General features: G+C 40.5%; 5 protein-coding genes across 8 annotated transcripts; 2 read left to right on the forward strand and 3 right to left on the reverse strand.

Moving 5' to 3' along the window:
* The first annotated feature begins 22,577 nt into the window (after nucleotides 1-22,577).
* On the forward strand, nucleotides 22,578-27,826 carry LOC131257941 (polyphenol oxidase, chloroplastic-like). The gene is made up of 2 exons (XM_058258914.1): nucleotides 22,578-23,978; nucleotides 27,121-27,826. The coding sequence occupies exons 1-2, from the start codon at nucleotides 22,734-22,736 to the stop codon at nucleotides 27,646-27,648; spliced, it is 1,773 nt and encodes a 590-aa protein (XP_058114897.1). The 5' UTR covers nucleotides 22,578-22,733; the 3' UTR covers nucleotides 27,649-27,826.
* Nucleotides 27,827-48,668: 20,842 nt separating this feature from the next.
* LOC131257942 (protein NUCLEAR FUSION DEFECTIVE 2) lies at nucleotides 48,669-51,208 on the reverse strand. Its single transcript, XM_058258915.1, has 3 exons — nucleotides 51,052-51,208; nucleotides 50,870-50,964; nucleotides 48,669-49,274 (listed from the first exon to the last, which is right to left on the reverse strand). The coding sequence occupies exons 1-3, from the start codon at nucleotides 51,130-51,132 to the stop codon at nucleotides 48,866-48,868; spliced, it is 585 nt and encodes a 194-aa protein (XP_058114898.1). The 5' UTR covers nucleotides 51,133-51,208; the 3' UTR covers nucleotides 48,669-48,865.
* A 2,803-nt stretch (nucleotides 51,209-54,011) lies between these two features.
* On the forward strand, nucleotides 54,012-75,922 carry LOC131257943 (uncharacterized). Of its 4 annotated transcripts, none has more exons than XM_058258916.1 (6): nucleotides 54,012-54,102; nucleotides 54,200-54,364; nucleotides 66,369-66,536; nucleotides 69,261-69,458; nucleotides 75,122-75,216; nucleotides 75,311-75,922. In XM_058258916.1, the coding sequence occupies exons 1-6, from the start codon at nucleotides 54,036-54,038 to the stop codon at nucleotides 75,827-75,829; spliced, it is 1,212 nt and encodes a 403-aa protein (XP_058114899.1). In that variant the 5' UTR covers nucleotides 54,012-54,035; the 3' UTR covers nucleotides 75,830-75,922. The 4 variants fall into 4 exon arrangements, with proteins under 4 accessions (XP_058114899.1, XP_058114902.1, XP_058114901.1 ...); XM_058258919.1 differs by having other exon boundaries at nucleotides 75,307-75,561; XM_058258918.1 differs by lacking the exon at nucleotides 69,261-69,458.
* A 4,102-nt stretch (nucleotides 75,923-80,024) lies between these two features.
* LOC131257945 (uncharacterized) lies at nucleotides 80,025-87,922 on the reverse strand. The gene is made up of 7 exons (XM_058258920.1): nucleotides 87,623-87,922; nucleotides 87,332-87,412; nucleotides 86,572-86,754; nucleotides 85,224-85,394; nucleotides 83,193-83,405; nucleotides 82,058-82,146; nucleotides 80,025-80,978 (listed from the first exon to the last, which is right to left on the reverse strand). The coding sequence occupies exons 1-7, from the start codon at nucleotides 87,714-87,716 to the stop codon at nucleotides 80,301-80,303; spliced, it is 1,509 nt and encodes a 502-aa protein (XP_058114903.1). The 5' UTR covers nucleotides 87,717-87,922; the 3' UTR covers nucleotides 80,025-80,300.
* Nucleotides 87,923-137,338: 49,416 nt separating this feature from the next.
* On the reverse strand, nucleotides 137,339-137,914 carry LOC131217333 (uncharacterized). The gene has a single exon (XM_058212246.1). The coding sequence runs from the start codon at nucleotides 137,912-137,914 to the stop codon at nucleotides 137,339-137,341; it is 576 nt and encodes a 191-aa protein (XP_058068229.1).
* Between the last annotated feature and the right edge of the window lie 6,265 nt (nucleotides 137,915-144,179).

Raw genomic sequence — 144,179 nt, forward strand, 5'->3', positions numbered from 1 at the left:
GTCTTTTACTTGAATCTGAGACTGTTAATGACCGTCTGTATTAGAGACGGTCATTGGCCGTCTTAATTTGAGACTATCAAAGACCGTCTTAATTAGAGACAGTCTTCGACCGTCTTATAACAGCTGTCTTTTTGAGAAAGACCGGAGAGAACCTTTATGACATTCTTGTGGATAAAGCAGTCGGTGAAGCTTTTTCTTATGTTGTTTAACAGGGAAACTCTGGCAAGGTCTATTATTCCTTTTTCCCAGTGGGTGCAGGCTTCATCGAAAGGCTCTCCGCCTCGTGGCATTCTTGGATTCGCTTGCAAACAACACTCCATCTGCATTAGAGATGGTCCTAAACCGTCTCTAATGCTCAGGTCAAAACTTGACAACAAAAAAATTATGAATTTCGAAAAAAAAATAATTGAGAAGCTTAGAAAAAATAATTAACAATGTTTAAGAAAAATGCAGATATAGAAAAAAAAAAAAAAAAAAATGTGATTTTATAAAAATCTAGACTTTGAAAAAAGAAATTAAGAACTTTGAATAATGTTAATAATTTTGAAAAAAAAATTGATAAAAAAATGATATTTTGAAAAAGAAAATATAAAAAATTAAACAAAATTGTGAAAAAATTGACAAATTGTAAAAAAATATATTTTTTAAAAAAGAAAACTAGATTTTGTATTTTGACAAGAAAAATTAAAAAGTTATATAACAAGATTTTGATAAAAAATGATATTTTGAAAAAGAAATTTTAAAAAATTAAACAAAATTGTGAAAAAATTGAAAAATTGTAAAAAAAATATATATATTTTAAAAAAGAAAACTAGATTTTGTATTTTGACAACAAAAATTGAAAAGTTATATAACAAAAGTGAGATTAAAAAAATAATATTTTCAAAAAGAAAATTTAAGAAATTAAACAAAATTGTGAAAAAATTGACAAATTGTAAAAAATATATATTTTTTAAAAAAGAAAACTAGATTTTGTATTTTGACAAGAAAAATTGAAAAGTTAGATAACAAAAGTGAGATTTTGATGATGTGTTGTATATCCTTGTCGCCCCTATGTTTCTCCAACCCATTTTTGGGCCGGGTATAAAAAATTGTGTAGATTTAAATCTTAAGTGGACCACACCACTGGAAAGAATGATAATATAGTACCTCGCCATTAAAAATTATAAAGAGCCCATATCGTAAGGTTTTAGTAATGTTTATTTGCAATCCAACTTGTTGATAATGTAAAGAAGATCTAGATGAAGGTAAACTACAAAGATCAAATTGATCCAAAACTTTTGTGGCCTTCAAAAGGTTTTTAATAGTTATTCATCATTATTTTGATTGGTATGGCCCACCTGAGATTATTGAGTTCTTATGATTAGAAATCACATCCTGAAATATGTTGAAAAAATATATGGACGGTGTCGATATACATAAAATATATCAAGGTGGGCCCTACATAGTTAGAGTAACACCCATGAAGGAGTTACCTAAATAGTGAAATGGTACTATAAGGCCACCTCATGGGAACTTTCCATGAGGTTAATCTGTGTGCGCCCCACCATGATGTATGTAGAACATCAACACCATGCATTTGATGTGTCCCCTTTAAGTCCAAAAATCAGTCGTATACGAAACTCAGGTGGGCCATAGCATCTAAAACTATGTGAAGACATCCCTAAAACATATAAAAGCATTTAATTGGTGGGGCCCACATGAGTTTTGGATGTGTATGAAACTTGGGCTGACTCCTCATCCAAGTGGGACACACATAATGAATGGGCTGGATCTATGAACCACATCTAGGTGGGCCCAATAAATGATTATGAATGTTTTAATGGGAGGGTAACCCTCTCAACTATAGTATGTGGTGTGGCCCACCCAGTCATGGATTGACTTTATTTTTAAGCTCGTGGCCCAAAGTCATGGTTTATCCACACCGTCAATCCATTTTTCCAGATCATTTTAGTGGTTGAGTCCACAATTAAAGCATATCCAAAGCTCAAGTGGACCATACCACAAGAAACGGTGGGAATAATGATTTCCACCGTTGAAATCTTCATATGGCCTACAGTGATTTTTCTTTGTCATCCAACTTGTTCAATAGATCACAAATACATGGATGAAGGGAAAACTAGAATATCAACTTGATCCAAAACTTCAGTGGCCTCCCAAAATTTTTCAATGGTAGACGTTCAATTTATACTGTTTCTTATGATGTGGTCCACTTCAAATTTTTATAGGCTTCAATTTTGAGCTTATGTAATAAAATTATATGTTAAAATGGATGGATGGAGTGGATAAAATGAATAAATCATGGAGGGCCCCACAGGATTTACTCAGTACGCTTAGGGCATAAGGGGCCCTATAGGGCCTAAAAAAATATGTCTTATCTAAGCCGTCTATATATTTTAAAATATTATTATAGGGCATGAAACCAAAAATCATCTAGATCAAAGGCTAAAGTAGACCATATGATAGGAAAATTGGAGATTAAATCACATATGTTTGCTATGATGGGGAACAGATTGGCTACTCCTCCTGACACCAACCATTAGCTAGTGGTCAGTGCTCTGTGGGGCCCACCATGATGTATGTGTATCATCCATGTCGTCCATCTATTTTTATATATCATTTAATGATATGATAAAAAAATGAATTATATCTCAATCTCAAGTGGACCACATTACAAGAAATAGTGTTGAATGAATTTTGACCATTAAAAACATTTTGGGGGCATAAAAGTTTTGAATCAAGCTGATATTTATTTTTTCCCTTCATCTGGGTCTTTATGACCAAATCAACAGATTGGATGTCAAATAAATAGTACAGTGGGCCTTAGGAGGATTTTAATTGTGAATATCCATTCATTATTTTTGTCCTGTGGTGTGGCCCACCTAGGATTTATATCCCTATCATTTTTTGTATCAAGCACTAAAATGATCTGTAAAATGGATGAACGGAATAGATGAAACATGTACATCATGGTGGGGCCCATGGAGCACCGACCACCAGCCACGGTCCCACCCAAAATTGGGCGCGTGCTCAAAACAGAGCCGCGCCCAATGTCTCCCCCCATTTCAACACGCTCTCTCGCTACCCTCTCTCTCTCTCTCTTTCTCTCTCTCTCCATCCTGGTCCCAGACACCCGCGCAACTCTCAGCTTCTTCCTACCCCCGACTCTCTCTCTCTCTCCATCCCGGTCCCAGACACCCGCGCAACTCTCAGCTTCTTCCTACCCCTGACTCTCTCTCTCTCTCTCTCTCTCTCTCTCTCTCTCTCTCTCTCTATCTCTCTTCCTCACTTGCATCATCTCCAGATCTGGTGCGGCCAGTAGCCCCTGCCCTTCATCTCTTCCCCGGCCAGGTACTCATTTCTCTATTTAGGTTTTTAATTTTTAGATTTGTAAATCCGCAGTGGGGGTTCATTGGCCATGTCCGGTAAACAATGGGACCAATGATCTAGATGGCCTGGGTTACTATAGATGTATACCATGTATACAATGGATGCAAATATAAAATAGTCCTATCATTCATCATTTGTTGTGAATGTTTAAGGTGTGCACAACATGTGTTTGATGAAATGTATCTGCTGGAGAAGGTGGATTACATACTTTGTAACTCAGCATGCGAGTAAACTCTATGGGGCCACTGTGATGTGTGTGTCTTATCCATGCAGGCCATCTATTTTTCAACTCATTTTATGGCATGAGCCCAAATGGAAGCATATCCAATGCTCAAGTGGGCTCACCACAGGAAACTATGGGAATCGAAGACCCACTGTTGAAAACTTCTTAGGGCAGCAGAAGTTTCGAATCAAGCTGATATTTGTGTTTTCCCTATGTCTGTGTGAGCTTATGAACAAGTTGGGTGACAAATAAACATCGTTGTGGGCCCTATGAAAGTCTCAACGGTGGATGTCATAATCCCCACTCTTTCCTGTGTGTGGTCCAGCTGAGCTTTGGATAAAATGAGGATTGCTAGTTTGTAATGTCCACTATAAAGCAGTCACAACCATATCCAACTTAAGACTCTTCTCACCTATGAACTGAAACAGGTAAGCACTATATATAAGTTCTAGCTAGAACTCCTAGCCAATCTTGTCTTCTTTAGGCAGAACCACAATGGCTAGTGGAAACTATAACCTCTCGGAAAAATCCGTACAAAGACCCGAGTTCCACCTCAGGCAGAAATCGCTCAAGGCCAAATCCTTTAGAAATTAGATGAAAATTAATCAAGTACTAAACTAAATTATCTATGAAATTAGCTTGGACCACTTTAAATACGAACTGCAAGACCCAAAACGTGTAGAATAATTGACGCTACATTACCTGAAGCTTAGAATTAATGTCAAAACTCGGTTGCTCTCAGGAGCACACCGAAACTCCGTATCGGACCTGTACCACACGTCGAAAGTCCGATTACCACGACACTATATGAATATGACCGCCTTACTGGGATTGACGACTATCTCAGAAATCAAGTCCATATAGTATCCAGAAACGCACAACTTTAGACCGGAGCGAAGTGTGTGAGAAACGCGAATATCTTTAGAAAATGAACTAAAACTTAAGTGAATTGAGTCATTCACTTGCAAGCTGAATCTAAGGATTTAGACCATCAGATTTTGACCCAATTACACCCTCAGATCAGGGAAAATTTCCAATATCAGTGTACTTGTGGCCCTGATCGAGTATCGGTGACTGTTGAACTGAAATTGGTCCCACGCGGCCGATCCACTAATCTGATCAGACCAAGATCTTAACCTGACCTAGATCCAATGTTAGGAAGCTTAAGTCCGACCGCATGCAGAAAAGGGGCCTCCAGATCAGCTCCGTTGGATCGAAACAGCCACTATTTGGCTATAACCTAAGTATACCATGGCCCTGGGGCCATTCCCATCAGTTCTGGGCCTATATAAGCCCCTTAAACCCTCTCTCTCCCATGTCATACGAATTTTGCAAACCCTAAGAGAGAGAAGAGAGAAAAGAGAAGAAGAAAGTGGGGAGAAGAGAGAGAGAGTGAGAGGTAGTTGTTGGGATCCTTCCCTGACGCTCCACGTGCTTAACCACCATTCCTGTATCGCTATACGGGCGATTCCGATTCCGTTCTTAGGTAAGAAAACCTAACCCTAATCTATTTTAGGGTTTCAAATAATATAAGTGATGAAATAGCTAACCTATTTCATGCTATAGGTGGTCATCGTGTCGTACACAAAGACTTGACATACAAACTGAGTTCGATACTTGTTTATTGGTGAAAGGTGCAGACTATAAACGTTTAAGTTATGGTTTTTTAATGTTGGTTAATGATTTATAACTGATTTGGGTGTCATTTCACATGCTAAATGCGAAGATTCCTTCGCTTTACAGATATATATGAACTATGTTGAGTATAGTGTACTCCATGTGTTAGTTGAAATGATTAAATGCGTATAGAATTTGGATTTGTGTTTGACATGATTATCCGTCATGGATATAGGGTTGTTGTATGTGCGACAACCCCTTGGCGAAAGGATTTGTCCTAATACATGTTATGGCCAACATACGTCATGTATGTTATAGTGTGTAGTCTAAGTGCTTGTTGAAATGACTGAATGAATATGGGATTATGATTTGTGCCTGCCATGTTTATGGAATACAAATACATGATTGCTGTGTATGTAACAACTCCTTATTGGAAAGATCTGTCCAATTATATGTTATAATCAACATATGTTATGTATGTTGATATGTGTAGTCTAAGTGTTTGTAAAAATGTCTGTATGAGTAAGTATTTAGTGCATTGTACTTTATATGGGTGTCGAGATAAGATTCTTAACTACCTTAACTATGGGTATAAATCTCTTCATGCAACCTGCACTATATTGTCTGTTTTACTTATAGAATACGTATGTGTGAATCCATGTTTATGTTATATTTCATAAAATGCTTAAATGGTTGTAGGATCTGAATTATTTGTTCAATACTGCTTTTACTACTTCATGTAATTACTTGTTGAAATTGAGTGTGGTTGGGATTATGAAATAGTCCAGGCAATCGATAATAGGTTCTGATTTGGTGGCTGAGATCGTTTCACCACATAGGATATGTCTCGAGGAATCCGGCCGTACGCTGGTTGTAGATAGTGGCTAGGCCACGTGGAGTGCTTATGCACTTCATGTCGATCAATTCGATGTGTGCTTGTACCAGTCGAGCTCGTCAAGTAACCCAATTGACCCGATGTATGTTCACCATGTATGGACGTAACTGCTTGAACCTAAGGTACCAAACTCACCAGTGGAAATCCCGTTAACCTTGGTACCTCGATCCGCTAAGACTCATGAGCCGGATATGGTGGTATAGGACACCGTCGTCAAGTTGTCGGCCCACGCTCCGGCGATGAGCCTCCCCGTAGTGACCAGTGAGCAACACCGCCTCGTGAGCTGAATACGGTGGTATGAGACACTGTATTCGAGCTGTCGGCCTACACTGATCAGGTGATGAGCCCTTTTAGTGACCTCGAGCATACTCTGAGACTGCGATGAAGCAACGAGCCTTTCTGTAGCAACTAGAGTATAAACTAGGCCTACACTGATTAGGTGACAAGCCCTTTGTAGTAACCTAGAACTGCAACATCGTATAAGATTTACTAGGACTTACGACCCTAGAATGGATCATTGTTTGAGAATTGATATAAGGGAGGTACCTTAGCTTCCCAATCCTACTGTATGAATATGTTTAATAAAGAACTTGCCTAATCATGCACATGTACCATATTGCATGTGCCTTTGGTGTTGAAGTTGAGCACAGCGGGAGTGTTGCATGCCGCGATCGTGAGATGTTGTCGCAAGAGGAAGTGCGGGCGAGGGCATACATCATTATCGCATATCATCCTTGCATTAATCAGAGTACTTAGGAATGAGTGTTGTACTGCTTTATCATTACTGCTTAACTGAATTGATAACATGTTAACCTTTACTTTATAGCTCCACTGAGTTGATCACTCACTCTCATGTTCTGCGATGGTGCTTTAAACACCAACCAGACTCTGTTGTAGTTGCAGATGGTGGCAATGCTTACAAAGTGGAGCCGAACTTTACTGATGATGAGGAGGTGTTTTTCTACTTGCACTTATCAGGCGGGTCTACGTAGACCATGTTCTCATCAACGGGGTTATAGGGATACTGATTAAACACCATTACACTTGTCATTTTGCACTTTTGGAACACCCATGTATATTCATTTTATTCAGTTTTTGAGTATACATGTATATTTGACTTGGTGACATGTTCACACTCTGAAGACTTACAACAGTTTATATATCTTATATATCTATCATAGCCTTCCGCTCGCGTAATTTAATTGTCTCTAGAGTATGATGTGCTGATTTGGTACAATCACATTCATGTTTAAGGAACTAGTACAGACAACATTTAATCATCATTATCTATGTTACATAAGTGATGTGTTAGAACTCGGGAGTTGGGCTTCTGCTCGACCCCCGATTTTCAGGGCATTACAAAAACTGATTGCAATTTAAAGAACTCTTATACCAACCGATATTTGAATTGTTGAAAACCTAATCAGTTCTTGCATTATCGTTGAACTTGCGAAAATAAAATATGATTATGGAAGGTGTTGATTGCAGTTTGATGATTAAACTGATGTAGCAATCCAGCCTACCATTTTCATATCTTTTTTATTTTGTTATTATTATCTTCACTTCCTTTTTCGGTTTTCAATGGAAGCATAGGAAGAAAATCATATGAGTGGACTTTTTCTATGGTTGTTGGTTTAAAACATGACTTTTGCAAGCCAAAAGTCAATTGCGGCACCCTTTCCAACATGAGTACATGAGAAGAACATCCACATGCTTTTGACACCTTCTTTTCCAACTGGAAAGAGGGCTGCTCTAAAATGAGAAAATGGGCCCTTTGTATTTTTCAAATGACAAGAAAGAGGACCCAATTTTCCCTTTAACGCTTTTTGACTTTTCTTCTTGTGAATGGTGGCGTAGCACTTCAACTGTTGTGGCCTTTATTTGCATGAATACAGGGGAAATGAAAAAGAAAAAGAAAATGCATTAAAAAGAATTTCCAATGCAACGTCTGTGGCCATTCAATTAAGAAAAGAATCATATTCCAATTTAAGAAAAAAAAAATAGAGAAATAGCTGATTTTATTCCAAAAGATCCTGACAATAAACTCATTTAAAATATAAAAAGGAACATATTTTATTCCTACAGATCCTAAAAAGAAAAAAAAAAATCAAAATATAAAAAGGAACTAATTTTATTCCAACAGATCCTAAAAAAATACCCATTTAAAATATAAAAAAGTATCCAATTACTTTTTCCTTCTCCATGCATGATCGAAAGCTTCTCAATGAAAGCAGATGCCATTTGTGAGTTGAACCATAGATTATTTTATTTTATTTTTTAATAATAGCTTCCATTCAAATTGGCCCATTATTCCTAACAGCCTTCCAATTATCTTCCATGAAAAAATTACAAAAAAAAAATGATTTGATAATTACCCACAAATTAAAATCAAAATCAAATTGGAATCCTTTACCAAAAAATGAAATCCAAATCCAATTTAATATTTAAAAAGCCAACAAACCCAATTCTCACTTTAACTGATAAGACCAAAAAATATTATTTTTTTTCTTTTGAAAAAATAGACACATGATTTCTCCACACTTGAACAATCACCCATCACAACCAACAGATAACTTCTATTAATAACCTGAATCAATAAAATAATCCAAACTCAATTAAGGAGTCTTTTGGATGCATGTTAATAGTTTAAGTTATAAATGATTTACATCTTTACAACCTGTCTTGCTTGGCTTTAAGTTGTAAATGATTCACAGGTAAACGATTGTCTATGTTTGTATAGCCCGCAAATTGTTTAAGCCTTGTAAACGGAAAACTAATCTTTTCATTTATAATCAGTAGGCTTACAAGTGAAATTCGAACTCTTTGCTGGGGTTAACTGTAAATCATTTATAGTTGTTTATAATAATATTTTAAAAAAATCTGTGTTCAATTCCCCTATATGTATGCATGCACGCATGGATTTTTTTTATTTGATTTTTTGTATGGATGCATCATGCATGGTTTTATGATAAAACACATGTATGTATGTGTGTATATGTATGCATGCAGGCATGGATGGATGAAACGTATGCATGCATGCATGGATGGACAGATTATGCATGTGTGTGTATGCATGCATACATGCATGGATGGATTTGTGTGTATGTATATGTATGTATGTATGCATGCATGGATGGAAGATTGGATGGATGGATCATCACGCATGTGTGTGTATGTGTGTATGCATGCATGGATAGATGGATGGATTGTTAGATCATGGATGGATGGATCATCATGCATGTGTTTATGTATGTATGCATGCATGGAAGGATGGATATATCATTATGCATGTTTGTATGCATGTATGTATGTATGCGTGATCCCAAACCTAAACCCGATTTGCTAAACCTAAACCTTAACCTATTCTCAATTCCCTAAAGCTATAACCTATAACCCATAAACTAAAACCTAAAACCTACACTTAATCATGTGCATATATTTGCGGATATATATAGATCTTTATTTTTTTGTGATTGGTGACCACATGTGTGGCATGCTTTGACAGTTTATGAAAAGCCTCTTTTTTATTGTATCTCACTTTTTATCTGCTGCATGCACGTGATATTAGAAATGGATTTGCCCTCGAGCAAGAATTGGATGACGAAAGATATATTGAATGATGAATACATTAAAGGTGTTGAATCATTTATTATTTTTGCAAAAAGGAATTCCAGAGGTGTTAATTGGTATAGTTGTCCTTGTGCTAGATGTCATAATGTGCGTGGGAAGAAAATACTAAGTACAGTTTTTGAGCATTTGATTATGAATGGTATAGATTAGACATACACAACTTGATTTTTTCATGGAAAACAACTTCCCAATATGGGTGTCAATGCCAAGGCTCCTAGTACATCTGCCACTAATTTAATAAAGAGTTGTTGCCCAGAATGGTTGATTTGGTTAATGATACTTTTGGTCATGTTCAACCCGATGACTTAGATGCATGTATGAATGAGGTCAATGAGGAACATGGTAGTCAGCCTCAAGATAACATAGATAATGATACTCAGTACAGTAAATTAATGGAGGATGCGGTACAACCCCTATATCCATCTTGTAAACATGAGTATACAAAGTTGTCAGTGACAATTGAGTTGATGAGCATGAACACTAGATATCAGTGGTCAGATAATAGCTTTACAAGTTTGTTGCAACTGCTCAAGAAGATTTTGCCAAGCGAGAACTCTTTGCCAGATAATACCTATAATGCAAAGAGATTGATCAGTTCGTTGGGTATGAACTATGAGGTGATACATGCATGTTGTAATGATTGTATTCTGTACTGGAAGGAGCATGCTAATAAGGAAAGTTGTCCTACATGTAAAGCAAGCAGATGGAAAGTGAATAGTGTTGTAAGATCAAGAGTCTCACATGTACCATGGAAGGTGCTAAGATACTTCCCATTAACACTAAGGTTACAAAGACTTTATAGCGTATCATGTATTGCAGAGAATATGTTGTGGCATTTAAAAGGAACTAAGAATGACTCGCACCATCCTATAGATTCTTCTATGTGGAAGTTTGTAGATAGAAAATTTAGTGATTTTGTTACGGATCCATGTAACGTTCGGTTGGGACTTGCAATAGATTGATTCAACCCCTTTGGGCATATGAGCATTTCATATAGTTGCTGGCCTGTTATGATTGTTCCATACAATCTTCCAACTCATTTATGCATGCGGAAGAAATTTATTACGTTAACACTTTTAATTCCCAGAAAAAATGGTCTAGGGCATGACATCGACGTATATTTACAACCATTAATTGAAGAATTAAATGAATTGTGGAAAGGGTCGATAACATATGACTCATTCGGGAAGAACAGGTTTACAATGAAGGTGATTTTATTATGGCTAATACATGATTTTCCAGCCTATAGACATCTTTCTAGGTATAGGACAGGAGGAAAGTATGCATGTCATGTTTGTAGTGAGGAGACTGACTCTATTTAGCTAAAACATGGAAAGAAGTTTGCTTATGTGGGGCACAGAAGATTCCTCCCAAGAGCTCATATCTTTAGGAGCCAAAGATCTCGATTCAATGAGAATGATGAAAATCGGCAGGCTCCAAAGCGTTTGTCTGGAGAACAGGTATTGGTTAAAATGAATAATATACAAACCAAGTTCGGAAAGCATATAGGAAATAAGAGGAAGAAGACCACGGATGAGAAGTCTAACCTTACTGCTTGGTCGAAGAGATCAATCTTCTTTACATTGCCATATTGGGATCATATGCCCATTCGTCATAATTTGGATGTGATGCATGTTGAGAAAAATGTTACTGAGAACCTTGTTGCGACAATCATGGACATGAAGGACAAGTCTAAGGATGGTTTAGAAGCCTATCAGGATCTTATGGCTATAAAGATAAGATCAAAATATTGGCCAGAGAAAAAAAATGGTAAGTTGTTATTGCTTAAAGCTCCTTTCACATTATCCAGATCTGAAAGAGAACTCATTTTGTCGAACCTTGAGTGATTTGAAAGTTTCGAGAGGGTACAATGCAAACTGGAAACATCATATCAGTATGGATGACTATCAACTTAAGGGCCTTAAGTCACATGATTATCATATTCTAATGCAGCAGTTACTACCCATATTATTGATGCATTCATTCAAGAAAGAAAAGTCAATGCGCGCCGCCATTATACAATTGTCAAGATTCTTCAACGTCATATGTTCTAAAGAAATTCATCGCATAGAACTTCAAGAAATGAAAAATAAAATAGTGGAAACATTATGTTTTTTCGAAAAGTATTTTCCACCATCATTTTTCGTTTCTATGACACACCTTGTTGTGCACTTGGCGGAGGAGGCACAAGTTTGCGGACTTGTTAGATATCGATGGATGTATCCTTTTGAGAGGTAACTTTAACTGTTTTAATTTATTAACTTTTTCAAAATAGCTTATATTTTTCATCAATACCTAATTTTAATATTTAACAGGATGATGAGAACATACAAGAAGTATGCGATGAATTAAGCTTACCAGAGGGCCGTATTGCGGAACACTACATTATAGAGGAATATATGATGTACTGCATGGAATACTATCCTAATAATACAATAAGAGGTCATAAGCAATGACTAAAAATATTCAATGATGATGAAAATGCTAGTGATTTGCAGAATGATAAGAAAGGAAAAGTTTATGATCTTACAACAATGCAATACCAACAAGCACGTAGATGGGTTTTACAACATCACGTTGAAAATCATCAATGAGAGGAGTAAGTTAATGAAGTATATTATTCTTTTTTATATTTTTAAATGGCTTATGGTAATAAAAATTGTTATATATATAAAATTAATTGGTATGATTTGGAATTTGTAAGAAGTACCAAACATACATCCAGGGCCAAACACGTACGGGACAAAATCGAAAGGGTAATCTGTCAGCAGGAAAACCAATGAAATACATTCCTTGGTTAAGACATCAACTAAATAATCAAGAAATGTCTCAATTTAAGAGAATTGTTGATGGTCCTGACTTCAAATGCATATCATATAATACTTACTTAGTAAATGGATGTGTTTTTAACATTGCGAATTCTAAAATGACCAGAACAACATAGAATAGTGGAGTCTCAATGAAAGCGCTAACTAGCTTCAGGACAAGTGCCAGAGATAGGAATCCTATAGAAGTCACTTATTATGGCATCATCAGATAAATTCTCGAATTGAACTATTTCGACTTCAGAGTAGCACTCTTCTACTATGATTAAGTGCATATTGAAGATAAATTGAATGGATGTTTCATAGATCCCGAAACAAATTTGATATTTGTCAATCTAGGAAGGTTTAGACGAAACTTAAAGGAAGACGATGAGCCATTTATTCTTGCATCTTAGGCAGCTCAGGTCTTCTACTATAAGGATCCAACTAAAGATGACTGGCATGTTGTACTGGATGCTCCTTAGAGATTAACGAAAGATGCATATGCATTTGAAGATCCACTTGAGTTTGAGGCCAAAAGGAATGTAGGTTCTTCAGCACTTTCATTAATCGATGATTTAAATGAAGAAGATGAAGATGTACAGGAAAAATCATGGGTAGAGAGTGAGCCGAGTACCTAATGTCATAAGAAACGGAAAAGAAACTAATAAGATTCAAATCAGTTTGAAAGTGAGTTGAATTCTATTTAATAATGATTGTTACTATTTTTTAGCTATCAAAATATTAAAAGAATGCTAATTACATAATAATGAGATATTGTTTTGTTTTATAAAATTGCAGGAATTATGTTGAATTTTGGTGGTTCATCAGCTTCAGCCCAAGGAAGCAATACAAGGAAGAGACTTGAATCAAATGAATATAAAAAATCAGTCGGAGAAACATCAGCGTCTTTCAACACATTTTTAGGGCAACTTGGCAGGACACACTGTCTAATTTCATTTGTTGATTGGCGCAAAGTGCCTGGCGCAATTAAAGATAATATCTGGTCTGTGCTTTTGGTGAGCATGTTTGATTTTATTTCCAATTCTTACATAATAAGATTGTTTGATTATTAATTTAATGAAATAGGCCACGTACGACATCGATGATGAGTTAAAAGAATATGCATTTTTAAAAGTAAGCAAAGCTTGGAAGGTATGGAAATACAATCTGTGAAAGAAATATGATAAATTTGATAATGATGTAGAAAGAAGAAGAAATTGTCCCATTCGTGTCAAGCAAGAGGATTGGGATATTTTCATTAATTTACAATCCACAGAATTATTAATTAATCTTCGTAAGAAGGGAAAGACTTCCAGAGCACAGGTGAAATGCCCTCACATGACTGGAAGACGAGGTGTTGCTAGGACATTAGAGAAAATGGTAATTTGTACTACATTTTTTGACAATTTAATTGATGAATATAAATTCTTGTTAACTAATTTGCTTATATAATTACAGCGAAAAGAAAATCCAAATACTATCATCACTAGGACCGACTTGTTTGTTGCCACTCATAGTAGACCTGATGGGTCTTACCCAACACAAACACATCTTGAAACAGCGGTGAGAATAATTTTTCAGTTTTTAATTATTTTTTTATTTAAGTACAATGAAGGATTTATTGTAACAACTATCTTCTAACAGGAAAGAATATTATCGATAGCTGGCAGTGATCCTTCCAGTAAGCACAAGGATTTAAACCACGACCCAGTTTCACAGGTTTTCCATCAACTCTACTCACTTTACATACATTGTTGTTGATTTTTTTTAATAATAATATACACACATCACTAATCTTAAAATTATTGTTTACGTTTGTGGTTGTGATAGCAGAGACCGGGTTAGGGGCATGGGTTTGGGTATTTCTAAGACTACTATGAAGGTTGCCACCCCCTACATCATAAAAGCTCGGTTGGAGAGGATGCACGTATGTCCATTGAGGCTAAATTTAAAGTACCAATGACTCAAATGCAAGAATTTTGTACGATTGTTGAGCAACAATTTACTGAACTTAGGCAACAAATTACCCATCAAAGCCAACTACTTCACCGCTCCCCTGATACAGCTACATCTCAGGTACTGCATTTGCCACGATTAAATGATATAATTTTTATTTTTAAAGATAAAAGTAATATTATTATTTACATGAAACCATTATTTTATTTATAAGCCCACCGTCGATTTGGTGAGCCCTCAAGTATTCGAGAAAACTCTGTAATAACTCCATCGATGGAACAAATTTATCAATTGAGAGATATCCGTGATCGGACGGTTGCTAGTGGGTGGGCAGTGTCAGATAATACAAGCATCCCTCTAGAATGCATTAGAGTTGTAATAGATGATATCAATGTTCGTACAACAGAGTTGTTTAATGATGACAGGACATTTGAAAATATTCAATTGGGTGAAATTGTTGTCTGGCCCAAATTCCTGATGAGAATTTGAATATTCAGTAGTTTTGTTAAACTTTTTGAACTTTAGGACATGCTTTGGTAATTTGTATGATGAAAACTTGATTATTCACTGAAATCCTTTTTTGATCAAGTTGCCTTTTTTATTTATTTAATCTTTAGCATCCTTTTTATTAATTATGGCTTTTGTCATTTGTTTTTTATTAACCAAGTCACTAAAGGATTTCAATTTCAAATGTAACTGAAGTATTGACAGAATGTTGTCTCTTGTTGTAGTACGAGATGTAACAAGAATATACATTGATTGTGTATTTAAATTTTTTTAAATGCACCAACCGGAAACGATTTGAGACGACGTTCCATGATACTTTGTTAAATATGAAATTTATGACCTTTAGTAACTTGGTTAATTAAAAAGAACTACGTAGTGGCTTGATCCCAATCTGACTTTTTGGTTACGTAGACAGCTGTTCGTAATGAACTAGAATATCGGTGTAGTCATAAATCTTTTTTCTCCTTTGAATTGTAACAAACTGTATTAGTTGCATTTTTCTCTGTCATATAGGTTGTGGCTATCAAAGATATAATATCACATCCTTATAGGAAAACATTTAATGATATGTACATGTAAATTCATTTTTTCTTATTCTTTACATTGTTTCCCAGTTATATTTGTGTTGGTTTCAGAGTACAGGTATCGATAGAAAGTGTTGGTCGATTGTGGCTTGTAAATAAAGGAATAAGTAACCAACAATATGAATATGGGAGGCCTTCTCCAGGTATCCAGAAGCTTTTAGATATATTTATGTTATTTTCAAATGTATTAGCTCGAAATTGATGGAGCAGACCCAGATGTGCGTCGGAGCTATCCAGATGAGCGGGGGTCCTTGGAAGGTGGGAACCGCTGTTATGACCATAATGAAGCTGTCCATTTCCTATGGACAACATTGTAGGGGTCTGGCCATTTGGAAAGGTCGTGTTTATGTATTTACTCGAAATTAATGGAGCAGACCCGGATGGGCGTCGGAGCTATCCGGATAAGCGGGGGTCCCTGGAAGGTGGGAACCGCTGCTATAACCATGATGAAGCTGCCCATTTTCTATGGATAGCATTGGAAGGGACTGGCCAATTGGAGCAGGCCGTGTTTATATCTGTATTTGCGGGGACACACCCTTAACCTATAACCTAAACCTATTCTCAAATCCCAAAACCTATAACTACAACTTAAACCTTAACCTAAACCTATAACCTATAACCTAAACTCAATTCCCTAAACTTTAACCTACAACCTAACCTAAACCTATACTTATAACCTAAACCTATTCTCAAATCCCAAAACCTATAACCTAAACCTTAACCTAAACCTATAACGTATAACCTGTACCTATAACCAAAACTCAATTCCCTAAACATTAACCTATAACCTAATGTAAACTTATACTTATAACTTAAACCTATTCTCAAATCCCAAAACCTATAACTATAACCTAAACCTATAACCTAATACCTAAACCTAAACCTAAAACATAAATGTATTCTCAAATCCCTAAACCTAAACCTACACCTAATCCTAATCTCAACTCCCTAACCTAAACCTAAACTTAAACTTGAAAACTCAAACCTAAACCCAATCATGAACCTGAACTTGATTTCCTAAACCTAAACCTTAACCTATTCTCAATTCCCTAAACCTATAGCTTATCACCTAAACCTAAACCTAAACCAAAACCTATGACCTAAAACCTTAACCTATAACCTATAACCTAAACTTATAACTTATAACCTAACCGTAACATAAACCCAAAACCTAAACCTTAACCTATAATCTAAAACCTAAACCTAAACCTAAAACCTAAATGTATTCTCAAATCCCTAAACCTAAACCTACACCTAATCCTAATCTCAACTCCCTAACCTAAACCTAAACTTAAACTTGAAAATCCAAACCTAAACCCGATCCCGAACCCGAACTGGATTTCCTAAACCTAAACCTTAACCTAAACCTATAACCTATAACCTAAACCTAAACCTAAACCTAAAACCTAAATGTATTCTCAAATCCCTAAACCTAAACATACACGTAATCCTAATCTTAACTCCCTATCCTAAACTTAAACCTAAATTTGAAAACCCAAAACTAAACCCAATCCCGAACCAGAACCCGATTTCCTAAACCTAAACCTTAACCTATTCTCAATTCCTTAAACCTATAGCTTATAACCTAAACCTAAACCTTAACCTAAACATAAAACCTTAACCTAAAACAAAACCTATGACCTAAAACCTTAACCTATAACATATAACCTAACCTTAACCTAAACTTAAAACCTAAACCTTAACCTATAACCTAAAACTTAAACCTAAGCCTAAAACCTAAATATATTCTCAAATCCCTAAACCTAAACCTACACCTAATCCTAATCTCAACTCCCTATCCTAAACCTAAACTTAAACCTGAAAACCTAAACCTAAACCCGATCCCGAACCTGAACCCGATTTCCTAAACCTAAACCTAAACCTATTCTCAATTCCCTAAACCGATAGCTTATAACCTAAACCTAAACCTAAACCTTAACCTAAACCTAAACCTAAACCTAAACATTAATCTAAACCTAAACCTATAACCTATAACCTAAACCTAAACCTAAAACCTAAATGTATTCTCAAATCGCTAAACCTAAACCTACACCTAATCCTAATCTCAACTCCCTAACCTAAACCTAAACCTAAACTTGAAAAACCAAACCTAAACCCGATCCCGAACTCGAACCCGATTTCCTAAACCTAAACCTTAACCTATTCTCAATTCCTTAAACCTATAGCTTATAACCTAAACCTTAACCTAAACCTAAACCTAAACCTATAACCTTAACCTAAACCAAAACCTATGACCTAAAACCTTAACCTATAACCTATAACCTAAACTTATAACCTATAACCTAAAACCTAAAACCTAAACCTTAACCTATAACCTAAAACCTAAACCTAAACCTAAAACTTAAATATATTCTCAAATCCCTAACCTAAACCTACACCTAATCCCAATCTCAACTCCCTAACCTAAACCTAATCCTAAACTTGAAAACCCAAGCTTAAACCCGATCCCGAACCCAAACCCGATTTCCTAAACCTAAACCTTAACCTATTCTCAATTCCCTAAACCTATATAGCTTATAACCTTAACCTAAACCTTATAACATAAACCTATAACCTTAACCTAAACTAAAACCTATAACCTATAACCTATAACCTAAACTTATAGCATATAACCTAACCTTAACCTAAACCTAAACCTAATACCTAAACCTTAACCTATAACCTAAAACCTAAACCTAAACCTAAAACCTAAATGTATTCTCAAATCCCTAAACCTAAACCTACACATAATCATAATCTCCACTCCCTAACCTAAACCTAAACCTAAGCTTAAAAACCCAAACCTAAACCCGATCCCGAACCCGAACCCGATTTCCTAAACCTAAACCTTAACCTATTCTCAATTCCCTAGACTTATAGCTTATAACCTAAACTTAAACCTAAACCTAAACCTAAACCTTAACCTAAACCTAAACCTATAACCTATAACCTAAAGCTAAACCTAAAACCTAAATATATTTTCAAATCCCTAAACCTAAACCTACACCTAATCCTAATCTTAACTCCCTAACCTAGACCTAAACCTAAACTTGAAAACCCAAACCTAAACCCGATCCTGAACCCGAACTCGATTTCCTAAACCTAAACCTTAACCTATTCTCAATTTCCTAAACCTATAGCTTATAACATAAACCTTAACCTAAATCTAAACCTAAGCCTAAACATAAATCTAAACCTAAACCTATAACCTTTAACCTAAACCAAAACCTATGACCTAAAACCTTAACCTATAACCTATAACCTAAACTTATAACCTATAACCTAACCTAAACCTTAACCTATAACCTAAAACCTAAACCCAAACCTAAAACCTAAATGTATTCTCAAATTCCTAAACCTAAACCTACACCTAATCTTAATCTCAACTCCATAACCTAAACCTAAACCTAAACTTGAAAACCCAAACATAAACTCGATCCCGAACTCGAACTCGATTTCCTAAACCTAAACCTTAACCTATTCTCAATTCCCTAAACCTTAACCTATAACCTAACCTAAACTTAAACCTATAACCTGTACTTTTAACTTAAATCTAAGCCTAAAACCTAAACCTAAACCTAAAACCTAAATGTATTCTCAAATCCTTAAACATAAACCTACACCCAATCATAATCTTAACTCCCTAACCTAAACTTAAACCTAAACTTGAAAACCCAAACCTAAACCCGATCTCGAACCCGAACCCGATTTTCTAAACCTAAACCTTAACCTATTCTCAATTCCCTAAACCTATAACCTATATACTATAACTTATAACCTAAACCTAAACCTTAACCTAAACCTAAACTTGAAAACCCAAACCTAAACCCGATCCCGAACCCGAACCCGATTGCTGTAATAATGTAGCTCAATCACATGGCAACAAAAAAGAATGTATCCCTTTTAACACATGCCCCTTTTTACAAAACTTTAATTTTTGTTGTTGTTTCTATTAACTTGAATTGAAACAATTTTTTGCATTATTTGCTTGCATTAGTTTTATTTTAATTATCAATTTTATTTTAAAAAAGTATGCCCACTTTTTTGGAAGAAGTTTCTGCAATTCTTCATGATTTTGAATTATAATGTTTTGTTAGTTGAATATTTTTTTATTAGATGAAAGACACAAAAAGAAAATTATTGCTAATTTTTTTCCTTTTTTTATTTATGATGTTAAACTTATATGTATTTATGCGTGGATGAATGTAATGTGGATAAGATTATGTTTGGATGGATGTAGTTTATGTTTGGATGAATATAGTATATGTTTGGATGGATTTACATAGTATGGGTTTAGATGGATGTGAATGTGAATATGATGAAGTATATTATATAACAGGTGTATGTCAAGAAGAATATGATGAAATATATTGTAACAGGGGTATATCGACCGTCTCATATTTGAAAAATTTTCTAAATATTCAAATATGAAACGGTCGAAGACCGTCCTTTTAAGGGTCAGAAAAGACGGTTCATAGCAGTCCTTTTTAAGGACGGTCCATAACCGTTCTTTTAAGGCCCATAAGAGACGGATCATAGCAGTCCTTTTGAAGGACGGTCCATGACTGTCCTTTTAACGGTCATATGAGACAATTCATGACAGTCTTTTTTTAAGGACGGTCTATGACCGTCCTTTTAAGGGTCATAAGAGACGGTTAATGACAGTCCTTTTTAAGGACGGTCCATGACCGTCCTTTTTACAGATGGTCCATGACTATCCTTTAAATGTCAATAAGAATGACGGTTCATGACCGTCCTTTAAGTAATACGATGCCTCAAAATATGACGGCCCATGCGATGGTCCATGACCGTCCTTTTTGGTCATTTGAGACGGTTTTCAACCGTCCTTTTTTTGTTGTTTTGCCGTAGTGCCATCTAATCTGCCCAGCCAAATAGGCCCTTAGTGGTATTACTCACCATGTGAGGCCCACCTTGGCGAATTTTTTATTTCTATTTTAAAATCCAGACCGTCTATACAATTTTTCCAGGTCATTTTAGGACAAGGTCCAAATCTCAAGTAGACCACACCAGTTAAAACAATGGTGAATGACTATTAAAATGTTTTTATGAGCCACAAAAGTTTTGCATCAAGCTTATCTTTGTTCCCTTTGTCTAGATCTACTTAAATTTATCAACGGGTAGGATGTCTAATAAACATTAAGTTGGGCCCTAGGAAGTTTTTAACGGTGGGAGTTCAATCAACACTGGTGTCTTAGATTTAGATTTGCTAAACCATTTCTTAAAATGGGCTGTAAAAGCGGATGGACAGTGTGGATATACAACACATCGTCAAGGTGGGTCCCACAGGAAGGGAGTGAGTGTTACACGGGTGACTCTCAATCCGCTCCTTAGGGCATGTTTGATTTTCCGTGGTGGTGTAAATACCCATGAAATTGGTAATTATTACTATTTCACTAGTTTGAATTTCTTTTGAAAACTCACCGCACTTTTCACCTCGAAAATCGGTTTAAAAGAATTATTTTAAATTTATAGACCCCAATGTGATGTATATGATAAATCCATTCCGATAAGTTCTTTTAACACAATATTCTAAGATATGACCCGAAAAAAAAAGCAGATTAAATACTCAGATGACCCACACCATAAGAAACAGTGGGCCCAAGAGGTTTTTAATGGTAAGTATTTGATTTCCTTTTTCTCTTGGCACGGTCCACTTAAGCTTTTGATATACCTTGTATTTTTAGCTCATGCCATGGGGCCTGAGAAACGGTGTAGATAAGGGATACTTATCACGGTGGGACCACAAATATATGTTATTGGTTTTTGTGTCCGAAAAGATCTCGTCACATCAGACATCGGAAAATGAGAGGTAAATAGGGTGGAAGTAATTATTACCTATTTTCACGGGCATAATTATTACCTATTTTTACGGGCGGGCATAATTATTTCCTATTTTCACGGACAAATGCCCGTGAAAATTGGTAATAATTACTTCCTCGCATGCTGAATTTTTCCGCCGGCTCTCTAATGATTCTCTACTCGCCGGCGTGCATAATTTATGTTTGATGTAATGTGATTGGGAAACATTATTAGTAACTGACATCATCACGGTATGTGGAAACGGATTGCTACTCCCCTGACACCTTCCAATGGCTAGTTGTCGGTGCTGTGGGCCCAACATGATGTATGTGTTTCATCCATGCCGTCCATCAATTTTTACAGATCATTTTACAGTAAAAGACCAAAAATAAAATATTTCCCGATCTCAATTGGACCACATTACAGGAAACAGTGTTGAATGAGCGTCGACCATTAAAAACATTTTCGGGCCATAAAAGTTTTGGATCAAGCTCATTTTTCTTTTTCCCCTTCATCTGGGTCTGTATGACCTTATGACCTAATCAACAGATTCATCTGGGTCTGTATGACCTAATCAACAGATTGGATGCCAAATAAACAGTAAAGTGGGCCTTAGGAAGATTTTAATGGTGGATATCCAATCACTATTGTTTTCATGTGGTGTGGTCCACCTGAGATTTATATACCTCTCATTTTTGGGATCAAGCCATACAATGATCTTTAAAAATGGATGAACGGAATGGATGAAACACATACATCATTGTGAGGCCACAGAGCATCGACCACCACCCACGGGGCTGGTGTCATGAGGAGTAGCCAATCCGTTTCCGGTCGTTGAAGAGGATCCGGACACAATCGGGTCTATTTCGAAGAGAAAATCCGTAAATTAAAGTTTTATACAGACTGGGGTCTCGGGCGATTACGTCTTAATCAATTTGAGGCATATTGTGATTCGTTTTCGCCTCCTTTCTTCTCGACCCCCGCCGCCCTCTTTTTTTTTTTGTTTCTATTTTCATTGTTTTTCAGGCGTTACTCTGTCCCTTTTTTTATATATATAAGGAAGCCCGAATGTACAGGGTCATGATATCACCTTTTTGTTGAATGAAATCACACAGTTTCATTTAAATAAAAAAATAAAAAATAAAAATCCATCCATGCAAAGTTGCGACGGACGTGCACAGTGTAATGGTACAACACCATACCAACCCTGCGAGTTCTTGAGAAATCTCTATAAATAGCTCCTCCCTTCTAGTTCCTACAACACCCACACCCCAAAACCCTAACCCTAATCTACACCCATCTCCATGGCCTCGGCGATAATGTCTTCTTTACTTGCAACCGCTTCTTCTCCACCCTCTCTCAGCTCCAAAACTTCCTACTCTCCTCAAAATGCTCGACGCCGCCCCACCACTTTCCATAGACAATGGAAGCTCTGCAACCTCAGTATCAGGAGTAGCGGTGATAACAGCACTGACGAATCGCCTCTAATCAAGCTAGACAGACGGAACATGCTCATAGGCGGGGGGCTGTACGGAACGACTCTTGGCCTCATTCATGATCAAAAGGCCGTCGCAAAACCAATAGCCCCCCCAAACCTATCAAAGTGCAACTCTTCCAGCGATGGTGACGTCCTTTATCCCTGCTGCCCGCCTTACGCTTTCGGTGTACTGAAACCAGAAGAGATTCCAGACTACCAAATCCCCTCATTTACCACCCTCCGCAAGAGAAAGCCAGCTCGTGACTTGTCCGACGGTGAGTTGTCCAACTTGAAATCGGCCATCTCCAAGATGAAGAGTCTTGGAGGAACCGACCCATGGAGCTTCGTGCAGCAAGCGAATATACACTGCGCCTTCTGCAATGGGGCCTACAACCAGGTGGGGTTCGACAAGGTTCCCTTCGAGTGCAATAACGTGCCATTGCAAGTCCACAACAGTTCTATCTTTTTGCCATGGCACCGATGGTATATCTACTTCTACGAGAGGATCTTAGGGAAACTGATGGGCGATGAAAGCTTTGCACTTCCTTACTGGGACTACGATCATCCAGATGGTATGGAGTTTCCTAAAATCTATGACGAGACTCCTCTCTTAGACAAAACACGTGCCGAGCATGCACGTGCAGGAAACTATGTGGATCTACATTATAGCTTCGAGTACTGTAATACCCCACGTCCAAAAGACAAAGTAATAGAGGAGAACCTTTGTTATTTTCGCAGAATCTTCAACGAGGGAGCGAAGGATCGAACGCTGTTTATTGGAAAAACGCCCGAAGCAGGGCAGGAGAGCGCTGTTGCCGGTTCGCTGGAGATCTTGCACAACGTTGTACATCAGTGGGTGGGGAAGTGCGAATCACCCAATTTTGATATGGGTAACTTCATCACAGCAGCGCGGGACCCTATCTTTTTTGGGCATCACATGAATGTGGATCGGCTGTGGGAGATCTACAGGACCCAGTTTATGAGTACGACGGGTTTTGAAACCGATAACCCTGACTGGCTGGATGCTAGCTTCATCTTCTACGACGAGAATAACAAGGTGGTGAAAGTGCAGGTAAGTAGTGCTCCCTCCCTGCTGTTCGTCTCCACACATTCAAATGGTTGCACTGAAAGATTGGTTCCTGATATTATATCCTTGCTTTCTTGAATCGAATGTGAAACTCGCCCCTTTAGGGTGAGGTTGGATATGTACTGATACATCCAAGTTAAGCCCTTGAACATGGATGGTTCTTGAGGCAGGGATGGATGTGATGAGGCAGATCATTGTCTTCCTCGGGGGATAATTACTCCGAATCCATGTAGCTTCTATAGACTCCCCATGGAGATTCCTCGAATCCACGAGGAAAAATAGGAAAATAGAAATAAATTCTAAAAATTTTGAAAATAAATTTATTAATGATAAAAACAAATTTAATCAAAACTCAGAAGAAGTTTCAATATCAAATTCCAACTCACGCTCCTAAAAACCTGGCTTACTATGAATAGTAAACTTATTGTTCATAAACCGTTATGATTTCTACTGGACTTTATGGTTTTCTCTCAAAACTAGTGAGTGTCCAATTAGCCTAACCATGCTATTCTCTTAATTTTTCTAAGCCCTTTTCATGTTGGGCACGACTGCTAAAACTCACACGATCAAGAGTTATGACTGAACCAAAACTTAATATAAGTAGTAAAAATGAAATTAAAATGGACTTTTGACCGTTGATACGATGGAATCTCACAAATCTTGTGTGGTCAACCCGATATAGCAGGTTAGTTGGCTAAAGTAGCTTCTCCTACCCAAAATCATATGTGATACATCAAATAACTCATTCCGATTTGTGAGATATGCTTGTTTTAGGATTCTGACAGTCCTAATCACTTCCGCCTCCAATCCAGCCTTCTCTGGTCTATCTTTGCCAAGAAAGTGTGTGTGATCCACTCTACATTAGTTCTGGCCGTTGGACAATGTCGTATGCGGCCAATTGTGCATTTTGCGCCTAGCTTTTTTATTATCAGAGAGGCCGGACTTACAGTGAAGGGTTTTTTTTTTTTTTTTTGTTATTTGGGTGGGTGAGTGTAAAACTTATAGTATAAATACAGTTATGCAACTATATTATTTATAGTATAAATACAGTTATACACCTATCCATATCATTCAATTATATTTATTTCCGAAAAATATTGTAATACATTCTTCGAGAGATTTTCCCATATAATCACTTATGATTTTGTACATGTGCAAAAACTTGCTAGGGTTTTGGAAGTGGAGTATGATCCTCGCTTGGTGTAAAGTGACAAAAACCGTTTCGGTGTATTGTGCATTGTGATTGGAACACATCAGGGCTAACATTGTTAGCACTAATGTATTAAAAACAAAACAGGCTGCCTTGATATGCCCCCATCACATGGGGACAAACAGGTTTTTTCTATTTGAGAAGCTAGATTTATGTAGTAAAAGCAATAAGTTTGACTTTCACTGACAACCGTTTTAAAAAAATAGTCATGGAATTTTCTCATTTCTAACTTCTGTAATAATGTCCATGTCACATTTACTATGTCCATCAATTTTCCCACTTCATGGTATGAGGTGAGCTTAAAAATATGGTAAATCCAAAATTCACGTAGGCCACACCGCATAGAACAATGGGATTCAACCATTGAAACTTTACCAAGGCCCACAAAAGTTTCAGATATAGCTGATATTTGTGTTTTTCTTTCATCCCTGTAGGCATATCCATATAAATGAGTTATACGGAACATAAATATGATGATGGGCCTCGTGAAGGTTTAAATGGTGTGGGTGTTTCCGTCCCACGCTATTTACTGTGGTGTGGCCCGCCCGAGTTTGTGATAAAATCACATCTCTTTTTATAAAAGCCGGACGCAGATTAGCTATTGACTGGTTCAGTAGCCAATCTTGCTACTGATGTGATGTCACTAGGTTTTGTTGGCCCCACCATGATCTATGTCCTGTGTCCACGCTGTCCATCCATTTTGAGAGACTATTTTAGGGCAAGAACCAAAAAATGAGGCAGATCCAAGGTTCAAGTGGACCCCACCACAGAAAACAGTGGGGATTAAACACCTGCCATTAAAAACTTCCTGGCGGCCACAAAAAATTTCGATCAAGCTAATATTTGTATTTTCCCTTCATCCATGTCTTTGTTAACTTATAGATAGGTTGGATCTCAAATAAACATCATGGTGGGGCCATAAGAAGATTTCAACCGTGGATGTCACTATCCCCACTGTCCACTTGAGCTTCGAATCCACCTCATTCTTTAGTTCATGCCCTAAAATGGTCTCTCAAAATGAATGGACGGTGTGGATACGGCAGATAGATCATGATGGGCCCACAAAACCTGGTGAAACAGTAAGCAGCTAATCTCGCATGCGTCCATTGATAATGCAAACGTTACAGTGACCGTTCATGTTTAAAGCTTTTGTTTGTCCCGTTTCCACAATACAAAGTGAGACTCATCGTATAAACAGTTGGATGATTGGAAGATGACCCAGCTTTGGAAAGGAAGCGGATTGGCCGGTGTATCGACACCACCAACCTGGCTGGTGTGTTGACGTCACCAAGTTCTATCGGTCCCATCTTGAGGTATGAGTTATATCCAAACCGTTTGTCCACTTGGCGAGCTCATAGTAAGGCTTGACCCGAAAAATAAGACAGATACAAAAATCAAGTGGACCACACTGTAAAAAGCAGTGGGAGATTGAACGTCTACCATTGAAACTCTTTTGGAGGTCACAGAAATTTTGGATCAATATGATAATTGTTTTTACTCTTCATCCAGTTTTGTGTGACCTTATGAATGGATTGGATTTAAAATAAACATTATGGTGGGCCCTATAAATGTTTTAATAATGAGAATCATTGTCCCACTACTATTTGTGATGTGGTCCACTTGTGATTTCGATATGGCTCATTTTTTGGATCAAGATCTAAAATGATCTTTCCAAATGAATGAAAGGTGTGGATATGATAAATACATCATTGTGGGGCCCACATAACTTTAATTTCTAGTAGAGCACTACACGTACCCACACACATCAGCTAGGTTGGTGATGTGTGATACACCAGCCAATCCGCTTCCCTTTGTAAAGGCTAAAGTCTCAACCAATCCAATTGCAATACCAAACCTCTTTTTTAAAATTCTAGCAGCACTTAACTCTCAGATATTTGCTCACTTGTCTACCAACAGGTAAAGGACGCACTTGATATTACTAAACTCGGATACTCATTCGCTGACCTGTCTGTCGAGTGGAAGAACGTTTTATGCCCACGTCAGCCCAAAACCAAGGAGGCTCCAGTGGCAGAATTCGGGTCCACGACTAGGGTCCTTGCAGAATACCCCATCCGCATCTTGGCTAAACGGCCCAAGTCATCCCGTCGTGAGTCGGACATAGAGAAGACGGTCGAGGTTGTTGTCGTCGATGGCATCGAGGTGGTACACACAAGCTCCACCCGGTTCGATGTCTACATCAGCACGCCTGACAATTCTACTGACTTTGGAGACTTTGCTGGGAGCTTTGTAACTGTGGCTCATGGGCACGAACATGGGAAGACAGCTGACAGTAAGGCGAAGAAGCAGAGCTTGAAGCTTGGAATAACGAACTTGGTCGCAGAGCTTAATGCTGAGACTGCGGAGAGTCTTGTCGTGACGTTAGTGCCACGAACGGGGGTTTTTCTCATTGATGGGGTTTATATTGAGCAGAACAATATTAAGTAATTTCTGAGGCGTTTGTATTAAGCTAAATAAAGAGTTAATCTACTCAGATTGGGCATTGCTGAATGATTGTTAAAAAAAAAAAAAAATCAAAAATCTACTGAGATTGGGCATTGCTAGCCTTGTTGTGTTATTTTACCAGCTTCTTATCGTGACATGTTCTGGCCATCATGAGCTTAGTGTCATTAGTAAAATAAATAAATAAATGAATGTTTTCTTAATGGCTGAGACATCACTTCTACTTATTGGTCCATTTGTTGGACACCGTTAGAATTAGCACCCAAATGAAGTACTTTCTCTTAGCAGGAAAGAAAATAACATTGATACTCTGGCAAAGTGCAATGAATGATGTCATTGCAAGATTTTGAGCTAATATATGCAATTAATTATTATGAAGGTATGCCCTCTGATGAACCTAAAAGGACAAGGGAAATGTGGACAGGGGTGTCGGTAACTGACCATAAACACTCTAATGCCTATGGTAGGTTGATAGACTTGGATCAATGACTAAAATATGAGTTTTGAGCTTACCTTACACCCAGATCCATAGCTCAAGTGGTAGACTGAGTGAAAGATACCTCGATTCAAGGTGGGGGTGGCTAACAGTGGGTGTACTAACATGCTAACAAAAAAAAAAAAGAGTTTTGAGCTTACCTCCTCTCATTTAGGGTAGTTGTGCTTATAGGGTCATTGGGCGGTTCTGAAATCATCGTGTTTTAATGGGACACACTAGGAGTCCTTATTTAGATAGGAAACTACTCCCAAAAATGTCACCAAGCTTGTCTCAATCGGCGTGATTTTCGGCCGAGATCAGGTCATACCCTCCTTTTCCATATATGGGGCATAATCCCCTCTGAGTTGCTTTGTAGTGTCTTTGTGGTGGCCAGTCAAGGTCAGTGTGGAATGTGCGAGAGCTCGATCTCGAGCTCCTTGCCTTATTATCCTAAGCCAATGTTGTACATATTCTTAATGAGACGAATCTTCTCCCACCGAGCTCGGGGGCTAATCTTTGTGTCGGGAGGATTGCTCATTTTGTCTATAAGCCCTATGCTCTAACAACCCAGCTTAGAAACCCGTCATTGGCCTTCATTGGACAGCATATATAAGACACATACATCCTCGTGAGGTCCATGGAGCACCAACCACTAGCTACCTGGCTGGTAGCAGCATCACTCACCAAACCGCGTCTTGAGAGGAAGTCCCGATGGAGGGGCACGGATACCCGAGAAACAGCTTATTGGGTGTTACCCCTACCGTGGGGGCCACTCTAATGATATGGTGTTTATCCACTCCATCCACCCGTTTTTCCAGCCCGTTCTAGGGCATAACATTAGCATATCCAAATCTCATGTGGACCACATTGCAAGAAACAGTGATAACTGAATATTGTCCATTAAAAACTTCCCAAGGCCCACTGTAAGAAGATCCGTAATGTTTATTTTCCATCTAATCGGTTGATAAGTTCAAGAAGAACTGGATGAAGGGACAATATAGATATTATATCGGTCCAAAACTCTTTTGGCCTACAAAAGCTTTTAATGGTTATTCACCACTTTTTTCCAATGGTGTGTTCCATAGGAGATTTGGATATTCTTAAATTTTAGTATAATTTCCTTAAATGATCTGAAAAAACAGATAGATGGCGTGGATATGGAACATATTCATCAGGGTGGGCCTCACAGGGTAATGGTAACGCCCACTAAGACGTTCCTCGCATAGCAGCTAATTCGCATCCCCGGAGGGTCTCGCCACTGGCGTGGATATGGAACATATTCTAATGTTTATTTTCCATCCACACAAAGGGAAAATGCAAATATCAGCTTCATCCAAAACTTTCATGACCTCAATAAGTATTTAGAGTGAGCGTCTCACCCAAGATTTGGACGTTTTATTTTTGGACTCATGTGCTAAGACGTATTGGCATAATGGATCACAGCATGTATAAAAGGCATACATCATGGTCCCTACTAGAAAAGATCTGTGGGCCCACCCTGATGTATGAGTTTTATCCACACGTCCATTCATATATATATATATATATATATATATATATATATGAAAAAGGTACTATATGCTCTACCGTATTATACCTTCCATGTCGAATGGTAAAAATTTTAAACAACCGGGAGATTTTATGGGAAACCGAAGAAATACGGTGTGGATTAGATACTAAAATAGCTAGAAATGTTATTGAAGTGATGTCGCCAAGTTCCATGGGCCCCACCATGATGTATATTTTCTATACATACCGTCCATCCATTTTGAAATATAATTTAAGGGATTTACACCAAAAATAAGTTATATCTGAATCTCAGATGGACCACACCATGGGAAAACATTTGTTATTGAATTTCTACCGTTACAAACTCCTAGGGCGCACTTTAATGGTTATGTAGGGAAAAATAAGTTGTTATTAAATTTTTACCATCCAACCTATTCATAAGGTCATGTAGACATGGATGAAATGAAAACACAAATATCAGCTTGATTCGGAATTTCTCCCGCCCGTAAGAAGTTTTTAATGGTGGACGTTCAATCCCCACCTTGTGGTCCACTTAAGCCTTGGACCTGCCTCATTTTTTGATTCATATATTAAAATGATCTGAGAAAATCATTGAACGGCGTGGATATAAAACAGTTACATCACGTTGGGCCCCACAAAGCCCTTACCGGACGGATTACCGTCCGGGAGGTGGTAGGACGCAATCCGCGATCTAATGGAAGCGGATTGGGATTGGCTAGTGTACCTCACACCAGCCATATAGCTACTATAAGTACGTGTCATGCGAGACGAGCACTGACGCTCCTCCATCTCCGAGTTGTACGAATGGTTTAAAGGAGATCAAAGTTACATGGGCTCATACTGATGTATTTATTATATCTACACGGTTCATCTATTTTTAGAGATCATTTTAGAGCATTATTCAAAAAATGAATCATATCCAAAGATCATCTGGACCACACCACAAATAGCAGCGGAGATAATGATTTTCACCGTTGAAAACTTTGTAGGGCTACCATAACGTTTATTTTCTATCCAATTTGTTCATAAGGTCAAAATGACCTGAATGAAGAGGGAAAAAAAAATTCATACTGATCCAAAACTTTTGTGACCCAAAAAGGGTTTCAATAGTAGAGGCTCAATCTCACACTGTTTTTTGCAGTGTGGTCCAATTGATAGTTAGATCTGTCTTAATTTTCGTCCAAAGCATTAAAACGAGCTCACCAAATGGATGGACGGTTTGGATATATATAACACATACATCATGATTAGACCAAAAAAACTTGCTAACGTAGATACAACAGCTGTACAGTTAGGTGAGGTACACCAGCCAATCCGCTTCCCCTTTTAATCTGGAAGTAGATGTACGAACAGTTGAGTAGCGAGCGGCTACTGAAGCTATGTCACCAAGTTCTATGAGCCCCACTATGATGTATGTGTTGTATCCCCACCATCCATTCATTTTGAAATATCATTTTAGGGCATGAGTCAAAGAATGAGGTAGATAAAAATCTGTAGTGGACCCACCATAGAAAATAGTGGGGAGAGTGATTCCCACCATTGAAACTATCCCAAGGCCCACCATAATGTTTATTTGAAATCCAACCTGTTCAAAAGTTAAAAAAAGACATGAAGTAAGAGAAAACACAAATATCAGCTTGATCTTAAACTTTCGTGGCCTTTAGAAGTTTTCAATGGTGGGCCTCACTATGCCCACTGTTTTCTATGTTGGGTGCACTGGAGCTTTGGATTTAACTCATTCTTTACATATTGCCCTAAAATGATCTCTCCAAATGAATGGAAGGTGTGGATATAAAACATACATCATGGTGGGGCCCACGGAACTAGGTGACGTCACTTCAATAACGTTTCTAGCTATTTTACTATCTAATCCACGCCGTGTTTCTTCAGTTTCCTATAAAATCTCCCCGTTGTTTAAAATTTTTACCATTCGATGAATAATGTGCTGTTAGTTCTCGACCTTATGAAAGGTATAAAATGGTCGAGCATATAATATCTTTTCCCTATACACACACACACACACACACACACACACACACACACACACTTGTGGCCCATAATAAGATTTCAACATTAGGGATTCAATCCTCATTGTTTTCTATGGTGTGGTTCACTTAAGAAGATGAGTAAGACTACAATGATGTTTATATGCCATCTAGACCATTCACAAGGTCACTCGTACAAAGATGATCAACTAAAAACACAATAATATTAGCCTAATCACTAGATTGTATGACCCCACAGTCCTCACTATTTCCTATCACGACAGGGTAGATTTCTCACAAACATTAAGCTGAACCCCAAGAGGTCATCCAGCCCGGGGGGAGGAACTTCCTACATTAGGAAGTTAGGCATGACCACCATCATGTTTGTGAGAAATCCACTTTATAAAGCTTTTCTTTTCTTTTTTTTCTTTTTTTCTTTTTTTACACATGACACCTGAAACACACACCCATGCATGCCGTAGTGGGATTTCACCACCTATGGATATTGAACCCAAGACCTTGTGTTGAAACTCCTCAGAGTCTACCATTGAGGTAATTAAGGACTCGAACCCAATCCACTCTATAAAGCTGTTTTGCCAAATTGGATTATGACATGGGCCGTAAAATGAGGCAGATCCAAAACTCAAATCAGGTACATGACAAGAAATAGTGAAGATTAAATGTCTATCACATTTGTGAGGTTAATAAGAATGGTCTTCTAAAGGGCATGGATGGTATATAAACATCATAATCCACCCAGAAATTATGGTAGGCATTTCTCTAGGCCACAAGCTGACCAAAGCATTCCAATTTGGAAGCTGATTAGGCAAAATGACCCAGGACGGTGCTTCCCTTAACATGGGAGCCATCTTGATATATATGTATTGTGTATCCACTTTATCCATCATCATTTTATGGCATTATCCTAAAAATGAAGTAGATCCAATTATCAGGTGGGCCATACCATAGGAAGCGGTGGTAATTGAAGGCCCTACCATTAAAATCATTTTTGGGCGCATGTTAATGTTTATGTTTATTTTCCATCCAATATATTGATAAGGTCACATAAGCTTAGATGAAAGAAAATAAATAAATAAATATCAGATTGTTCCAAAACTTTTGTGAGTTATTAATGTTCAATCACCACTATTTCCTATGGTATTGTCCACTTAATGATTAGATTTGCTTAATTTTTGGTGTAATGCCTTGTAATTATCTTGAAAAACAAATGGACGGCCTGGATGCAGAATACATACATTAAGGTGGGCCCCATAGTAATGGCGGTACCAACTTGGTGAGTCCTAGGTCTAACCTAATCCGCTCCCTTCGAACAACACCATGTGGAACATTGGGAGTGGATTAGGTGTGACCCAATTGTCACCAAGGTGGGTGTGATTCCTGACTGTGGGGCTGAATGTGATATATGTGATTACATCCAAGTCGTCTATTCATGTTGAAAGCTCGTTTTAAGACATAATCCGAAAAATGAAGCAATTCCAAAACCTAGATGGACCATAGTGCAGGAAATAGTGGTGACTGACCATTAAAAACTTCTTCTGGGCCATAAAAGATTTGGATCAAGCTGATATTTGTGTGGTCTATTCATCTAGATATTTGTGACCTTATCAATAGGTTGTATGACAAATAAACATTTCCATCAAATCCATTAAGTTTTTAATAGGGATGTACACGAGTTAAGTTAGCTCGAAAAGCTCGTTCGACTCGGCTTGAATCAGCTCAGATTGACTCGGATTGAAAGGCCGACTCGAGGCAAGTCAACCTTGTTTACTAAAGCTCGAGTTGAGTTCAAGCCGAGTTCGATCATGGTGTATTTCAACTCGACTCGATTCGAACTCGACTCGACTCGAAGCTCGAGCTCGAGCTCAACTCAGCTCGAGTAATAGATTTTAATTTTATATATATTATTAATATTAAATATATATATAATATGTATTTAAGTTTTAAAAAAGAAGTTAAAACTTAAAAGTTTTTACTTAAAAAACCTTACCCGACCCTACCCATCCTCATTCCCTGATCTTTATCTTTCCCTTACCCTACCGAGGTAAACTCAACTCGACTCGAACCACTAGCTCGACTCGACTCGAACCACTAGCTCAACTCGAACTCGACTCGAAAGCCTTAGTAAACAAGCCAAGCTTCAATGTTGAGCTCAAGGGCGAGCTTGAGCTCGAGCTCGAACTCGAGTATAGCATGGATGAGTCAAGCCGAGCTTGGCCCACCTCGACTTGACTCGGCTCGATGTACAGCCCTAGTTTTTAATGATAAGGATTCAATCGGAAGTTTTGGATCAATAAGATATTTGTGTTTTCCCTATACATCCAAGTCTATATGATCTTATGAACAGGTTGGATGGAAAATAAACATAACGTGCAGCCCTTTGTAAAGTTTCAATGGTAAGTTTCATTATGGCTGTTGCTTCCTGTGGTGCGGTCCACATAAGCATTGGACCTACCTAATCTTTAGAATCTTTAGACTCGTTACCTAAAATGATTTGAAAAAAAATGGATGAATGGCTTGGATAAAACCCATACATCACAATGGCCCCATAGAGCCCCTACCTAGACGCACGCAATCGTCTTCTTATATTTATTAGCATTAATTACTATTAATTAATTTTAAGTTCCTAAAATGGTTGGTCCACCATCCTGTCTCTTTCCACTAACATGACTATGCAGGACCATCTAATGTAGTGGTCCGACGGATCTCTTTCTGCCTCCACCGTATCATTGTCCACTAGGGATCGATCTTCTTATTGTAGATTCTGATGTTAGTTTCTCACTATATAAAGAACGGTGGTGACTCTTTAGGCATACACATGGCATGGTTATATGGCAATCCAAATCCTTCAAAGAGCTGGTCCAACTATAGATGAACGGTAACATAAATCTCACTGAGAATTTAATATTAGTCGTCTGATTCCTTACTAACAATTTGATACTATTAATCAGAAGATATGGCTGCTTTATGTGTGTGATTTTAGAGTTATGCTCCGTCTGAATTGGGACATGATTTGGAGGGTCTGGATAGTTGTATATTGGTGACATGTGCACGTATTGCATGGTATGTTGACGTCACCAGGTTATGGATCCTTACTCTTGCTCCGGTGGTAGACTCTCGAGGAGTTTCAACACCCAGTCAAGGGTGCGAATATCCATAGGTGGTGAAATCCCACCACAGGGTGAGTGTGCGGGGGTATGTGTGCATGTGTAAATAAATAAATAAATAATGTCACTAGGTTATGTGGGCCCTACCATGATGCGTGTGTCATATCTACACTGTCCATCCATTTCAATGTATCATTTTAGACATAGGACCAAAAATAAGGCAGATCCGGAGCTCAAGGGAACCACACCACATAAAGTAGTGGAGATTGAACATCTATCATTGAAAAGTTCTCAAGGGCCATTGAAGTTATGGATAAGCTCATATTTGTGCTTTTCCTTCTTCCATGTTTATGTGACCTTATGAACATGTTAGATGGCAAATAAACATCGTGGTGAGGCCTGTGAAGGTTTCAATAATGTGCGTCATTGTCAAAATTACTTTCTAGTGTCGTCATTGCTTTCTAGTGTCGTCAAAATTGCTTTCTAGTGTTGTCCACTTGAGCTCCGTGTCTACCTCATTTTCTGGCACATGCTTTTAAATGATCTCTCAAAATAAATGAACAGTGTGGATATAACACGCATCATAGTGGGGCCCACAAAATTTAGTGACATTAATGGACCATCAAGGCCTACATGCCATGCAATCTACTCCTATAACTTACGGGGTAGATTGCCTCTGCCCATGGTACAGGGATATCTCTATCAGCACAAAGGTATATGTCACGCCTCAAAATCTAGGTGCAGATTATGCACCTTTAAACTCGAATTTTATTTTGCAACTCGTACACAAAGTGTACCAACTTCATTTGTTGATCAATTTAATCAAAAGTATGAATTATATTCATTTTAAGTTTTACCCTAACCCCTTCGAATTTCAATCATACATACATAATACTTAGCGTAAATCAACTACGCAAATATAAATCTTCACGATCATTTAAATAATATAAATCTCAAACATTATTCATTTATTATAGTATCTTAATATAAATATGCTTATTCCATACTCCATACTCATAATGTCTTAATTTATAAAAAAAAAAAATCCAAACAATTGATTAAAATTCCATAATCAATGCCAATATGCATTGTATGCCAACCAAACTATACTAGCAAATAAATCTGATATTTAAGAATGATCTAATGTTGTCAATTCATCTTTAGATAATGTATTGTCATGTTTTACGTGGGTCATGTTCAGTTTCAATGACCCTTTTCGGTTCCTGCGCCACATCATCTGCTAACAGCTTATCTATATGATTTTTTTATTAATAAAAAAGTATATTATGCAGGCTCAGTGAAATAACCCAGCATGGTTTATATATATACTAATTAAAATAGTACAAAACACTGAATGTAAAAATATATGCATATGATATATGAACGTGTCAGATAGAGAGATCGTTTATGTGCATGACTTGGAAATCATTAACTCGCATCCACCCATTGGGTAGGTTTTCACCTCTCGGTTGGTATAAGCATAGTCCATAGCTGATAACGATTTGTTAAGATCGACGTTTCTTCCAAGGACGGTCCCCAGGATTGACCATGCAATATGCAGATGCGATGGACAATATATGAATTCATTATTTTATAGTTGTTCATATACATTAGTTTAAATCTGAATGTAAGCATGTGATTCCATCATATTTTCATGAATTATATGTGAAAACATAATTTAACATGCGACACAGTCTTATATATCATTATCAATTAAATTATAAAAATATTTCAGTCAACTCATCAATTAATCCACACATCAATTAATCAATACATCATTTAATCAGTTACACAAAAATTCTATTTTAATTTCTATGAACATGAGACACATTGGGTTACTCACCTAAGTTTGATAATGAAGGATGATCTGATAGATTTGAATTTAGAAATCCTAACAATCATACAACCATATTATTGTTTAATCTAATTACATCATAAATGGGTCCCACCTTTGATTCAACATCCTATGTAGTCAACCACTATGTAGTAATCCTCAATGATTATTTAATTTAAGTTTACATGTATAATATATTTATTTGATTCGATTATCAAAGTTCGGATTTTATCCAGGCACGTATCGATGTATCTATCGACATTAATTGAGGATACATCGATCGATCAACTTCAAATTGATGGAATTTTGTTTAAGTCAGATTGATCATTAGAAAAAATTCGGTACCTTCAATTGACGATATATAAGTAAGCTTAAAATTTTAAGAATTTTCTTTAATTAAAGGTTTAGGGTCCATTTAACCACAATAGATATATTTATAGTCATCATTGACCCATCATTGGTTAATAATCAGAGAAGGCACATAAATTGTTAATATGAGTCATTCATATACTTATTTACATTTAGATTTTGAAATTGAATAGTAAAGGACTGATCGAACCAGTCTAGTCTATCAAATTTGATTAATTAAAATAGATAATTGGGAATCTTAATATAATTTGATACCAATGATTGTTTGAACCAATATGATCACACCAATCTCACAAATTCAAGAGTTTCAACATAATTCGATATTAGTATTAAATCTATCATATTACTATAATCCTCATGGCTCACCAGATGATTGGATCATCTAAAATTTTTTAGGTCTTAACATATTTTACCTTTTCAAATTGGATGGACGATGTGAATTTAACCAGACATACACTAATAGCCCATGTCGACCTTCTACACTAAGTGATATAATTTTATCCCAATGATTGTTTGAACTAATCTGATCACACCAAATTCACAAATTCAAGAGTTTCAACATGATTTGATATTAGTATTAAATCTATTATATTACTCTAATAATAGTGGCTTACCAAATGATTGGATTATCTAGATTCTTTAGGTCTTAGTACAATAAATTGAATCATTCATTATTATACGAAAAAGGAAATTTCTACATATGGTTAAATTGCGCAGAAAATATATTCTTCTTATCTAGGCATGTACAATGGGCATAAGGATAATCCAAACCAGCCATTGCACTGTTTTAGTCACTAATATATATATATATATATATATATATACACATATATTCTCTCTATCTCTCTACTTAGGGTGTTATCAATTTCAATTGTAATAGGATTAAAACAACTTATGTGACTATTTTCTTTAAAAGGAAAAAATCACTAGAAAGTTGAGAGATAGGAGGAGCAAGTTAGAAATAGGGGAGAGATGATAGGGATAAGAAAGAGAGTTTGAGAGAAATCTCTCTGTAGCTTAAATTCAAATCAAATTCATAATTATTAATTTAAAAAAAAAAAAAAATTAGTCATTCTAGTATCTGTGTTTGGAGCTATATGGGGCCCAGAAAGATGTTCGTGACAAATTTACTATGTCAATCATGTTTGAAAGACTATAAATAGAACAAGATTTCAAAATTTTGGCAAATTAAAAACTCACATGGGCCATATCATACAAAACAATGGGGATTGAATGCCCGGCAGTGACAAAAGTTTTGTCCTAGGATGATTTTTTTTTTTTATGCAGTTTATTTGATTGGTAATAATTATATGGACGGTTTGGATAGCATATAAACATTATGGTTAGCTTCAAGAAGGTTTCGATAGTAATATTGTTGGTGTGGCACACATGATTTATGAATCTTCCTGATTTCTCGAATCCTGTCATATATTGTGCTCTAATGAACAAAGTAGATTTGTCATGGACATCTCTGTGGATCCCGCATAACCTCCACTCCATCAAAATAGACATTTTGAGACCCCAAGCTAATTAGCTGAAACCAGGGAATCCAGATATGTGGGTGAGAACCTGACCGTGGGGCTCACCAGAATGTATATATATGTTGTATATCGATGTCGTCCATTATTTTTTCTAACTTAATTATTTTAAGGCATTTTCTTAAAAGAATGAAGCAAACGTAAATCTCACGTGAACCATAACTATTTGTGTTCTCGATTCATCCGAGACCGTCTGACCCTATCAACAGGTTAGGCGGCGAATCTTAGGAAGTTTTTAATGGTGGGTGCACAATGACCACCGTTTCCTATGGTGTGATCCACCTCATATTTGTTATCTGCTTCATTTTTAGGACCAACTCATAAAATAAGCTGGAAAAAGTGATGGACGAGCTTAGATATACAACACATCCATTGAGGTGGGTCCTCTCATAAAATATAAGCTGGAAAAACTGATGGACGACCTTAGATATACAACACATACATTGAGGTGGGCCCCACGTTAGGCCCCACCCACATCATTGGATCCAAGGTCGCAGCTAATCCACTTCGTCAGGGACCGCTCAAATATTAGAAACTCCAGCCGCAGGATAACTCAGATTCAGAACATTGTATTACAAGGCGCAAGTGAAGATTGGATTTAGTACAGACAGAAATGCTCCTGCATTGTAGTGGACGGAATCAGTCCAGGCAGGGGATCTGTAGGGCCCACCGTGATGTATAGGTTTTATCCACACCGTTCATCCATTTTTTTTCATATCATTTTAGGACATGACCCCAAAAATGAAGTAGATCCAAGGCTCAAGAGACCACATAGCGGGGATTGAATGTTTACCATTAAAAACTTCTTGGGGGCCATAGAAATGTTGGATCTACCTGAAATTTGTTTTTTTCCTTTCATCCAGGTCTATGTGACCATATGAACAGGTTGGATAGAAAATAAACACCAGAGTGGGCCCTGGGAAGGTTTCAACGGTGGATGTCATTACCACTGCTGCTTCCTGTGATGTAGTGCAGTTAAGCTTACATCTGCCTCATTTTGATCTCATACCTGAAAAAATGGATGGACGGTGTGGATAAAACCCATGCATTACTGCGGCCCCACAGAGCCCTTGCTTGGGCCGAGTCTGTCCAGGCAGGGCAGGACGCAACCGCTTCCTTGAGATCATCCATCTGGTGGGCCTTATCAAGAAACATGATCAAAACACAACATCATCTGGATGATCCTAACCATCTGATCAATGAACTTTTGGACGATCTAGTTTTCCCTCCAGTGGCACAAGTGGCTGATGGTCCATCTGGTGGGCTTCATGGTGAGATTGTATCATAAGGTAGCATGTATGTGACGATCTGTATCACAGGTTTTATCCACACCATTCATCCAATTTTAGGTATCATTTCTTAAATATTTCCCCAAAACTGAGGCAGATCCAAGATACAGGTGGACACCATTCATCCAATTTTAGGTATCATTTCTTAAATATTTCCCCAAAACTGAGGCAGATCCAAGATACAGGTGGACCACACAATGGGGATTAAACTCTTACCGTTGAAAACTTCTTCAGGCCACAAAAAGTTTTGGATTGAGATGATATTTATGGTTTCCGTTCATCCATGTCTATGTAGCTTTATGAATAGGTTGGATGGCAAATAAACATCACGGTGGGCCCTAGAAAAATTTTCAACGGTGAGCATCATTATCACTGATGCTTCCCTTGGTGTGGTCCAATTGACCCTTCGATTTACCTAAAATTTGATCCTGTTGCATAAAATACCACCGTGAAATGGATGGACGGTGTGGATAAAAGCTCTACATCACAGTGGCCAGTCTGAGATCCTGCCCGTTCCCAGCGGAAGAGGGGCGAGGTACGACGCAGTTAGCGTTCCTCCCATTTGATCCTACAGACTTTTGAAAACCAACGATCAACATTCAATGCTCAAACTTCTGCAATCGGGTATGATCACATGGACCGTGTGATTAGGGCTGTCAATGGGCCTGAGTCGTGGGGGCCCCAGGTCCATCCAAGCATCTAGGCAAGCCTGCTGGCCAAGGCTGATGACGACCAAAACAAACAGGCCCGCGTCCAGCCGTTGATGAGTATGCATGGCCCAGTCACGCTCTTTCGTGCAAGATCTTGTACGTTCATTAGGTGGACCCAACCATTAATGATATTGACAAGAATGCCCTTGAAACCTTAAACAGGGGGGCTCGGCTCTAGTTGAGCTCAGGCCAGCCTGATGGGCTCTTATGCCCAGCCTAATTAATAACCACCCTTAAAATTTAGGCCTGGGTCCATACCTCAAGCCTACTATTTAAGCCAAAGCATGGCCAACCTTAGTCATATCCCACCCTAATGTTTGTTTGCCATCTAACCTGTTGTTGATAAGGTCACTCACATAGATTGGATGAAGGGAAAACACAAATGTCAGCTTGATCCTAAACTTTTGTAGCCCCCATTGTTTCCTGTGGTCTGATCCACCTGAGATTTGGATCTAAAACGGATGGACTGCGTGGATATAAAACAAATACATTAAGGCGGGTCCCACTATACCTGATACCACTTAGCTACTTGGTGTAGAAGTCACCAGCTAGAAGTTTTGGATCAATATTCGTGTTCTTCCCTTCATCCAGGTCTATGTAACCTCATCAACAAGTTGGATGGCAAGTAAAATTCATATTGGGCCTTAGAAAGGTTTCAACTGTCCACATACTTACTTCTTATGGTGTGGTCTACTTGAGCTTAGGATATGCTTCGTTTTTATAGATTGTACCTAAAAATCATCTACCAAAATGGATGGACAGTGTGGATAGAATACATCCATCACGATGGGCCCACAGAGCCCCTGCCAGCACTAAGTCCATTCTAGTAGGGGTAGGACACAATCAGCATATGCAGACATGCTGTCAGAAATGGGGCTAACAGTACTTGACTCAGCAACTTTAAAAAATTAAATTAAAATTTTAAAAAAATGAATTGCATCCTGCCATATACAACCAGTACCAAGGCCGATGGCAAGTATTGCATGCAGGCTTTTGTTTGAAAGAAAATTTATCATATGCAACGGTTGTTTGTGAACTTTCACATGGCCATTTCTTCACCGATATGTCAAGTCAATGTACAATGTCCAATTTGAAAACGGTGGGCCATGCCATGATGACAACGTAATATTAAAAATAAGGACAATTCATGAATTAGAATTAGAAAAGTCATTTAAAAAAATGTTACTTGCTAAAAAAAGGTGGAACTTTTGAATATTCTCTCGAAAATCATAAACAAACTAGGCCACGCTGATGGGCCTAGTAGATAGCCCAAGCCCACCCCAATTGGGCTTTACTTTTAGACTTGAGCCCAGCCCTCAGGGCTACATATGTCAGCCCAGGTCCAGCTCAAAGAAAGCCTAGGTCAGGAACCAGGCGAGCCAGCCCAGCCCACCCATTGATAACCCTAAATGCAAGGTTACGAACCCTATAATTAGAGTTGTACATGAGTTGAACAAGTCGATCAGCTCGGCCAATAGCTAACCTAGCTCGAACTCAGCTTGGCTCGGTCCTCGAGCCTGACTAGCCAACTCGGCTCGGTTCGGTCAGCAGCTTGGGCCGATTCAAGCCTGTGCGACATGTTCTCAAACATATAGAGTGCATCTTCAATTTCTTAAAGAATACAAAATAGTAGCAGCAATTTACAAGGATTTCATCAAACACTTAGCGGGCAGCATCAGAATCAAGATATGAGGGTAATTTTATAATGTAAAGTTTTTTTTTTTTTCAGTTATTTGCTCCATATCCAGTCCTTCCTCACCACCATCCAATCCTACGAAGAATGTATGCACCCAAAACAATACTTTGTTGAGTCATTTCATCAAACACTCCGCGAGCAACATCAAGATCAAAATAACTGAGTGATCGAGCTGATTCAATTTGAGTCAATTCGAGTTGAGGATCGATTTGAGTCGAGTCAAGTTGAGCTCAGGCAAACTCAAACTTGGCTCGAAATTTTGTCAAGCTCCAAAAGCCAGCCGAACTTTGCTCGAAATTTTTTTGAGCTCCAAAAATCAGCTCAATTCTGTTCGAAACTAATTTCGAGTTGAGGCGAGTCGAGCTAAATTTCGAGCTCCAAAAATCGGCTCAACTCCGTTCAAAACTAATTTTAAGTTGAGGCGAGTCGAGCTTTTCCGAGTCAAGCCAAGCGAGCTGACTGAGCTAACTTGACTCATGTACAACTCTAGCAATAATAAGAGAAATCAAAACTAAACATAAGCATTTTTATTTTACAATTAAGTATATTGTAAATTGTCATCATTATTTACACTTGTATTTCCTTCTCTTATTTCAAAGCTGAGGATTGACCATTTAAACTGTTTGACGCTGGAAAGATTTTGAGGTGCAAAAACTATGAGCCATCATGATGTATAGATTTATCCATGACGTTCATCCTTTCCAGCAGCTCATTTTAGGGCAAATGAGGCAGATCTAAAGCTCAAGTGAACCACACCAAATTAAAATTAAAAAGTTGGAATTGAACTCTTATCATTAATAATTGCTTGGATCAAACCAGTTTTTTTCACCTTATATCCATGTCTGTGAGGTATAATCTTATGAAGAGGTCGGATGACAAATAAACATTAGCATGGGCCCTAGGAAGGCATTAACTTTCAACGGTTGAGGTCTATTATAAACATTATCTCATGTGTTGTGATCCATTTGAGTTGTTGATTTGCCTCATTTTTTGATACCTTTCCTAAAATGAGCTTGTGGAACAAATGGACGGCATGGATATAACAAATTCATCACGGTAGGCCCCACATTTTTGTGTGTTTATAAATAAATGAAATTCAATTAATATTATCACAATTTTCAAGATAGTAATTTCTCTATATATATATATATATATAGATATATATATATATATATAGATATATATATATATATTGTAAAAGTAATAACGACACATTTACATTGCATTTAGGTCTAGGGGTTCAACTCCCACTACCTATGAAATTAACCCAAAATGTGAAACAAAGCAAAAGTAAAAGGGCCCACACGTGTGATAATCTTTCTTTTTCTAAACTTTCAGTAGCATACAGATGCAGATCAGAACAAGAAAATCACAACCATCTGTTTGATGGGCATTATGCCTGAGTGTTAAAAAGAAAAATCTCAACGGTTCAAATTTTTTAGTTGTTATGATCTTCTCGTCAATGTGTTATTGCAAGACAGCATGCTCATTCAGCATCTCATGTAGAATGTGGCCCACATGGTGGGTCCAAGATTGGATGTTCTGTCTGAATGTAGCCCACATGGTGGGTCCATGATTAGATGTTCTATCTCAAACAACTCCAACCCCAATCCATCCATATCATCTTCGGTTGCTTACTGTCACATTTCAAGCAGGTGGATCCCACGCCCTTCCAGTAATGGAGAAGCAACGATGACAGTTAATCTACCATTCCCTAATAATCTACTCTCATGTTTCCTCTAAAATGTAAAAGAGGAGTTTATGCTACATGGCATATGGTATAGATTTTATGATCCATCAACGTCCACATGGATTGCATTTGCGAGGATACAGATGGACGAGATCATCTAATCTAACCTTTGTAAGAATTCTATAAGGTGGGCCTTATTGATCAATGATCTGGATATCTCCAAGGGTTGGATAATGTGATCGGACATACCAGTGGACCCCACAAAGTTGTGATTTAACTAAAATTGTGAAGGGGTGGTAAGCTACAAATGTGTATCTCTAAGGGTTGGATAATGTGATCGGGCATACTAGTGGACCCTACAAAGTTGTGATTTAACTAAAATTGTAAAGGGGTGGTAAGCTACAAATGTGTCACAAGCACAGTGTTCTAGTTGTACTAGGATTGACAAATTCATGTGGAGCTTAAAATAGAAGAGTTTCGAGGATCTCAAACTCTAGGGCGGTGTCCCAGACCTACGTATGATTGAAGCTTTTGTTCCATCCCAGTGCTTTTCAAAAAGGTGTAATGTCCCAAACCTACATATGATTGCACTTGCGAGGGAACAAGATCATCTAATCTAACCTTCTCCATCTAAAAGAACATACCACTATGGTGTCTCCCACACTCTCCCTTCCTCAATGATGTAGAAAATCCTGTCAAAGCTACTCATGTTGATTATGCTGCTGCTCAGTGCGGCCTAAGCTGACTCAGCTCAAAATTGTCTAGTTGACTCAGCTGAGTTCCAAGTCGAGTCAGCGAGTTTTAGAACTATGGATCATAATAAAATAGGATCAATCACAAGACTAGATCAACCATCTTGGTTCGGGTCAACATTCGAGTCACACCGATTCATATCAAGACAGTCGATTCATACCGAGATAGAAGCTGCCATGAGTCTTGTTGAGTTCGAACTAAGCCATGCTAATGACTCAGTTTCCTCGACTCAACTCGAAATCTAGTCTAGTCTAGTTCATTGACCAGAGTTCCAAGTCTAGCCGGCGTGGGCCTAATCATGATATATATATATATATATATATATATATATATATATATATATATATATATATAATAAAAAAAGGTTCAATCATTAGTCCCCCAGCATCTCATGCACCCCCACCTTTGATTTTCCATCTCCATCAACACAACCTTTTCTAGTACTATCATTTTCCTAGACAAATATTCAAATAGAAAGGGCCAATCTAACCATCATCCAGGGCACACCATCAATTGCCCGACAGTCCCTAAAAAATCACATCAACTAGACGACCTCACCACATCTAGATTGTCCATCTGTGGTGCAATCACTTTCATGGATGATCCGTACCGGGTGTCGATTTTTGCATGAAAGTAAGCTTCTGCTATGTTGATTTCTTAGGCCCAAATCGTCATCCTAAGTCCCTCCCACATTTCCACCTTGTTCAATTTCCCTCGAGCTGCCAGACCAGAGAATTATTTTCCAAAATCATTCCACCTTCCTCTCTTATTACTCTTCCCTGGATTTCAATTGATGAACCGCGAAAACAAGGCTCCCAACATCTACACTGCAAACTCTTTAACTTTGCTTCAACAGACAGCAATCAAAGAACTGACAAGGACCACATTCAAACCTCTTCACATCTCCCCTATGGAGCTCCTTGATTGAAACCCAATCTGTTACTGTTCTTACTAAACTACCAAGTGCTAAGAAAATGAGAGAAAAGCAATATAAGCGCAGGCTACAGTTAAAAAACACACCAGTAGCTGAGGCCCTCAGGGCCCACGACATCATCTGCTACAGAACTTCAAGCACCATCAACCTCTTTCAGAGAGAGAAGCCCCCTAAAGGCTATCTTATTCTTTTTCTATATACACCAAGTAAAAGCAGACCACCAGTCACCTAAACTCCTCTCTATGTTTATGGATAGACTGTATCATCAAGCAAATGAAATAGTTCATAGAAAATCTTGTTTGGAGAAAGACGCCAACACCAGCAACCAACACTCTCTCTGTAATCTGCATTAAACAAACACTCACAGTAGAACCCTGTTTCTAGAACCTTTGCTGGAGGAGTCACAGACTAATGGCATAAAAAAAGATCCGTGACAGATTTTGGAATGACTGGCCGGATATTTTTAATGAACAGTCCCATCAGTCATGACCTTACAAAAACCCTAGGTTTAGAACCACCGGAATTCATGGAATCCGTGTGAATATGGCATTCAACGACTTTGATCACGGAGTGTAGGAAAATTTCTACTCTCCACTACATGTAATCTTGCATCTCTAGCATGCTGTCTAGTGGATTAAAAATCCATACACCAAAAGCACATTTAAAACTGTCAATATGATTCGATTCTACAAAAGCAACATATGCATGCGGATGTGCTAAAACAAATAAATTGGTGTAGGACAGATAGAGGATGATTCAATGGATGGCCAGGATCACATCGATTTGGGCTAAAGGGGCCTGATTGGGCAAAAGGGCCTCAATGCCCATTATATCTTCCAACAACCATAGATTTGTGATTAGTCATCTGTTTCGTGTGTATAATATCTCATTGGAATGAAATCATGAGCTTTACGCCTTGGCCAATGACCCAAGGTTCATTAGCCCCCAAACAACTTTGCAAAACTCCCTCCTGACCTCCCTCCCAAAATAGTGTCCAACTATTTTTGGTATGTTAGCAAGCTGAAAAACAACTATAAATTCAGGCGTGCTAGCAGGTTTTACATTAGTAGCTTGGAAGCCATGCTGAAAAACATAAGCTAAGGCACAACGGCTTTGAAGCAGCAAGCAACGGCTGAAAAGCCGTTGTGCACGCAGTAGTTTTGAAGCTGGCTAAAAAGCCTTTTGAGTACCAGTTGACTACTTATAGTCTCATAGTCCAATAGAAATTTTAATGAAATTCATAATAAAACTATATTTAATCAGTTCCCCTTTTTTAATTTTTCAAAAAACAAGTTTTAGGGGTTGTGTGATCGCATATGCGCACAGCCCCCTTTGGTCGCGTGCAATTGCTTAAGCCATTTGATAACATTGTTGCAAACAGAGTTCCAGAATCAAGACATGTCTTGAAAATGCAAAGAAAGCTTAAGGTAAACAGAATTATTATAAGTGCAAGATTAATAAAGAAAAACACCCAGCTACAACAACAACAACAATCTCCCAACCTTAGGATATCCAATTCCAAACTCTTTTTACAATGTGAAATTTCCTAACCTTATTCAACTTCTATTTAAGTTCGTTCTAAAACTAGACTATCATAAGGAAAAATCTGCATAGAAGAACAAGTTGTACAATTACCATTTGCATCCATAAAACAGTAAGAATTTTCAGTCTTCATAATGCAGAGATGCTTTCTTATTTATTCATGCATTACAAATTCATTTAGTATGTAGGGGCGTGCCCTGCTGGCATGGGTCTAGACAGTTTGGAAGGATTCTTTTTAAAAAAATGAAAACATGACATTCAGAAACAAAGTGGCTCATGCTAACAAGGTCTTTTACATGGTGCCGGGAAAGTGGTGGCCGAGGGTTTACGGCTAGGCCCTTACAAAAGGGTGCTGTAAAGAACTCCCAGAGGGTAGTTAGGATTCTTGGGATGTCAATTCCAAGTTGTTTAGGGATTTGCAACTTCTCATGCTACCTGGTTTTGGGTGTCGTGTCATGCCCTTCTAATGATCAAGGTATTAAAGAAACAGTTACATAACGGCCATTACAGCTGTTACATTATGGTAACGATGGACACCTTACGCATTACAGGGCTGTAACGGCCAACGCAGAAAAAGATAGCCTGCAACGGCCTGTTCTGAGGTCAATACAGACTTTTTTTTAATGGCTGTTATGGCCCGTATCATAACAGTAATTACAGTGGCCATTATGGCCACCATTACGGTTATCAAATACCTTGGTGATGATTATGCTGTTGTTGGCGCTTGTCTATAACACAATTTCAGCTATCATTCAAACAAAAAGAAGAAGAAGAGAGAACGTGAAATAGATATTTGAAAGTACAGAACTTCCACTGATGATCTGGAAATGGAAGGTTAAGAGGCACACATTCAACTGAATAAACACCAGAGAAATTCAGTAGGACCATTCACTTAGGGTGTTTAGTCGTCATGGTGCATCCATGGTGCGCCCCATTAGATCATTCAAACAGGAAGAAGAAGGAGAAGAAAGAGTGTGAAACAGATATTTAAAAGTTCAGAGCTTCCACCAATGATCTGGAAATAGACGGATGAGACGCACACACTCAACTGAATAAACACCATAGAACGAATGGGTAGGACCATTCACTTAGGGTGTTTAGTGGTCATGGTGCATCTATGGTGGGCCCCATCAGATCAAGAGTGTCGATCGCTGAACCATGGCACCACTTATACAAACCGAAATCACGAGGATGTCATGCATCACAAGTTTATGTGATTCAAAACATTGGTCTTTTGGGCCCCACCATGGACATGCCATACTCCAAAAGGCTCCTACATGGACCAATTTTAACGCTTTGATTAGTGGCTCCACATTCAACTGAAAAATGGCCCAAGATTGGTTGCTAGGATCTTTAAATCTATGACAATTTGGGGAATGGTCCATCCATGATGGGACCCAACAGACCCAAAGTCTGGATCTCTGGACCACAGACCACATACATTCTGAAAAACCAATAACACTGCAAACATACCCAAAATGGAGAAAATGTAATCCAATGCACATGCACAGACCCACCAGATGAGCAGCCTCGACTGACTCGTCGACCAGGGCATGCATATAGCAGGGCCCACATGATGAACAATCAGAATCACAAAAGCTTCAACAAGTACCCTTTGCATTTCTGGCTAGAAAAAAAAAAACCAGCCCATACCATTTCCTATCAAGCAAAAGATCAAAACATGAAAAATATAGAGATCTTGATCCAAAAGTGAAAACGAAGGCAGGACCGCTTACAGATCAAACACCACAGTATCATTGCCGTGAGATCCCTTAACCTTCCAGAAGACATCTCCAGCATCATCGGCCTTGCTCGTATCAACTGCAACAGCGCCAAACACTGCTTTGAAGGCGCCACAGACGACTACAGGTGCCGAAGAATTCGTCTTCGTAGAAACCCTGACCACATTCTGCAGACCCAAGCGGAACCCATATGCGGCGCAAGAAGCCTCCTTGGAGATCTCAACAATCAGACTGTTCAGATCCTTTGCAGATATGTCAATGTTTTCTTTGAGGGACCGAAGCGAGACTGCAGTTTGGATGACATCAAGGCCAAGAATAGCCAGGGCTCTGTTGTTGTCTGCGGAGTAGGAAGCGTGGGTCATGGCACGGCCCAGAAGATCAATGCTCTGGAACTCATAGCTGTGGATGAAAAGAAATTGTAATTTTCAAAATTTTCAAAAAAGAAAAGAGATTGAGAGAGCAGAATTTCATTGCTCCCATAGAGCAACAAGAGTTGGTTGAGATGTTATTTCCCACTACTCAAAGACAGTTGGCGGGAATCTAAAGGGGTGTTTGGATGCCTGTAAATGGGGTAAGTTATAAATGGTTTACAGGAAATCATTTACAATCTGTGTTTGGATGACCTTCCGGTAAATGATTTACAGTATTTACCCCATCTCATTTACAGGCAAAAAGGTGGTATTTCATTTAGGGCCCGTTTGGCCGGTCGGATTGGAAGGGATTGGATGGTATTGGAAGGGATTGGAAGTCAAATCCTGGGATTGGCCTGGCGTGCCAAACAGAGTCAGTAATCTGATCCCAATCCCAGGTATCTCAAGACAATCCGCTGACATCACCATCATTACATTTAAATCCCATCAAATCCACCCTAATCCTTCAAATTTGCCTGGGACGTGTTTGGTTGGAGGGATTAGAAGGGATGAGAAAGTTTAAAACCGGGATTGGCCGGGCGGGCCAAACAGACTGGATATAGCAATCCAGGGATATATCAATCCCATGGATCTCCAGACAATCCACCGACAACACCATTATTACCTAGAAATCCATGCCATCCACCTTAATACCATTCAAACCCTTCCAATCCACCCGGCCAAACGGGCCCTTACAGGCTTTCCATTTACAGCCTAACAGATATATTTTCAAAATATAGCTCTCCAATTTACAGCCTAACAGCTATTTTTTAAAAGATTAGCTCTCCATTTACAGGACTTCAACAATTTTAAGACGCTGACAATCATTTACAACTTATACAATTTACACGCATCCAAACGACCCCTAAGCATTTTCAAAATTTGAATTTTAAAAATTCCATTTCTCAAATGCATGTTAAGATTCCATACATTCCCACCTATAATTGTTGGATGGTCTGAAATATGTGCGCACGGAGAGTGCGCACAATCTTCCCAAGTGAGATCACATACGTTCTAGCTGCTGTGGGCCCTACGACATGTGGGTAGAATCCAAACCGTGCATCAGGTGTGCGGGATCATGTTCACCACACAACTAAAAAAATCATAATGATCCAAAACTCAGGTGCAGGAAGCATTAAAAAATGATGCTTAAAAGGATCTTAATTCACATTTTGTGGCACATCTGAGTCATGGAATGACCTGATGTTTAGGGCATCACTTCATCCTGGAATACGGCCTCCGATCACTGGATTGGATTGCATATACAGTTCAAGTTGAGCCCCACACCGGACCATTTCTGTGGTGGGCCCACCTGAGTCATGGATTAGGTAGATTTTTGGGTTCGAGTCGTAAAACATGTGGTGGAGGTAGGACGCATCTGATGGATGGTTTGGATGGCACAAAAAAAATAGCGGTGGGCCACACACAGTCCGATCGTATAGGAACTCACATTCTTCCAAATCATATGTGATAATTTCTAGCGGGAATCTAGCACCAGTTTCGAAATGTGGAACTTCAAAATCCTATTTTGAAATTCACGCGCGCACTATAGAAAATGAAGGAAGATGGGAAGGAATAGCTTGCCCGATATTCTTTTCAAGGGTTTCGAGAGCGATCGAGAACGGGGACGAGGACAGGGGATTTGGTCCTGACGCGGTGGAGAGCCGGTTGCCACTTTCCTACGAGAAAGAAAGACAGAAGAGTAAGAGAGCCGGATTTCAGGATTAGGGTTTTGATGATGATGATCGAGAGGATGATGGATTTACCTGAGGAGGAGAGAGAGGAGAAGAAGGTAGAAGAAAAGAAGAAAGCAGAAGGATTACGAAGAAGAGCTGAGGAGAATGCATCGTGTATGTTATTTGATTTTTCTTTTTCTTTCTGTTTTTTTCTTCTCTATTTCAGGAGAAAAGAAAAGAGAATGGGGAAGGACGCTGCCAGGCGCGACTGGACGCGACTTGGCTGCGACCCAGATTCAACGATGTGGGAAACGGATTGGCTACTCCCCTGCCACCAGCCAATGGCTGGTGGCCGGTGCTATGTGGGCCACACCATGATGTATGTGTTTCATCCATTCCGTCCATCTATTTTTATAGATAATTTTATATTATAAACCAAAATTTATATATACATGTAAATTTCAAGTGGACCACATTATTGGAAGCAGTGTTGAATAAACATCGACCATTAATAACTTTTTGGGGGCCATAAAAGTTTTAGATCAGGCTAATATCTGTTTTTTCTTCCCTTCATGTGAGTCTTTATGACCTAATAAACATATTGGATGTCAAATAAACAATACAGAGCCTTAGGAGAATTTTAATGGTGGATATCCCATCAATATTTTTTTCCTATTGTGTGGTCCATATAAGATTTATATCTCTGTAATTTTTGGTATCAGCTACTAAAACTATCTTTAAAAATGGATGAACGGAATGGATGAACCACATACATCATTGTGGGGGCCACAGAGTACCGACCATCAGCCACCGGGTGGGTGGCAGGGGAGTAGCAAATCTGTTCAGAACGATGGGTCCAGAGCGTGGGGCCATATCGATGTATGTGTTGTATATCTACGCCGTCTATCTTTTTTTTACAACTCACTTTAGTGTACGACCTAAAAAATGAAGTAAATAAAAATCTCAGGTGGACCACACCAAAGAAAACAGTGGTTATTCACCGCCTACCATTGAAATTTTCTTGAGGTACACGGCAGTGTTTATTTGCCGTCCACCTCGATGAACGGAAAACAAAAATGCCAGATGGACGCGGATTAGCTACTGAACTCCACAGCAGCTATCTTGCAGCTGAAGTTACGTCACCACATTTAGTTAGCCGAACATGATTCACGTGTTGCATCCGCACCGTCCATTTATTTGGATAGGTAATTTTAGAGCATGAGCCAAAGAAAGAATTATGCAGATCTAAAGTTCAAATGAACCCATCACGGGGATTGAACACCTATCATTAAAAAAATATTTGAGTTAATAGAAGTTTTTGATCAAGCTAATATTTATGTTTTCACTTATTCCATGTCTGTATTGAATTATAAACAGGTTGGATCTCAAATAAACATCACGGTGGGCCTTAGGAAGATTTCAACCGTTGGTTTCATTGTCCCACTCTTTTCTGTGGTGGGGTCCACTTGAACTTTGCATCTGCCTCAAGTTTATTCTCATTATCTAAAATCATCTCTCAAAATGGATGGACGGTGTGGATACAACACATACATCATGGTGGACCCAGTAGCGAGTCCTAATCCTCCGCTGGACCATGGGCCTACCTCGATGTATGTACTGTTTATTTAGGTCGTCCATCAATTTTCACCCCTCATTTTAAGGCATTAGAGGGTGTATCAGGTGGTTCCCTGCTAACGCTATAACAGGTGTTTCGCTGAATGTGGGACCTACCTGGATGTATGTGTTGTATATCCACACCGTACATCAGTTTTTCAAGCTTATTATACAAGGCATGATAAAAAATTGAACCGGATCTATATCTTAGTAGACCACACCATAAGAAACAATGGTCATTAAATGTTCACCGTTAAAAACTTTTTATGGACCACCGTGATATATTTTACTTGCATCCACACCGTCCATACATTTTTAAAGTTCATTTTAAAGTATAATCCAAAAAATGAAGAAGATTCAAATCTCAGGTGCACCATATGACGAGAAATAGTCTTGATTGGATCCCTACAATTTATTTTACATCCAACCCGTTGATAAGATTACAAAGACCTAAGGGAGGAGACCATCCAAATATCAAAAGTTTTTAACGATCGATTACCATTGCTTCGTGTATTATGGTCTACCTGAGATTTCGATCTTCTTCCTTTTTCAAAAATCACAACCTAAAATGAGTTTTTAAAACAGATGGACGGTGTGGATGCAAGAAAAATTATATTTAGTGGGCCCCACGGTTAAGGACCTCGCGTATCCACCGCAGCGGCACCCCTTCCATTCTGGCCTCCTGTCGTAAAATGGGAAACGGATTGGCTGATGGTCGATGGTCTGTGGGCCCCACAATGATGTATGTGTTTCATCCATTTTTAAAGATTATTTTAAGGCTTGGACAAAACGAGAGGGATATAATTCTCAGGTGGATCACACCACAGAAAACAATAGTGATTGGATATCCACCATTAAAATCCTCCTACGGCCCACTGTACTGTTTATTTAACATCCAATCTGTTGATTAGGTCATAAAGACACAGATGAAGGGGAAAGATCATCTTGATCCAAAACTTTTATGGCCCCCAAAATATTTTTAATGGTCGAGGTTCATTCAACACTCTTTCCTTTAACGTGGTCCACTTGATATTGGGATATACCTCATTTTTGGTCTCATGACATAAAATGATCTAGAAAAATAGATGGAAGGCATGGATGAAACACATACATCATAGTGAGGCACATAGAGCACCGACCATCAGCCATTGGCTGGCGGCAGGGGAGTAGCCGATCTTTTCCCTTCCATTTCGGTGAAATGAGCTGGTAAAACGAATGGACGGCGTGGATCAGACACATACATCACAGTGGGGACAACAGACTTTACTTAATTAGTAAGTAACCCACTTCCAGGTGATGGGACTCGAATTTCGTACAAGTGCTTCCAGGAGCACTCGAAGTGGTGGACCCGCGTAGAAAAGAAAGCGATGTGGGCCCATATGGAAAAGTGTATAAAAGCATCAAAGCAAGCTCTTCTTCCTCTACTGGCTTCTTCTTCCTCTGCTGGCATTTTCCTAGTCATGGCGCGTCTCTTTATTTTCGCTTTATCTTTTCTCCTCTTTCTTCTCCGCCAGCTTCCAAATCAAGGTAAGTAAAATCGACAGAAATTTACAGAATTTCCCAAAAGAAAGTGCATTTATTTCCATAATCACATCTCTATCTAAAAAAAATTCTCTTTTTTCAGTTTCTTCTGCTGTGGTATTGGAGTACGGATATACCGTTTCGACGGTATTCGACGGTAACAAGCAACGGCCAACCGTACACCCTTTCTCTCTCCTCCCTGGAACCCAAGACGACGCCCTTCTCCTTCTCGATTCTTCCAACAACGCCTTCTACACGCTCTCTCAAGGTGTTATAATCTTTCAGTATCATGATCACGCACGGGTTTAAGTACACGTGGACCACACTGTTCGGCGATCTAAGCCGTTGATGTGATTGGGCCGCCTTGGATTAGAGGTTCTCTGGAAATCGCCACTTTGACGTGGTTTGCCATCGATTAACGGTTTACAAGAAAGAAAGAAAATGCATCCACGGTGTATATTATTCTTGGTGGTTTTTGGTGTGGACTCCATCTGTGGTAGGTTTCATCATATCAACGGGTTGGATCATTGCACCATAGGCCACGCATGTGCACAAAGTCATGCTCATCAGCAAACTATCTGTGCTGATGAGCAAGATGAAGATTGAAGAGAGAGAAATGTTTGTTTCTAGGGCTAGATAGTGGTGACAGTTCACACACGGGGTCAGTTACACATTGGGCCCACTGTCGGTGATCCAAACCGTTCATATAATGGGGCATCATGTAACGTGCAGAAAATTTGCTTCAAAGAAAATGTTGTAAGATGGGGGTCAGCCTCCTAAGATAGTGTAGGGAGATAAGATTTTTCTCTCTGTATTACAAATTTATGAAGATCTCCTAACTACCGTCAGACTTAGTCCAAAGGAACTAAACAAACTCTCCTAGAATATTTGATCCTAAAAAATTTATTTGACTGACTCTTATTTTAACAAATTATTAACTAATTCTTCATTGGACACCTCAGCAGTGCACACGTTACATGCCCTCCTTCAAGAAACCTTGTCCTCAAGGTTTGAATATGGGGACCATTCTTTGAGTTGATAGTAGCTTTCCCAAGTTGCATCGGCATTTTCAAACCCTTGCCACCTTACAAGAACCTCCGTTATTGACTTGTTTCCATGTCGAACCATACGCTAGCTAGAATTTCTTCGGGTTGGGGTTGAAGAACACCTTGATCTAAAATGGGGGGCAACTGACCTTGAATTGGAACCCTTTTTCCCACCTTCTTTTTTAAGCTTGACACATGAAAGATAGGATGGACGCGTGATTCAACTGGAAGAAGAAGCTAATAAGCAATTGCACCAATTTGTTCAATGACTTGGTAAGGGCAAAAAAATCTCAGAGATAGTTTTTGTGTTTTTCTCATGGCCACTGATTGTTGACATTATGGTTGTAGTCGCAGGTAGACCCAATAACCAACTGAAAACTCTCGTTCGGTTCAGTGAGAGTCGGCCATTCTCTTCATTCTCTCTTGGGCGACCACCAAATGCTCTTTCAATATCTTCAAATTTTGATCCCTTCCTATGAGTGCATCTTCCACGGCTTGAACTTGTGTAGTGCCAGCAACATAGGTCACAAGGCATGGTGGTGGAACACCATAAATAATCTCGTATGGTGTCATCTTGGTAGACGAATGGGTACGCGTATTATACCACCATTCAGCTAAGGATACCCATTTGGCCCATTCCCTTGCTTTTGTCCTAGCAAAACACCTTAATTCTATAAGCATCGTTGACAATCTCAAATTGACCATCAAATTGGGGATGGCAAGCTGAGTTATAGTTTAATTGAGTAACTCGTAGCTTGAAAAATTCTTTCTAGAAAAGGCTCAGAAAGATAGGATCTCCATCACTGACGATTGATATTGGCATATCGTGAAGCTTGAAGACATTTTCGATGAAGAGTCTTGCGATAGTTGTAGCAATTGAGGGATGAGAGAGAGGAATGAAATATGCATACTTGGACAATCGATCAACTACTACCATGATGCAATCCTTACCTTGAGAAAGAGGAAGACCATCTATGAAATCCATCGCGATCTCTGTCCATATTCATGATGGTATCCGTAATGGTTGCAACAGTCCGACAGGTGAGATATTCTCCGATTTGTTCCTTTGGTAGCCAAGCACACATCACACTCCTTGATATATTGATGCACATAAGACCGCATGACACTCCAAAAACAATATACCTTAACTTGCTAGAATGTCTTGTAATACCCGGCATGACCAGCCATTGGACTTTCATGCATCTATTGAAGCACCTTGGATCGAATAGGAGAATTAGGACTTAAATAGAACCGTCCCTTGTAAAACAAGAGACCATCATGAGAAGTGTATCTTGTTGGGTCGAGTTCTCCTTTGATGAACTGGTCCATGATAAGCTGCAGTTCTAGGTCATTCTTGTTATGAGTTTGGATCTCATCGACCCAAGAAGCCACAGGTCTTAATACCCATCAAAATTCCATCTTCAGCTCGCCGAGAGAGCGCGTCAGCTACTTTATTTTCCTTTCCATTCTTGTAATCGACAACAAAAGTATATCCTAGTGACTTAGAGATCCATCGTTGCTGGGTTGGGGTGCCAATACGTTGTTTAAGAAAATATTTGAGACTTTGCTGATCAGTTTTTATCGTGAATTTTTGTCCAAGTAAATAGGGACGCCATTTCGTCACCGCCATTACCAAGGCAAACAACTCCTTTTCATAGGTGGACAAAAGGAGGGACCTTCCCTTCAAAGCATGACTAGAAAAGGCAAGTGGTCAACCTTTTTGCATCAGAACCGCTCCAACCATTGCCGGGAAATTCGGCAATGCCAGAACAGGAGGTTCGGCCCTGGCAGCCTTAAGGAGGTTGAACTCCTTTGTTGCAGCCTCCGTCCACTAAAATGAGTTCTTTTTTAGCAACGATGTGAGGGGACCAGCTATCATTTTATAATTTTTAACAAACTTCATGTAGTAACCGGTTAATCCTAAAAATCCACGTAAGGATTTAATTGTGATGAGTATTGGCCAGCTTTAACATGCAAGAGATCGGCGGCTACCACATCTTTGGAAATGATGTGGCCAAGGTAATCAAAGCTAGTACAACCAAAATTGCATTTTAATTCTTTGGCAAATAATTGATTAGCTTGTAGCACCTCCAATGCAATTCTGAGGTGTCCTAAATGCTCTTCCCTATTCTTGTTGTAAATTAGTATATCATCGAAAAATACTAGAACAAATTTACACAAGAATGGGCGAAATAACTCATTCATTAAGCTTTGCAATGTAGCATTTATGAGGCTGAAGGGCATTACTAGAAATTCATATGACCCTCATGAGTTCTGAATGCCATCTTGGGAACATCCTTGGGACGAACTTAGATCTGATGGTAACCCGAGCGGAGATCCAATTTAGAAAAAATAGTAGCACCATGTAACTTATCAAGCAACTTGTCCACCACAGGTATCTGAAATTTGTCTTTCACCGTCTCCTTGTTAAGTGCCCAATAGTCCACACACATATGCCAACTCCCATCAAACTTGCGTACTAACAACACCGGCGACAAGAATGGGCCCTGGCTAGTGCAAATAATTTCAGTTTGAAGCATTTCCTGCACAAATCTTTCTGTTAATGATATGGTCTCACGCTAACGGGCCGAGCTCCTTCTATGAGAGGAATGTGATGGTCATGAGACCGTGATAGTGGTAGCCCTTCTGGTTCACTAAACACGTCCCTAAACTCGTTTAGTATTGTTTGCATCTGTGGATAGACCTTGGGTTGCGGTAGGACCTCCATTATGCTAGAAATTTGTAGAAAAACACCTCTTCTGTCGGATTTGATGGTCTTTTTGAGCTTGTCCTCATTAAGGATAGCTAGGTCTGAGGTTGATTCACCATGTATTTTGTAAGGTTTTCCATCAACGTTGAACTGCATTGAGAGGTTAGAGAAATCCCACAAAATGGGTCCTAGAGTTCTTAACCAGTGAGCTCCAAGGACCGCATCTCACCCGCCCAACATTAACAAGTAAAAGTCGGGTAGTAAGGGGTCGATTTTGAAATGGCAATGTGACCCCATCGCACCTTCCTTGACTGCTTAACTTTTCTCCATTTACGACCATCACCTCGAATCACCCACTAGAAAGGATGGACAATCTAGCCCTCTTGGCTATTGCAGGGTCTAGGAAATTGTGAGTGCTTCCGGAGTCTATCAACACCACAATATTTAAAAATTTTAATTTACCTTTCAGCCACATACTTTGGGGGGTTAGCACACCGCAATTGCATGTAGGGATATTTCCGGTGTCACATCAGGCTCAACCTTGATATGGGGTTCTTCAACAACATCCTTCTCAGCCTCCTCAGCTACCAAGTCATTACATTCAATCCCATCAAGCAAATAGAGTTTTTGCACCTTGCATTGATGTCCAGGTGACCATTTATCATCACAGTTGTAGCACAACCCTCGGTCATGGCGTTCCTTCATCTCTACTAGAGTGAGCCTGTGCATTGGCATGGTTAGCTTCCTTGCAATCGTTGATCCAGGATTGGTGGAAGGGATGATGCAGCTTCCGTGATTCCGAGGTGGCTGACGTTGATAATTGATCTTTTCTTCTTGAATTCGAGCCAACCCAAAGGCAGCGGACAAGGAAGCTAGTTTGAACATTTTTACGCAGCCTAATGTCATCCTTGAGGCCACTTAAGGAACAACTTACCATAAACGCTTTTGTCAATCCTTCGGTTCGATTAGCAAGAGTTTCAAATCGTGTCTGATATTCTTCCATGGTGGTTAATTGATTAAGTTTGGTGAGAGCTTCCACAGGATCATCATACTCGGTCCGACCGAATCAAGTTTCAAGGGCCTTTGCAAAGGTATCCTAGCTAGTCAAGGCCTCGGAATTCTCCATCTAATTGAACCACGGAACAGCCTTTCCCTCCATGTGGAAGGATGCAATTAACGGTTGGTGGTGTGGAGGCGTTTGAGGATATGTGAAGAATTATTGTGCTTTGTAGAGCCAACCGGAAGAATCGTTCCCATCAAACCTAGGGCAGTCCAACTGAATTGCTCTGGTTAAGATTCTTGTAGTATCGTCGTAGCGGCTGTTGGGCCGTCGATTGACTGAATGGCCCCCAGACTCTTCCCCTTTTTCACGTTGTTGAATACGGGTGAGACTCTCATAGCTTAGTAGCCAGGACACTCAATTGTTGAACCAGTTTGTCAAGGATCCGTTGGTGAGATTCTTGAGTATACTTGAGCTGATTCGCAACATCAGTAAGCTGGGATAACTGGGATAAACGGGTACCATCAGCCATCGTAAGATCGAAGGGCTCTAATACCAAACTTATAACATTTGCTTCAAAGAAAATGTTGTAAGATGGCCACTTCGAGGGGGTCAGCCTCTTAAGACAGTGTAGAGAGATAAGAATTTTCTCTCTCTGTCTTCCCAGATCACCAGAATTACAAATTTATAAAGATCCCCTAACAACTATTAGACCTAGTCTAAGGGAACTAAACAAACTCTCCTAGAATATTTGATCCTAACAAATTTATTTGACCGACTCTTATTCTAAAAAATTATTAACTAATTCTTCTTTGGACACCTTAGCAGTGCACACGTTACACATCACCTTGGATAGAGGCTTTGCAAGAAATCGCTCGGATCAAAAGATCCTTGTTCTTTGATGCGGCGTGCTATTAATGGACAGTTTAGAAGAATTCAAGAAAATTCGATGATGATGTACATTATTCTTGGAGGTTTCTAAGATAGCCACCAGGGTTCTTACTCATCCCTCAATGGTAGACTCACAAGAGTTTCAACACAAGGTCATGGGTTCAAGTACTCATTGTGATGAAATCCCATTGTGGTGTGAGTGTGTGTGTGTGTGTGTAAAGAAAGAGAGAGAGAGAGAGAGAAGATAGCCTCCATCTTGGAGCACTAATCAATGGGTTAGATTGCCAGGCCATGTGTCGTACATGCACAAAGTTGTGTCCATCAGCAAACAATATGTTTATTGATGAGCAAGATCAAGAAAGGGAAGAAGGAAAAATAGCTATTTGTAGGGTAAGTAGTGTACCGTCTCATCCACCCTACACTTGGAACGCATGTACATCGATACTAATCATCAAGTTATGGACCACATTGTGGATATTACGTAGCCTGGACGTGGCTTCAATGGATCCCTAACTATGGGCCCACTTTGATGTATTTGTCTTATATTTGTGCCATCCATCCATTTAGCCAGATCATTTTAGGGTATGAGCCCAAAAATTAAGCGGATATGAATCTTAGGTGGACCACACCACATGAAACATTGGTGATTCAACGACATTCTCTGTGGCAAAGTCATGTGGCACTCCAAGTGCCACGCCACAGGGCTGGAGCTGTAATTTCGAGGAGAGTTAGGTGAGAGAGAGTGGGTCTCATCTGAGGGAGGTGCATCCAGGGGAGAGCGTATCCAAAAGTCAACTCTCACTCCAAATGCCCTTGGTTTTCTTCAATACCTTGCCATGCCAAGGGAAAATGAGGAGATGCCATGTGGTGTTAAGCCCCTCTTAGTCAATGAGAACCTTCAATGTGTTATTTTTCACCCTCACCCAACCTCTAATTAGACCTTTGCCATCACGCCAATTATAAAAAGGGGTCTCCCCCTCTCATTTCAATACACAAAAGAGAGGAGAGAGGAGAGCTCCACCCAAACCCTTTCCCACATGTAGCCTAGCCCTAGTCTTAGCCAAAACCCTTAGCTTTTCTACACCCATAACTCATCTCCCATTCTCTGTCACCTCCCAAAATCCGTCAAGCCATCCATTCTCCTGACATCATATTCCCCTACCATCTTTCCTTTAGCTTCTATTCTCCCCAAAGCCACTAACTCAAACCATCCAACCAAAACTATTCATCCAAAATCACCACCCAAACCAAAGCCACTACCTCAACCAAACCACTCATCTAAAACCACCAACCAAACCACTCATCCAAAACCAACACCAAAACCATCAAAACCACCATCCAAGCTATCCAACCCAATCCAATCCATTCAAGCCACTCATCCAAATCCTAGATCATATCCAAGATAATCTAACCCATTCAAAACCATCATTCAACTAATAGAAATCATTTCTACGACCTAAATCTTATGTGAACATCTCTTTTACGAAGTGTCAGGTCTCTTCCCTTTCCGACATCTCCACTTGTCAGTCATCACAGATGACACGTTTATTGCTTTATTTTACTTCACTTACAATTAGTAGCAACACTTCGTCCTTCTCCAACCCCCTTACTTTTCTAGATGTTCTCTGGACGTATGCTCTATGACTTGTCAGGTTCTCAGATCCTGTCATATCAGAAACCTGAGATCGCTTAGATGACTTATCGGGTTCTCGGATCCTGTCATATCAGAAACACGTCCCCCCCCCCTAATTCTTCTTAAATGCTAGTTGCTGGGAGGAATGCCTTTGCATTCTCTTGCTTCTATCTCCAGTTCGAGCTCTAACAGTTACTGGGTGCTTGCCCACAACTAACTAATAGAAATGAGGTCAAATTTATTTATTTTTTTCCTTTTTCTTTAGTTCTACTTGGATACTGGTCGTTGGGAGGAACGCTTTCGTTATCCCACTTCCATCTCCAAGTTGGACTTTGGCAGTTATGTAGTGCTTGTCCATGGTTGACAGGTGATATGCCAATTTCTTTTCGTACTACTAAGTAAGGCAATACTAGAACTTGTAATCCTTTAAAATCCCACTAATCCTACAAAGTAGAAATTGCACTTAAGTGAAGGTACTTAACCCCTTTCTCCGTCACCGATGTCTTTTACTCCGAATTTTAGGTCTCAGATGATGGGGACATCACGCGCACACGCGCACTCACGCCGCCACCCCTACGCACGTACGTACGTAGATGGAGGACCCCACCATCGATCTGCCTTGATGACGACGTCCAGGGAGGGCCTCCTAGCTAGAAGTCAAGTTTTGGTTCAGAAAAGTGGCCCGATAGTCAAGAAAAGCCCACCATGGGATCTCATGATCGTGGCCCACTCGTCAGATTGGTTTTATATTTTAGGTTTTGCTTATTGTTGTTATTTAGAACATCATGAACGCTTTAGATTTCCTCGTTTGGTTTTTATTTTAGTTTACTTCATCGCCAAGTAATAGGTGTCGCACATGGTGCGAGTTTTTGGGTATAGGGTTCTCCCTATAAATAGGCACCCCTTGTAGTTCTTTTCATTGATTAAAGTTAATAAAAAAATTCCTCCTTTATTTTTCTGCTCTCTTCGTGAGTTGTGGAAGAATTCAAAAGTGGGTGCGAAGCCCTCCCTTTTCGAAGGGCTAACTACCGTGGTGCGAAGCAACATCGATCCCAATTCACCCCCATCTTCCATCATCTTTTTTTTCCATCTTCCCCCACCATCCGTACTTTGAATTTGTCCTTTTGTTGCATCAGATTTCTTCATTACAGATTCGGCCCGCAGGCGAGCTGAAACTTCGGCGGAGCACCACGCATAAACCGTACATCGGATCGAGCTGAAATTTGGAGGTTTTGGAGTCCATCCCTGGCTGACCAGGGCTAAAGTGGCCTTTTTCTGAATAGTGGGCCCCACACACGTGCGACCGGGATCACACGCACGTCCGTTTGGGCCATTGTTGTTGTCCACACGTGGGATCATCTTTTGGCTCAGGTTTTTATCCTCTTTTATCCTCTCATAGTCATTTTTTCATGAATCCTAACCCTATATTACATGATCCCTAATTGATTGGCCCCTTTTTATCACCTTAGGGTTCCTTGAATTGAAATTAGGGAATCCCTTGGATTAGGGACTGATTTTTATGCATGAGTAGTTGATTTTATTTCCCTTTGACATTGTTTGGTTTATAATTTTATTGGTCCAGTCCTAGCCTGTGTCGGCTTGGACCCGCATAGATTCCCCTTTAATTGAATGTTTGGATTTTCATGTGGGATGTGGAATTTGTGTGATTGTTTCTGAATTGGTGTGATCTAAGCCTGCAATCTTGCATATCATATTTTTCCATGTCCTGCATCATCAGATTAGGAGTCGTTACAAAACAGGGAGTCTCTAGTCTTTTAGGTTTTTAAAGATTTTGTAGGGTCTAGCTGACTGCGGGATTTTGAGCTACCAGGCTAGTGATGATTTCGAGTCAAATATATCATATACATGAGTCAACTGCACACGCCGAAAAACCAAAGGAAATAGCATAGGCACCAAAACCCAATCTTCACAAGGAGGATGTAACCAATGTTCATAATGTTGACGATATTATCGATAATATCTCAATAATATCGGTATCGACGAGTCACCGACATCAACTCCCCCATATATCACATCCCTTCGGGGTTTCAATGAGTTTTCAATGATTTTATCGTTGAAACGATAAAATGGAGATATTTTCGATATTATCGGGTAGAATCAACACCTAAGACTCCCAAGCACCATTGTCACTCAACACTTTCGACGATATTATCTTTAAATATCACGGAAATATTGGTCCAACGACATTCGACTTCCACCAGTTGCTTTGTGCGTAAATTCCAAAAAATCGAAAATAAAAAAAATAGAAAATCGAGAGGATGTGTTGAAATTGTTTCAGATCTGGTTTGGGTTGTCAATTTTGGTATCTCTTATTGCATCTATTTAGATATTCGAGCATTTGATTTGGGGCGACTCCACTATCAACGGCCTTGGGGCAAAAATCTACTTCATCTTCTTCTTCTTCCTCCTCCTTGCAACGTCTCTCTCTCTCTCTCTCACTCTCTCTCTAGCAAAAATTAATGACTCTTTACTCTCTCTCTCTATCAATTTCAACTTTCAAGGCTCTGTTTCTATCATTTTCCAAAAAGGGTCTACTATGTAGAATCAAGATATAGAGCAATTATATGATACTCGGGCAATGTATGATGATTGATACACCGGCACTTAAAAATTGTACACCTGGCATACATATTAACTCATAGTGCACCGATTTAGTTGTGAAAGTAGGTTGCTTAAGTCACAGTTCCAAAATGAGATTGTTTGAACGATCCAAACCTCTAATTTGTGGACACAAATTAAAATAAAATAAAATATTTTCGAAAATTATTTGGATGGATGGGATGGCTATTAGGATGGATAGATGGGATGATGTATGGATGTTTGGATGATTGGATGGGATGGATGGAATAGTTGGATGGTTGGATGGATGTTTGGATGATTAGATGGGATGGCTAGATGGCCGGTTGGATGGACGGATGGATTTTGGATGATTGGATGAATAATTGGATGGATGGGATGGTTGGATGTTTGGGTGGATGGTTAGTTGGATGAATGAATAGGTGGATGGGATGGATGGATGGTCGGATGGATAGATGGGATGGATGGATGTATGTTTAGATGATTGAATGGGATGGTTGGATGTTTGGGTGGACGGTTGGATAGATGGATGGTTGGATGATCGGATGAGATGGATAGATGGGATGGTTCGATGGTTGGATGGGTTTCATGGATGTTTAGATGATTGGATGGTTGGATGGATTTGGATGGGATAGTTGAATGATTGGATAGATTAATTGATTGTTGGATGGATGGATGGATGGATGTATGGATGATTTGATTGGATGATTGGATGTGATGGATAGATGGTTAGATGTTAAATGGATGGATGGTTGGATGGATGGGATGGTTAGATGGTTGGATGGATGTTTGGATAATTGGATGAATGGGATGGGATGCTTGGAAGGATGGATGGATGAGATGGTTGGATGGGATGGATGGTGGATGGTTAAATGGATGAATGGGATGGATGGTTGGATCATCATGCAGGTGTATTGTGTTTATATGCTTATTTATGCATAAATATATAATGCATGAATACTTTATGCATGTTTATTTGCTTGTTAATTAGTTTAATAAGATTTAAGTGATTGTTGTTGTACCATTGGACTGATTTCTTACGACAACATATACTTTTAGGCCCTATTAATGGAAATTTGTTATGTATGCATTCTTTTTGCAATGTTTTGATTCCTAAATATGCAACAAATATGTGTATATTAGCTTCTTTTGAAGTTTCACTAAAAAATTCCACCATTATTCCTATATTTCACCATTTTTCCCAGCATTTCCGGTTATCGGTGAAAACGGTATTTTATCTTTATCTCCGACTAGCAAAACTTGTAGCGATAGCGACAACTCGAACATTGGATGTAACTGAAAATCATACCTGCACCATTTGCTATTAACACCTACGACGAAGGTCATCATGCAATCTTCCACTCCTCACTATTTGATTGATGGGGCTTTTATTGCTTGAGATAGGTGAAAGGAGAGGGGATCAGGACCCTTGATTTATAGGGTTGATAGGTAGCGCAATCCTTCCCAATCGTTTGATTCCATTGCACCATCTTCCAGTGGAAATCCATTGCCAATATCCCTCGTAAACAAAAGGGTTTCTGATACTCTAGGGCGCACCAAATGGCTACACACACCATACTTATATGGGCCCTCCCTAAAGTCCATTTGATTGATCGAAACCGTCAATTCCATTGCTTGTATGGCTGATGTCATGTGTTGCCCATTAATGCTAATGGTCAATAGTTGCACACTTAGAAAACCTGTCTAAGATCCGACCATTTCATGTATTGTGCCTGGGCCCCACTTCACATGGGTTCCGCTTTACACAAGCCACCCGCCCCAAGTGTGCCCCTGCATCCCACTGGCCACCTCACTCGAGCCCGGTGTGAAAATGCCCATGCATTAATCACCCTCAGTGAGGAGTCTCGAACACGAGACCTTCCGCTCTAATACCACTTTAATGCAGGACAATTAACCACTTGCTCTAAAAGCTTGAACTGATAGAGCATGGCGAATCAATCCCCTTATCTGATAGCCCAAGCCCCACATCCCATGGGTTAGGACCTCGGCCAAACCCCTCTCGTGGGCCCCACATTACATGGGTTCCACTTCACACGAGTCACCTGCCTCATACAGGTGGGGCCCACCTCACATGAGCCACCTCCCTCACACGGGCTGCCCACCCCGAGTGTGCCCTGCATCCCACAGTCTACCCCATCCGAGCCCGGTGTGAAAATGCCCCTGCATTACGTAGCCATCAATTGGATGGTCAGTGTGATTTTGGTCTATGCTAAATCTATAATGGGCATTAGGATATGGACTGTTTGGATTTATGTGTGTGGGTGCTACATGATGGTGGATGATACACCACAACTTAAGAAGTGTTGCTGAACTTCCATTGTGTTCTTTTCTTATTTTATCTATTTTAAAGGTTTCTTCACCTGTTTGTTGCAGATGGCAAGAATATCAATCATCTTTCTGGGAATGGGGTTGCTGGATTTTCAGATGGAGATCTGACAGATGCGACATTCAATCATCCACGAAGCTTCGCCGTTGATTCAAAGGGGAATATTTATGTTGCAGACAAGAACAACCATGCAATTCGCAAGATTTCCAAATCAGGTATGTTGTTGTTTCCTTGCTTGATTTTGTTTTGGATAGTTGTGTGATGGTATGAACTCAGGCCACATCAGTTACTTTGATCTCTTTCAGTATATAACTTCCAAAACTTAAAAGTGTAAAAAGTGAAACTGGTAACAAGGGACATGCCACAGGAATGAAGTTTTAATGGTTGAAAATTAGGGTTATGTTTCCTCTCTCTCTCTCTCTGAAAATTATACTTTGGATAATTGGTGCATGCACCCATCACCAACCTTTGGGCCCATCACCTACTCAAGTGTACGTGTTCCTCACCACTGGCAAATTAGTCAAATGATATTGAGGAAACCATGTGGCAATTTATCGTTGTATGCACTATTCATGGAGCTTAGGCACAAATTCAAGTGAAGCGGATTTAGTGCAGTTCGTGGTGGTGTTGACATATAAGTTGTGTTGGTAGTCATGTTTTGTGGGTTCTATGCTATTTTGTGCAGCCAACTGTAAAAGCATGACCTTTCATGTGTGTGGTGCTTTGAGTTTAACAGTTTGCTTGCTTGCCATTTGGTGTGCTAATAGGATGGGGTTCAATAATGGTGGGACCATGCTGGCATGTGAGTGTTGTCAATGCGAACCTCTGCTATGGCCGGTTTAAAAGGGGAAAGTTGATGTCTGGTGTGCAGCCAAAAAAACTCTGTCAATCTACTATGCAAAAGCCAACCCCTAATTGTTGTGAGAAAGGTTAAGATATGATGATGATGATGTAGTATCCATGGACCATTCTCCTTTGAGAAATGTGGCAATTCACATGAGTTCTTGACAAGAAGATTCATGGCACACATTGTAAGATCTGAGGCGCTCATCAGGTGGGGGCTGCCCTGAATGCCCTAGCCCAAAAGTTAGGATATTCACTCATCAGGCAATACACACATGTATAATGCATATAGACCATTGTTCGTTTGTTTCTAACCATACCATTTCTCTCATACACATGTAGCCTTTACCTAGTCCCCTGATTCAGGGCTAGGGCATGTTCATCATGTTCCTCCATCTGATTAGTCCCCAATATTTTGCACATGTGCTACAGATCACCTCTTCAATCTCGTATGTGAATTCACCTAGTACTTGCTTCTCTTCACCTTTTCCTATCGACGAAAGGACTAACTTTGAAATTTAGAACTAGAGGAGGAATTGAATGATAATCAACCAAACGATGTGTAGAATGTCCTTGAGAGATTGTGGTTGATCATGCTTTCCATTGAAATGGTGGGTCATTAGTTTGTACAAGTGGGCCCATAGTTTGGTGCTCTGAGGAGTCCCACCATGGATTTTGGTGAAGCATCCCAGCTTGGACAATCACAATGTTTTTGTCATCGACTCGCTAATAGACAGTTAACATATCAAAAGTCCAAGATTTGGTGGAAAATGCCAAAGATTGGATTGCTTGGATCTTCAATATGAAACATTCTTTGGCCATGGTCCACCACATTTGGGCCCATTAGACCAACAGTTTGGATGACCAAGGGCATTTACGCACTCAAGGCTTAAGGACACTGCATATCCACAAGTTAAGGATTATATTGTTCTTCATAGTACCACTATGTTCTTGGAACGTTTGAGCATTCATCTGAAAGGACCAATGTGGATTAGGCATAGTTCCATGCTTGCATTGATGGATGATCCTAACCATCCAATTGATGGCCTACAAATGAATGGCAAAGAAAGTAAAGAGCAGCAATGGTACCTGCTACACGAAGGTTATCATCATGCCACTGACATCCCATATTCGAATAATGGGATCATCTCATTCTAATTTTCTATCAGCCGGTCTTTTTGTATCATTCCTTTAATAGTATATATTGTGTATATATTCTGGGTTTTTTTTTTTTTTTTAATTCTTTTTATTTGTTCATTTTTTTCCCTCTCATGGGATCACCACATTTTGAGGATAAGGCTTCCAAATGTGTGTTTGTATAATTCATGTGGCTGAACCGAATTGGTTGGGATAAGGCTTAGGTGATGATTATTCAAGATTGGAACTCCCATGATTGCTTGGCTAAAGTTCTATGACTGGCTGCCCACCTTAAAACAACCCTACTGTACCCAGGCTTGGCTAGTGCATCACTTCCAAGCAAAGTTCCCATTTCCATGCTTAAGAAGTGGGAAGGAAAGGGGTATCGTTACCCACAACCCAGTCATATTAAATCACATATGAACTTCTCATGTATGTGGGACCTTTGAGGCTTGCATTAGGTGGGCCTCATCATGAAGATTACCAGGCACAAAAATCAGGGCGGTCCACTATCATATGGGCTACCTGTGTATGTTAGATCAAAGCCCTACCTACCAGGCACATAAATCAGGTCAGCCCACCCATCGTATGGGCTACATGTGTGTGTTAGATCAAAGTGGCAGGTCTGATTTAAAACATCCAATGTTTTAGTATAATGTGGACCGCTTGATGAGTGGACTTGCCTATTTCTGCACCAGGCAATCTTTCATGGTGGTCCACCTTTTGCATGGCCTAGATGTTCCACACACATTACAGACATGTTGGTACTTGGCACACAATTGGATTTCATGTGAATGTAATGGTTTGAGATCATTCCTAAAGTGAAATAGTAGCTTTAATTTGGTTGTGATAAAATAATTATCTAATGCAATACAAAGCTTTTGAAATTACATGGTTTTGCTCCTGGTAGGATTTGAATATTCAATTCACCTTTGTTTTGTGATGACATTATGACATAGGCGTGACCACAATTGCCGGCGGCAGCTCCAGCAAGACAGGGAATGTCGATGGGCCTGCTCAGAATGCAACATTCTCAACTGATTTTGATCTAACCTTCATTCCGAAAACATGCGTCTTGCTGATTTCAGATCGAGGCAATAGTTTGATTAGGCAGATCTATCTGAAAGCAGAGGATTGTGCTCATGAGTCGCGATTAGGTAAGCAACAATTAATTTTCTTGAATGTTTTGAATTTAACCAAAAAAAGAAAAAGAAAAAAAGAAATCTAATAATGATTCCTGCTAAAAGTAGCCCTCTTCATTATTGTAATATGATAGCACCCCTTTTCTTGAAACAAATGATATTGATCAAGGAGCTGACTGTTCACAATGCGTCTAGTTCTTAAGCCTGCATTTGTGTTCTAGCATCAAGAAAAATAATTGCAATTTTTCATTTTCTATTATTAGCATAATTTTCAAAGATCAAGAACTAGTCATGTGGATATGAAAGAGTTTTTTTCTTTACAATACAAACACAAAAGAGTTGCATTTTGCAATTTTTTGAAATATATAATATGACTAGCAGTAGAAATTCCAAAATTGAAAAATAATTTTTGTGCTCCCAAAATGGCCATGAGAAAAGTGTATTTGAAGCAATAAACCACATCCCTTGAGGTGTGCATCCTGCTAGAGACGTAGGTCTACAAAGATAAGAGGGAGTTGAAGTATCCTTTCTTTAATCTTTCACTTCTTTTCTTTTTTCTACCTGTCCCCCATTTGAGGCATGATTTGTCTAGTTCATACCTATTCTTAAAGCCCAAGCATAGGTTAAAACCCCCTTTATTATGTTCTATATTTCTTAGCTGGGTCTCCTTTTTGTTGCTTTATTTTCTTACTATCATTATGTCTGTATTTGATTCTTTGAAGTCATTGAAGAAGTGTGTAAAAGGCACTATTCTTCATATCTTTCTGCTTTTGTTAATGGATTCTTATTTGCAATTGGTTAAAATGAAGGCAAGATGTAAGTGGTTTGGAGGTGCTCAGACTCACCTGCCTTCCATTTAATCCATCAAAATCAATGTTGTATAACCACGTGGTTTGCCTGGTTTGAACTGGAACTGGCTGCCAAAATAGGCCATGTCACCTTTCAGTTCATGGGGGTAACTGTTTTGTAAATATATATATATATATATATATATATATATATATGCAACTACATCCTTCACAGTTGAAGTCTTGAATGAACAAGTTCTAGAAAACCAAGTGATGCAGGACAATTAACCACTTGCTCTAAAAGCTCGAACTAATAGAACATGGCAAATTAATCCCTTTATCTCATAAGCCCAGGCCCAAATCCATGGGTTAGGTCCTCGGCTGAACCCTCCTCGTGAGCCCCAAATCAATGGGCTTCGCCTCACACGGGCCCCAAATCCACGGGTTCTACGGGCCACCCACCTCGAGTGTGCCCCTGGCCCCCTGCATCCCATAGGCTACCCCACTCAAGCCAGGTGTGAAAATGCCTCCGCATTACCAAGTGAGGTTTTAAATAAACTTACTACATATTGTGTTGTTCACCACCGATACAGGTTCATGTTGCTTGTATGGCCTTTGTATTGGGTTTTTTCAGGCTGATATGGCCCAATACAACTGTATTGTTCATGGATGGTACTAGTAAGTATCAGGTGATACATACTGGTTTCAGAAGATACTCTAAACCTTGAAACCAAACACTCAAAACCACTAGGCTAGTAGCCTAGTAGATGGCTATTAATCCTCAGTTTTTTATTATTTAACCAAAAGCAATATCCAGTCCAAAAATGGGCCAACAGGTCTGACAATTGGACCTGCGTTAGGACTTAGGACCCACTTGCCCAAAAAACAGGTTGAGGTCGTCAATCTAAATGCAAAGAAAGATATAACAATACCTTGATCTATGGTTGTTTTCATGGTGTATCTAGTTTCCTAGTTTCTAACATGTTTAATTTTGCTCATTGTGCTATGCATGTTTAATTACAACTTGAAGGCTTCCGTAATGTTTATTGGAGCAATGTTCTTACTTTAGTATGGTGCAACTTCCTTTGTTGGGTTGGTTTGGGTCTAGGTTGGACGTGTAAAGGACACTCACACGTGAGCATACAACACATAGATTCACTCAATCTTCATGTACAACTATTTTAAAACTCATAAAATCTTCATCTCGTCAACTCACTTTATCTAATAGAGGATGTAATCTTGTGATTATAGATTATCGTGTTCTCTTATTATAAATTATCATGTCCTCCTCACTGTAAGCAAGTAGGCGAGAAAGAGGCTTTTCAAATCATAACATGGTATCTAGAGCCTTTGTCTAACATATAGGGCAATATTGTCTTCACCAAAAATCACAACACCATCCTCTATATTGATCAGAAAACTTGCGTATTGTCGGAGTCACTATCTTCTCCAGTGTTGAGATGCTCTACCCACAAGACCCTTGGAACCCATCCCCTTGCAAAACCCTGGTGCAACTCGCTACCCAACACCATCCGAAACCACTACCGAATCCCTCCTCTCCTTCTCCGATCATCTCTGCCTCTCTATTAACTTCTGTCACCCTCTAAGCAAATCTTACTTCCCAGATTTGGCATCCGTAACTGCTGTCAACTCCTGCTGCGTATGTTACAGCCTGTATCATAAAGGCTATATAATTGGCCATTATGGCCACCATTACCGTTATCAAATACGTTGGCGCCCCACGATGTCTGACATTGATGCGGACATCAGTGGTGCACCCTTTAGAGTATAGACTAGAGGAGGCGTCGCCGACAAAGTACCGGAGCGGAGGAGTTGATGTGGATGGACGTTGGGTCCATCAGACCCATTTTTTGACGTGCTACGAGTGCAGGAGCAGCATGACCACACCCTGACCATAGATCTATGGGTCGGATTTCACACCCTACCACGCAGGTGTTTTAGTTTTAGACATTTTTGTTTTTTTTTCCTTGTTTCAGGGGTTTTATTGTACTTTCATTATTTTTTCATTTTTTTTGTTATTTTTCTTGTTTTCAGGGGCTTTAGTGCACTTTTACTTTTTCCATAGCTCATATATTCGTTGTGAGAAACCTTATTTTGATTATTATTGAATGAGTAGAAATTCGTATTTTTCTTCCTCTTTATTCAAGATATTAGGGTTTCAGGATTGACCCTTCGGTGTTGAGGATTCCACATCGATTTCAGGTTTCCTTCTTTCTAAATCTTCAAGGTACAGGAAAAGGTAAGAATCATCATCCTTCTCTTTTGACGACAAAAGGACCTATACTTTCTTCATCTCAAACCATTCATTCTTCACCCCTTTCGTTCCTCTCTGGATATCCCATTTCTAGTTTGAACGGAAAAGAGGGATGGTTAGTCAGTAGAATCATATCCAAACTTGACCATGGACTGACTTATGCTAGATCTGAGATATCCTCATGTCCTTAGGTCCTCCATTTTTACTGTTTACGCGATTTTATGCTAAGGGGCATGATCCTAACGGAATAACCTCATCTTTGTGTTGAAATTTACCTAATCCCTTTGATTGGAAACGGTTAGTTAATTAGTGTATTTATTTGAACATTCTTTAACCTGATTATACATGCATCTAGGAGTAGGTCATCACATGTTCCTGCATCAGACACCCAACACTCTCCTCAACCTATTCCTCCTCCCTCAGAACCCTAACCACCTTATACTCATCACAACCTCCCTCAGCTATGATTGAAGAGTTCAATGTTCTCATGAGAAATGGCACATGGTCCTTAGTTGCAATGCACCCAAACGTGAATGTGGTTGGTTGCATATGGGTCTTCCAGCTCAAAAGAAAAGCCAATGGCTCCATCAATCGATTCAAGGCCCACTTGGTGGTGAAAGGACTTGACTATGCTGATTGTCAACACAATCAGGTCCGTAGTGAAAACTACAACCATTAGAATGGTCCTTTCCTATGACCTTTCTTAAAATTGGCCCTTACACCGATTGGATGTTCGAAATGATTTCCTTCATGGTGTCCTTGAGGAAGAAGTCTACATGAAATAGCCACTGGGATTCGTTGATCCATGATTTCCCAATCACGTTTGCCACTTAAGCCTTGTACAGTTTAAAACAGGCTCCTCAACTTACCAATGTCAACTCTTACCTTCTTCAATTGGACTTCACTAGCTCCAAGGATGATACATCCTTATTTATATGACAGGACACTCTACTGCAACCAAATCCCTTCTTGTCTACATTGACAATATACTTGTCATCGGCTCAGTGCTAGCAGCATTTAGGACCTCATTAATCGTCTACAGGCTGCCATAGCTATCAAGGACTTATGACCACTTCATAATTTTCTAGGAATTGAAGCTCTTGTGGCCCTAATGGCTTATTCCTCTTCCAGAGAAAATTTATTCGAGACATTCTAGCTCGAACAAAGATGGACAGTGCAAAAGCACTCTCAACTCATATGGCTACAGGGTCCAAGTTGTCGTTTTGGTCTCCTTCCTAACAAGTTTACCATCCTTGATGGACAATTTCACCTGAGGAGACGTGTAGAAGGACACTCGCATGTTTGCATAAACACATGTGAGTATCCCACATGTTCACTCAATCTTCATGTACAACTATTTTAGATCTCATAAAATCATCATTTACAGCTCGCTGTATGTAATAGAGGATTTAATCTTGTTATTATAAATTATCATATTCTCCTCACTGTAAGCATGTGGGTGAGAAAGAGGCTTTCCAAATCATTACAGGTCCTCCTGCAATCACAATGGACCATTAGTTGGATGGGCCCACAATGGATTCCACATGGTCCCAAGATCACCCTGATTAGATGGTAACAGCCTTATATTAAGAGCTTGCAAACATGGTAACACCATCTTTTGTATTGACGTCCATTTTCTGGCCCTTCATCAAAATGGCCCAGATGCAATCCATGGTGGATACCACCCAGCCAATGCTGTTGATGACCATAGGTGTGTCCACCTGGACTGCATAGAGGAATTTCACACTTTCAGACCATAGGAAGAATTCTGATCGATCATTGCTTGTGTTTCTTGATGAGTGATTACTTGTTTGTAGTTTCAACTCCGGCAGGCCAAACTACTATGATCTTTATCCAGTTCTTTGTTTCCCTTTTTCTTAAGAGTCTATGCATCCTTCATGCATGTGTCATGTGTGCATGCCATCCAAAGCATCAAAGTGGCGAGCCCCATGCATGGACTATACCTTCCTATTCACCCTTGTCAAATGATTGTAATTATCTAATCGGTACCATCAAATGGACAATTCAAAAGGAATTTAAGTAAATGTTATTTGGTCCAAATTCAATTACCAACCTCAGATGATTTGCGTTGTTTGAGCAGTGAGATTCTTGGGATACGTTCCACCCACAATGGACCCATGATTTGAACCATCTAGATTTCTTGACATGTGCTGCAGGTACAATTAATGAGTCGTTACCAGGTGAATTGACATGGTAGTCTAGCCATTCAATTCCATGTGACTTTTGGAAACAAACAAGTCGTCGTATCTCGTTTTATAAATAGAATTTCTTTGTTACTTTTTAGTGTGTTTGGATGCACTATCTAATTGAAATGAAATCCTTATTCTGGAACTAACCAAATTGTAGTTTCCTTAGCATTTGCATTGAGGGTCTGGGCTCTAATTCCCAAGTATGTCACTCTAAAGCAGGACTTGGAAGAGACATAATTGCAATTTGATTGCCACTTCCTCATTACAGATATTGGGAAATATTATTATTTTTCGGCACTCCCTCTTGATTGAACTAATGTTTGGAATTCAATTCACTTCACATTTGAATGCACCTTGTCATATTTTTCTTTTTTTCTTTTTTCTTTTTTCTTTTTTTTTTTTCAGAGTTGGGCGTGCCGTTAGTCTGTGTGGTAGGAGTGCTATGTTTGCTCGTGGGCTCGATTGTAGGGTTTGTGGTTCGTCCATTTCTCACCTCTCGTGTAAGTCTCCCATCTCTCTCCTGTCTCTTATCCGATGTCTCCCTGGTAAAAGCTGGAAAACTTACATCTTTTCCCAACCATATTTTTTAGACAGGACATATCCAGCCACAACGACGGCCTCAACAAGATCTTGAAGCATTGCCGAACGAATCTGAAGGGACAAGTACAGATAGCCTGCTCCGACATCAGAAACGCAGTTGCTAGATCGACCCCTTTCATGCTCTTAAGCAGACTCGTCATGTTAGGCCTATCAGATGTCTTCCTTATTTTTGAAGTCTTTAGACCTCGTAAAGTAGTAAACCCGAGTCAGCATGCAGAACCCATCTCATTGCTTGATTCGGATATTGTCGGTAACACGGAAAAGCAGCAAGATTTTGCAGATCAGTTGGAGGATTTGGTTAGCTTTGATGATGCTTTAAAGATGGAGAAATCTATTGAGAGAGGAGATGGAGATGAGAAAGGTGATACTTCAACCCTAGATAAGATGATAGAAGATAATATCTTGTGTTTCTCCAACCCGACTATGAAGCAGGAAGGCCTGCTGAAGGGGGTTTTAGGTGGTAGTATAGGTTTAGCCAAAAGAAGGGGCATAGAAGCTGACAATGGTCATTGAACATATGTTATGTTTTGGACAACGACACGTTCATGTTGTAAACATGTGATGAGATGCTTTAAAAATAGCAAAAACTGATGTTTAAAAAAAGTATATTTCAACTTTAAACTCAAAATAACCCCTAAAATTACCTTATTTTAGAGATTGTTTGTGGACCAATTGCCTTTTGGCGTTGTCTAGGACAGGTTTATTGTTAGCTTTCTAATGACATTATATATGCCATCTTCATAAACGTTCACAATGTCGTCAATTGTCAGGAAGCTATAATGCACATTATGCCTCTCTTTTTCTCACCTTTTTTTTTCCACATCCCACATCATGGACAGGTCACACAAACAACTTCTTGATTTGCATATTAAAATAATGTATTCGAGGGTGACAAGTATTTATTAACACGTCGGATTGCATTTTGTGGGGAATTTGAGACTATTTTTTGTGCAAAACTTGGGACCACCAGACGTGTATCAGTCATGAACAACATGGTACCTAATACACCAATTTTAACCCTTAATCGTAATCTAGTGAGAAAGTTTTACAATCCCAATGGTTTGAAGAGCCTAGCTTGATGGGTTCTATCATTCCTAGGGCTTTTGGTGTATTGGTTAGGTTCTTGACAAAGATGTCATTTGACTTTAGGCCCCATCTGGGTGGAATTTTGCCATGTTTTTTGGAGATGCCCCAATGCCCAATGCCCTTCCAACTGCTGTTTGCAGAATTATGCTCTGTGAAAGATGGAATGGGACAGAATGGGTTTTCCATCATTACTGTTTTGTAGGCCATAATCCTGCAAACCATGATATATATAAGGATGACAATTTATTAATAAAACAACAATGCCCCAAAGAATACATAGGCACAGAGAGAGAGACGTTTTAGAAACATCTCCAAAACAGCTGTTGTTTCTTTCGCCCCATAGAGACTAAGGACCTGTAAGAAGGGGCATTCTCTACACTCTGCATGAGGCTCCCATGCCAATTTGCCATCACCTAAAGAAGCCCTTGATAGACTTGGGCAAAACCCAAGGTACTCCGAAAATCCAAAAGAAGTTTTCCCGAAATTCCCTTGGGAATGAGTACTGCATGAAAATATGATGGACGGATTCCTCACTTCTCAAACAAAGGATGCATGAATTCACTATATGAACCCTTCTTCCTTAGATTGTTGATCATCATTAAGACCTTATTTCAACTCAGCAATTATGCAAAAGCAGCACCTTTGAAGGAGCCCCATAGGATCATAGGAAGAAAGAATGTGGTTTCTCATATCCAGCCGAATCATCGGATAACATATGAAAAGGAGGCTTTATCGAGAATTTTTCCAACTTAGCCCATTTCCATCGCACTGAATCAATCTTCTCCAAGAGAGCAACACCTAATAGTTGATTCAACAAAGCTACCAATTCTTCAATTCCATCATCCTAAAGATTTCTATGAAACAACGGAAGTTGGGATATGGATCTTGCAGCTCCCGCTTTCCCTGCTATACATCCTCTCAAAACCGAACCCTCAAACCATCCCCAACCCCAAAACAAACCACATCTTTAACTGCACCCTTCAACCTCATAATAGCCTTTCACACCCTTGAAGCTTTGTAGAATGAGGGAGTACTGGGCCACCACCCCTTCACCCTACATTTCCTAACTATAACTTCCTTCCACAAGCTATCCTCTTCTGAAGTATATCTCTAAATTTATTTCCTCAAAAGTGCCACATTCATGGAATATAAGCTCCTAATCCCGATGCCTTTTAACTACTTTAGACCTACAAATATCCTCCCAATTCGTAAGATTAAACTTCTTTTTCTCTAAGCCTCTCTAACTTGTTAAGCATACTCTTTAGACATCAGAAGATAGACAAAAGATATAACGGAAGGTTTGATAGAGCCACTTTAATCAAGGAAGTTCTACCCCCAATGATAAGAATCTTTTCTTCCATACTGAGAGTTTCTGCTCAAATTTTTCTATCGCCAAATCCCTCGAGTGCTTCACTACCTTCCCAACACTTGAATGGAGATCCAAGTATGTCAAGGGGAATGCAACGGGTCTACATCCAAACACTCCAACTAAAGCCTCCACCTCCTTTAATAGGCTTATACCTAATATTTTGAACTTCTAGGTATTTAGATGCAATCCCAATACCACTTTAAAACAAAAGATGGCTTTTTAAAAATTATAGACCTTAGTGGCTTTAGCTTCACAAAATAATATTGTATCGTCCGCAAATTGTAGGTGAAACACTTGAAAATCTCATTTGTCCACTTTAAAGCCACTAAACAGGCCTTCAGAAACCCTTTTGGACAACATGTTACTTAGCACTTCTGCCCAAAGTGTTCCATAGCGGTAACAGTGGTCGTAATGGCCACCACCATTATCGTTACAATATGGACAATAACAACTGTCGTGGGCACCTTTTTTTTTTTTTTTTGGAAAAAATAAAAAAAAATAAAAAAATCTCTACTTCTTGACCATTACAGGGCTGTTACGGGGCTGTTACGACTTTTTTTCTTCCCCTGTTTCGGCTAGCCATTACACGGATGATTTGGAATACCATGCTTCCACTCACCACAACAAAGAGGAAGGGAGATAATGGATCCTCTTGCCTAAGCATCCTTGTTGATTTAAAAAATCCTTCTAGTGAGCCATTCATCAGTACTGAAAATTTGGCATTCTTGAACCCAATTTCTCCACCTTTTTCCACATCCTATCCTTCTTAATATATAATCTAGAAAATCCCAATCAACGTGGTCATAGACTTTTTCTAAATGCAGCTTACCCACCACAAGCATGATTATAGGTAAGCCATTGCTACCTTAGCAATGACTTAATAACCCCACCCCCTGGGTTCTGCCTAGAAGGGTGGAACTCTCCACTTAATAATTCAAGTTCCATGTAACTCTAGAGTTCCAAGCAGTGAAGTCCATAGAAATCACTCAAAAGCTGGATTTCCAGAAAACAAAAATACTGAGATGAGTTCTTTCAGGAAAGCAAAGATTTCTCTATTCAGGGATCTCTCTTTCCTGAAACTTCAGGTAGGGAGTTGTCATTGTCTGAGTGATCCCCTACTTAACTCTAGCTTCATTTGCATGCCCAGGGTCGAGTCGATTCGAATTTGGTTGGACCCAATATGGTTTGAAAACATGAGCAACTCAGGCAGCTGGGCCAGCCTGACTCAGCTGAGTTGTGGCTTTACTCAAGACCAGACAAGTCATTCTGAGTTGCAGAGTCTTAAATCCATGATTTCACCTATGGTCTAACTGAAGTCATAGCCCTGGAAATAATGGAATGGCTGAAAAAGCCAGCCTGGATTAGTTGTGATAATGCTTAGATGATTATGATGAGATTATGATGATCCACCGACACCTTCTGTTCCTTCATTGGAAGCCATTTGTAACCCAGTGGGAATTGATTAAAATGCGGACACCCAATCACCAAGAATCAAACAAACCTGCACTGTATACAAAACAATCCTACTTCCAAAACATTTCCATATCATTAGCTTGCACATTTGCAACTAAGTATCATATGCAGCCTGCAGCCTCTGTCCCAAGCACCCTGTTAGATTGTCAATTTTCAAAACTAATTTACACCATTATCCTAAGAATCCTCGCAGCCCATTTGCTTCTGTACAATTTCACATTTTCAGCGGACCCATGGAAACTCTTTCACAAGTTGGGGCACTTGGCCATTTCCTTCTTACAACTTCGCATGTTAGGCGGACGCATGGCAACTCTTTCACAAGGTGGGGTGCTTGGTATCTTCGTCACATCCACAGCCGCAGACCTCATTAAGGTATTGTTTGTTTACAATTTTTGGTATTTCTATTATTGGCTGAAAAACTTTGATACTCTGGTATAGTGCAGTGGTTGATATACTGGCACTAAGAAATTGTACACTTGGCATAAAAGCAACTCAAACAGTGTAAACAGCAGGACCACTAATTAGATCATAAACCCACATTATACTACTCTGATTAGCTAACCAAGCAATCAGTAGAAATTTGGATTGCTGAAATAAAAGATAGCCAGTGGCCCATACCTAGCCAAAAAATTCGCATCAGAGCTTAGAAATGATTCAGCCAATTTGAGTTTGAAATGGTGGCCTATCTAAAGTGGGTCCCCGGATTTGGGCTGTGCAATTTGAGAGTGCTCCACATGCACAATTTCTGAGTGCTTGTATATCAACCATCACACTTTGGCAGAGTAAAATAGATAAGCTCGATAGAATCAGATGCAAAGAGGGAAGACGAATCCATTTACTTACAACTGCCGATAATTAAAAGAAAGAAAGCAAAAAAAAAAAAAAAAAACTTCCTGCAAATAACAGCTCAAAGCGGCTTCCCTACTACACAAATTCTATTCATCCTGTTGGCCATCTTCACTCTTTTTAAGCTGAATTTTGAAGAACAAATAAGATTGAGGAAAGAAAAGACAGAAAAGGCTGTGGTGACAGTGCGCCTATTTTTTCATAATGTTATTAATAGGCATGGTTATAACCCATGTAATTTATTCGGGGGCGGATGTTGTGATGATCATACATGGGATGTCCATAATCCACAGCCTTTATCTCCACCGCTCGTCGTTGTCCATCTTGTTCTTGAACCGCCCCAAATACAATCTCGTTCGTTGCCTCGTAGCTCTGCTCGTAGTAAGTACGCGGGCCAGATGAATAATGACGCTGTTGATATTGTTGGTGATGCTGCTGCTGCGGTTGCTGAAATTCGTCATCCCAACCGTTGTTATGACCCCGCCCCAATCGGAAATGTTTGGTTTTCTCAGACTCCTTGGACATGAAGGCATACGTCTTTCGTGGAGGGGTCGGGGTCCTTGTTTCCAGAGAAGGCGGCTCGTCTTCATCTGGGATAACAAAGCTTTCTTGCTGCGGCCACATGTTTGGCGGCCGCCGCTGCTGTTGATACTGGTGCAGATGTTGGTTGTTTGGCGGCTTCTTTTTGAAACCTGAAAATATTCCTCCGAAAATTGATGTTATGGACCAGCCAACATTGACGAAAAGATTTCCAAGAGAGAAAAGGAAGCCTTCATCTTGCTTCTCTAGTTCACCGTCGATGGGAATCAATGGCGATCTGAATGATGTCTTCAGTGGCTTCTGATACGGATTAGATGAGTGACTTTGTTTTATAGAAGTTCGAGGTTCCTGTAAAAAGAAGGAAATTTCCATGTTTCATGTTCTTGCATTTTGGATGGAAGTATAGGATCTTTGACAGAGGACTCCCACTATATACTTGGGTTTCTAGTTTTTACCCTAGTCCTAAAACTCGGTAGCTTGACTCGAACCTCCTGAGTCAACTTGACTTGATGAGATTTCGTGCCGAGTTTAGGGAAAGTCGCTGATAGCTGCAACTCAGTCCTGAATCAATAAGACTCAGCGAGTCACCTCCCTGGTTGAGTTGACTAGACATGACTCAGTTTCAAACTCGTGACCTTCCTCATGTAAATCAATGACACTAACCATCATAATACTAGCCATTTTATTATTCTAGCTTATTCCATGTGCTTTAACTGCTTACAACTATTTACATATTTTAAATTTAATTACTAAATATCGAGTCAAGTGAAGACTCAACTGAGTGTTCAAGTCAACCAGACCTGACCGGAGATGGAATTGAGTCACATTTTCGGGTTTTCGAACTATGGTTTGTACAGGTGGGGTTCATGGTCTGATGATCCAGACCATTGGTCCATTGGGACCTACATCACGGATGAACCACGAGCCAAATAATCTACCTGCAGATAGATAGTCACAAAGAACAATATACGACAGCTCACAATCAACTGAAAAAGGGCCCAAGATCAGTGGAGAGGATCTTTTCAGTCTAGGAAATTTTTCAGGCATGGTGCACATCATACCAACCATCTGATTGCTGAACAATGGACCCCAAATGTACAAACTGAAAAACCCGAGTACACATCCTACGCATTTCATTATCCCAAGAAAGATTTGTGACGCTCTTGATTCTTTCTTGAGTTTGAAGATTCAGTCCCCCAGAATAAAACAAAGTCTCTTTCTGAAGATTTTCCAATTATGAAAATCACAAAGAACTTGGACGCTGAAAGCAAAAGAGAGAGAAATCGGAGAAAGGGAACTTGAACTATCTCCTAGAAGATTCTTTAATTCCTTTCTTCTTTCATAGAAAAAGATAAGGCATTTGGGGAACAAAGTACATTTGATTCTCAAAAAAGAGAAAAAATTAAAGAAAAGCACAAGGTACTCACATCTTTGGAAGAAACAATCGAACAGACTCTACGTTGTAGCAATGCCAGCATGTAGCCGAAGAAGCCCGCCGCTACAAGCACTGCAATGCCTGCAACAATGATCCAAACTAGCCACTTAGCCCCCTCCAAGATCAACACAGACAAGATACAAGAGCAATAATGGATTGACAGGAATCAGTTTGAGTTTGTATGGGTGGGGCCCATGGTCCAGTTATACAGATCATAGATCCGATGGGTACCACTTTGGACAGCTTGGTCAACAGTGGCCTGCAAATAGACAGTTATGAAAAGAGAAGTACAGCAGCAGGAAGAATATCAGAGCTAGGATGCCGATATGCCCATCATATTCCATATTTCTGGGAGAAACATTTGGGGCATGGTCCATCAGATCAGCAATCTACATCACTGAAACATGGGCCCCACTCGCACAGACTCAAGACCCAAGGATTACAAGCACTGCAATGACTGCAACACTGATTCGAACTAGCCACTTAGCCATCTCCAATGTCGGCGCAGATATGACACAAGGGCAATAAACAGTTAAACAAAAGAAAATTACAGCAGCGGGTAGAATGGCAGAGATTGGATGGCCGTGATATTCCATCCTAGGAGAACTGTTTGAGGCATGGTCTATTGGATCAACTGCCTAAATCACTGGAACATGGGCCCCACTTGTAAAGACTAAATACCCGGGAATTACAAGCACTGCAATGCCTGAAACAGTGATTGAAACTAGCCACGTAGCCATCTCGCATCTCCAATATCGATGCAGGCATGACACAAGGGCATAATGGATTGAGGGGAATCAGTATGAGTCTGCACAAGTGGGCCCATGGTTTGGTTATACAGATTGCTGATCCGATGTGTCCCACTTTGGACAGCCTTGGCCCACAGTGGCCTGCAAGTAGGTGGTTACAAAATGAAAATTACAGCGACAGGAAGAATGCCATAGATTGGATGTCCATGATCTTCCATTCCAGGAGAACGGTTTGGGTTATGGTCCATCAGAATGACAGACTAGATCATGGATAGATGTGCCCACTCGTATAAGCTCAAGACGCAAGGATTAATATGCACATCCTACGGTCAAGGATCATATAATTCCTCATGGATTGAATGAACAATCATGGTTTACCTAGAGGGAAGCCAGTATCATATTGGCTGGCACAGTCGTCAAAATTGAGCTGAATCTCTCGGATCGCTTGGTTTCCTCTATCTACGACCAGAAGAGAGCAGCTGCTAGCGATGTAAACCACTTCGAAATCATTAGAGAACTTGGCATCTTCACTCGGTCCGTCTACATGCCCTCCTCCCTTGTTCCAATTCCCACCTGCGATCGTAGTAACCCCTACACAACAAAAAATTAAAAAAAAAAAAGATGAAGAAGAAGCACTGTATACTTAGATTCCTTTCTTCCTGCTTTTTTCCATTTCTTCCAAGCTATAACAAAATCGTTTAAAGCATTGTGAAAAAAAGGAGAGACAGATCCCTGAAAATCATTTCTCTTTCACATGGACAAGTATAGCTGGTAAATTCAAGGAGAAAATCTGGAATATTAGCATTCTTGAAAATATCAATACAGAATCTCCTGATAAAAACAGAAAAGGAATAGGTACTTTCTTAATTCAATCAATCTCTACATGAGAAACTGAATTAGTGTTTCCGTGCTCATGAATTCGATGATTCAATGTAAGTGTTATAAAATCACAAAATCATTTTAGGAGTTCATTAGTTTTGATTTTGATACTGTAGATTGAAGTTTGAAAAGAAAGGAAATGTGGCTCCAATGAGGTGGAAGCTTAGTCCTTGGTTTGACTCTCAAGAATCTTGAAGAGTTCTCTCAATAGTCCTTCACCGTTTGAATGGGACTCCTTAAATCTCGTCCTGCCAGAAAATGCCGCAGCATCTAAAGAGGAAGTCACCATGTAGGCAGCAAAGCTAAAAGCTCCTTTTTACTTGTTGGGTGTGAGGCTGATTCTGACACGGATCAGTTCGTCAGAGTCAACCGGAACTCATTGCAAGGGAATTTCAGTGTGTAGTTCAATTTGAAGTTCAAATTGCTTTTGGAAACTACAGTGGAGATGATCTCAATTTGAAAACCAAATGAAAAGAACAAGCAGCCATGCCAACCAAAATATGAAAATAAGAAGCTATTGATAACATGGATATATAAAATAAATAAATAAATAAATAAAAAAGCTTGAATCTCCATGATCTTCCATGATGTTTCAAAACAAAGAGGTGCTACTGCTGCGTGACCCACACACATGTATAAGGCAACCCAATTATGTCCACCATGTGCGAGCATGGCAAGTGGGCATGAGTTCCAATCCATCTAGCAGGTGGGTCCCACACCTTAGATGCCCTGGCCGAAAAACAAGGCCAGTCCACACTCATCAGATGGCCAACGGTTTACAGAACTAATAGGCAGATGAGAATGACTTGGCCAAGGTTTACTAAGCCATCTGCTGGTTTCTAACACTATGATTAGACCATGTTCTTGGGCTAGTGCATCTAAATTACATGATCCACCTGATGGATGGCTTCGATCTCACACCCAAATGCCATCCCGGCATTTTTGGAGGCATGAAGATGTCCGCCAGCTGCCCTATATATGCATGTGGGCTTAAGCAAACCTCTCAAACAAATCATGGCAAGCCCATGGCCAAATTAGTACTGCTATTGTCAAATCAAATAATAAAAAAATAAAAAGTTTCATTCGAAGGGGGCGAAAGCAGAACCAATGGGGGCAATATACAATGCTCAACAAGAACTAGTGGCATTTCAGTTCAGGCCAAGATTCCATACACGTGAGGACCACATTCTACTGATCCAACCATTTATCTGTTGGGCTCACCCGTGACCCCACAAAAGAAGTGTTCGATTCTAGCCATTCAGTAGCTGGCCTGAAAATGGATGGCTAACAGTATATTCAATATCAAACAGTCGTCACACAATGAGTACAAGATCCACCAATCAGATGACTGGCATTTGTTAGATCAAGGAGAATTTTGCCCATCGTCCACCCATGGTGAGATACAGGTATACATCAGACCAGACCACTGAAAGGTGGCCGACCTGTAAAAGATGGTGGCCCAAACAAACACGCCCCTAGTTTCCATCGAGCATTATATAATACCTCAGATCAAGGGACCTTTGCCTTTACCTGAGTCACTGATTTTCCTGATTGCCATGTTCATGGTATCTGCGATATAAATATTTCCTCTGTCATCCATAGTGAAGCTCTGTGGATGATTCATCCTTGCTTCTCTTGGCTTCCCATCTACATGCCCAGAGTACCCTTCTGCCGAGCCTGCAAGTAGCTTTGGTCTGCTATCTGACATGGGTTCCGGAGGAGAATCATCAGATTTCTTTCAGAAACTTAATAAAATGCCATAAATTTCAGAAACAAAATCTATCTTTAGATAAAAGAATTTACAAAAAGGAAATGATAGATTTCATAAAATATGGATTTGGGGGTGTGCTAGGAATGAACAAAATGCCCAAAAGATTTCAAAAATGGAGCTCGCAAACAATCCACACTCAACAGTGCAATCCAGACGGTCCAAGTTGCAGAGTGCCTCTTAGTGAATGGACCATAGCCCAAAAACATTGACAGAGTGATCCTCACTGTTCGATAGGTGGCCAGCCAATGAGTGGCTAGGAAGTAAAATGATTGACAGTCAAATTCAAAAGGTTGGCATTGGGTGATTAAGATCATCTATCAATGTGATGTTCGAGTAATGATCCTCCTGCAAATGGGCAATGATCCTCCTGCAAATGGGCCCGAGATCTGGACAATGTGGATTGATGTACACCAATGCCATGTAACTGTGGACAGGTTGCTGCTGTTCATGCTGCCAATTTGTTAATGCAACCGAACTAAAACCACAGTGCACCCCAAAGACAAGATCTCAAGAAAAATGGTGTTCAATTTCTGCAGAAACTTGGGGTTAAAAAAAAAAAACTTATCAGGAAAAATGGCGAAGGCAAAGAGTGCATTTGGTTGCACCAAAAATCATGAAATTGTGAAAAATATCAATAAATTTCATGATATTTGGTACAACCAAACGGACCCGAATGTAGGAAACCAAACTGCATTGCACCCTAAAGACAAGATCTCGAGAAAAATGGTGTTCAATTTCTGTGGGAACTGGGGAAAAAAAAAAACATATCAGGAAAAATGGCGAAGGCGAAGAGTGCATTTTGGTTGCACCAAAAATCAAGAAATTGTGCAAAATACCACGAAATTTCATGATATTTGGTACAACCAAACGCACCCGAATATAGGAAACCAAAAAGGAAATGGCGCTCATGTATCATAAACAATGCTTGCAAATATCAGCTCCCAACAGCAATTTGCAGAAAATCAGACACTTGGGTTTTGCAGAAACTCAACAAAAAACCAATCCAGACCACAAATTTCAGAAAATTACATCTGGGTTTTATCAAAAGCAGACAAATGAATCGAAGATAATAACAAAAACCAATCAATGAAGGAAACAACAACTTACATCGTGATAGCGGCGATGATATCCTGTACATGTTACTGTTAGTAGAGTCCAACACCAGAAGGTCGCCACTCGATGAGACCTCAACAGTGAATGGCTCAATTCCAACTTTGCTTCCATCAAACACCGTCTCGACAGCATATAAACTCTCGAACTTCAGCACCGGGCGATTTACACCTGAGATCGCTGTAAGAAAACAAAAAACATGGAAACAATCTCTAGCAGTAGAACAAAGGAAATTATAAATATTCACACCCTCTCTTTTTTATGCACACACCCCTTCTATACATTTCTGCTACTACACAAGAAGCAGAATTAGAAAAATGGAGTGGATGCATAAAAAACATGGGGGTGTAAATATCACTACCCTAAAAAATGTGGTAACAAAACAGAAAAATCTTCAGCAAGTACTGAGACCCACTCTTTTTGATGCATAAAACCCGACATTTCTACCTTTTTGTATGATTCAAAAAACAGAAGTACAAAAAAAGGGGTGGATGAATCAAAAGATGGGGGTGTAAATATCATTACCCTAAAAAACTGAAATTTTTAGTGAAAAAATGTGGCGACCAAACAGATCAAAACACTCCAGCAGAAACTGAAATACCCTCCCTTTTTATGCATAAGCCCCACATTTCTGCTTTTTTGTATGATTCAAGAAGCAGAACTAGACGATGGGGTGTATGCATTAAAAGAAGAAAAAAAAAAAAACATGGGTTTAAATATCATTACCGTAAAAAAGCTGAAAATGCAAGATTTTTACCTGTTTTTGTACTAGTTTGTAATGACCAAAGCCATTTCCAGAGTGCAGACAATGCATTGGAGAAAACCCCACCTACAAATCCTACAAAATTGGGAGATTTCAGCTGAAATGCTAAAAAAAAGGGGGTACTATCAACACCAACCCTCTTAAATGCAAACACCCAATTTCCATTTTTGGAATTGAAATAGAATAAAAGCGTACCATTTCAATAACCCAAATGGAAAATGGGTGTATTCAAATCAATCAGGGTGTATATAGGTATCTTCTTTTTTCTAGTTTTAATCCACTTACTTCCTGTAGTAGTAGCAGCTGAAACTGATGAAAAGCCTCCAAACAACAAGACCATGAATATGAGCAGCAGAAGAGCATAGCATTTCTTTCCCATTTTCTGCTATTCACATAGAGAGAGAGAGAGAGAGAGAGAGAGAGAGAGAGAGAGGAATGCAATCTCTCAACTTCACATTCTTGGACGGTGAATTTCAGATGATGAGGAGACATGAGAAAAACCCATCTTGATTTCTTGCCTTCTTCAATCCTCTTGAAGAGAGGCTTTTGGAGAGAGAGAGAGAGAGAGAGTGAGAGAGACTGAGAATGTGTGAAAGAGACAGAGAAATGTATCATGAATGCTAGCCTCTGATTACATGAGTTAAAAGAATGAGAAAGACTGTGGTAATCTGCCGGATTATAAAAATAAATACACATGCACATAAATTATGTACACGTGGCATTTATTCAGCTAAATCGAAACAGTCCCAGTCATTTTCTAGAATGCATATGTGTTATGGTCCAAATATAATACTGAAATAAAATTATTTTTATTGCGAAAATTTTGTATATGTTATGGACGGTCAACGAGAAAATTTTCATAATCAGAGGATATAATCATCATATGAATCTCATTTTCACGATACATCTAATCTAATGTAATCCCAGTATTTTTAATGGCTGTATTTACTTTAGGTTAGTTTCATGTGTAGAATCTTGAGTAAGTCCACATAGTCTTTCATACTCCCGCAATGTATCATATAACAAATCGAGAAATCAAAAGAGTAAAGAGAGTAAAAAGGAATCATATTCTCTGATTATGTCTTAATACACTGGGCTTTTGAGTAGTGAGTAGCAGTTTTTAGTCCGCGGGAGTACTGAACTTGTACCCATCAAAACTAATAGCGTGCCCTTACTCAATGATCGGAACCGTTCATCTGGATGTCTCTGTAATGGATGGCCTATATTCAAAAAATTCCACCAATTGGAATAATATATTTATCTAATTAAAGAACTTTTATTGCTGAATCTGAACCATTGTCCTTATTTTTACTGTCCATTGTGGATTGTGGGCCATTTAAAGCCCAATGGAAATGCCACGTGCCATGGGCCCCACATGCTGGTTCGACATCCTCCGAAACTACGATCTCGGGTTTCGGGACCGATGCTGTTTTTTTCAATTTTCTAATTTTGCCCTTTTCTTGAAAATAGCACCCCATCAGCTGAGGCTGCAGATTTTGGACATGGAATGTGTAGTGAGGAGCACACCACGGGTGGATTCTATGTGGGGTCCATTGTGATTTATTTGTTTCATCTACACCGTTCATCTGTTTTTTCAACTCATTTTATGGTTTCTAACCAAAATCGAAGCATATCGACAGCTCAAGTAGGCTACACTATTGGAAACAGTGTGAATTGAACGCTTACGGTTGAAAATTTCTTGGGGGCCACAGAAGTTTTGGATGTGTCTTTTATTAGTTTTTTACCTTCATCCATGTCTTTTTGATATTATCAAAAAAGTTGGATGATAAATAAAATTCACTGTGGGCCCTAGGAAGGTTTCAACGGTGGATGTCAATATCCCCACTATTTCTATGGTGTGGTCCAGATGAGATTTGGATATACTTCAATTTTGGGTAAACACCTTAAAATTATCTGAAAAAACTGACTGACAGAGTGGATTAAAAAATAAATTAATGTGGGCCCCACAGAGAATCCACACCACTCTATACCGTTGTGAGCTCTTCATTGCACAAACCGCGTCGAAGAGTTTAGGACAATGCCGTCTACTAAGCTCACACGCGTGTCCGGAAATATCTACACGCAGCTCTACATATCAACACGGAACACGTGTGAGAGATCAGGGGGGTCCATAAGATGGACCAAAATAATTTTATTTTCTTTGCTAAAAATAAGGCTTTCTTCCTCTTTAGGTGACCTGTTTCTGACAAAACAGATAGACGGCTAGAAGAATTTTGTTTTTAAACATAAATTTCCTTTATAAATTGTGGCCCATTTTTAGGATTTAAACGGCTTAAATTTTTATAATTAATATCTAACCATTGATCCCACCTGAAGGAAAACTCGGATCCTTCACACGGGGCCTATTTTCTACGTGTGGATGCGTGCGGGTGGGCATGGTCCACACGCGTATGGAAATAGCAAACCTCCAGGGGTAAAATAGGAAAATACGTGGATTTTTTTTGGCATTTCAAGACAAGTGGTTTTTGGTTGCTTTTTGACCCTACTCCCTTGTTTCTATTCCTTCCTATCGTGCTGTTTTTCTGTTGGAAATGGTAGTACTCAGGACCACCCCATTCTGTGGTCCGCGAGTACTTTAGCGGGCCATGTAAGTGTCATTGTCTAAAATCTCATTGATTAAGCATCTCAATTACAAAAAGACAAAATGCTTCACATCCAGTGACAGAAAGGTCTGTTACTTGGGCAATCAAGATAGTCTAATAAAGCCTTTTTATATGGACCGTCCTTTATGGGGCTCATGAAATGATGGGTTCTGATCACTGAAGGGTCCTTGGTTTGTTTGCATTACTTGTTTATGAAGTAAACAGAAAAAGGAATAACGGTGAGGATTGGTAATCACTGATTAAGATGCACCGACAAACGTGCGGTTAGATGGGACGCGGATTTCGTCGTACCCCTGCCTGTCTCCAGCTGGGTACGGGCAGTAGCTTTGGGTGGCCACGTAATGTATGGGTTTTATCCGCACCGTCCGTCCATTTTTTGGTATCATTATAAGATATAAGCCAAAAACTTAGGTAGATTCAAGATAGGTGTATACTACCTGATGAGTATTAAACTCTTATAGTTGAAAACTTGTGTTTTATGTAACTTTATGAATAGGTTGGATGGAAAAATAAAGATTACGGTGTGCAAAGTTTCAACGGTAATAATCATTATTACAGCTGCTTCCTATGGTGTGGTCCAATTGAGCTTTGGATCTACCTAAAATTTGTTTTTATCTCGTAAGATGATACATAAAAATGGATGAACGGTGTGGATAAAACAGATACACTAAAGTGGCTACTCAACAATCCTGCTCGTCCCCAGCTGGAAACAGGTAGGATGCAATCCGCGTCGCCGACAGGCGACAAACATGCCGTTGGATGTGACGCGGATTGCGTATTACCCCGCCTGTCTCTAGCTACGGATGGACAGTTACGTGGGTGGGCCCACCGTGAAGTATCTGTTTATATCATTGTAAGTTATGTGCACAAAAATTAGATAATTCAGCACTCAAGTAGGCCACAAAAACTACCTATTTTTGGTTGATGCATAAGGCATTAAATGCCTGCAGAGTCATACGTGGTGCGGTCCATTTGAGCGTTGGATCTACCTATTTTTGTGTTCATACATATGAGAGAAAAGGATGGACTGCGTAGATAAATAGATACATCACAGTGGGCCCACCTATAGAACTGCCCGTTTGTATATGGCTACGGCGGGGTTGGACGCGCGTCCTGTTAGATGCGGGGTGTGTTACATGTTCCAACATGGATGAAGCCGTCAAGGACGGAAAGGATGGGCTACTCGCACCACCACCAGCCAGGTGGCTGGTAGTTGGTGCCCTGTGAGCCCCACTATGACGTATTTTTTCGTCCATTTTTATAAATCATTTCAGGGGCTGTTCTAAAAAATGAGAGGGATATAAATCAGGTGAACCACACCACTGGAAAAAAATATTAATTGGATATCCGCGATTAAAATTCTCCTAAAGTCTAATATACTATTTATTTGACATCTAATATGTTGATTAGGTCATGCAGGCCCAGATGAAGGGAAAAAACAAAGATCATCTTGATCCAAAACTTTTATGGCCTCCGAGAGATTTCTAATGGTCTACACTCATTCATGTAATGTGGTATCTTATTTTTGGTTTCCATCTATAAAATAATATGAAAAAATATATGAACGGCATGGATGAAACACATACATCATGGTGGGGTCCACGAACCACCTACCACCAGCCCCGGGAGTAGCCAATCCGTTTCCGTCCTCGAGGGACGCGGTTTGCCTGCTGACTCGCTAGTGGCCGGTGCCTTGTGGGCCCTACCATGACATATGGGAAGCGGATTGGCTGGTGTACCACACACCAGCTATATAGCTGGTGTAGGTATGTGTCATGCGAAGACAATCACTGACGCTCCTCAAGCTCGAGTCGTGAGAACGGCTTAAAGGAGATCAAAGTTAGATGCCCCACAATGATATACTTATTATATCCACACTTTTTATTCATTTTTTTCAAATTTTGTTTAGAATTAAATCCAAAAAATAAATTATAACCATACCACCGATAGCAGTGGAGAATAATTTTCACCATTAAAATTTTCATAGGGCTCACCATAACTTATATTTTCCATCCAATCTGTTCGTTGTGACCTGGATGAATAGGAAAAGCAAATTTCATATTGATCCATAACTTCTGTGAAAGGGTTTCAATGGCAGATGTTCAATCCCCCACTGCTTTTTGCAGTGTGGTCCACTTGATTGTTAGATCTGTTTTATTTTTCGTCTCAAGCCTTACGAAGAGCTTGCAAAATAGTTGGACAGTTTGGATATGACACATGCATCATGATGGGATCCACAATACTTGCTGTTATCACTACATTAGCTATATAGCTGGTGTGTGGTACATTAGCCAATCCACTTCCGATATATGTGTTTTATCAATATGAGATTATTTTAAGCCATGAGTTCAAAAATTAGATGGATCAAGATCTCAGGTGATCAAACACACTACAAAAATCGTGACGTTTGAATAGCCACCGTTAAAATTTCTTAGGAGCCACGAAGGTTTGGGATTGAGCTGATATTTGCCTTTCCCCTTCATCCAGGTCCTTGTGACCTGATAAAATGGATAATAAATATTATAGCAGGCTTTTCAATGGTTAGCATCTAATCACCATTGATTTTCATCTGTTGCAGTCTACTTGAGTTTTAGATGTGCCTCATTTTTTGTTACCTTAAATAATGATCCAAAATTAATGAACAGCGCAAATAAAACAAATAAATCATTTTGGGGCCCACATAGTATTGTCCAATAGGCACATGACCACTGACCAACATGCTCATCCTCGGATCAGCCCACTGTGGGGCCCACCCTGACGCATGTGCCTTACTTTGACACCATCCATCCATTATTACAGCTCACTTTAGGACAGGATCACAAAGATGTAGCATATCCAAATCTTTGGTGGACCACAGTATAGGAAACGGTGGTGATTAAATACCTACTATTAAAAACTTTTTGGGGCCACTGCAATATTTATTTGACATCCAATCTCATGATAAGGTCACGTGGATAAAGTGACCACACAAATAACAGCTTTTTTTTTTTTAAAGCTTGTTAGTACACCCACTGTCACTTCACACACCACTGTTAGCCACCCTAGGGAATCTATACCAAGACACTGTTGAAATATCCTTCACTCAGTCTACCACTTTGAGCTATGGATATGGGTGTCACACAAATAACAACTTGATTCTGTACTTTTGTAGCCCATAAGAAGTTTTTAATGGTAAATCACCATTGTTTCTCATGGTGTGGTCCACCTTGGATATGAATCTGCCTCAATTTTTGATCACGATAAAAAATAAAATAAAATAAAATGAAAAAGAGCTGTCAAAATGATTGGACGTCATGGATGTAAGGCACATACATCACGTTGGGCCCACAATTAGTGATCCACCCACCTTAGTGGATTCAAGGATCACAAGCACTATCCCATGCCATTGTCAATCTTCAAACACCTAACATGTGTTAGGTATATTTTAACCCTTGATGCATAATAAATGAGATTGGGACAGACTAGGGCTTCAATGGCCGCAATAAACTTAGGTGGGAGCCACTATGATGCTTGTGAGAGATCAACCATATTCATCCATTCTGCGGGCTCATGTTAGGACATGAGCACAAAATGAAGCAATTCCAAAACTGATATTAAACAATGGAGATTGGGTGGCATCCATTTTTGTGGGCTCATGTTAGGACATGAGCACAAAATGAAGGACATGACATTAAACAATGGAGATTGAATGCCACCCGTTGAAACACCTTGAAATATTCATATGAATGGTTTAGATGGCATATAAACATCCCAATATGCCTTGGGAAAGTTTCAATGATGGATATTTCCCTCCTCACTTTTTCTTCCACATCGCTCACTTGAGTTTTTGATCGGTCTCAATTTTTGGCTCATGATCTAATATAAGCTAACAAAAGGTATAGAGGGGCATTAGAGTTGGCCCACCTAACTTCTGACTGGATCTTGCAAATACCACGTTAAGCTCCCCACGCGTCCTATCCTATGTTTATTACATGTTGTAGGGTTTGAATAGTCAGTGCCACAAACATGATATAAATAATCTATTTAAGATGGCATGACCTAGGTACCGTAAGCTGACACAATTAAGCCTGCATACAAATGGCCTTGAAGGTGGACCCATTGCAAATCTCAATGGGTTGGGCGTGGACTGGGTACTACCCCCACTAGCTAGGGCCTATCAAGAGACCGAAGTCCTGGCGGGGCAGGGGCTCTATGGAGCCCACTATGATGTATGTGTTTTATCCACACTTCCATTTATTTTGTCGGATCATTTTAGGGCATGAGCCCAAAAAGGAGGCAGATCAAAGGCTTGATTAGACCAAACCACAGGAAGTAGTGGTGACAATAACGCCCACCTTTGAAACCTTCTTAGGGCTCATTGTGATGTTTATTTACTATCCAACTTATTCACAAGATCAGACAGACCTAGATAAAGGGAAAACATAAACATTGGCTTGATCCAAAAACTCTATAGCCCACAAGAGGTTTTTTCAACAATAGGTGTTTCATCTCTACTTTTTCCTGTGGTCTGGTCCACTTGAGCACTAGATCTGCCTCCTTTTTGGGCTCATGCACTAAAATGATTTGTCAAAATGAATGGACAACACAGATAAAACACATACATCAAGGTGGGCCCCATACATCCCTTGCTAGGACCATCAGCCTCTGGCTAGGTCGTACTGTGGATAGCACATTTGGTGGGGTTCTATGGAAGGCAATGTCATTGGCTATGGTTTGGGGTATGCAAGAGATGCAAATAGATGACAATGGGGCAGTGTGAGGTGAATGAAAATGGAGGCAACAGGGAGAAAAGATAGGATTTAGTGCTGGTTTGCGTATAGGGGCCATGAACATGGGCTGATGCCTGATGATATGGTATTGTGGGTTGCAAGGCTCCGAGATTCGAGATCTGGTGGTCGCTAAAGAGATTTGAAGACTATGGTTTGCAGTAAAAGCACAACAAGAATATGGGTCGCAACAGCTAGCGGTGGCCTGAGGCCGGAAAATGGGCTTAATGGTTAATGGCTCAAATGGACTGCTCTAACACCATGATAACATGGTGAACATGATTGAATTTTGGAAGTCTCCAATGATTTTCTATACCTTTGCTTTAACCTCAATGAGACTTTTATAGAGATATACATCTTATATATATATATATATATATATATATATATATATATATATATATATATATATATATATATATATATATATATATATAGAAACACTAAATACCTAAATACAAAATCAACCACACATCCTATATATGTAAATAATCATAAAATACAAATTCAATATACATGAAAAGAAATGATTCGCTACCAGTAACTAATCCGCATCCCAATGAGGTAGGTTATGATCGCTTATTGGCATACTTGTATCCAAATCTTACTAAAGAATTTAATTTTGAGATTTGCAATATTGAAGCCGTGCCTTTCATAAACGAGTGAAAAGCATCTCTTTCTATGAGAGGGAATACATGTAAAGAGAGAGATGATCTTCTCTGATATTCCTTGGTGAGAGATTCTTGTATAATGGAAGAGTGAAAGAGAGAGGTGTGCCTTATATTTTTTATTTCTCTTATTATGATGAAGAAGAAAACCATGTGCCGTGCCGTTATAGCCATATTGTCGAACTACGTAAATTTTTATAATTCTTGTCTCTCGTTTTTTTCATTACCATTTGAGTTTTTATTTGACTTTTTTCTTTTATAGTTTTAATGAACTTGCATTAATTATTTGTGGGTGTTTTTATACAACAACTGGTGTCCGAGTCAGAGATAAGAAATCTTTTAGCATAAGATCAGCATTGGTGTCTGTATTGTAATTATTTCTAATAGTAAAATCAAGTCATATGCTTGATAAAGTTTAAAACCCTCACTCGTAGATTAGTAGCAGACGCGGTGAAGATTGACTATAAAAAAAGATTATACTTTTACCTTATTCCATTCTAGATTTGTGAAATGATTTGATTATGAGCTTAATTAACAATAATATAAATCTTAACACGCTAGGCATGTTTTATCATCCTAATAAGAAAAGCTTTCACAACATAGCTTTGCTTGGATACATCCAAATGTATTAAAATATGAAACATCAGGACTTTATGTATTTAAATATGATACATCAGCACTTTATCTATTGCAATGGAGTATTTTTCAACGACCTTAACTTGATGTGATTGGGCTCTCCTTGGATAGGGATGCTTAAGATTTATGATAGGTGGAATATTTCAACCCTTTTTTAGTACAGAAATGCATGGTTACTATTCATTTTCAAGCAAAAGACCCAATTTTCAAATGGTTTAAAATATTCTATTGAAGATACTTTGTTTATTGTCCATCTACCATACAAGTTGAGACAAATAGTATAAACCATTTGTGTCATTGGAAGATTATGCTAAAATCTGATGTATATCACATTGCAATACGTCCAGATGTATGCAGAAAATACCTGGGTTTTTAATTTGTAATAAGTGGGCCCATGGTTAATTGATCCAGACCATTTGTGTTGTAGGCCCCATCATGGATGGAATGTGTGCCAAAAAGGGTCTTCAATAGGATAAACCATTCTGTGGTTTGAATTAGACGGTTGAAGAGGGAAATTTCGTAATCCAATTCGAGGATTTCCATGTATGGGAGATTTTTGGAGTGTGGCCCGTCTACGGTGGAGAGCATCAGACCGACGGTTCAGATCACTGAAACATGGGCTTATACAAACTCAAAACATAACCGAAGTATATACATACCCTTTCCTCAAAGATCATGCAACTCCTTAAGACAAAGCCCACGTGAGAGACGTCAGTTGTTTTGATTGGTTGTGAGGTGGGCCTCCTTACATGAGGCCAATCATGTGGTTTTTATTTTGCTTTTGGGTCACCTTGAGCCACTTCCTTTTTTTATGGAAATTTAGAGCAAGCTTAGGAGCGGATTAGGTGAGACCCACGTCTTACCCAAGATGGTGCGGCCCTTGCCGCACGTGGAGCCTACATTGATGTATGTATTCTATATCCACATCATCCATCCGTTTTTCCATATCATTTTCCAGATCATTTTAGGGCATGACCAGAAAAATGAAGAAGATCCAAATCTCAGGTGGACCATACTTTAGGAAACAGTGGTGATTGAACACCTTACCATTAAAAACTTCTTGGGCCGCATAAGGTCACGTGAGCCTAGAAGAAGGGCAAAAATAAATATCAGCTTGATCCAAAACTTTTGTGGCTCATTAATGGTCAATAACCATTGTTTCCAATGATAAGGTCCACCTGATAATTGGATCTTTTTCATTTTTTAAGATCTGGAAAAACGAATGGACGGGTGTGGATACAGAATACACACATCAAGGTAGGCACCACGGTAAATTAAGCTTATTTTAACTCTTGTATGTGGGCCACCTTGACATTTTCAATCCATTCAAATTGGTGGCCCCACCATTAAACCTGGACACCACAAAAATGAAGCTGAGACGCCCATCATGTGGGTGTGAATAAGAGATTTTTAGATGGTTGTTCATTGTTTTTTATGCTATGGCCCCGGGCGCACCAACTATGAAGTGAGTCCTACTATAATGATGCAATTTCGGCCCTACAATCATTACTATAGTATATAAAATAATCGACTACCAACCAATAAACTCCACCTTCATGTGGTGGTCCACGTAAAGGTTGATTGATCTGATATTTTGAGGCATCCCACTTTCATAGTTGAGTGATCCTTTTAAATGACTCAATACCATGAATACAGCATATTGGCCCCACCTGGAGCATTTTAGGGTTGCACGTTTTTCCTCCTAATAGGTTGCATATGAAGGACATTGGATCTAAGGAACACGTAGGGCCCATCACTATGATTTATATGGAGCCCAATCTATTGGGATGGTGAAAGGACATACACCAAAATTTGGAAAAACGCTGGCCCTTCATCATGTGGCCATAAAATAAATGGTTCAGATTGAAAACAAAGAAAGGGTTGATGATGTTTTTGGCTAAAAAATGCTTGTCAGTCAGGTGGATTGGGCTTGATTTAAAATTTTAAGACCATGGGCTGTGATCAATGGTCCCAGGGTTAGTGTTTGAACAGAAAGGCATGGCCCAAGTCCAAGATAGGACACATTTAGCTATAACTGGGCTTGGGTTTAATTTCCAGCTAAGAGACTAAATGGGCTTGGCCCAAAAATATAAATGGGCTGCTGTCATGTGGGCCAGTGTAGAGTTCTAAAACTACTGGAATTCAGTTACTGCAACACATGCAAAGAGCCTGGGCTACATTTTTAAACTGTTTGGGTCATTTGCTACATGTGGTTGAGAGCTTGACTATAGAGCCTACATCCATGCCGTCCATCTGTTTTTCCAGCTTATTTTAGGACATAGTGTTAAAAATGAAGACAATAAAAATTTCGAGTGTACCACACCACAAGAAATAATGATCATTGAAATCCCATCATTAAAAACTTCCTATGGTTCACTGTAATGTTTATTGGCCATCCAACCTGTTGAAAAGGTCACTTAGAACTGGATGAAAGTAAAAAAACAAATATCAGCTTGATCCAAAGCTTTCGTGGTCCACAGATGGTTTTTAATGGTCAATAATCATTGTTTATTGAGGTGTGGACCACCTAAATCTTATATCTGCTAAATTTTTAGAAGCATACTGTAAAAAGCTGGAAAAAAATAGATGGACGGCGTGGATATAGAATGCATATATCGAGGTGTGGGCCTACTGTCAGGGTCGCAGTCATGTGGCGCTCGAAGCCGCTGTGGGCGTGCGTGGAAGATTTGGTGTTTTCACCTAGTTCGTTAGAGCTGGTGACGCTTACTGGTCGATGCTTTGTGGGGCCACCATGATTTATGTATCTCATCCACGCCGTCCATCCATTTTTCCAGATCATTTTAGGTCATAATCCCAAAAATAAGGTAAATATAAATCTCATGTAGACCACATCACAAGAAATAATTTGATTGAACGTCCACCGTTAAAAACCTCCTTAGGCTACAAAAGTTTTGAATCAATCTGATATTGGCTTCTTTTTTTTTTTTCCTTCATCCAAGTATGCATGAATTAATGAACAGTTTAAATGTCAAATAGAAATTACAGTAGACCCTATAAAGTTTTCAATGGAGGACATTCAATCACTACTATTTTCCTGTGGTGTGGTCCACCTGAGATTTAGATCTGTCTCATCTTTTTAATGAGATACGAAATTAAGTGCACGTGAATAAAATAATTTATGTTGAATAAAGAAATAAAGCTTCATATATTTGTCCACTTTATTCAAAAAGTGGAAAAAAAAAATGATTGGGTGGAAGCTCCTTTCTACCACTATTGGCAGTGTTATTCTCTTGGGGGTCCATGTGGTGCACACATGGAATCCAGTTCGCCCAGAAGGTGGGCCACACCATGGGGTGAAGACGATGTAAAAATAAGGCTAATCCAATCATCAGGTGGACCACACCATAGAATACAATGTACAACCATCTAAAAACCTACAAATTCAAGTGATGGGGCCCACAAAGTATGTGGACTACATCCAACCCGTTTAATGGGGTTGCCCCACTCTGTTATGAGACATCTACAAATCATTGCACACTTGAATTTATAGGTTTTGCTATGATTTTAACTTCCTTTTTATGATGTGGCCTGCGTGATTGTGGAACTAGCTTGATTTTTAGGGCATCTCATCATCATGGTGGGACGAACCTATTGAATGGTTTGGATGTCATACATACAACCATTGGTCCTCGCAACAGCTTTATAATACTACTCAAAATGATGGAATTGGAGCCATGTGAGCACATACTTCTCAATTGCACTTTCTATTCCATATACGCATACACCTTATCGAGCATCATCGATGAGTCATGGTTTTCTTTTTATAAGGCATAGATCACAAACTAATCTTACTCATGTAGAGTATTGTGTGCTACATGTGCCTGATGAGATTTATCTCCATATTAAAATATATATACATCAAGCCTTTGATTTATGAGATGATCGGGATGAGATATTTTTGATGGATGATGATCATGAAAATCTTGTGTAATTAAGGCAATTGCATTGTCCACTTGGTTGATTGTGGCATGCGATTAGTTAATTAATAAAGTGATAGTTTGATTTTCTTTTGTGTCGAGGTAAGAGTATAGGTCACCATAAGATCTTATTACTCCACTCAGCGTTGTAAAGCCATGACAAGATAACACTAGTGATTATTCTTCAAGGTATTCAATAATAGTAATAATATTTGTAACGAACCACTGTAATTATTGTTATAATATAGGCTGCCACCCCCCTCCCCCCCCTTTTTTGTGAAAATGTATCAGCCTATAACGTATAATGGTTCCCACTAGTACCATTTTATACTGCCGTAACTGTTTTTGAATACTTTGGTATTCTCCAGCCTTTGGCACCGTGAATTTTGAATACCTGGATTAGAAATCCCCTAGATTTAGAAATCACTAGTTGTGTTTGGCGCCTAGGAATCAAAATCCCCTGTTATCCAAAAAATAACCATGCACTTGAATTATGCAGTATATTTATAGGAGTTTGAATTTAATTACTAAATCAATGTGATGTTTCATATGGTAATTATAATAAGCCCATTGGAATATATATTTGACAAAAAATGATGAAATTTTAAGCTTCAGATGGGCCACAAGCATAAGATCACAACTAAAAAATTAATCGACATTTTTTCCAACAATTTTTAATAGTTGATTTCATAGCTAATGTTTGGATTTCTTAGAACATTCCAGTGATATAATTGATAATCTGATTGTTTTGAGATATCATCAACAGATCACATATATAATAGATTGGTAGTCCAGTAGCGCATATGTTACACATGCAAATTTCCTACCTTTAAAAATGAGAAAAAGAAGAAGAATAAGAAAAAGAAGGATAATGGTAATCCAAGCAAAAGTGAGAGACTGCAAAAGCCGCCTAAAGTGAGGATTTAAAATCCCCCAGATAATACCCTCTAATCCACCAAGCCAAACAATTGGTGGATTCATAATACCCTCAAATCCCCTCAAATCAACAGTGCCAATTAAACAAACACTCAAGATATTTGTAAATTTTGACAGCAACGGAAGCATATTGCGAATTTGGCTGACTTGAGCCTTTAACCCCTAGCTTTAGACTAACATGCTTCTAAAAATAGGTTAAACCATCATTAATGGGTCATGGGTCAAATTAAGTGAAAAAAAGGAGATCCATTAGATGGGTCTAGGTCAGGGTGATGGCTAACCCACTTGCTTATGTATTTCTTGTAAGTAGTAAATACAATGTTAATGAGATAAAAGGGTTATTGTCCCAAACCATAAAGTGAGCCCTACCACATAAACAAGTTGAGCTAAGTGAGGCTTTTTGGTTTTGCCCAAGCTTAAATCTAGACCCATTTAATAAATGAGTTGAACTAATTGCATAGTATATTGAGGCACATTGCGAGTCATTCTACCTTAGTGCAACTTTTTTTCACAGCCCATGAGTGCCCGCCGGGTTGGCAAACTAATGTCATATTCCCCAATGTTAATTCACTCTATAAAAGCCAGAAGAAACCCATGCTTCGAATGTCACCTTCAATTTGCTTGGGACTCGAACCCAGAACTAGTCCGATGAGTAGATAATCATTTATTGCAAGCTGGTGATCCACATTTCAACAACACATGGTGAACATTTATTATAAGACGGTTGGAAATTAGTAAATCATATTTGAGCATTTAATAGATAATCTTTACAAGTTGCCTCCCAATAGGATTACTGGACAAGGAGAGCAATTAAGTGCCAGGTTTCAAGACCATAATAAAGGCGATCTTCGATAAGATGATGTATTCAATGCGCCCAACATTCATTGATATTTTCTTTTGTTAAAAAAGATTAGTGGGAATGTACTATGTTTAGACACATAACCCTCTAAAAGACTGACTTAGTCATCAAAGCATGCATGCCTAAGTGAAGTTGCTTCGGAAAATATTTCTTTCCTTTTTTTCTTTGGAGGTATGCACTAACCATGAGAAATAAAAATGAAATGACACCCCGGTACAACCCAAGGGCTTGTTTATTTTGGTGTAAATACTAGTAAACCATGGTAAAAGTAATAGTGGATTCGAAAAGTCTCTGTGAGGAGTTCAAAGAAGAGAAGCTCCGTGGATTCGAAGTAGTTATCCTTAAGGAAGATGGTGATCGACCTCATCATGTTCATCCATGTGTCAAGAAGCACTAGTTTGAAAAATTAGCAAATTTTCATTTAAATGTTGTGTAAAATGTAACCTCGTAAAAGTGAAAACTTTAGGAGGGCCACCATGATGTACACTGTCCATTCATTTTCTTAGAGCATTTTAGGGAATGAGCCCAAAAATGAGGCATACACAAAGCTTAAGTGGACCGTACACCACAGAAAATAACAGGTTCAACAATGGGCTTCCTTATTCCCACTGCTTCCTTTGGTGTGGTCCAGTTGAACTTTGGATCTGCACCATTTTTTGACTCATGTTCTAAAGTGATCTAGAAAAATGAATGAATAACATAGATAAAACACATGCATAACCATGAGGCCCACAATTTTTTGCCACACAGACTTGATAAGGATGTCACACAAATCAATTCACCTTTTATTGTCGAATCTTGATTGAGAAAATAGTATAGTAAGTAATTATTAATTATTTGCCTTATTTTATCAATAATTATGTGGAACCAGATGGGCCCTAAACTAATAGACATATATTGCATTGGGTTCAAAATCAAAGAGATTTTCTTACCCATCTCTTTTTAATTTAGAAACATAGATGGCCCATCTCACATCCTCATCAACAAGTCTTTTTGACATTTAAGACCTGACAACTTAGGACCTGTTTGGATTAATTATGATAGTAATGTAATAGAAAATCTTAATGATTACAAATTCCTTCAAACCTATCTCCAAAAAAGATATGCATTTAATTGAGAATCGCTATGTTTGATTTATCAATAGTAAAACCTAAATTATGACACTTTTCCATTACTCTAGTGTTAAACAATCAAATTCATACATTGATATGCTTCTTTGGATTTAAGATATCCTCGATAATTTAATTAAAAATATAATGATTACAATTTCCTTTATCTATCTCTGAAAATATTCGCATTTGGAATTCAGATCCTCGGCTTGCCACAAATAAGAAAAACCTGTTTGTTGCAATGTGATTGGGCCACATCATCACATACAGAATTCAATGTAGCAATGCTAACAAGTGATGATGTGGACCAATAACAATGCAGGAAACAGGAAAAACATGTTTGTGGCAAGCAAAGGATTCGGATTCTTGCATTTGATGAAGATTGATGTTGATGCAGAAAATTGGTTAACCTTCCTTCTACCTTCTTGTGCCTACACAAGAAGACAAAGGAGACCCTGACTAGAGCAGGGGACCCTCCAATGCCAAAGTTAGGCTGAGGAATCTAGGTCTAATCGAGAGTAGGGTTCTAGGCTTAGAATTGTGCTTACCTTTCACCTTTAGAGGGACTCCCATATACAAGTGAGGAGAGGCGGTGGCGTAGGGGAGATCTCCTCATTTAGTAGGATATCTTTGTATTATGATTTCAATCCTATTAGGAGTCATAATGACCGCCCTAGATTCTCGGTCGAGATCCTAGGCGAATCCGTATCGCAATAGGCTTCTTAGATCTTTAGCCAGGATCTTGGGCGAGGTCGAACCTCGGTAGGAGGCAGCCCGATCTAACTTGAAGTATATCGACCTGAGACACGCCAACCTAGGCGTGCCGAGCTGGGTTGTGCTGAGCTGGATTATGTCGAGTTATCTCCTTGGTTGGGTCCCTTTCATAAAGGTTTGTGGTCCCTCATGCTGGTGGGACGTCAAGCTCGACCTTGTCTCCTTTTCAGCTTTGAAGGTGAAGGTCGGGTCTGGAATTTCTGTTATTTGCATGGCTCGGTTGAGTGCATAAGGTTCTAATCTGACATTTTCCAATTGCTCGGCCCTTTTTCCCCATAACAATTGCCATGTTAGGTTTTAAGGTGATAAAATCATAATGATAATACTTTTTCATTACAATACTACAATAATTCACCATCCAAACAAGCTCTTCGGGGCTATTTTTTTTTTTAATTGACCATTGTAAATACATGTAAATAGGTAATACTTACCAATGTAAGTCCAACACCATTTTTAATATAAGACAACCTGTTGTTTTCAATATTAAACTCAAGTAGGGGTGTGAGTTTCATAAGGGGGCACCGTGATGTATGTGGATTATCTATACTATTCATCGGTTCAACTAGCTAATTTTAGGGCATAAGTCCAAGAATGAGGCATATCCAAAGCTCAAGTGGAACACACCACAGGAACCAATGGGAATTGAATGCCTTCCATTAAAAAACTTCTTGGGGGGTGATATTTTTGTTTTCCATTTAACCATGTCTTTATGACCTTATAAACAAGTAAGATGACAAATTAAAAATCTTTTCAACCTTAGGAAGAAAAAAAATTCCAACAATGGAAGTTTTACAACCACTGTTTCTTGTAATGTGGGGCACTTGAGCATTGGATTTGCCTCATTTTTGGGCTCATGCTTTAAAGTGTTATGGTAAAACGAATGGATGGTGTGGATATGTCACATGCATCATGGCAGGGCCCACAAATTTAAGTTGGACTTTTCCTAGCTAGTTTTCGAGGGAAATACTCACCAGCATCCAAACATGAATAATGAATTGGGCATATTTCCAATGTTGACTGTGGTGCATAATTGTATTATACATTGAGAGGCATTAAAATGAAAAGGAAAAAAGACAACATGAGAAGCTTGAGCTTCTTTTAAGAAAGCCCTTCCCTCTAATTTCATACATTTGTGTCACTTAGGACCGTTTGGATACCACCAAATAAGTTACTTTTTCTACTTACAACAATAGATAAGTAATTTATTTGAGATAAGTAAGTTTGGTTTAAGATCAATTATAAGTAACTTTTTTTTGTTTGGTAATGTAATGACCGTATTTAAAAAATAATAATCCCAATTCTTCTAATATAATTAAATTCAATGGTCAACTATAAAAACCTTATCACATCAATTCTTTTAATAAATTAAGAAATGAATATGAGATAAATTATTTAAGATCATTTTTCATGGTTAACATGTCATTTATTTAAATATCTTTTTTCCAATGCCCAATCAATGTGCTTTTGCAAATTGAAAAATATGGAGAAATTATATTTGGAGAGGATCAGAAATACAAATAAATTTCATCTTATGCAATGGGGCAAAGTACTTTCGACAATGTTGTTGTCGATAAGGATTTGGAAGTTACAAATCTAGCTTTGTTGGGAAATGATTGTGTGTTACTGCCTTAGTTTGTCAATAACATATACTAGCGTGTCTTGAGTCGGTTGAGCTCCAATTAAAAGATTAGAAGATATTTAAAGACTTAAACACTTGCAGCATCAAGACTTAAAGACATAGATAAATTGAGGTGCATGGTTAACCTAGCCCTATATTCCCTTAGTGCTAAAACAATCTACCTTAAGATGATATACTTCAATAGGAAAACCTTACTTTATCATCCCAAACTTTAGGAATCAATTTGATTTTGATCATTAAAGTTTTTAGAGGACCAAATGATTTGTAGATTCAACTGAAGATCGAATTGAAAATGCTGTAGTTAAATTGAAAAGTTGAATTGACAAATTGTAGATCGAATAAAAAATATTCTAGTCGAATTGACTTGAATCGATGGATAGTCAATTGAATAGAAAGTCGAATTGAAAGTGGCTAAAACTGTCAATCGAGCAAAACAATTAAATCAGAAATTGTTTGATCAAATCAAAGGTGCGCTCGATCAAATTGAAACTACCTGTTACTAATTGTTATAGATCCATATGAGTTTTTTCTCTATAAAAGGGGCATTCAAATATTTGTAAAAGTGATGGTTTTTGAAAATTTAGAAGCCCTAGTGTATCATACTCTTTCCCTTTACTCTTATGTTATCACTCAAGGAGATTCATGTTATCTTCCTTGTGATTAATCATTCTAATAAGCATTTTAAGTTACATTTAAAAATGAACTTGGTATCTTACATTCTCTAGAGATTAAACACTAACCCTATAGGAAAATCCTTATGTCTATCATTCTCTAAAATGATGGAGTTTTCCTCCTCAATTCAGAGGAGAGGTAGTGCATCCGGTTGTAAAATGGATGTCTTTCACCGCGCTGCTAGACCGGTCGAAGGGAGCTGCTCGACCAGTCGAGGCTCGCTCGACTCAAAGTCCAGCAAGCAGTATTTTTTGGGCTCGACCGATCGAAGGGGTCCTTCAATTAGTCGAGGACCCGGCTCGACTAGTCGAGGGTTACGTAGATTCTGCGCGGATTTTATGCGGACTGCATAAATTTGAGGCGGTTTCGCAGAGGTGTGGAAGGGGAGTTGCCTAAACTATAAATAGGGGTCCCTAGGGCTATTCTGCGGTATGCTAAGGCTTTCTAAAGCTATTGTGCTAAGGCGTTTTCACGACCAAGGTGTGAGAAAGAGAAAGAAAAGAGAGAGAGGAAGCTTGTGGAAGGGAGAATTCTACTCGTAGAGGCGATCTACTGTGCAGTCGACGTCTCAGCGCTTCTACGTCCTTATGATCAGCGAGATCTCTCCTTTTTCTTTATTCTCTTATTGTTCATCCACTCCTACTTGAGTGAAGAATGTTCGATATTATGCGTTGGGAATCGTAAGTGAACTTTTCACCTTTTCTCACCATTTTTACTATACGTACATGCAACATATTGATTCAGTACAAACTAAGATATGTGGGGTCCACAATGATATGTAAAGGTCACCTAACCTGATCATCGTATGCAATATACGTATATAAAGGCATAACTCCTCTTCTTTCTCTCATTGGCTTTGTAAATTCGTATGGGAGCAAATGAGGCCCCCAAATGACCTATTTATAGCACTAGATTTAGTGCAAATGGCCTTAAGGGTTGGGTTTTTACTATACTAGCCCTATGGGAGGGTCTTTCTAACCTCTATGGCCCACTATGTGGCGTACATATTGATATACAGCATAGGATAGTTAGCCCTAATAATGATCTATATATAGATATAATCGGTCCGCCATTTGGATGCGCCGATCAACAGATATGATTAGAAGTCTGTTCAACGGTCACCGATGGTCGATCAGGGTCGCCACTATACGGATATGAGTAATGAAATATCCTTACTCTATGTGTGAAGTTTGGTCGCAAACTGATGGTTCAAAATTCTCAACCTTACGTAAGAGTGGACGACCCAATTCACTTAAGTTTCAGCTTCTTCCTTTAGGGTATTTGCATTTTTCATGCACTCGTCCCTCGATTCAAGTTGAACGGTTTTGGACATTACCTAGGTCTGACTCCTGCGATGGACGTCAAGCCCGGTATGACGGACATTATTCTATAGTTTTGGAACTAGTGGCCCACTAACGAGCGGTTTAGAGTTTGTTCGAAAAATCGGGGCATTTCTGAAATGGATTAGGTATTGGTGTTTGCTTGTGGTCGGTTGTACATTCTACTTCATATTGAATTGTTTCTTTAGATTAGGTCCCGTGATTTTTACCTCTTCGAGGGTTTTCCACGTAAAATCTCTTGTATCGTATGATTTGTACTTTGATTTATTTCATTGATTTATTATATTCCATAATTTTGGTGTTTTGGGGAGGCGAGATCCTAAAGTTTTTGTGCAACACTCCCAACAAAGTTGTATCAGAGAGTTCAAATTGGTTGAACGGAATACGATCAGTTATGAATTATTGAAGGTGGCTCATCAAGGATGATCAGTCTCAATGGTTCTAACTGGAGCATATGGAAGGCCAAGATGGAGGACTTGCTTTATTGTAAGGACTTGTATACTCCAATTCTAGACATATCAGTAAAGACAAAGGATATGTCAGATGATGATTGGAAGAAATTAGACCGGAAGGTGGTGGAGTTTATTAGACAACGGCTGGACGATTCTGTATTCCAGCATGTGTTTAGGAAAACCTCAGTCGCTAGCCTATGGTTGAAATTATAAGGGTTGTATGAGAGGAAGACACCGGACAATAAGATTTTTTTGATAAGACGACTTGTGAATCTTAAGTTCAAAGATGGTGGTTCTTTGGCTGAGCACATGAATGAGGTGAGCAACATATTGAACCAGCTCTCCATTATGAAGATGGTCCTGGATGATGAACTACAGGCTTTGTTATTGCTTAGTTCATTACCTGACAGTTGGGAGACATTGGTGGTGTCTCTGAGTAACTCCGCGCTAGACGGAAAGGTGTCTATTGAACAGGTAACTAGTTGTCTCTTCAATGAAGAGACAAGAAGAAAGTCTCAGGGGTCTACTCAACAAGAGGCCCTTGTGACACAAGATCGGGGGAGAGGAAAAAACAGAAAGGGCGGGAAGGCCCGAGATAAATCAAGAGGCAACTCGAGTGCTAGGAAGGATGTTGAATGTTAAAATTTTGGCAAGAAGGGCCACTACAAGCATGAATGTCATAAGAAGAAGAATGACAAGAAAGGAAAAGGAAATGAGAAGGAAGATGAATCAGGCTCCACTGCGGTCACTTCAGATGGCGACATTGTAGTTATTCTTTCGGCAGATCATGATGTTTGTCTCATGGTTACGAGTCAGGACACCGACTGGGTGATAGACTCGGGAGCCTTGTTTCATGCGACTCCACGCATGAATTTCTTCACAAACTACAAGTCAGGTGACTTTGGGACCTTGAAGATGTGAAATTCTGGTATATCGTAGATCATAGGGGTCGGTGATATTTGTGTGAAGACCGATGTGGGCTGCACATTGGTTCTCAGGGATGTGAGACACATTTCGGACCTTCGCCTCAACTTAATGTCGACGAGAAGGTTGAATGATGATGGCTATGAAAGTCAATTTGTTGGTGGGCGGTGGAAGCTCATCAAGGGTTCGTTGATCGCAGCGAGAAGGAAGAAGTGTTACACTCTTTACAAAGTAAGTGTCAGTGTGTGCAAGGGTAGGTTGAACGCAGCGGAAGATTCATCTACTGATATGTGGCACAGGCATCTAGGCCGTATGAGTGAAAAAGGGCTTCAGCTACTAACAAAAAAGCGGCTCCTTTCAGACGTGACAGGTATACCTCTCAAAACTTGTATTGACTGTTTATCAGGAAAACAGCATAGAGTTTCATTTGTTAAGTCTGCTTCCCATGTTAATAAAATACATGCATTAGATTTGGTTTATTTTGATGTTTGTGGTCCTATGAGAACAAAAACCTTGGGTGGGGCATTGTATTTTGTCACTTTTATAGATGATGCATTTATGAGGATTTGAGTTTATGCTTTAAAATTCAAGGACGAGGTATTTGGTGTGTTTAAAATGTTTAATGCTATGGTCAAGAGAGAAATAAGTAGATCATTAAAGTGCATCTACACTGACAATGGTGGTGAATACATTAATGACTTCCATGAGTATTGTAAGTCCCTGAGTATAGGGCATGAACAGATGGTTCTCAAGACCCCCCAGCATAATGGTGTGGCTGAGCGAATGAATCGGACCATTGTAGAGAGAATCAGATGCACATTATCTCGTGCAAAGTTATCCAAGATGTTCTAGGGAGAAGCAATGCATACGGTAATGTATTTGATAAACAGGTCTCCATCAGCCCCGTTGAATAGAGAGTACCTGAGAAGGTGTGGACTGGATAAGATCCATCGTACAGTCATCTCAGGGTGTTTGGATGTAGGGCATCCGTTCACGTACTAAAGGATGAGAGGTCCAAACTCGATACAAAGATTAGGCAATGTGTGTTCTTGGGGTACAGTGATAAAAAGTTCGGCTACAGATTATGGGATCTGACAGAGAAGAAGCTTGTCAGGAGAAGAGATGTGGTTTTCTTTGAAGATTAAAATATAGAAGACATTTGTAAGCAAGAGAAGACCAAGCCTAGTTCAGGTGAGCTAGAGGACCTAGATCCGATTACTCTTCATGTGGTACCTGATGACAAGAGAGTACAGCAAGGTGCACAGGACGAGGGAGTTCTTATAGAAGATGGATCGGGGGAGAAGCCCCCACTTGATCCACCTGTTGAGCCACAGGTGAGGAGGACATTTAAGGACAAACACCCGTCCAAGAAGTACTTGCCGCATGAGTACATTATACTCACTATTGGAGAGAGCCAGAAGATTATTCTGAGGCCCTAGCCGACGAGCATAAAGGGGAGTGGTTGAAAGCTATGCAACAGGAAATAGAATTCTTATATAACAATCACACCTATGATATAGTGAAATTGCCTAAGGGCAAGAAAACTCTAAGCAATAAGTGGGTGTTCAAAAAGAATGTTGAGTAGAATAATTCATAAACGAGGTTCAAGGCCAGACTTGTAGTGAAAGAGTTTAGTCAGAGGAAAGGTATAGACCTCAAGGAGATATTCTCACCAGTAGTGAAGATGACATCCATACAGGTGTTGCTTGAGTTGGCGGCTAGCATGGATCTGGATATAAAGCAGTTCCATGGTGACCTAGAAGAAGAGATCTGCATGCACCAACTAGAGGGGTTCGAAGTCAAGGGCAAAGAACATGTGGTGTGTAGACTGAGGAAGAGCTTGTATGGGCTTAAACAAGCTCCAAGGCAATGGTACAAGAAGTTCGACTCGTTTATATTAAAGCATGGATATGACAGAATAGATTTAGACCACTGTGTGTTCATGCGCAAGTTCTCAAATGATGATTTCTTAATTCTAATGTTATACGTTGATCACATGCTCATTATGGGTAAAGACATCAAGAAGATTGACAAGCTAAAATAAGAGTTGAGCTAGTCGTTTGCAATAAAAGACTTGGGCCCGGCTAAACAGATCGTAGGAATGGAGATAACCCGTGACAGAAGCAGCAGAAAGCTTTGGTTATCACAAGAGTGGTATATTGAGAAAGTCCTATAGCGATTCAATATGAATGTAGCGAAGCCGGTCAATACTCCACTAGATGGTCACTTTAAATTGAGCGACAAGCAGTATCCAAAGACAAAGGCAGAGGTGGATGAGATGAGGAAGATACCTTACGCGTTAGCAGTAAGAAGTTTGATGTATACTATGGTGTGTACGCGCCCAAACATAGTATATACAGTAGGTGTTGTCGGCTGGTATCTTGTCAATCCTGGTAAATAATATTGGGCAGCGGTGAAATTGATACTGCGATATCTAAGAGGCTCATCTAGGTTGAGCCTATATTATAGTGGAGGAAAACCTATGTTAGAAGACTACACAAATGCAGATATGACAAGTGATATAGACTCCAGGAAGTCTATATCGGGGTTCATGTTCACATTTGTAGGGGGAGCGGTGTCTTGGCAGAGCAAGGTACAGAAGGTTGTAACATAGTCAACAACAGAGGCTGAGTACATTATGGTTATAGAGGCATGTAAAGAGATGCTTTGGATGAAGAGGTTCCTACAAAAACTTAGCTTGAAGGAGCAGCATGTGATCTATTGCGATAGTCAAAGTGCTATACACTTAAGCAAGAATCCAAGTCAGCACTCCAAGTCGTAGCACATAGAGATTCGATATCATTGGATCAGGGATACTTTGGAATAGAAGGCGTTACAGCTTGATAAGGTTTACAAGGATAATAATGGGTCAGATATGATGACCAAGGCATTACTCAAGGACAAATTTGAAGTTTATAGAAACCTGGCTAACTTGAAGAATGTGAATTCCTCCTGAGTCGGAAAGGGGGAGATTTGATGGAGTTTTGCAACCCTTGAAAATTAGAGATCGTGCGTACACTCGACTCCCAAGTTCTCGGGTATCACTTATAACCAATTTTTGTTAATTTGCATTTAATCAGGTTTAAATGCGTAGTATGAAATTACTGAAAACATGAAGCACAACCACAACTAGTCTACTGAAATGAAAGAAGTTAAATGTTTACAAGTCCAAACATTATAACCCGGTCATGCCGAGCCCATGGAGGGTCGGGCGTAAGCTGTGCCCGCTGGCCGTGGCGAGTGTGGACGGGCGAGGTGGCCCAGCGTAAGTTACGCCGGTCGGGCATGGTCACGCCGGGCCCCTGGATGCCCGGGCTAGGTCAACTTACGACGGCCATATCTCACAAACTGGAATGAGTTATTCGATGTGTCATTTATGATTTTAGGGTAGGAGAAACTGATCTACGCAATGAGCTTATTTATTTTGTGGAATTCCTCCCGATTAGTAGCCAAAATCCAGTTTTTCTCTAGTTTCACTATTTTCGATAAATTTTTATTCACCCTTCACTCTTAATCCCCAAATGGGTTGAAACTATCAAATTTAGCCTGATATTCACTCATTTAATCTACAATGACAGTTTCAACTATTCAATCATTCAGTTTCTGGGTTGTTTCTATTAGCGAGCTGAGGTACTGTAAGACTCTCGGACCCATTCCCTAGCGTCACTACTCTCCCTTGCTTCTTAACTCTAACTCTTTGGAAGTCTTATCTTCCGTTCAAGATTGTTGGTTTAGGGCCTGGAATGGTTCCTAGCATTTTAAGTCTCCGTTGCGTTCCCTATCGTTTTTATATCGCTATTGTGTTTCCTCTTAAGTCAGTGGACGCGTTAGTGGGTTCATGGTCCACGACGTAATTAATTCCAAATCATTGCTTTGATACCATCTTATAACGCCCTGAAAATTGAGGGTCGTGGGTACACTCGACTCCCAAGTTCCCGGGTATCACTTATAACCAATTTTTACTAATTTGTGTTTAATCAGGTTTAAATGCGCAGTATGGAATTACTGGAAACATTAAGCACAACCACAACCACAACTAGTCTACTGAAATGAAAGAGACTAAATGTTTACAAGTCTAAAAATTATAACTATGGGTCGCACAAGGCATTGCCCAAAAAAATCACAAAATATGTCCAAAAGAATTGTGAGCTGAGTCCAACACCCAGCGATCCAAGCTTCGTCTACTAGGCCGATGGAGAACCACCCATCAGTTGGAAGTAGGACAACTCATCCTCCTCATCAAGACTCGCGCCGCTAGGCTCCTCGTACTCTGCGTCACCTACAACTACGGGAGAGTTTGATTGGTGTTTTAAAATACCATCCCAGAGTGGGAGTGAGTGATCAACTCAGTGGGTATTATTAATCTTAAGTTACATTAGGCATGAATTATATTATGAATTTAATGAAAGACAAACATTCATAAATCCTTAGCTAATCTTGTTAATGCATATGCATGATAAATGATATGATGTATGAGCTCGCCATAACACTCCATTGAGCGATTCCGTCTAACGATCGCACATGACCAGCACTCCTTCATTGCGACCTCAACTACTGAGTCGTCAAGCTAATACAATGCATGAATAATGTTAACCGAATATTTAGTTAGTTCCATTCATCTAGAAGATTAGGAAAACTGGTACACCTCACGTATCAATACCCTTAACTAGTTACGAGGCTAAGGCCCCTCATCGTGTGAGGCCAGGACCCCACGTTCCTTGATCCCGTTGGGTTCCCATCCCCGACTTCAAGCACATGAGGAGTACTGAGAAAAGTGATCGCTCGCGGTCACTACGGGGAGGCTCGTCACCCCAACGTAGGCCGACAGATCAGATACAGTGTCCCATTCCACCATGCCCGGCTCATGAGTCGGTGGATCGATTTCAATTTGGTTATCAATGGGTTACAACGGTTGAAGGGTATTCCAGGTTCCATACATACATGAGCAGACAGGGTTAACAAACAAGGTTGGTCAGTAAGTAGACTAGACGGCGCAGGTTTAGGCGAGTACGTGATAGACGACATCGGGTACAAGCGACCCATGTAGTCTAACTACTGTCGTCCATATGCACCCGCCTAAATTCACGGGTTTAGCCTCAGGGTAGTCCTACCAATGGAACCACCGTCTTTCTTCTCAGATTCTTGACCAACCCAAGGGTTTTGATGGTAGTCCATAACACTTCAACAATCAAGGTTATCAACTAACATAAGCAATATCATGCATTCATATTTTCCAACATAAAATTTAGATTTTTCTACGACGCAAATACTAACATTTTTATGAAAAAAAGGTACATATGTGATGTGTGGGTTAGTGAGGAAACCAAGCATTTCATATATTTCATAATACCAAAAATATACACAAGGGTTAGTACATCAAACATGTTATGGGAAATCATCATACAAGAATTGAGCAAGGATTATACAAGTAATCATCAATTTCATACTCAATCATATTGAGAAATATCAAACATTCCATCATCATTCCATATTGACTTGGGGAAGGATCTAACGTGTAATGGCTTGTCTAGGTTTTTCTAGATTTTTCAAATACATCACCTAATAAGCAAAATCATTAAATTCATATTAAAAATCGGTGTTAGGCTACCTAAGAACAATAGTCCACACCTATGGATTGTTGAGATTTTGAAAAACGACCTAGACGCGCCGAAATAAGTTACTCATATAAAAAAAGTTCAAGGATTTTTGAAAATCCAAAACAGTGAAAATAATTCAGGACGTTATAACCTTCCCAATCGATGGAGAGGGGTTCTTCCGGTCGTGGTGGAGGTTCTTCCTTGAAGAAGAGATAGGGAGGTGCAAGATTGAACTCCCTTGGGCCCCACCTTGCCTACGGTCCACCTTCACTCTTACCTTCACTCTCTTTTTCCTCTCTTCCTTCTCCTTTTTCTCTCATCTCTCCCTTTGTTCCCTAGGAAAAATTCGTATAAGGGGAGGGGGTGCCCAAATAAGGCCTTTATATAGTGTCAAGTTTGGTGTAAATGGCCCTAAGGGATGAGTTTTCACTATACTAGCCCTAATGGGTGTTTTTCTACCATTTTAAGGTTACTACGAGGCACAGGAGTGGGCACTCAACGTTGGATAGTTGGCCCTAGCGATGATCCATCCATAAACATAAACAGCCTGTCATTTGGATGCGTCGATCGACGGGTAAGATCAGAATTCAGTTCAACGGTCACCGACTATCGATCGGGCCCGCGACCATACGGATTTGTATAGGACATTACTCTAGGTTGTTGCCCCAAATTTGGTCGTGATCTAACGGTTCGAAAGCCACAACTTCGGTAAAGATCGAATGCAGATAAGTGACTTAAGTTCTTGGTTAGTTTTAAGAATATTTGCACAACTCATGCATCGACCTTGTAAGTCCAAGTTGAGCGATCCGAGTCACGATCTCGAGTGGATGTCTCGCGACGGACATCAAGCCCAGTAAGACGGACATTATTCTATAGTTTTAGAACTAGTGGCCCACTAATGAGCGGTCTAGAACTTATTCAAAAAATTGGAGCATTTCTGTAATGAATTTAGTAGTGAGATTTCTCGTGAAAAATGATTAGGTTTTGGATTAGCTATGTTCATAATGTGGAATATTTATAACTAGTGAAAGTGGAGATTTAGTCATGATTACTCTAAACCATCGGTTTTAGAATAAAAGAGTAACGGGGTTGATCTGGTCTATTAGTTAAGATTCGGGCCTTATCTGACTCAACTTCAGTTAGATCTTTAATTTATTTATGATTATCATGATTAGTTAGCAATGGGTCGGTTAGATTTGGGCCCTATGTGAGTAAATCATGGGGCTAAAGTTGATGTTCAAGTGATCGGGCGGATTTGTTGGCTTCCTACGGTTGATTAATCCAACTTGTGCAGTTCTTTACTGGTTCCACCCATGTATAAACTATCATTAAGTGCCAATGGTCAGTAAGTGATAATATAAGTTAATTACACAAAAAAAATTTAAGGATTTTTGAAAATCCAGGATGTTACAGGTTTTCCTCCTCAATTCAGAGGAGAGGTAGTGCATCTGATTGTAAAATGGATGTCTTTCACGGCACTGCTCGACCGGTCGAGTGTGCTGCTTGACCGGTCGAAGGGAGCTGCTCGACCAGTCGAGGCTCGCTCGACTCAAAGTCCAGCAAGCAGTATTTTTTAGGCTCGACCAGTCGAGGGTCAGGCTCGACCGGTCAAAGGGGTCCTTCGACTAGTCGAGGACCCGACTCGACTAGTCAAGGGTTACGTAGATTCTGCGCAGATTTTGTGCAGACTGCGTAAATTTGAGGCAATTTCGTAGAGGTGCGGAAGGGGAGTTGCCTAAACTATAAATAGGGGTCCCTAGGGATATTCTAGGGTATGCTAAGGCTTTCTAAAGTTATTGTGCTAAGGTGTTTTCACAACCAAGGTGTGTGTGTGTGTGTGTGTGTGTGTGTGAGAGAGAGGAAGCTTGTGGAATGGAGGATTCTGCTTGTAGAGGTGATTTACTGTGCAGTCAACGTCTCAACGCTTCTACGTCCTCGTGATCAATGAGATCTCTGTGTTTTCTTTATTCTCTTATTGTTCATCCACTCCTACGTGAGTGAAGAAGGTTTGATCCAAGTGGTGTGTGCTTGTGATCGGTTGTAACGTTCTACTTCATAGTGAATTGTTGCTCTAGACTAGGTTCCGTGGTTTTTACCTCTTCGAGGGTTTTCCACGTAAAATCTTTTGTGTCATGTGGTTTGTGCTTTAATTTATTTCATTGCTTTATTATATTCCATAATTCTGGTGTTTTGGGGAGGCGAGATCCTAAGGTTTTTGTACAATGCTCCCAACATAAAATGTCATTTAGATGAATCCCCAATTGGAAATCAACTATCTTTTAGTTATAGGAGATTCCACCACCATCCTATTACATTGGCATCCTCATAAGTACATCATTGTAAGGTAACTGATTGTTGGAGCTAAAGAAGCCGCATCAAAGATCGGTGAAGCAAAGATTGATCAAGCATCTCAGAAAGCCACTATTAACATGACTTATCCAAAACTTGTTAGAGTTTACTTAGAGTCCATCGAATTTGAAACCCAAACTCAAATAAGTCATTGTGTAGGACCATTACCGATAGGAGTATGCATAGGTTATCGTGTAGGATTGCATCGGTTCTTGGTTATCTTATAGAAAATCTTGTGAGTCTCTGAGGGAGTCACTGGCATAGGTGAGTATGTGTGGGGTTCTTGATTAGCCTGTAGAAAACCTTATGAGTTTCTAAGAGAGTCACCGACACGGGTGCGTACATTTAGGTTATTTGGGAACCTATAGAAAACCTTTGTAAGACTCCAAGGGAGCCTCTGATGGGAGCGTACGTAGGTCAGATCACCTCTGGCGGGAGTGTATGTAGATTAGTTCTTCTGTAGGACTAATCGAGGATTAGTTGTGAACCTATTTAGAATCATTGCAAATATTAATTATAATGGTTTACGTAAATGTAATTCTATTTATGCTTGTGAATACATAATTTATTTATGTTATATGAATACCTGAAATAGATTTGAAATAGATTGTATGCTAAATACTTAAATTAAAGCACACACAATTACTATTTTTCTATCTCATGTCATAAATTCTTTGCACACATGGTTGAACATTTATATTTTATGTTCAAGGACTCACTTAATTGAATTAATTGATAAATAATTTTAAGTGATCTTATTCGCCTCTCTTTAAGACTTGGCTATAATTGCAAGTTTTGCAGGCTTTCGCGTATTGTGGTATCATGTTAGATTACGTGCAATTTCATTACGAAGATTTATGAAGGAGGAAATTGATTTATGGAAGTAAAACTTGAACAGAATTTGATAAGGCCCGTCCCAAGCTCAACCAAAGCCCATTTAGCCATAGACTGGGCTTGGGTCTGATTTCCAAGCATGGGTTTCAGGCCCAAAAATATATAAATGGGCTGCGCTGGGGCTGATCTTAGGTGTCCCAGTGCAACCGTTGTCTCATGGAATTTCAGTGGGGTTTCACGTGAGCTCTGTGCTCCAGAAATTCAGTAACTGCAACACATGCAAGCAGCATGGTTAGAACTCCCTACGGTGAGTAGTACCGATGACACTTTCTCACTTCCAACCTGTTGGACCACTAATTTACTGTCCAAACGTCATATTTTTATCATCTTATCAATTATTTTCTGACATCCAACCCGTCCAAAAGGTTGGCCCCACAGTGAAGATCATCCTATGCAAAATCCGTCTTGATTCAACAATTAGGTGGTCCATACCAATATTTATTTATCCTATCAATTGATATTCATTAGTTTCTATGGTATGGCTCACATGATGGGTACAATGGATTTATTGTATTAGTCCATCCTTATGGTGTGTCTAATCTATTGGATGGGTTGGATTTTACATAGACATAAAATATTCAAAACTTATTGATAAGGTGGACAGTAGCTCATGGTCCAACCAGTTGAACGTAAGATTTTTTCGTGAGTATATAAATTCCAACCTTTCCGCAGCCTTCCATCCATCGCCATCAAAATGGAGAAATTTTCAACCGTTCGTTTGTTCCTTGTGCTTCTCCTCCTCGTCGGCAATGGTAACGTAGCTTTCATGGGCCCATGGCACCTGCTGGTGGACGCGGATTGCCTGCGATAGAATTGGGTGGGACCCACTGTGATGTTTGTGAGGCAGATACATCGTGATGTTTATATGCCATCCATACCGTTCATAGGGATTCTCCTATTGGGAAGAGTTGAAAATACAAAAAAAAAAAAAAAAAGGGCTGGTCCAAAACTTCTATGGCCCCACGAATGTTGGGAAGAGTTGAAAATACAAAAAAAAAAAAAAAAACGGATGGACGGATCTGTATCAGTTTTCAGATCATCTCCTAATATGATCTCGAAAAACGGATGGACGGGGTGGATTTCTTACAAACACCACGGTGGGTCCCACCCAGCTTCTGTCGCAAGAAGTTCCTTGGACAGGCTGTCGCAGGCAATCCGCGTCCCCTGTTCGTCGCAATGGATCAGTCCTGGTTCATTCCTATTCACGACCACACAAGTGGTAGAGCATTGGAAAATCCAGACCGTCCATCTAGGTGGCCCCATCTAAGATGGCCGTCCCTGTGCAAACCACTTTGATTCGATAATCCCATCCATCCAATTCGTGGGCTTCTAATGGACAGTACGTCTACATTCAAATGTAGAAGCCCACTAATTGGAAAGAAATAATCATCCGATTCTTGTGGTTTTACAGTGGGGTAGGTCCCACTCGAACCACAGTCTGGATAGCATGTAGGCTCGTGTATGATGTCATGGGCTGCATCTGGACCCAGATAAGCCCAACAAACCGTTAGGCCTAGACCATCCGATGCTGGTGGTGTCGCCGTGTTGGCCAGCTTCGGACGATGATTTCCTACGGAGCCCTTTCTCACAAAGTTCCTGCGCTGGAAACTTAGGTGGGGCCCACCGTGAAGTTTGTGAGAAATCCATCCCGTCCATCCATTTTTTGAGCTCATTTTAGTATTGGAAACCAAAAGTGAACAGAATCCAAGACTAACGTGGGCCGCACTGAAGGAAAAGGTGAGTATAAAAATTCCTACCGTTGAAACCTTCATGGATTCTACAGTGATGTTTAAATTCCATCCATACCGTTCATAACGTTATTACTACTTGGATGAAATGAAAACACAAATAATTTCCTGATTCAAATCTTCTGAATATTTCAACTGTGGACGTTCAATACTCACGTTTTTGGCCCACTTGAGTATTGGATCCAGTTCATTTTTGGCCCCATATCCTAAAATGATCTTAAAAAACGGATGGACGAGGTGGATTTCTTTAAAAAAAATCAATGTGGGCCCCACCTAGGTTTACAGCGCAGCCCGTGCATGGTAATTACAGTGCAGCCCCGTCTTTCTTGCCAAATTGTTACTTGTGCATAACATCCTAGCGGAAACGGATTGGCTACTCCCCCTGACACCAGCTCCGTGGCTGATGGTCGGTGCTCTGTGGGCCCCACCATGATGTATGTGTTTCATCCATTTTTACAGATCATTTTATTGCTTGATCCCAAAAATGAGAGGGATATAAATCTCAGGTGGACCACACCACATGAAAACAATAGTGATTGGATATCAACCATTAAAATCCTCCTAAGGCCTACTATACTGTTTATTTGACATCCAATCTGTTGATTAGGTCATACAGGCCCAGATGAAGAGAAAAAACAAATATCAGCTTGATCCAAAACTTTTATGGCCCCCAAAATGTTTTTAATGGTCGACCCTCATTCAACACTGTTTCCTGTAATGTGGTCCACTTGAGATTTGGATATAACTAATTTTTGGATTTATACTGTAAAATGATCTGTAAAAACAGATGGATGGCATGGATGAAACACATACATCATCATGGGGCCCACATAGCACCGACCACCAGCCATTGGCTGGTGTCAGGGGGAGTAGCCAATCCGTTCCCCATCCTAGCCAAATGCAATGTGGGCCCCACCGTGAAGATCCCATGTCTCAAAAATCACCCCAAATGGGTCCCACTCATACGGTGGATCAAACCATTGGCCATCCATTGATTTCGACAGCGTGGCGGATCAACTGGCTTTGATGCCTGCCAGGTGATTTTCACGTTGGGGCCCAGCCCATTCCCTCCACAACTACACATGCCAATATAGCACACGTGTGTCAGATTTGAACTCTTCATCATGTGGGCCACAACGTCTACATTTTTTAGCTAAGAAATTAAGTGGTTTGATTGCTCACGTGCTGGACAGCAAAAACAATCTTTTCCAGCCATCAATTCGTTCTACCTGGTGTGGCCCACCCTGATTAGTGAATGAACGGACTTATCTGAACAACATGTCCCACCTGCGGGAGATGGGACCCTTGACTGTGGGGCTCACAGCGATGTATGTGCCTTAAATCTACACCGTCCAACCATTTTGAAAGCTCATTTTATCGGCTGATCCCAAAAAATGAAGTTAGGTGGACCACACAACATAAACACTCGTGATTGAATCTCCACCATTAAAACTTCATGGATTCCACCCAAATGTTTATTTTCCATCCAACCCATTGATAAGGTCACAAACACCTAGATGAAGAGACCACACAAACATCATCTTGATCTAAAGCTTTTGTTGCCCGCAAGAACTTTTTATGTTCCATTTGGGATTTGGAACTACTTCATTTTTTAGATCATACCCTAAAATGAGCTTTCAATGCGGATGGACGGTATGGATGTACCCTAAAACTCCCCCACCTGCTTCACAACTCAGATCTTTCACATCCCAAACAGCTTATTAATCTTTATTTTTGATTCATTGACAATAGGAAAAAAGACGATTTTAGCTTACGAGGAGTGTGAAGTCTATTACAGATTTGGCGACGGATTATGTCAAGATGTAAGGTGCATTTCTGGCTGCCAAGTACTTCACCAACACGGCCACGGCGAATGTATCCCGCACACCGACACTTGCGTGTGCCGCTTCCCGTGCTTAAGTGGATTTCCATAGACCATCTTGTAAGACCATGATCATATGGCTTATTATTCAAAGGAAAAAAGATAGATATATAATGAGTTAAATAAGTGTCTTAAATTAGAAAATAAATAAATGAATGGTTGATAGATCAATGTGATATGAAATTAAGTGCACATGAATAAAATATTTTGTTTTGAATAAAAAATAAAGTTGCATATGTTTTTCACTTTATTTAAAAAGTTCCAAAAAAAAATTGATTGGATTTATTATATGAGACATTGGGTGCAGCTTGCGTAGCACTGAGGTGCGCTTGGGGTCCCATATTGTTAGAGCTAGGCACAGGAGACTTGATCCGAACCAAATTGTTGAGTCGATCCAAATTGAGTTGACTTTGTCTAATCCGAACTCAAACTGAGTTGAGTTCAAGTCACCTAGTAACTCGTCTCAACTTGACCCAAAATCCAACGTGGTACTGATTCGACTCGTACATATATATTTTTTAAAAACCTGAATATGCCGTTTTAGATCTGAGATGTCGTGTAGCGGATGGAGAGAATGCAATTCTGGCAAGTGAATCTAGGTTTTGAGTTATGATTTTAGCCCGTGGATACCCATTACACTTGACCCAACTCGATGCCGACTAGACCTGACTCAGTACTCGTGACCGGGTTGGACTCAGTCGAGATTACTCTAGGCCCGGCCCAGATTGAAATCGGGTCAGGCACTGTAACGCCCTGGAAATTGGGGGTCGTGCATATGCTCGACTCCCAAGTTTCCAGGTGTCACTTATAATCAATTTTATTGTTTTATGATTAATCAGACTTAAATGCGCAACATGAAATTTCTTGAAGCATGAAACACAACCACAACCAGTCTACTGAAATGAAATAGGCTAAATATATATACACGTCCAAAAGAATGCAAAAGGGTCGCACAAGGCGTTGCCCAACAAAATCACAAAATATGTCCAAAATGAATAATGAGCTGAGTCTAACACCCATCGATCCGAATCTGTCTACTAAGCTGGTGGAGAACCGTCCATCAGTTGGAAGTAGGACAGCTCGTCCTCCTCCTCAAGACTCGTGCCGCCAGACTCCTCATGCTCTACATCACCTGCATCTATGGAAGAGTCTGCTTGATGTTTTAAAACACCGTCCCAGAGTGGGAGTGAGTGATCAACTCAGTGGGTGCTGTTAGTCTTAAGTAGTAACAAGCATCAATTATAATATGAATTTAATGAAAAACAATCAATCATAAACACCTAACTAATCTTATTAATGCGCATGCATGACGGATGATATGATGCATGCCCTCACCACAACTCTCCCTCGAGCGACTCCATCTAACGATCGCGTATGACCAACACTCCCTCAGAGCGACCTCGACTGCCGAGTCGCCATCCTAGCTAATGCGATGTAATGCGATAGTGTTAGCTGAGTTCTTAATTATGTCCATTCATCCAGCAGGTTGGGGAATCTGATACACTCAACGTATCAAATGCCCTTAACGAGTTGTGAGGCCAAGACTCTCCAATGCATGAGGCCAAGACCCCGCGATCTTTGATCCCATCGGGTTCCTCGTCCCCGACTTTAAGCACACGGGGAGTGCTGAGAGAAAGGGATCGCTCGCGGTTACTACAGGGAGGCGTGTCACCCCAACGTAGGCTGACAGCTCGGACACGGTATCTCATTCCACCATGCCCGGCTCACAAGACTGTGGATCAATATTCCATCCGGTATCGATGGGCTATAACGGTGATAGGGTGTTCCAGATTCCGTACATAAGCGAGCAAACATGGTTAACAAACAGGGTTAGACAGTAAATAGGCTAAACCGCATGAGTCAGGCGAGCATGCGACGAATGACATCGGGTACAAGAGACCCATGTAGTAGAATTACTGCCGCCCATATACACTCGTCCAAACCCACGGGTTTAGCCCTAGCATAGTCTTACCGATGGGACTAGCGTCTCTTCTCATGTTCCCGACCAACCCAAGGGTCCAATGTTACTTCATAGCATACCAACCATCAAGATCACCAACAAGCGCAATAGTATTATGTTTTCATACATCACAACATACGGTTCGATTATTTCTAACAAGCATGCTACAACAACATGAACAAGGTGTATGTGTATGGTGTGGAACAGGGAGGAAGTTAAACACTTCCTACACCTCAAGGGATCAAATACACAAGAGTAGTGAATCATACACACCATGAAGCAACACATGTGAGACAAGAAAATCAAATAAACACGAGCATGTAAACATCCATACACTAGATCATGAGAGGCAAGATTAACATCCAAGAGAACTAAACATGCAATTCCATACAATTTCAACAACATACCATTCCTAGGTTCCTTTAGATTCTTCCATACAACATCCCAAGCAAACAAAATCATTAAACTCCTACTATAATTAGTGTTAGGCCACCTAAGGATAATAGTCCGCACCTATGGATCGTTGAGATCTTGGAAACGACCTAGGAGGGTGGATTTGGGGTCAATCGGCTGAAATTCCTAAAGCACACATTTGCATGTTAGAAATCCATGCCAATCCCTTCTCAACACAAGGGTTTTAAGAAAAAGAAAAGATGAGGGATCTTACCTAAACGATCAATGGAAAGATTCTTGTGGTTATGGTGTAGGATTTTCCTTTGGAGAAGGGATAGAGAGTTGCAAGATTGAGTTCCCTTGGGCCCACCTCGATCTATGGTCCACCCTTGCTCTCCTTCACTCTCTCTCTCTCTCCTTGCTCTCTCTCTTCTCTCTCTTTCTCTCTTTCTCCCCTTTGAAGATGGAAAATCGTATGGGAAGAGGGGTGCCCCAAATGAGGCTCTTTTATAATGTCAGTTTTGGTGTCAATGGCCCCAAGTGTTGAATTTTTATTATACTAACCCTATGGGAGAATTTTTTCTAGCCTCTAGGGCCCACTATGGGGTGTATAAGTCAATATACACCGTAGGATAGTTAGCCCTAATGATGATCTACGTATGGATATGATCGGCTCGCCATTTAGATGCGTCGATCGACAGATATGATGGGAAGTCTGTTCAATGGTCGCCAATGGTCAATCGGAGCCGCGGCTATACAGATATGAGTAGGGAAATATCCTCACTCCACGTGTGAAGTTTGGTCGTAAACCGACGGTCTGAAATCCTCAACTTTGCATAAGAGTGGATGACCCAATTCACTTAAGTTTCAGCTCCTTTCTTTAGGGTATTTGCGCTTCTTATACACTCGTTCTTTGACTCAAGTTGAGCGGTTCTAGACAGTACCTAGGTCCGACTCTCGCGATAGATGTCAAGCCTAGTAAGACGGACATTATTCTATAGTTTTGGAACTAGTAGCCTGCCAACGAGCACTCGAGAGCTTGTTCGGCAAATCATGGCATTTCTAGAATGAATTAGGTATTGAGATTTCTTGGGGGTAATGATTAGGGTTTGGATTAACTATGTTCATAGTGTGACTTATTTATAACTAGTGAAAGTGGAGATTTGGTCATGTTTACTCTAAATCGTCGGTTTTAGGCTAAAAGAGTAACGGGGTTGATTTAGTCTATTATTAAAGATCCGGGCCTTATCTGACTCGGCCTCGGTTAGATCTTTTATTTAGTCATGATTGTCTTGATTAGTTAGCGATGGGTCGGTTAGATTTGGGTCCTATGTGAGTAAATCATGGGGCTACATATGATGTCCAAGTGATCGGGAGGATTCGTTGGCTTCTTACGGCTGATTAATAGGACTTGTGCGGTTCTTTACTGGTACCACACATGTATAAACTAACGTTGAGTGCCAATAGTCAGTAAGTGATAATGTAAGTTAATTATATTTAAAAAAATTAAGAATTTTTGAAAATTCAAAACAGTGAAAATCCAGGATGTTACAATCTACCCCCCTTAAAAACAATTTCGTCCCCGAAATTGCCTAAGGGTAATAAGTAAAGGTTTCATTATTTCATTTGCCTGGGTTTTGTTGATTTCAAGTTTAGATGCGGTGTAGGGTGCATACTATCTATGCTAGTCTGGCTCCTTTTTGTTTACCCCCCTTAAAAATAATTTCACCCTGATGGTTTAGTACAATTTTTTTTTTTTTTTAAGATTTGGATTCATCATGACAATTTCCATCTATCTAGAGTAAAAATATTTATTTTCAATGTTCGACCCACACGGAGAGACGGTTGTAGTAGGCTTGAACCTGATATGTCGATCATCTACCTGACCAGGGTAGAAGACTCATTGTATCCCTTCTTCGTCCTGGTGGATCCTGGTCTTCTGCTCGGTTAAAGCATTGAGTCCATTGGCAGTCGCCCAGGATTGAGAATTGGGTCAAGCCGTAAATACTTTGCAAGTGTATACTTCCGTAATTTTGTAGTCTGATCAATCTAAATGCTTAGGGAATGACCATCATTAGAAAGTTTAAATATCCTATATATAAGGTTGTCCTTTGGGTTTTAGTCTAAGAGAGTCTTCGTTTCAATTTATGTCCAAATTGGGGGTTAATAAATCTCTCGATATGCATATGGTCAAAGATCATCCTAAAAAGTTTCTAAAGGCACAAAATTTTATATAAACTACCATTTTAATCTTAGGGCTAAGGGGTTATGAGCAGACTACACTTCAGTTTCATAAATTTCAAGAATGAAGGAATAGTCGAAAGTTTTAAGGTATTCTGGTGGTTTGAAGTGCTAATAACGTTAATAAGGACACAGTAAAGCAATCATACATGCAAGTATTTACAAGGCGACAAGAAAATTTCAAGGCAATTCATACATTCATATTAGATTCAAAGTGCCATTAGTATGGCCAGTTACATCCTATAGTATGGATTTCAGCATAGATATTCCAAACGTAAGAGAAATACAATCTAGTCAAGTAAAAGTTCTAATTATCCTTCAATACATGGAAATAGTCCTGACTCAAAACAAATTACTAATTATCCGTGTGTTAAGCTTCTATTCTTCTAGGTCGGACGAGGGTGGGGGTGCTTCTTTCCCATGAGGGAAAGAATCACCGGAATGGAGAAGAAGGAGGCAACGGTTGCTTGGAATGCCACTTCCCTCGGCAAGGAAATGGATTGTTGATGAGAATGTTTTTGAAAAAATGAAATGGGTTTGGCGTTGGATTTGTGAATGGGGTTTGAGATGGGTTTTAGGAGTGAAAGAGTAAAAGTGATGGAGTGGGATGGGTTAGGGAGATACGAGATGTGAAGGGAAAGAAGATGGTTTTGAAGAGGATGATGTGTTGATGTTTAGAAAAGGAGAAGGGCTTTTCTCTAAAGATTTGGGACAATGGAGGATGGTGAAGTGAGAGTGAAAGAGTGGATGGGTTTAAGGAAAATGGATTTGAGGAATGGGAGTTAAGAAATGTTTAGGAAATGAGTTGGGGAAATGAGATTTAAGAAGGGTTGGAATGGGTTTGAGGGTGAATAAGTGTATGGAGTGAGATTGGGTGAATGGGTTTGGAGCTTGTTTTATGATTGAATTTTGAAAGTGATAAAGTGGGATGAATGGAGGGAAGCTTTTGTGTGAAGGAATGGGTTTGGGTTTTGTGAAGGAGAAGAAGATGGGAGTTGTTGAAGGTTAAGGATTTGAGGAGTGTTTGAAGAAAAGGGGTGTAGAAAGGTTGAAAATAGGGTGAGATGGGTTTGAAGTAGATCTAGAATTGGAGAGTTCTCTCTAGAGTTTAGAAGGGATGGTGGAGGGTAATGGGAGTAGTATAGATAGGTTTTATGGACTCTAAATAGTCTTAAATAGCAAGGGAAAAGGGCCCCACTCGTGTGTACATTGAAAGGGAGGAGGGGACTCATCTTGTAACGTTTCTTATACTTTTATTAACTGGATTATTTTAAAATTTTTATGATGATTTACCATCAAGTTTTAAATCATCCCACAAAATTTCATATCATTTAGACTTGTAAATAAATTATTAGAATTCTAGGAGCAACAACTGTCTGAAATTAATAATTTTTGGATAGTTGGTAAAATATCTTAATTTTAACTATATTATAATTTTTATTTATTTTATTATTATTTTTATATAAAACTAGACTCATCAAGCTTCAATATGGTTTTTTGATCACTTAAATTGGAGTTGTAACGAAGGAGATATGAATTTTTGAAGTGGACCCAAATTCATAGAAAATTCTGGCGGGGGCAACGCGGGTCGGCGGGGGCCACGTGGTCCTCTAGCTTCCCGGGTGGGGGCCACACGGGCCTCTGGCTTCCCAGGCGGTCGATGTCTTCTGACGCGCATATCTCGCAAACCGGAATGAGTTACGTGACGTGACAAATATGAATTTGGGATAAGAAGATCTGATCTACGCAATGAGCCTATATATTTCATGAAATTTCTCCTAGTTAGGGGTCAAAATTCTATTTTTCTTCAGTTTTATTATTTTTAGTGAATTTTCGTTCACCCCTAACTCTTTACCCCCAAATGGGTCGAAACTATTAAATTTGGCCCGATATTCACTCATTTGGTTTAGGACGATGGCTTTAACCGTCAAATCCTTTAGTCTCTGGCTCGTTTCTATCAATGTCTCGGAAAAACTAAAGGACAAAGTGATGGTAGGTGAAGATTTTAAGGGGATAGGTTGGGAAGAGGAATTTGGACGTAGGCCTGTTTGGCCAGTGATATTAAGCTGTACCAAATTGGATTACAATGTCAATCCCAGCTCAAGATTGGGAATAGCATGTCCGGAACGAGTGTGGGATGGGACTCAAATTTACTTCATAGGCTTTCCTAAATAAGCCTTGCGTTGGAAGGTGTAATGTGGGATTTCCAAATCCCAGGATGATGAATTTCCAAGTATAGTTGGGAAGGAAGACCCGGGGTTTACCCTTAATTGAATACATTCCAACAGGGCATTAAAGAACATGGGATGCACTCATCCTAGGGACAATACATTACACCTGCATTTATCATTACTCTAAAATTCATTTCACCTTAATTTCACCTATTTCAGTTGGCCCAACGGGCCCTAGGAATTTGGTGAACTCAACTAGCTAAATCTCCTAGTCAATCGAATCGAATCTTGCTGTCAGGTTCCCAATTTCTTGTCCGGAAAGGGTCGTGACATTGTAAGACTCTCGGATCCCCCCCTCTAGCATTACTATTCCCTCTCTCGCTACCCATTCCTAACTCCTTGGAAGTCCTACCCTCCGTCTACGACTGTCGGTTCAGAAACCGGGGTGGTTCCTAGCGGCTTAAGGTCTTTCTATTGCATCCCCTCTCAAGTCAGCGGACGCGTTAGTGAGTTCATAATCCACAGCCCAATCAATTCTAAACCATTGCTCTGATACCATCTTGTAATGCCCTGTAAATTGAGGGTCGTGCATACACTCGACTCCCAAGTTTTCGGGTGTCACTTATAATCAATTTTATTATTTTATGATTAATCAGGCTTAAATGTGCAGCATGAAATTTCTTGAAGCATGAAACACAACCACAACCAGTCTACTGAAATGAAATATGCTAAATATATATACACGTCCAAAAGAATGCAAAAGGGTCGCACACGGTGTTACCCAACAAAATCACAAAATATGTCCAAAATGAATAATGAGTTGAGTCCAACACCCATCGATCTGAATCTGTCTACTAGGCTGGTGGAGAACCGTCCATCAGTTGGAAGTAGGACAACTCGTCCTCCTCCTCAAGACTCGCGCCGCCAGGCTCCTCATGCTCTACATCACCTGCGTCTATGGAAGAGTCTGCTTGATGTTTTAAAACACTGTCCCAGAGTGGGAGTGAGTGATCAACTCAGTGGGTGCTATTAGTCTTAAGTGGTAACAAGCATCAGTTATAATATGAATTTAATGAAAAACAATCAATCATAAACACCTAACTAATTTTATTAATATGCATGCATGACGGATGATATGATGCATGTCCTCGCCACAACTCTCCCTCAAGCGACTCCATCTAACGATCACGTATGACCAACACTCCCTCAAAGCGACCTCGACTGCCGAGTCGCTACCCTAGCTAATGCGATGTAATACGATGGTGTTAGCCGAGTTCTTAATTAAGTTCATTCATCCAGGACGTTGAGGAATCTGATACACCCCACGTATCAAATGCCCTGAACAGTTGCGAGGCTAAGACCCCCCAATGCGTGAGGCCAAGACCCTGCGACCCTTGATCCCGTCGGGTTCCTCGTCCCCAACTTCAAGCACACGGGGAGTGCTAAGAGAAAATGATTGCTCGTGGTCACTACGGGGAGGTGCGTCACCCCAGCGTAGGCCGACAGCTCAGACTCGGTGTCCCATTCCACCATGCCCGGCTCACGAGACTGTGGATCAATATTCCATCCGGTATTGATGGGCTACAACGGTGGTAGGGTGTTCCAGATTCCGTACATAAGCGAGCAAACATGGTTAACAAACAGGGTTGGACAGTAAATAGGCTAAACCGCACGAGTCAGGCGAGCATGCGACGAACGACATCGGGTACAAGGGACCCATGTAGTCGAACTACTGCCGCCCGTACACACCCGTCCAAACCCACGGGTTTAGCCCTAGCATAGTCCTACCGATGGGACTACCGTCTCTTCTCACGTTCCCGACCAACCTAAGGATCCAATGTTACTTCATAGCATACCAACCATCAAGATCACCAACTAGCACAATAGTATCATTTTATATACATCATAACATACGGTTCAATTATTCCTAACAAGCATGCTACAACAACATGAATAAAGTGCATGTGAGTGGTGTGGAATAGGGAGGAAGTCACCTCAAGGGATCAAATACACAAGAGTAGTGATTCATACACACCATGAAGCAACACATGTGAGACAAGAGAATCAAACAAATATGAGCATGTAAACATCCATACACTAGATCATGAGAGGCAGGATTAACATCTAAGAGAACTAAACATGCAATTCCATATAATTTCTTCAACATATCATTCCTAGATTCCTTTAGATTCTTCCATGCAACATCCCAAGCAAACAAATTCATTAAACTCCTACTTTAATTAGTGCTAGGCCACCTAAGGATAATAGTCCGCACCTATGGATCGTTGAGATCTTATAAATAACCTAGGAGGGTGGATTTGGGGTCGATCGGCCGGAATCCCTAAAGCACACATTTACATGTTAGAAATCCATGCCAATCTCTTCTTAACACAAGGATTTTAAGAAAAAAAAAGATGAGGGATCTTACCTAGATGATCAATGAAACGATTCTTGTGGTTGTAGTGTAGGGTTTTCCTTTGGAGAAGGGATAGGGAGTTACAAGATTGAGTTCCCTTGGGCCCACCTCAATCTATGATCCACCCCTGCTCTCCTTCACTCTCTTGTTCTCCTTGCTCTCTCTCTTCTCCCTCTTTCTCTCTTTCTTCCCTTTGAAGATGGAAAATCGTATGGGAAGAGGGGTGCCCCAAATGAGGCCACACCCTGGAAATCGGGGGTCGCGCATCCGCTCGACTCCCGAGTTCCCGAGAGTCACTATTAATAGATTTTCATTAATTTGCATTTAGTCTGTTTAAGTTGCGCAGCCTGAAATTCTCTGAACATGAACATGAACATGCAAGTCTGCTGAAATGAAAGAGGTCGATGAATATATGTACAAGTCCAAAAATAAATGGGTCGCACAAGGCGTTGCCCAATCAAAACAACAAAAGAATATAATGTCCAAAAGAATGAGACTGAGCCCATTGCCCAGCCATCCTATCCCGCCCCTCAAGCAGGCGGCGAACCCTCCATCAGCTGAAAGTATGATAGCTCGTCCTCCTCGTCTGCTCACCTCGCTCGGCTCATTGAGCTCCACCTCACCTGCATCTATGAAAGGGTCTGGTTGGTGTTTTAAAACACCGTCCCAGAGTGGGAGTGAGTGATCAACTCAGTGGGTGCTATTAGCCATAAGTTGTAACAAGCATCAATTATAATAAGAATTTAATGAAAAGCAATCAATCATAAACATCTATCTAGTCTTGTTAATGTGTATGCATGCAGGATGAAATGATGTATGCCCTCACCACAACGCTCCCTCGTGTGACAACATCTAACGATCACCAAGGCCAACACTACCTCAGTGCGACCTCGACTGCCGAGTCGCCAACCTAGCTAATGCCATGCAATGATGATGTTAACCGGGTTCTTAGTTAGGTCCATTCATCCAGCAGATTGGGGATTCTGATACACCCCACGTATCAACGCCCTAGACTAGTTGCGAGGCCAAGACCCCCCAATGCGTGAGGCCGAGGCCCCGCGGTTCGTGATCCCGTCGGGTTCCTCATCCCCGACTTCAAGCACATGAGGAGTGCCAAGAGAAAAGGGATCGCTCGCGGTCACTACGGGGAGGCGCGGTACCCCAGCGTAGGCCGACAGCTCGGACACAGTGTCCCATTCCACCATGCCCGGCTCACGAGGCTGTGGACCAATTTCAAGTGGGTTATCGATGAGCTACAACGGTTGTAGGGTGTCCCAGGTTCCATACAAGTGTGAGCAAACAGGGTTAACAATCAAGGTTGGTCAGATAGTAGGCTAGACCGCACGAGCCCAGGCAAGGGCATGGCGGAACGACATCGGGTGCAAGCAACCCATGTAGTCTAACTACAGTCGCCCACACACACTCGCCCAAATCCATGGGTTTAGCCTCAAGGCGATCCTACCAACGAGACCGCCTTAACTCTCCTTGTTTTCTTGACCAACCCTAGGGTTTGGATGGTAGTTCACAACACGTCAACGGACAGAGCTATCAATTAGCAAAAATCATAATCATGTTCTCACACCTCAATCATATAATTCAAATTCGTCTAATATGCAAGCTAACACAATTTATGAGCAATGGTGCGTGTGTGTTGTGTGTGTTGGTGAGGAAGTTGCCCACTTCCTACAACTCATGGAAACAACTACATAAGAGTTTATAAGGCACACATACTATAGGGCATCATCATATGAGCAATCCAACAAGTCATCCACAAGCAATAATCAAGATTTAACAAGTCATGTGAGAAACAAGAATAGCATCATGTGAGGAAAATCATATAAAACATACAATTCCATACCATTAAAATAGGCATAAATTCCTAGGTTTTCTCTACACTCTCTAAATGCATCAACCAAACAATCATAATCATTAAACTCATATTGAAATTGGTGCTAGGCCACCTAGGAGTAATAGTCCGCACCTACGGCTTGTTGGAGATTCGAGAAAATGCCCTAGGAAAGAGGGCTTTTGGGCCGATCGGTCGGAATCCCTAAACCAAGTTATTGTATGTTAGAATTCCAAACAAACCCACCTTTCTACATGGATATCAAGAAGAAAGGGTGAAAACCTTACCTAAGCAACCCACGGTCGATTGTAGAAGCCAAGGGGAAGCGTCTCTCCTTGTAAGAGAGGCAAGGAGTTGGAGGGGCTTGCTCACTTGGGGCCCCACCTCGATCTAGGGTCCACCCTGGACTTCCTTCTTCTCTATTTCTCCTCTTTACTCTCCTCTTCTCTCTTTCTCTCTTGGTGGTTGTAGCAAATGGGAGAGGGAGTTATGAGGGATAGGGTTTATTCCCTAGACTTGGGCCTTTTGGCCTTAAGTTCTCTCAATTTTCAAAATAGCCTACAAGGTCTCTTTTTTGAGTTGGAGTGGCCCTGACACTCCTTTGGCCACCAAATTCGGTGGGTAGGTGCCCTATGGCCCGATTAGGGCCCGTGTAAAATTTGGGAACAAACGGATGGACGGTTGTAGGGTTTGAGTCAACGGTTTTGATTTTTAAACGGCCCTGTGGGGTCCATTCTAGTGATTTGAGTAATTCTGGTGGTCCTCAGGCTATGAAATTTCTAGGATGGGTACTTCATAGCCCGATGAAGGGCCATGTAAAATTTAGGGACGATCGGACCAGTGGTTTGATCGTACGAGTTCGATTTGTGATCGACGGTCACCGACCCACGATCGGGTCCCAAAGTTGGTGGACGGGTGTAGGAAAATCCATTTGACCTCCACGGTAAATATGGAAGAGATCCGATGGTCGGATAGCACGGAATCTCGGTTCCATTTCAAGTGCGATTTGGTCCTGCATGGGTGGGGCATTTAGTCATGCGATCCGACTTCAGTGTTCTGGGTCCGCGGTCCGCGATGGTCTACGACCCCGTGAGCTCTATGGTTCCCTAAATTATTAGATTTTTTCGACCTTTCGGCGTTGCGGTATAGCCCGTACGGGTTGCTCAGTGTAAATGGTCATCCGACTTGGCGGCCCGCACTTGGTCTTGCCAAGGCCTATTCTAGTTTATTCAAATGGGCTAATTCTAGGTTAATTAGTTTATGGTATCCCTGCCACGAATGTTTAAACGTTCGGTCCTGCGGAAAATCCTACATGGACGCCTCAGGACATTGATTGGACGGGATGTTATAATCTACCCTCCTTACAAATAAATTTTATCCTCAAAATTTGTACCTGATCATATTGTTGAAGCAGGGATGGGTAATGCTTGCGGACTTCTGCTTCTGTCTCCCAAGTGGCCTCTTCTTCATCGTGATGGGTCCATAGTACCTTGACCAACGGAATGACCTTGTTGCGTAAGACTTGCTCCTTCCTATCAAGTATTCGAGTGGGTCGAAGAATGTAGGTGGCATTTTTCTTAAGTTCCACATGTTCCCACTTGATGATATGCGAAGGATCGGGGACGTACTTCTTCAACATTGATACATGGAAGACGTTATGCACTCCGGCTAGAGGTGTGGGTAGGGCCAAGCGATAGGCGACCGCTCCCACACGGTCCAAAATCTGAAAAGGCCCGATGAACCGTGGCGCAAGCTTTCCTTTCTTGCCAAAGCGCAAAACACCCTTCATTGGGGAGATCTTGAGAAATACATGGTCCCCAGCTTCAAATTCCAAGTCCCTTCGCCTTGTGTCGGCATAGCTCTTCTGTCTGCTTTGAGCCGTCAAGAGGCGGCGCCGGATAATTCCAATCTTTTCGGTCGTGATCCGCACTAGGTCCGGTCCTAGCAAACCCTTCTCGCCAATTTCCTCCCAACAATGTGGGGCTCGGCAGGGACGCCCATACAAGGCCTCATAAGGCGCCATGCCGATGCTAGCTTGGAAGCTATTGTTGTAGGCGAACTCTGCATATGGGAGGCAATCGTCCCAACTCTCCTGGAAGTCCAGAACACAAGCACGCAACATGTCTTCCAAAATCTGGTTCACCCGTTCGGTTTGCCCATCTGTTTGCGGGTGGAAGGCGGTGCTAAATTTCAGTTTCACTCCCATAGCTTCCTGAATGCGGGTCCAGAAGATTGACGTGAAGCGAGTATCCCGATCCGACACAATCTCCAAAGGGACACCATGGAGTCGCACTATCTCCTTGATATATAGTTTAGCCAAGTCATCGGCGGAGCTAGAAGTCTTGATTGGCAGGAAGTGGGCTGATTTGGTTAGCATGTCCACAATCACCCATATTGAGTCGTGCCCCTTTCTAGTCTTGGGTAACCCGGCAATGAAGTCCATAGATATGAAGTCCCACTTCCATTCCGCTATGGGCATGGGCTGCAACAGGCCCGGTGGTCGGCGGTGTTCAGCCTTAACTTGTTGACAGGTGAGGCATCGGGATACATATTCCGCTATTTGCTTTTTCATGTTGTCCCACCAATAGGTTCGCTTTAGGTCCCGGTACATCTTTGTACTACCAGGATGCATCGCCAACTTGAAATTGTGGGCGACATTTAGAACTTCTTCTCGCAGTCCCTGAAGGTTGGGAACACAAAGGCGGCCTCGGTACAACAATCCCCCATTGGTGCCGACTCTCCATTCAGACTTCCCATCGTTTCTTGCCCCTTCCCTCATTTTCTTCAATAGCTCATCTTCCTCTTGGGCTCCAATGATTTTACTGTCAATCATTGGCTGGGCTTGAATGTGGGCTATGAACTCATAAGGTTCCTCCACTGTCAGCTTCATGTCGAAGTCCCGAACGAACTCCACCATGTCCCACTCTCTCACCATTAGCGGGGCCGCCAACTCGATTGTCTTCTTGCGACTTAAGGCGTCTGCCACCAAGTTGGCCTTGCCAGGATGATATGAGACATCAAACTTGAAGTCTTTCAACGTCTCCATCCAGCGACGCTGTCTCATATTCAGGTCCTTTTGGGTGAAGATGTATTTGAGGCTCTTATGATCAGAGAAGAGCTCAAACTCCTCACCATAGAGATAGTGCCTCCATATCTTCAATGCGAAAACTACCGCCGCAAGCTCAAGGTCATGAGTAGGGTAGTTCTCCTCATGCTTCCTTAACTGTCGAGACGCATACGCAATTGCCCTGTCCTTTTGCATGAGTACACAACCCAAACCCACATGAGAGGCGTCAGTATATACGGTGTACTTGACCCCTTGCTCGGGTAGCACAAGTACAGGTGCTGACGTCAACTTGTCCTTCAACTCTTGGAAAGCCGCCTCCGCCTTTTCATTCCAGGCAAATTTGAGATCCTTCCGAGTTAGTTGGGATAGCGGCCGGGCTATCTTCGAGAAGTCTCTAATGAATCTGCGGTAATAGCCTGCAAGACCAAGGAAGCTTCGCACTTCCGTTACCGACTTCGGTTGCTTCCAATTCTGTACCGCCGCCACCTTGGCGAGATCCACAGATATCCCTTCCTTAGACACTACATGACCCAGAAACTTGACCTCCTCCTTCCAGAAGGCGCATTTTCTAAACTGCACAAACAGTTAATTTTTCTCTAGGGTTTCGAAGACTGCTCTTAAATGCTCTCCATGCTCTTCACGGCTCTTTGAATAGATTAATATGTCATCGATAAACACGATAACGAATCTGTATAAGAAGGGCCTAAGGACTCTGTTCATGAGGTCCATGAAGACCGCTGGAGCGTTGGTGAGTCCAAACGGCATAACTAGAAACTCGTAATGGCCAAAGCAGGTTCTGAAGGCCGTTTTCTAAATATCCTCGTCCCTAACTCATAACTGATGGTACCCTAACTTTAGATCGATCTTGGAGAAATATTGAGCACCCCTCAACTGGTCGAACAAATCGTCGATTCTAGGCAACGGATATTTGTTCCGAACCGTCATTTGGTTCAGCCTTCTGTAATCCACACATAGCCGCAAAGAGCCGTCCTTTTTTACAAATAGGACCGGGGCTCCCCATGGCGACACGCTGGGTCTGATGAAGCCCGACTCTAGCAAGTCGTCGATTTGAGTCCTCAATTCTTCCATCTCACATGGAGGCATGCGGTAAGTAAGCAAGGAGATGGGCTTGGCTCCAGGGACCAAATCAATCGTGAAGTCTATCTCCTGTCGAGGGGGTAACCCAGGTATGTTTTTAAATACATCCCAAAAATCCTGGACCACGGGTGTGTCCATTATCAAGGGTCCAGAGTATCTGTCCTCCAATGAAGCATAACACATAATCTTGCGTTCGTAGCTGACCTGGATTGGAAATGTGAGGGAAGAGCCATCGTCCTCATATATCTTCACGGTCTTTGCATCACAATCAATTTCCGCTTTCATCATTGTCAACCAGTCCATGCCCAGGATGACGTCGTAGTGAAAGATTTTGGTCACCATCAAATCCACGTGGGCTACCTTGCATCCCAAGTCGATGGGGTAACTATAACAAATCTTTGTCGCCTCTGTAAAAGTGTCGGCGACCGCAATGATCTTTACCCCCACGAAGGGGCTAGGGCGTAGCCCCAAGTGCTTGACGGTTGCATGCGATATGAGGGAAGCAGTGGACCCGGTGTCCACTAAAAGGAATATGGGAGTACCTTGAATGTGGGCCATCACCTTAAAGGCCGTAGGAGTAGGAATTGCCGCATCTTAGCCCTCTACCGCTAGCGCATGCACTCGAGCCTGTTGTGGATAATTTGGCCGCTGCATGGGCCGTTGTGGCGATCTAACCTGAGGCGGTTGTGGACGCCGAAACTGCTGATTTGGCCCCATTGCCCGCAGGGGCGGAATCTGTAAGGCCGAATGTGGAGGCCTAATGCTGCGCTGCGGCAGTGTGAATCTGAGGTCTCTCATCCTCGTAAAACAGTAGGGCTCGGAATGTCTCGCTCTCCTGTAATAAGTACATGTCTGGGCCGGTAGCATAGAAGGGGCCGGTGCGGCGGCTAATCGGGGTGGTGAGCTAGGACGCGCCCTTTTTCCTGCAAAAGAAGAGGACGGTCCCTCCACCCTGTTTCGTGGCCCTAGCAGTGAGCGGTTTCGGGCAACCCGCTCCTCATCCTACTCCGCCCTGATGGACATCTCGACAAGCTCGGCGTATGTCCTAATGTTGACGCAACATATCTTGGAGCGAATACTGCTCCTCAGCCCTGCCGTGAACCGCCTCATCTTGACCACTTCATTGGCAATCATTTCAGAAGCATAGTGGGAGAGTTCAGTAAAGCGGTTCTCATATTGGGCCACGCTCATCCCCCCTTGTTGGAGGCGGAGAAATTCATTCTCCCTCTCGTGCTGATACGATCGAGGGATATACTTCTCCCTAAAGCGGGCTTCAAATGCTTCCCACGTCCATATTTGGTTCTCGGGGATGGATCGGAGGACACTCTCCCACCATAGGTCCGTCTCCTTCTCAAGGTGATATGAGACCAGCTCTACATTTTCTGTCTCAGAACAGTGGAGAGGCTGCAATAACTTGGTGACTCGGTTGAGCCAATGTTCCACTTTCTCGAGGCGATGAGTGCCGGGAAATGTAGGCGGCCTGTGTCTCTGGAACCGCTCATAGAGGTTATTCGGATTGGTCACGGGCGCGGCTAGGTCGGGCGCTTCGGGTTGCGACATGCCCAAGTTTTGGGCCATGGCCCCCATCATAGTGGCCATCATTTGCTACTATTGCTGCATACTAGTGGCCATCATTTGTTGTTGTTGTTGCATAAGGAGCAACATCTGGTCCATTCGATCCATGGCCGGGGGCGGGAGAGGCACTGGTGACGCAGCTTGCGGTGGCGGTGCATTTGGGGCCGGCTCTTGAGTAGTACTACCCGTATTTTGGGAACTACCAGCCCCTTGTGTGCCTTGTTGATCGTCGGGGATTTGGTCCCTCTCGACCAAACCACCGTGAGGAAGGTGGACGTATCGACCCTCCGGTCGAGGAGGCATTTCCTGCAAAACATCCTTGGATGGGTTAGATGCTAAAACATCACTCGTGCCTAGTTTACGCACACATATGCAAGATTCACATACAATTCATTGTGTATGTAGGCGTCACTCATACGAGCATTTCCATAGTAATAAGAAATTTCCGAGGCAATCCATAATTTCATATTGATTTCAAAATGCCATGAGTATGGCCAATTACATGTCGCAGCATGGATTACACAGATTACTAGTCATGCTAAATGAAAAAAAATACAGACTAGTTGAAACAAAGTCCTAAGCATCCATCAGTACATAAGATTAGATTCCAAACAACTTAAATCTAACTACTAATCATCAGTAGCGTCGTGATGCTACTCGTCTGAGTCGGGTGAAAGTTGCGGCACTTCTTCCCCTTTGCTACAGTAAATCAAAGCCTTAATGGCCCGATACATCTTCTTATTCCACTTTTCCTGCTTCACTTGATTGGCCTCGATCCTTGCTTGATTCTCCTCGATTCTAGCCATCCTCGAGTCGAGTGCCTCCAAGCGCCCAACTACGTCTAAAGCGGCAAGGGATCCACCGCCAACTCTTTCAGCTCCCCCAGCTTCGCCCTCGCCTTCATCTTCATCATCGCTCTCATCGCCCTCATCACTATCCTCTTCTTCTTCGCCAGCATCCCCATACCGATCGATGCGGGCCTGCCGCTGCTTGGGGCCTATTCCCATCCTATTCAATATGTCATCCCCCAATAGTTGAGTCGATACCGGGTTTCTATCCGATCCGCCTACTCCGTACTGCTGAGCCAACCGACAGACCAGACGACCAAATGGGAGGCACGCACTCTTCCTAGTAGCTCTCGCGGCCCGCACAATCTAGTGGAGCACTATGCTGGGGAGACACACATCTGCCCCCTGTCCCACCTGGTATAAGCATTCTACCATGTAGCGAGAGCATTCAGAGTGGTTCAACAGCCTCAGATACACATTTTGGGTGCAGATGCGATGAAGCACTCGGTATTCTGGCTTAAGGTAGGTCGAGTTCAAACCAACCTCTTGCTGCCCCCGCTTCCACTGGGCGACTTGCCTGCACAAGAAGCGGGTCCGCTCCTTACGGGCTTGACTTGTGTTCAGATCCCTCTCGTCGATCTGCACCTCCCCACGCGGCACTCCTAGTACGTTGGCAATGACCTCCACCCCAATTGAGAATTTCTTGCCTCCCACCGCCAGATCGAAACCCAGCGGCTCGAATTGAGGGTTTTTTATCCGTAAGTAGAAAGCCCTAGCTTGACCTTCATCTGCCTGGGAGTCTCCATAGAACACTGGACCCCATCCCTTCTTCATAAGTTGACCGAGTAGGGCGAACTTATCGAACAGATGCTCCTCCACGGAGGCCTCGAAGGCGACACTGCGTACGCAAAAATTTCCCTTATCCTCAACGGGTGGCCGGGATGTTTGACTCGCGGGGGCCCCTTGAGAGTCGCTCTTACGCTTGGATCGGACTTCCGCTATTTCTTTTCCCTTCGGGTCGGCCCTTTGCTTGCTCCGCCTCTCTCGGCTCGGCCCCGGCTCGGCGGTTGCCGGTCTTTTCTTCCCCATGAGCGAAAGAATCACCGGGATGGAGAAGAAGGCGGCGACAGTAGCTAGAAACGTCATTTCTTCGGTAAGAAGATGGATGATTGCTATCGGTTTTGTGATGTGAGACGTCTGAAAGTGAGGGAGTGGAGGTGGGTTATGGAAAATGGAAGCAAAGATGGGAGGAGGATGGCCCCTGAGGAAGATGGACTTTAAAGATGTGGTTTGGGGAAAAAGTCGGATGTGGGTTTGAAGAAATGATCTTGGAATTAGGTTGAAGGTGTGGGATCTGAGGTGAGTCCTATGAGAAATGGAGTTGGAGAATGGGAGTTGAGAAGTGGGTTTTGAAGAAATGGATTTAAAGATGGGTTGAAGGTAGGAGATTTGAGAAGGGTTTTGAAATGGGCTTTATGAGAAATGGAGTTAGAAGATGGGTGTTGAGATGGGTTTTGAAGAAATGGCTAAGAAGGGTGTTGAGGTGGGTTTGGGAAATGAGATTTTTGAAATGGGGAAGAAGAGAGCAAAAGGAGTGGGGTTTTGGTGAGAGGGTATTGAAAGAAATATGTGTGGGGAGGGAGAATGGGAAAAAGATGAAGATGGGTTGGTGGTTGAAAGGGTAGAGCAAGAAGGGGATGGGTTTGGGAGTGAAGTTGGAGATGGAGGAGGGAAGAATTTTCCTCCTCCCCTTTTCTTTCTCAAGGGTTTGGGAGAGATGGAGAGGAAGGAAAATGGGAGAAAATGAGGTGGTGGAGGCCTTAATTGCATTGGAAGTGGACCCCACACATGTACATGAGCAAAGGAGGAAGGGAAAATCAGATTTAGTTTGGGCGTGGCCACGCCGGGTCGCTGGACAGTTGGGCGTGGCCACGCCGGTCTGGCGTGGGCACGCCGGCATTGTGGTCCTCATGCATGGGCAGCGGCGTGGGCACGCCGGTGGGCGTGGGCACTTGAACACTCTGGACGTCTGGGCGTGGCCACGCCGGAACCCTGCATCGGCGGCCGGAACCCTGCATCGGCGGCATCGTTCTTCGTCCTTCCGGCCCCAGTAAGACCTCCCCCCAGGATATGCCACATATGAATTTGTGGTAGAACGACCTGATCTACGCAATGGGCATATCCCCTTTGGGAGATTCTTCTCATTTATAGGTCAAAAACCTATTTTTCTTCCGTCCCACTATGTTTAGTGAAATCTCATTCACCCCTAAGTCCATATCCTAAAACGGGCTGATACTATCAAATTCAGCCCAAAACCAACTCATTCGCATGTAGATGTTGCCTCCGACCATCCAATCATTCAATCTCTAGCTCGTTTCTATTTTGGGTTGAGACGACTCCTGGACCCATTTTCTAGCGTCGCTACCCCCCTTTGCTACTCAATCCCAATTCCAAACAAAATCTCACCATCCATCCGAGATTGCCGGTTCGGGTCTGGGATGGATCCTAACATCCTAAATTCCGGTTGGGCGTTCTAATACATATCCTCTCAAGTCAGTGGACGCGTTCGCGAGCTCATGACCCATGGTCCAGTTGCCTCCAAACCATGCTCTGATACCAACTTGTAACACCCTGAAAATCGGGGGTCGCGCATCCGCTCAACTCCCGAGTTCCCGAGAGTCACTATTACAGATTTTCATTATTATGCATTTAATCTGTTTAAGTTGCGCAGCCTGAAATTCTCTGAACATGAACATGAACATGCAAGTCTGCTGAAAGAAGAGGTCTCACATATATATATACAAGTCCAAAAATATAAATGGGTCGCAAGAGGGCCTAACCCAAACAACAAAAGAATATGATGTCCAAAGAATGAGGCCGAGCCCATTGCCCAGCCATCCAATCCCGCCCCACAAGCAGGCGCCCTCAGCTGGAAGTATGATAGCTCGACCTCCTCGTCTAGGCTCGGCTCACCAGGCTCCTCCAGTCTCGAGTCAGCATCTACGAAAGGGTTGGTGTTTTAAAACACCGTCCCAGTGGGAGTGAGTGATCAACTCGTGGGTGCTATTAGCCATAAGTTGTAACAAGCATCAATTATAATAAGAATTTAATGAAAAGCAATCAATCATAAACATCTATCTAGTCTTGTTAATGTGCATGCATGGATGATATGATGTATGCCCTCACCACAACGCTCCCTCGTGCGACACATCTAACGATCGCCAATGCCAACACTCCTTCAGTGCGACCTCGAGTAACTAATGCGATGCAATGCGTCGTGTTAGCCGAGTTATTAGTTAGGTCCATTCATCCAAGATTGAGATTTACACCCCACGTATCAAGCCCTAAACGGTTGCGAGCCAAGACCCCCAATGCGTGAGGCCGAGGCCCGCGGTCCGCGATCCCGTCGGGTTCCTCATCCCCGACTTCAAGCACATGAGGAGTGTCAAAAGAAAGGGATCGCTCGCGGTCACTACGGGGAGGCACGGTACCCTAGCGTAGGCCGACAGCTCGAACACAGTGTCCCATTCCACCATACCTGGCTCACGAGGCTGTGGACCGATTTTCAAGTGGTTTATTGATGAGCTATAGTGGTTGTAGGGTGCCCCAGGTTCCATACAAGTGTGAGCAAAACAGGATTAACAATCATGGTTGGTCAGACAGTGGGCTAGTCCACACGAGTCCAGGCAAGTGTATGGCGGAACGACATCGGGTGCGAGCAACCCATGTATTCTAACTACAGCCGCCCACACGCACTCACCCGAATCCATGGGATTAGCCTCAAGGCGGTCCTACCAACGAAACCGCCTTAACTCTCCTTGTTTTCTTGACCAACCCTAGGGTATGGATGGTGGTTCACAACATGTCAACGGGCAGGGTTATAAGCTAGCAACATCATCATCATGTTCTCTCACCTCAATCATATAAATCAGACTCGTCTAATAAGCAAGTTAACATAGTTTATGAGCAATGGTGCATGTGTTGTGTGTGTTGGTGAGGAAGTTGCTCACTTCCTACAACACATAGGAACGACAACATGAGAATTGATAAGGCACATATTCTATAAGGCATCATCATATGAGCAATCCAACAAGTCATCCACAAGCAATAATCAAAATCCAACAAGTCATATGAGAAGCAAGAATAACATCATGTGAGGAAATCAAATAAAACATACAATTCCATACCATTAAAATGGACATAAATTTCTAGGTTTCCTCTACACTCTCTAAATGCATCAACCAAGCAATCATAATCATTAAACTCATATTGAAATTGGTGCTAGGCCACCTAGGAGTAATAGTCCGCACCTAGGGCTCGTTGGAGATTAGGGAAAACGCCCTAGGAAAGAGGGCTTCCGGAGAGATCAGTCGGAATCCCTAAACCAAGTTATTGTATGTTAGAATTCCAAACAAACCCCCTTTCTACATGGATTTCAAGAAGAATGGGTAAAAACCTTACCTAGGCAACCCACGGTCGATTGTAGAAGCCAAGGGGAAGAGTTTCTCCTTGTAAGAGAGGCAAGGAGTTGGAGGGGCTTGCTCACTTGGGGCCCCACCTTGATCTAGGGTCCACCTTGGATTTTCTTCTTCTCTATTTCTCCTCTTTACTCTCCTTTACTCTCCTTCTCTCTTGGTGGTTGTAGCAAATGGGAGAGGGAGTTATGAGGGATAGGGTTTATTCCCTAGACTTGGGCCTTTTGGCCTTAAGTTCCCTCAAATTCTCAAAATGGCCTACTAGGTCTCCCTTTTAGAGTTGGAGTGGCCCTAACACTCCTTTGGCCACCAAATTCGGTGGGTAGGTGCCCTATGGCCTGATTAGGGCCCGCGTAAAATTTGGGAACAAACGGATGGACGATTGTGGGGTTTGAGTCAACGGTTTTGATCTTTAAACGGCCCTGTGGGGTCCATTCTAGTGATTTGAGTAATTCTGGTGGTCCTCAGGCTATGAAATTTCTAGGATGGGTGCTTCATGGCCCGATGAAGGGCCACGTAAAATTTGGGGACGATCGGACCAGGGGTTTGATCGTACGGGTCCGATTTGTGATCGACGGTCACCGACCCACGATCGGGTCCCAGAGTTGGTGGACGGGTGTAGGAAAATCCATTAGACCTCCACGGTAAATATGGAAGAGATCCGATGGTCGGATAACCTGGAATCTTGGTTCCATTTGCAAGCGCCAGATTTGGTCCTAGCATGGGTGGGGTGCATTTAGTCAGTGCCAGATCCCACTTCTAGGTGTCTGCCGGGTCCGCGGTCCGCGATGGACCACAAGCCCAGTGAGCTCTATGGTTCCCTAAATTATTAGATTTTTCTGACCTTTCGGCGTCGCGGAATAGCGTGCGGCGTTGCTCGATGTAAATGGTCATCCCGGCGGCCCGCACTTGGTCTTGCCAAGGCCCTCTAGTTTATTCAAACGGGCTAATTCTAGGTTAATTAGTTTATGGTATCCCCGCCACGAATGTTTTAAACGCTTCGGT

Source organism: Magnolia sinica, chromosome 10 (genome assembly GCF_029962835.1).
Source record: "Magnolia sinica isolate HGM2019 chromosome 10, MsV1, whole genome shotgun sequence".
Classification (NCBI taxonomy): domain Eukaryota; kingdom Viridiplantae; phylum Streptophyta; class Magnoliopsida; order Magnoliales; family Magnoliaceae; genus Magnolia; species Magnolia sinica.

Bases quoted from the DNA above. Each gene is read 5' to 3' on its own strand.
- LOC131257943 (XM_058258916.1), top strand. From the start codon at position 54,036: ATGGCGCGTCTCTTTATTTTCGCTTTATCTTTTCTCCTCTTTCTTCTC. The intron at 54,365-66,368 runs GTGTTATAATCT...TGTTTGTTGCAG, and splicing joins CTTCTACACGCTCTCTCAAG to ATGGCAAGAATATCAATCAT. The intron at 66,537-69,260 runs GTATGTTGTTGT...ATTATGACATAG, and splicing joins TCGCAAGATTTCCAAATCAG to GCGTGACCACAATTGCCGGC.
- LOC131257941 (XM_058258914.1), top strand. From the start codon at position 22,734: ATGGCCTCGGCGATAATGTCTTCTTTACTTGCAACCGCTTCTTCTCCA. The intron at 23,979-27,120 runs GTAAGTAGTGCT...GTCTACCAACAG, and splicing joins ACAAGGTGGTGAAAGTGCAG to GTAAAGGACGCACTTGATAT.
- LOC131257945 (XM_058258920.1), bottom strand. From the start codon at position 87,716: ATGGGAAAGAAATGCTATGCTCTTCTGCTGCTCATATTCATGGTCTTG. The intron at 85,395-86,571 runs GTAAGTTGTTGT...AACCCATGTCAG, and splicing joins ATCATCGCCGCTATCACGAT to ATAGCAGACCAAAGCTACTT. The intron at 82,147-83,192 runs GTAAACCATGAT...TCATTGTTGCAG, and splicing joins TGATACTGGCTTCCCTCTAG to GCATTGCAGTGCTTGTAGCG.
- LOC131257942 (XM_058258915.1), bottom strand. From the start codon at position 51,132: ATGCATTCTCCTCAGCTCTTCTTCGTAATCCTTCTGCTTTCTTCTTTT. The intron at 50,965-51,051 runs GTAAATCCATCA...TCTTTCTCGTAG, and splicing joins CTCCTCTCTCTCCTCCTCAG to GAAAGTGGCAACCGGCTCTC. The intron at 49,275-50,869 runs GCAAGCTATTCC...TTTCATCCACAG, and splicing joins ACCCTTGAAAAGAATATCGG to CTATGAGTTCCAGAGCATTG.
- LOC131217333 (XM_058212246.1), bottom strand. From the start codon at position 137,914: ATGGCCCAAAACTTGGGCATGTCGCAACCCGAAGCGCCCGACCTAGCC.